The following is a 122,076-nucleotide window of genomic DNA, read 5'->3' on the forward strand; positions in this document are numbered from 1 at the left end:
GAATCTGTGAGTCGAGCGCCCTCTCGTGCTTTTATGGTGAATTACACCCAACAGATCTCAGCTCTCTTCTTTCCCTTCCGTTCTCTTCTGGAGTAGAAGCTGGGAGGTGAAAGGCTGCAGGTTCTAAGAGAAGTGTGTGTCTCCGAGGGTTACTTTGGGCCATGTACGTGATGCTCAGGGCTTTAGGATTACTTGGGTCTATCCTGAGGCTCTGCTTGAGAGCTTAAGGCATATTCAGAGAGAAAAGGCAGACCTACAGCCATGTGGAATTGAAGCAACAAACCTGCTGCTGGCAAAATGAGAAGGGAGGTCCGAGATACTTCTGGTTATCTAAACCGTTTCCGCAATTGCAATGTTTTGTTTTGTTTTGAGGGAAAGAGTTATGAACCCATAAGACCAAAGAGAAACACAAAGTGAACTTACGATTTGAGGTTACAACAACAACAACAACAACAGCAACCACAAAACTCAGCGGAAGACTGAAGTAGGGGAATCTGGGGGAAGAAAGAAGCAAAAATACCAAGATACCTCAACAATTGGTCACATTCCAAAGGGCAAGAAATTGAGGAAACCAGGGTCCTATCTGGAATGTTGAGAAAACAGGTGCTAGAGCCCAGGAGATACCATCCTTCCGGGAGGACTTTAGAGTCCATTGTGTGGGCTCATTTGGAGCTCTAACAATAACTGGGGGTTGTTATGGCATTCACCCGGCTGCAGGGGCCAAGGTTGCTAAAACGTCCTCCTAAGCCTGGGATAGTTCCACACACAATGGAGAACTGCATCACCCTCCTTGTGAACCTACTTCTGTAACCTAATCTTTAGTTTGTCCAACTGTAAAATGGGGCTAGCCCCATTCTCACAGAATTGTTATAAAAACCGCTTTTCCACGAATGGTATTTATTGTTGTTACTGCAGTTGTTCGCTATAATTACGTGCTATAGATATCTCAGGATGCCCTTAAATTCCTCCACTGTAAGCCACGGGCAACGATAGTCATCGACTGTAGTTTCTAGGAAGACCAGCCGATTCCAAGAAGGGTGCTCGGCGGGAGAACCTAATGCCGGAAGCCTATTCGCGAAAAACTCTTCCTTCTCGGACGCTAACGTCTGGCAAACCACATTGCCCGGCAGACCCCGCGGCCTTGGGCCGGCGCTCCAGCCGTGCATTCTGGGATTGGTAGTTCCCAGGCCTCAGTGTCGGCCTTTGCCGCCCAGCTCCAGGAACTCGCCTTCCCAGCTTGCCTCGCGGCCGGGGGGGGGTTCATCTCCGCGACCAGGAAGCGGGAAAGATGGCGACGGCTCCGCGACGTTGAGGCCGCGTTGGGCGGTTCAGACTCAGGGTGGTGAGTCCCGGGCGGTGGAGGCGGTTCCCACGAGCTTACAGAGAGCGCTAGAATCAGGGCACGGCGGTGGCCCCTGCCTCCTGGACTAGGCGGGAAAGAACGCCTCAGAGAAGGGGCATGAACCTGGGAAGCTTGGGCGGGCAGGACCGAAGGGGCGCGGGCCCCACGGGTAGTGTTGGCTCCTCCGGGCACAGGCCACGGCCCTGCACGATATTTTCCTCCCAGGACTCTGCCTATGGGCACAGCGCGTCTGATACCCCCAGTCTGACCTTATTCTTTCATGCTTAAAGTAGCCTTTGCTGCAGCCAAACGAACTCTGGCTTTTCTCTCGCAGTCAGTCCATGTTTTCCCGCCTCTGCGCCGCCCGTATTATTTCTTTTGCCGGGAATGACTTCTTTTCCGCGTCCTTAATTACATATCTTCAAATTCTACTTATACTTAAAGGCTCAAGCGTCACTTCCTCTACCAAGCCTTCCGCATCACCTTTTACAAGTGAAAGGAAACGCCTTTGAACACCTGTATTACTACATCTGAGCCTTGATACTCTTAGTATATGTCTCATACCCCCTATTGTTCTTTTTTTTCTTTTTTTTTTTTTTTTGAGACGGAGTCTCCCTCTGTCGCCCAGGCTGGAGTGCAATGGCAGAATCTCGGCTCACTGCAACCTCCGCCTCCCAGGTTCAAGCGATTCTCCTGTCACAGCCTCCCGAGTAGCTGGGATTACAGGCGCACGCCGCCACGCCTGGCCAATTTTTTGTATTTTTAGTAGAGACGGGGTTTCACCATGTTCCCCAGGCTGGTCTCGAACTCCTGAGCTCAGGCAATCCACCTGCCTCGGCCTCTTAAAGTGTTAGGATTACATGTGCGAGCCACCGTGTCCGGCCTTATAACCGTGTTGTTTTAAAAACTTACTGTGAACAGAATTTATTTTTGTAACTCATATAGCACCTAGCACTGTGCCTTGCATACAGTAGATGCTTGATAAATACGTCACTGAATGAAAAAAAAGAATGTGCCCCTACCCTGCAAGAACTGAGGACCTGAAGATCTGGAGGTTTGAGAGGAAGGCTGCTGGGAAGCATGGCCAGAGTCAGCCTGGTTATTTGGTCCTTGTGATAATAGAACCTGTAATAAAAGTTGCCTGTATTTACTGTCTTCTCATTTTTCATTCTCTTCCAAACTCATTCCACTCAGGCTTCCGTTCCCTCAATGCCACTGAAACAGCTCTTGTCAAGGTCACCAATAATCTCCATTTTTCCAAATTCAGTGGTTACTTCCCCGTCCCTTATTCCCTCCCCACTTCGGTGGTACTTGACACAGTTGACCCCTCCCTCCTTGAAACATGTTTTTGGCTTCTTCGTTGCCATGCTTTTCTTTGTCCTTTCTCACTGGCTGCTAGTTCTTTCCAGTCTTTTTCTGTGGTTCATCCCGTGGCTAACTCCTGTTAAAGTGTTCCAGAGCTCAATTCTGGAGCTGCTTCTCTGTTTTTTTCTTACACTATGCTGCCTACTTAGGTAATATCATTTAGTGTCTCATGGCTTTAAAAGCTATCTGTGTATTGGTGACTCAGGTTTTTGTCTACAGACCTTCTCCCCTAAGTTCCAGATTTGCATTTCTCTTTGCCTTCTGGGAATCTCCACAGATACTCTCACACTCAACCTGGCCAAAATGAAACGTTTGATTTCCTCTTAAATCTGTTCCTTCCCTAGTCTTCTCCAGTTTGTTTGCTATGGCACCACAAACTATTAGGTTGCTGAAACTATAAATTTAGGAGCTATCTTTGTGTCTGCTCTTCCCGTTTCTCCCTTCAGTAAGTCCTGTCAGCTTTGCCTCCAAAATATACTCTGACGCTGCCTACTTCTTTCCATCTCCATCGCCACCTTCCTAGAACAAGCCACTGCCATCTCTTGCCTAGAGCACCATAATAGCACTCTCACTGGTTGTGTTTTCACTCTGTCTGTCTACTATATATTTTCTTGCAAGTCACCAAAGTATTAGATTGCTTCCTGTTTAAAGCTCTTCTAAGATCCTCATTGCAGTTAAAATCCAAGTTAACTGTACTCTGACCTGTAACACATTTTCATTATCTGACTCCTGTCCAGTTCACTGAACTCATCTTGAATCAGTATTCCTCCTGCATCAGTGCTTCCCAGGCTCAAGAAGTCTTTCCACCTCAGCCTGGGCTCAGGTGATCCTCCCCAGACAGGAGTGAAGGGGCATGGGCCCCATAGGTAGTATTGGCTCCTGGGGGCACAAGCCGTGTTCCTGGACGATATTTTCCTCCCAGGCCTCTGCCTATGAGCTCTTGAGCACTTTTGAGCTCAGGCATTCCACCCACCCTCAGCCTCCCAAAGTGCTAGGATTACAAGTGTGAACCACCACACCTGGCTGATTTTTTTTTTTTTTTTTCTCGAGACGGAGTCTTGCTCCGTCACCCAGGCTGGAGTGCAGTCTCGGCGCTATCTCGGCTCACAACAACCCGCACCTCCTGGGTTCAAGCAGTTCTGCCTCAGCCTTCCGAGTATCTGGGATTACAGACGCCCGACACCATGCCTGGCTAATTTTTGTATTTTTAGTAGAGACGGGGTTTCACCCTGTTGGCCAGGCTGGTCTCGAACTCCAGACCTCATGATCTGCCTACCTCAGCTTCCCAAAGTGCTGGGATTACAGGTGTGAGCCACTGCGCCTGGCCTCCGGCTGATTTTTCACTGTTTATAAATGTAAAATTTTATTGTTCAAAATAGACGGGAAGTCTTGCTATATTACCCTAGCCAGTCTCGAACTCCTGGGCTCAAGTGATCCTTCTGCCTTGGCCTCCCAAGGTGCTGGTACTACAGGCATGAGCCACCAGGTCTGGCCAGTTTGTTTTTAACTGACAAATGTGCAGTTGGCTCACACCTGTAATACCAGCACTTTGGGAGGCTGAGGCAGAAGGATCCCTTGAGCCCAGGAGTTGAAGACTAGCCTGGGCAACAAATTGAGACCTTGTCTCTAATAAAAATTTTAAAAATTAATTGGGGCCGGGCACGGTGGCTCATGCTTGTTATCCCAGCACTTTGGGCACTCGGGGCGGATCACCTGAGGTCAGGAGTTTGAGACCAGCCTGGCCAACATGGTGAAACCCTGCCTCTACTAAAAATACAAAAATTAGCCAGGCGTGGTGGCACGCGCCTGTAATCCCAACTACTCAGGAGGCTGAGGCAGGAGAATCACTTGAACCTGGGAGGTGGAGGTTGCAGTGAGCCAAGATCGTGCCATTGCACTCCAGCCTGGGCGACAGAGCAAGACTCCATCTCAAAAAAAAAAAAAAAAAAATTAGTCAGGTGTGGCATTCACCTATAGTCCCAGCTACTTGGGAGGCTGAGGCAGGAGGATCGCTTGAGCCTGGGAAGTCAAGGCTGCAGTGTGCTGTGATTGTGCCACTGCCCCCCATCCTGTGTGAGAGGGTGAGACCCTGTCTCAACAACAACAGCAACAAAAAAACAAACCTGACAAACATGCTAAGCTAGTTCCTGCCCCAGTTTCCTAGTACTCACATTTCTTGTATCTAACAAGGGTTTTTTACCCTGATCTTTTCATGGCCCTCTTTCCCATCATTCAAGTCTCAGCTTAAATGTCAACTAAAATTTCTTCCCTGAGCCATCTATCTCTTATTTATACCCCTACCCTTCATATCACTGTTTTATTTTCTTCATTAGCATTCATTGCTATTTAAAATCCTTTCCGCTACACTAGAATTTAAGCTTTATGAAGTAGGAGACTTTGTTTTTGTTTTGTTTTTGAGACGGAGTCTCACTCTGTCGCCCAGGCTAGAGTGCAGTGGCGCTATCTCGGCTCACTGCAAGCTCTGCCTCCCGGGTTCACGCCATTCTCCTGCCTCAGCCTCCTGAGTAGCTGGGACTACAGGTGCCCGCCACCACGCCCGGCTAATTTTTTTGTATTTTTAGTGGAGACGGGGTTTCACCCTGTTAGCCAGGATGGTCTCAATCTCCTGACCTCTTGATCCGCCCGCCTCAGCCTCCCAAAGTGCTGGGATTACAGGCGTGAGCCACCGCGCCCGGCCTGAGACTTTGAGACTTTGTTTTCTTTACTGCTTTGTCTCCATTACCTACAACAATTTCTGGCGGATGCTCAGTGAATATTTGTTGAAAGAATGAATGACAGGTTTTTGCCCTGTCACCCAGACTGGAGTGCAGTGGCACAATCTGGGCTTACTGCAGCCTCTGCCTCCTGGGCTCAAGCAGTCCTTCCACCTCGGCCTCCTGAGTAGCATGTACCACCATGCCTGGCTAATTTTTTATATTTTTGGTAGAGACGGGTGATATTGCCCAGGTTGGTCTCAAACTCCTGGACAAGCGATCCACCCACCTCAGCCTCCGAAAGTGCAGAGATTACAGGCATGAGCCACCACACCCAGTCAAGACATAGGTTTTTTTTTTTTTTTTGAGACAGAGTCACGCTCTGCTGCCAGGCTGGAGTGCAGTGGTGTGATCTTGGCTCACTGCAGCCTCCGCCTCCTGGGTTCAAGCGATTCTCCTGCATCAGCCTCCTGAGTAGCTGGGACTACAGGCACGTGCCACCATGCCCGGCTAATTTTTGTATTTTTAGTAGAGATGGGGTTTCACCGTGTTGGCCGGGATGGTCTCAATCTCCTGACCTCGCGATCTGCCTGCCTTGGCCTCCAAAAGTGCTAGGATTACAGGCATGAGCCACCATACCCAGCCCAAGACATAGGTATTTCCGTGTGATATCCATGATGTGCTGATACAGAACAGTCAGTCATTTCTCAGGTGATTGTGAGATAAAGTGGGTTGTCCTCACCTTTGAAAGTGCTTCTTGTTCATTTTTCTTTTCTCATCTTTATACAATCTTTCTTAAGGATGTATGGCAGGGAATGGCATGAGAAAGGGGACTTGTAAGCTAAAGCTTAAGGAACCATTCGAGCTGAACCGTTTGGGGATAAAATAAGTTGCGGGAAATGTATCCCAAGTCTTTGGGATGATGATGAGGTGGTTGCAGATTCAGGCTTGCTGCAGTTTTAGCTCCTGGCTGAACTAGATTTCATAGTCCAAAAAATAGTTGACAGTGTGGGAGTGGTGTTCGGTGTCTCCCAGGTAGGAGGGAGACAGAAAAAATTCCTGCTGAAACCTTTCACAAAACTGGGTTATGCAGATGACCAAGGTTGTGAAAATCTGAATAGGGAATGTCAATCAGGACTTCTGCAACCTCTAGTTTTGGGTATTTAAAAAATATATATTTTGAAATAATTATAGTTTCACAAGAAGTTAAAAAATGTGTATAGAGGTCCTGTGTACCCTTCACCAAGTTTTTCCCATTGCATAATTAGAGGTACATTTCTTTTAATCTGAGTAAAAGTGTGTTTCTCCACTTAAATTCAGGTTTTCCTTGTGGTGCTAATTATAATATAATCCAGATCTCAAAGTTAAACTTTTTTCTCCATTGAGCTTTCTTTATGAGCTCAAGAAAATTTATCTCTCTCAGATATATGTGTGCTAACTGATCCTAGTGGGTTGGCAGACCTAATACACTTCAAAGTAAGCAATATAGGATGTTTCTAGAAATAGTTGGTACACTGTTCATACACTAACACTTCTTTTAATACTCTTTTGTAGTCTAATTACAAAAATATGGTATATTCACTGTACATATTTAGAAATGAATATATAAAAAGGAATTGGCCAGGCACTGTGGCTCGCGCCTGTAATCTCAGCCTTTTAGAGGCTGAGGCAGGAGGATTGCTTGAGGTCAGGAATTTAAGACCAGCCTGGGCAACATAGTGAGACCCTGTCTCTACAAAAAATAAATTAGCCAGGCGAGGCAGGAGGACGGCTTGAGCCCAGGAAGTTGAAGCTTCAGTGACCTATGATTGCACCACTGCACTCCAGCCTGGGTGACAGAGCGAGACTCTGAAAGGAATTACAGGGAGACAATATAGTGAGTAACGATGGCCTGTGGAGCCAGACTGCCTGCAACTCCGCCACTACCTGTCTGTCCTCAGACAAGTTCCTTTATATACCTGAGTTTCAGCGTTCTCATCTGTATGGTAGACATACTAATATATCCACCTCATAGGGTTGTTTTGAGGGTAAGTGAATTATATATAAGCAGTTTAGAGCAGTGACTAGTACATTATAAGTACTCTTCCTGCTCATTACAGATGGCAGGAGAGCTGGCTGACAAAAAGGACCGTGATGCATCACCTTCCAAGGAGGAAAGGAAGCGATCACGGACTCCTGACAGAGAGCGGGATAGAGACCGGGACCGGAAGTCTTCCCCGTCTAAAGATAGAAAGCGGCATCGTTCAAGGGATAGACGTCGAGGAGGCAGTCGTTCTCGCTCTCGTTCCCGTTCCAAATCTGCAGAAAGGTAAAGTAACTTTGTATGTTATTACATGGGAAGGGAGAGTAAATTTTAGATGTCTTCCTTCTTGGTTCTTCTGATGCCTCCAGTATTAGGCATCTTTTTTTTTTTTTTTTTTTTGAGACAGAGTCTTGCTCTGTCACCCAGACTGGAGTGCAGTGGCGCAATCTCAGCTCACTGCAAGCTCCGCCTCCCAGGTTCACGCCATTCTCCTGCCTCTGCCTCCCAAGTGAGTAGCTGGGACTACAGGCGCCCGCCACCACGCCCGGCTAATTTTTTTGTATTTTTAGTAGAGACGAGGTTTCACCGTGTTAGCCAGGATGATCTCGATCTCCTGACCTCGTGATCCACCCGCCTCAGCCTCCCAAAGTGCTGGGATTACAGGTGTGAGCCACCGCGCCCGGCCTTTGTTTTTTTTTAAAGATGGAGTTTCATTCTTGTTGCCCAGGCTGGAGTGCAGTGGCACAATCTCGGCTCACTGCAACCTCTGCCTCCCAGGTTCAAGCAGTTCTCCTGCCTCAGCCTCCCGAATAGCTGGGATTACAGGCATGCGCCACCACACCTGGCTAATTTTGTATTTTTAGTAGAGACGGGGTTTCTCCACGTTGGTCAGGCTGATCTCGATCTCCTGACCTCAGGTGATCCACCCACCTTAGCCTCCCAAAGTGCTGGGATTACGGGCGTGAGCCACCACGCCCAGCTAGGCATCTACTTTTTGTACATTAATCTACTCCTATCCCAGTTGGACCTGCAGGTGTTTTCAGTTTTCCTCAGTGACCCAACTCTTAAAAGTTGAGAGGGGGCGGGGTGGGGTGGCTCACGCCTGTAATCCCAGCACTTTGGGAGGCCGAGGCAGGCAGATCACGAGGTCAGGAGATCGAGACCATCCTGGCTAACACAGTGAAACCTGATCTCTACTAAAAATACAAAAAAATTAAAAAAAAGTTGAGAGGGAACTTGTAAGGTGAAGGTCTGGGTTATCAAGGAAGGTTCATCTGTGGCCGGGCGCGGTGGCTCATACCTGTAATCCCAGCACTTTGGGAGGCCGAGGTGGGTGGGTTACTTGAGGTGAGGAGTTTGAGACCAGCCTGGCCAACATGGCAAAACCCCGTCTCTACTAAAAATACAAAAATTAGCCGGGCATGGTGGTGCACGTCTGTATTCTCAGCTACTTGGGAGGCTGAGGCATGACAATTCCTTGAACCCGGGAGGCAGAGGCTTCAGTGAGCTGAGATCACACCACTGCACTCCAGCCTGGGCTAGAGAGCAAGACTCCATCTCAAAAAAATAAAAAAGGGGCTGGGCGCGGTGGCTCACACTTGTAATCCCAGCACTTTGGGAGGCCGAGGTGGGCGGATCACAAGGTCAGGAGATCGAGACCACGGTGAAACCCCGTCTCTACTAAAAAAATACAAAAAATTAGCCGGGCGTGGTGGCGGGCGCCTGTAGTCCCAGCTACTCGGAGAGGCTGAGGCAGGAGAATGGCGGGAACCTGGGGGGCGGAGCCTGCAGTGAGCCAAGATCGCGCCACTGCACTCCAGCCTGGGTGACAGAGCGAGACTCCGTCTCAAAAAAAAATAAAAATAAAAATAGGAAGGTTCATCTGTTCACATAGTCCATGACCTGTCATTGCTGTTAATATTTAACAGTACATCTCTGATCTATAAAAGCTTCTTAGAATTCCCTTGTTATTTCCATAAGTGAGAGATACATTCTCTAATTTGTAAAACATTACTTTGGGACGAGAGTATAGGAACTTTCTCAGGGCTGCAGTGAAGCAAGATACTTTGGAAATACCAAGTGAATTCTTAAATTTGTGGTCTTCCAGAGAACGACGGCACAAAGAACGAGAACGAGATAAGGAGCGGGATCGGAATAAGAAGGACCGAGATCGAGACAAGGATGGGCACAGACGGGACAAGGACCGTAAACGCTCCAGGTACATGAAGGAATGAGAGGGGGCTTTAGGGGAATGCTCCCATTTCTTCTCTGCACCTGAGTTGGCTCAGCTTCTTATGAAAGTAGATTTCTCACCAGGCGCAGTGGCTCACGCCTGTAATCCCAGCACTTTGGGAGGCTGAGGCGGGTGGATCACGAGGTCAGGAGATCGAGACCGTCCTGGCTAACACGGTGAAACCCCATCTCTACTACATATACAAAAAATTAGCCGGGCGTGGTGGCGGGCGCCTGTAGTCCCAGCTACTCGGGAGGCTGAGGTAGGAGAATGGCGTGAACCCGGGAGGCGGAGCCTGCAGTGAGTCGAGATCACACCACTGCACTCCAGCCTGGGTGACAGAGCAAGACTCTGTCTCAAAAAAAAAAAAAATAGAAAGTAGATTTCTCTTAACAGATTCTTTTGGTAGTTATTACAGAGCTCTCTTTCTTACTTATTTTTATTTTATTTATTTTTTTGAGGTAGAGTCTCACTCTTTTGCCCAGCCTGGAGTGCAGTGGTGTGATCACAACTTACTGCATCCTTGACTTCCCAGGCTCAGGTGATCCACCCACCTCAGCCTCCTGAGTAGCTGGACTACAGGCATCTGCCACCAGATTTTGTTTTTTGGGGGGGTTTTTTTGAGACAGAGTTTTTGTCCTGTTGCCCAGGCTGGAGTGCAATGGCATGATCTCGGCTCACTGCAACCTCTGCCTCTTGGGTTCAGGCAATTTTCCTGCCTCAGCCTCCCAAGTAGCTGGGAATGCAGGCATGCGCCACCATGCCTGGCTAATTTTTGTATTTTTAGTAGAGACAGGGTTTCTCCATGTTGGCCAGGCTGGTCTCAAACTCCTGACCTCAGGTGATCCACCCACCTCGGCCTCCCAAAGTGCTGGGATTACAGGTATGAGCCACCGTGCCCAGCCTCTTTTGATTTTTTTTTTGAGATGGAATCTCTCTCAGTCACCCAGGCTGAGTGCAGTGACATGATCTTATTGCAACCTCCACCTTCTAGGTTCAAGCGATTCTGCTGCTTCAGCCCCCCAAGTAGTGGGGATTACAGGCGCGAGCCACCACACCTGGCTAATTTTTGTATTTTTAGTAGAGACAGCCGTTTCACCTGTTGGCCAGTCTGGTCTCGAACTCCTGACCTTAGGTAATCCGGCCACCTCGGCCTCTCAAAGTGCTGGGATTACAGGCGTGAGCCATTGTGCCTGGCCTGTATACAAAGTTCTTATCAGGCCCTGAAAGTATAGGTTAGAATTCAAGGCAGAGGACAGAATGCCCCTAACAGAAACTCAGTGGGGTTGTGTGAATTTTCTTGTAGATTAAGCTTAGAGCAGGTATGGGGAAAGGATTCTTGGGACTGATAGGAATGAAAAATGATGAGGGAATATAGATAGCAGTATCTTCTTGGCTTGTGGGTGGTGGCCATGTAGGCTAAATTCATTGTATATTAAAGAGTTAAGGAGGGCCAGGCGCTGTGGCTCACATCTGTAATCCTAGCACTTTGGGTGGCCGAGGTGGATGTATCACCTGAGGTCAAGAGTTCGAGACCAGCCTGGCCAACATGGTGAAACCTCGTCTCTACTAAAAATATAAAAATTAGCCAGCGGCAGCAGTACTCGCCTGTAGTCCCAGCTACTCAGGAGGCTGAGGCAGGAGAATTGCTTGAACCCAGGAGGCGGAGGTTGCAGTGAGCTGAGATCACACCATTGCACTCCAGCCTGGGCAACAGAGTGAGATTGCATCTCAAAAAAAAAAAGAAAAAAAATTTCCTGTAAACAGCCATGCCTGGCTAATTTTTGTGTTTTTAGTAGAGACAGGGTTTTGCCATGTTGGCCAGGCTGGTCTTGAACTCCTGACCTGAGGTGACCCACCTGTCTTAGCCTCCCAAAGTGCTGGGATTACAGGCATGAGACACCGCGCCTGGCCTAGGGGAAATATTTTTGACATCAGTAGTAAAGTCCCACTTCCCAAAAGAGATAAGTCTCAAAAGGAGATTTGGGTAGAAAGGGGCCAAGACAGGGCCATAATTAGGTTTCAGAGCTGGCAGAATGACCATGCCTGCTAGGAGAGTTTCAAGACATGATAGATGACCATGGGCCAGTCTTGTTGAGTCATGGGGAAACTTCCATTCTCTTTTTGGGGCTGAACTTGAACCTCATCCAGGCGCTGAAGTAAGAGTGATGTGGACCTTTCTTGTTCCTTTTCCTCAAAGCTTATCTCCTGGTCGAGGAAAAGACTTTAAATCTCGGAAGGACAGAGACTCTAAGAAGGATGAAGAGGATGAACATGGTGATAAGAAGCCTAAGGTAAAGGAGAGGAAGGATATTTTCATCTTCAACGCGTGCATTGCTTTGTTGATCTTTAAAGGGAGAGAGCCTTTATAGACTAAAGTTCTATGTTTTATCTTCAGGCCCAGCCATTATCCCTGGAGGAGCTTCTGGCCAAGAAAAAGGCTGAGGAAGAAGCCGAGGCTAAGGTAAGTACTTGGGGGTCTTCATTCATCTGCTCAGGCTGCCATAACACAATACCACAGACGGGGTGACTTCAACAACAGAAATTAATTTTCTTTTTTTTTTTTTTTTTTTTTTTTTTGAGACGGAGTCTTGCTCTGTCGCCCAGGCTGGAGTGCAGTGGCGCAATCTCGGCTCACTGCAAGCTCCGCCTCCCGGGTTCACGCCATTCTCCTGCCTCAGCCTCTCCGAGTAGCTGGGACTACAGGCGCCCGCCACCACGCCCGGCTAATTTTTTGTATTTTTAGTAGAGACGGGGTTTCACCGTGGTCTCGATCTCCTGACCTCGTGATCTGCCCGCCTCGGCCTCCCAAAGTGCTGGGATTACAAGCAATTTCTGCGCACCCGGCAGAAATTAATTTTCTCACAGTTCTGGAGGCTGGAAGTCTGAGAGCGGAGTGTCAGCAGGGTTGTTTCTTCTGAGGCCTCTCTCCTTGGCTGATAAGGCTGTCTTCTTCCTCAGCTCTTCACATGGTCCTCCCTCTGTACACATGTACCCCTTGTGTTGGATTAGGGCTCACCCTAAAAGGCGCCCCCCGCTTTATTTTTTTTTTTTGAGATAGAGTCTCACTCTGTCGCCCAGGATGGAGTACAGTGGCATGATATCGGCTCACTTCAACCGCCACCTCCCAGGCTGAAGCAATCCTCCCACCTCAGCCTCCCAAGTATCTGGGACTACAGGTGCGTGCCACAGCGTCCAGCTAATTTTTGTATTTTTTGTAGAGTCCAGATTTCACCACGTTGTCCAGGCTGGTCTCGAACCCCTGGGCTCAAGTGATCTGCCCTCCTTGGCCTCACAAAGTGCTGGGATTACAGGCATGAGCCACTGTGCCCAGCCTAATGGGCTCATTTTAACTTAATCATGTCTTTACATGCCCTGTCTCCACATATAGTCAAATTCTGAGGTACTAGGGGTTAGGGCTTCCACATAGGAATTTTGAGCTGGGTACAGTGGCTCACACCTGTAATCCCAATACTTTGGAAGGCCAAGATGGGAGGATCACTTGAGCCAGGGATTTTTAGACCAGCCTGGGCAACATGGTGAAAATCCATCTCTATAAAATTTAAAAAATTAGCCATCTGTGGTAGCATGCGCCTGTAGTCCCAGCTACTCAGGAGGCTGAGGCAAGGATATTGCTTGAGCCCAGGAGGTTGAAGCTGCTGTGAGCCATGATGACACCACTGTACTGCAGCTTGGGCAACAGAGCGAGAGTCTGTCTCAAAAAAAATATATAACACATGCATTGTTTGTTTGTTTGTTTGTTTTTTGTTTTTGTTTTTTGTTTTTTTTTTTTTTTTTTTAGACGGAGTCTCGCTCTATCACCCAGGCTGGAGTGCAGTGGCGCGATCTCGGCTCACTGCAAGCTCTGCCTCCCGGGTTCACGCCATTCTCCTGCCTCAGCCTCTCCGAGTAGCTGGGACTACAGGCGCCCGCCACCACGCCCGGCTAATTTTTTTTTTTTTTTTTTTGTATTTTTAGTAGAGACGTGGTTTCACCGTGGTCTCGATCTCCTGACCTCGTGATCCGCCCGCCTCGGCCTCCCAAAGTGCTGGGATTACAAGCGTGAGCCACCGCGCCCGGCCTTTGTTTGTTTGTTTGTTTTGAGATGGAGTCTCACCCCATTGCCCAGGCTGGAGTGCAGTGGCATGATCTCCGCTCACTGCAACCTCCACCTCCCAGGTTCAAGCAATTCTCCTGCCTCAGCCTCCTGAGTAGCTGGGATTACAGGCACGCGCCACCATGCCCGGCTAATTTTTTGTAATTTTTTTAGTAGAGATAGGGTTTCACTGTGCTGGCCAGGCTTGTCTCGAACTCCTGACCTCGTGATCCGCCCATCTCGGCCTCCTAAAATGCTGGGATTACAGGCACAAGCCACCATACCTGGCCACATTTTTTCTTTTTTTAAGAGATAAGGTCTTTCTCTTTTGCCTAGGCTGAAGTACAGTGGTGCAATCACGGCTCACTGTAACCTCAAACTCCTGGGCTCATATGATTTTCCTGCCTCAGCCTCCCGAGTAGCTGGGACTATATGCACATGCCATCATGTCTGGCTGAGTTTTTTTATTTTTGTAGAAACAAGGTCTGCTATGTTGCCCAGGCTGGTCTTGAACTCATGGCCTCAAGCAGTGCTCCCATCTAGGTCTCCCAAAACACTGGGATTACAGGCATGTGCCACCACGTCCAGCCTGAAAAAACATGAATTCTGTAGGGGACCTAGTTCAGTCCATAACCAAGTCCAAGGCCTATTTGTGTTTTCCTCAACAGGCTTAATGCCTGAGCAAATACTTTTGGGTTCCCTGCCATCTCCCCATCAGTGATGTGATTGTACCCTGCTCCCAGATCCTTTGTTGACAGTTCCAATCTCTTTTGTAGCCCAAGTTCCTCTCCAAAGCAGAACGAGAGGCTGAAGCTCTAAAGCGACGGCAGCAGGAGGTGGAAGAGCGGCAGAGGATGCTTGAAGAAGAGAGGAAGAAAAGGAAACAGTTCCAAGACTTGGGCAGGAAGATGTTGGGTTCGTTATTCTACCCTGTGTAGCCCCTAGATGGAAGAGGAAAGAGTGGGATGAGATACAGTGTCTCTTAGGAGAGATAGAAACCTGTTCACTCTGGAGTTTGGAAAAGGGAAGGATGGTGGGAGTTTATGAGAAAACATTTTTCTGTTAGATCTCCATTTACCCCATGTCATATGTCTACCCCTTTTTTTCTTCATTTGATGTTCCTCGTCTGGATTCCCTCCATTCCCTCTCCTCTTTTCTTCCATGAGCTCTTCTGCAGCTTTGCTTTCTTTGGTCTGCAGAAGATCCTCAGGAACGGGAACGTCGGGAACGCAGGGAGAGGATGGAACGGGAGACCAATGGAAATGAGGATGAGGAAGGGCGGCAGAAGATCCGGGAAGAGAAGGATAAGAGCAAGGAACTGCATGCCATTAAGGTGCAGGCCTTGGCTCCATCTTCACTTCTCTCCCACACAAAAATGAGGTTTAGTTATTTGGCCATTGTGATCTCTGCATGTGAGAATTGGGCCTCAAAGCTCATGTGCTTTGTGTTCTGTCCCTGGGCAGGAGCGTTACCTGGGTGGCATCAAAAAGCGGCGCCGAACGAGACATCTCAATGACCGAAAATTTGTTTTTGAGTGGGATGCATCTGAGGACACATCCATTGACTACAACCCCCTGTGAGTGGCTTCAGGCCTGAGTTCTAGGTCTTTTCCACTAGGCAGTCCTAGAGAGCTGATGACTACAGAGGTAGAGGAAGTAAGATAAGCTGGGATGGAAAATTGGTAGACTGGTAGTCAGCCAGCCCTCTGGTGGAAGAAAGACCCTGTCCAGGAAGAACTGTTTCATGCTAGTAGTCTGCCCTTCCCTCCTACTGCCGTAACAGCTCCTTCTTTTTTCTTTTCCTCTATCTCAATCCCAGGTACAAAGAACGGCACCAGGTGCAGTTGTTAGGGCGAGGCTTCATTGCAGGCATTGACCTCAAGCAGCAGAAACGAGAGCAGTCACGTTTCTATGGAGACCTAATGGAGAAGAGGCGAACCCTGGAAGAAAAGGAGCAGGAGGAGTGAGTGATCAAGGCTGGGGTGGCTGGACAGAGCCCAGAGGCTCTACAGAAAGGAGTTGGAGGGCACTGATTCTACTTACTCCTCACACCCTGCTCCAGGGCAAGACTCCGCAAACTTCGTAAGAAGGAAGCCAAGCAGCGCTGGGATGATCGTCATTGGTCTCAGAAAAAGTTAGATGAGATGACGGACAGGGACTGGCGGATCTTCCGTGAGGACTACAGCATCACCACCAAAGGTGGCAAGATCCCCAATCCCATCCGATCCTGGAAAGACTCTTCTCTGCCCCCACACATCTTGGAGGTCATTGATAAGTGTGGCTACAAGGTAAGGAGGGGTAGATCGGCCCAAGAGATCTGACATGTTCCTACACGAGTTTGGGAATAGAGAACTTTGTTCCTTGACTATTTGGAGCCATCGCTGCTAGTGGGCACCAATGTGACCTTTTCTGTCACTTTCTGGTAGAAGTGTTGGCTTTTAGTGATTAGGTTTCTTCTTGGGGTCCTTATTTCTGTGAACTGTACTTGGCATCCTTCCATTGTGCTAGCAGATGTGCTTACTATCAGTGGTTACCCAGGTTGTATAACTCTCCCTGTACCTATTACTCTTTCTTGGGGTCACTGCAGGAACCAACACCTATCCAGCGTCAGGCAATTCCCATTGGGCTACAGAATCGTGACATCATTGGTGTGGCTGAGACTGGCAGCGGCAAGACAGCAGCCTTCCTCATCCCACTGCTGGTCTGGATCACCACACTTCCCAAAATTGACAGGTAAGGTCAGCTAGCACCAGCTGGAGTGGGTTTGTCTGGGTAGGAAAGGTGAAAGTGGCAAATGAATGTTTGGTTTTTGTTTTATGTCTATAATCAGAAGCTTTCTTCTTTATTCTTGGTTGGATATTAGGGAATAATTGGATCATGATATCAAAGAAGTATGTGTTGCTGGCAAAGACCTGGAGAACTTCGCTATCCTGGAGTCTCTGATTTATTTTATTTTACTTTATTTTATTTTATATTTTATTTTATTTTTATTTATTTTATTTTATTTTATAATTTAATTTTTGAGGCAGAGTCTCACTTTGTCACCCAGGCTGGAGTGCAGTGGCACGATCTCAGCTCACTGCAACTTTTGCCTCCCAGGTTCAGGTGATTCTCCTGCCTCATCCCCCTGAGTAGCTGGGGATTACAGGCATGTGCCACCACATCCAGCTAATTTTTGTTTTTTTGTTTTGTTTTGTTTTTTGAGACGGAGTTTCGCTCTTGTTGCCGAGGCTGGAGTGCAATGGTGCAATCTCAGCTCACTGCAACCTCCTCCTCCCAGGTTCAAGTGATTCTCCTCCCTCAGCCTCCCAAGTAGCTGGGATTATAGGCAACTGTCACCACACCTGGCTAATTTTTTTGTATTTTTAGTAGAGACGGGGTCTCCATGTTGGTCAGGCTGGTCTCTAACTCCTGACCTCAGGTGATCTGCCTGCCTCAGCCTCCCAAAGTGTTGGGATTACAGGCGTGAGCCAGTGCGCCCATCCTTAATTTTTATATTTTAAGTAGAGGCGAGGTTTCACCATGTTGGCCAGGCTGGTCTCAAACTCCCGATCTCAAGTGATCTGCCTGCCTTGGCCTCCCAAAGTGCTGGGATTACAGGCGGGAACCACTGCGCCTGGCTGAATCTCTGATTTTTTTTTATTTATTATTTATTTATTTATTTATTTTTTGAGATGGAGTCTCGCTCTGTTGCCTAGGCTGGAGTGCAGTGGTATGATCCTGGCTTACAGCAACCGTTGCCTCCCAGGCTCAGATCCTCCCACCTCAGCCTCCCAAGTAGCTGGGATTACAGGTGTGTTCCAACATGCCCAGCTAATTTTTGTATTTTTTGTAGAAACTGGGTTTCACCATGTTGCCTAGACTGGTCTCAAACTCCTGGGCTCAAGCGATTCACCCACCTCAGCCTCCCAGAGTGCTGGGACTATAGGCTTGTCCCACCTTGCCTGGCCTCTGGACTTACTTTTTTTTTTTTTTTGGAGACAGAGTGTCTCTGTCACCCAGGCTGGAGTGCAGTGGCGTGATCTCCTGGGTTCAAGCGATTCTCCTGCCTCAGCCTCCCGAGTAGCTGGTATTACAGGCGCCGGCCACCAGGCCTGGCTAATTTTTGTATTTTTATTAGAGGCAGGGTTTCACCATGTTGGCCAGGCTGGTCTCAAACTCCTGACCTCAGGTGATCCGCCTGCTTCTGCCTCCCAAAGTTCCGGGATTACAGACATGAGCCACCATGCCCAGCCCCAGCCTCTGATTTTTAAGTGAGATCATTGCATTCTTTTCTCATCATCCTCCCCATTCCCATCGCTCCCCATAAGAGTGACTTTGTCTTGCTCTGGCTTGTGGTTGGATAAGAACCAAAGCTCACGAAGCTGTGGGACGCCCCATTTACCACAGGATCGAAGAGTCAGACCAAGGCCCTTATGCCATCATCCTGGCTCCCACCCGTGAGTTGGCTCAACAGATAGAGGAAGAGACCATCAAGTTTGGGAAGCCGCTAGGTATCCGCACTGTGGCTGTCATTGGTGGCATCTCCAGAGAAGACCAGGGCTTCAGGCTGCGCATGGGTTGTGAGGTTTGTTTTCCTATCTAGCAGCCAGCCTGCTGTCTGGGAAGGCTATCTTGGGGCTTTGTTTCTAGTTTCTGGAATAGATGTGCAGTAGTATGAAGAAAGGAGCTGGTTTATATATATGTGCTATTTATTGAGAACTTATGCACCAGGGTTTATATCACAAATAGTATATATCATATATATTAGCTCATTAATTCTCACAATAATGTATGAGAGTGGTATTTCCTTGTTATAGATCAAGCTGAGGTTCAGGTTAATAACTGCCTGAAGTCACAAACAGCTGGCAGTGGGCAGAGCTGAGATTCATATCCATAGCCTGTGCTTTTAGTTACTCTTTACTCTGCCAGACCAAATCTTTGACTTTGTGCATTGTCCTCATCTCAGGAAAGTGGAGGAGAGCTTTTTATGAGAAGTCTGCTGTAGAAATTTAGTCTTTTTACAATTTTTTTTTAAATTTAGTCTTTATACACCCCCCTTCATAGTATCCCTTAGTCTCTCCCATCTAAGAAATTCCTTCTTCAGGATCTGAAATGATTTGCCAAAAAAAAAAAAAAAAAAAAGTTTCTACTGATTTTGCCTCCTCTGTCTAATCCCTGCACCTTACTCAGAGACCTCATTCATTTCTGAGAAAATCCAGGCAGCAAGTGATTTCATGCCAGTTTGCAGGAGCCTTTACTGCTAAACATAATCAGAGGTTGGAGTCCAAGTTCCTCAGCATTGGAGGTCTGTCACCCAAGTGGGTGGATAGTTCACAGGAAAGAAAAGAAGGGGCACCTGCTGGGCTATAAATGATTATACTGTACTCCTCAGATTGTGATCGCTACGCCTGGGCGTTTGATTGATGTGCTGGAGAACCGCTACCTGGTGCTGAGCCGCTGTACCTATGTGGTTCTGGATGAGGCAGATAGGATGATTGACATGGGCTTTGAGCCAGATGTCCAGAAGATCCTGGAGCACATGCCTGTCAGCAACCAGAAGCCAGACACGGATGAGGCTGAGGACCCTGAGAAGATGCTGGCCAACTTTGAGTCGGGAAAACATAAGTACCGCCAAGTAAGGCTGCTTCCCTGGGCTGGGAAAAGTTGGACAGGCCAAGGCGGGTGGATCACTTGAGCTCAGGAATTTGAGACCACCCTGGGCAACATGGCAAAACTCCATCTCTACAAAAATTACAAAAATTAGCTGGGCATTGGTGGTGCACGCCTGTGGTCCCAGCCACTCAGGCGGCTGAGGTGGGAAGACCTCTTAAGCCTGGGAGGCAGAGGTTGCAGTGAGCTGAGGTCGTGCCTCTACTCCATTCCATCCTGGGTAACAGAGTGAGGCCCTGTCTCAAAAAAAAAGTAAAGTTGTACAAGTTTGCCAACCTCCTGTTTTGCCTTAGGGGGGCTCAGAGTACATGTTTCTAGAATGAAGTGTGCCTAGGTACAGTCCTCTTACAGTCCTAAGGGTGGAGCCATTTATCTTAGCCCTGGAAAAATGATTCCAAAGACTCATGCTGCTACCAGGACCACAGGTGCTAGCAAATGCTCTCAGTCCTTCCTGTCATCATAAGACGGAAAGTGCCTTGATGAACAGGTACTGGGGAAGGATGGGAATTCAGAGGACACTATTTTCTAAGGTGGTGGCTATCAAAGCCTATACTGTGGCACATTTTAGATTCTTTAGTCTGGGCTGACCTGCCTTCGGTGACAGTGGGATATATGATTTATTCCTGCCTGGGTGCAGGGCTGAGCCTCCTGTTTTCGTAGACAGTCATGTTCACGGCCACCATGCCCCCAGCGGTGGAGCGTCTGGCCAGGAGCTATCTTCGGCGACCTGCTGTGGTGTACATTGGCTCTGCAGGCAAGCCCCACGAGCGCGTGGAACAGAAGGTCTTCCTCATGTCAGAGTCAGAAAAGAGGTATGAGGGCAGCTGAGCCAGGGGAAACAGGGTGGAGAATGAAATGGCTCTGAGAACTTTTTTAGTGCAAGTGCAGGGCAGGGCAATTGCTCTGCTGTGTTGAAGAGCTGCTGTTTTCTTGGGCAGAATGTCATGGGCATTGAAGACCCTGAAAGTAGTGTTCATAGATGAGGGTTGGTCATTTCACTTGGAGTGGGAGGTATTATGCATCTCATTTTTCTCCTCTTCCCTCCAGGAAAAAGCTGCTGGCAATCTTGGAGCAAGGCTTTGACCCACCCATCATTATTTTTGTCAACCAGAAGAAGGGCTGCGACGTGTTGGCCAAATCCCTGGAGAAGATGGGGGTGTGTCTGGCAGGGGAGAACAAAGTCTGGCCTCTGTGACACTGCTTTCTGAATCTAGCAGGGCCCCCTAGGCTCTTCCTTTCGATTCTCACCCTTTTTTAACCTGTCCAGCAATCAACAAGTTAGGACCAGGGTGAACGGTGGTTTGAGGGAATAAAGAGAATGGAGTCAATTGCTGGGACTCGCTGTCTGCTGCAGTAACGCCAGCCACAGCTGCCTTGGGTCTTCATCCTGGTGAGGTGGAGCCAGGGAAAGGTTTGAGACCCATATCCCGGCAAGGTCTGAGGATGTAGAAAAGAGTAGGTGAAAACTGTGCTTAGGTATGTTGAGGAGAGGAGGTGATAGGGTCAGAAGGAAGCTGATAATCAGTGTCCTTTACTCCTGTTACTGGTGCTTGAGGGGAAGGGTGTGACACACCCTGCCACTCAGCTCTTCAACTTCCTTAGACTTCTTGATCCCTGCTTTCTACCCTGATCTTGCCCCTAATTCTCTTTGAGGACTTCTCATCCGTCTGGCTCCACCACTCTCCCAGCTGCTTTGCCTTTGACCTTACTCTGTGTGTCCCTGCCACACCACACCTTTTTCTCTCGTCCCTCTCTCCAGCTCACTTGTTCTCTCCTTCCTTTCACTGCAGTCATTCTTTCTGTTTTCCTTTCCTTTCTCCTACCCTGCTGCTCTCTCCAGCCCTCCCCTTCATCTCTGTCCCATTCCCCTGAACAACTGTGTCTCTCCTTGATCGCATTGCTCACTCTTCACTTCACCATTCTTCCAACAGTACAATGCTTGCACACTGCACGGTGGAAAAGGCCAGGAGCAGCGAGAGTTTGCATTGTCCAACCTCAAGGCTGGGGCCAAGGATATCTTGGTGGCTACAGATGTGGCTGGTCGTGGTATTGACATCCAAGATGTGTCTATGGTTGTCAACTATGATATGGCCAAAAATATTGAAGGTAAGTTCCAGGGAAAGCAGCATCATTCCAGGGTGAAGTCAGATTCCTCATGGTGTCCCACTCGAAGTCAGGGTGCTGTCCATGGAAGGCTGTTACTGTCTCCTTCAGCTCCAAGTCTGGGATTGCTTGCTCCCATGAGAAGCGCTCCTGTCCTTTATCTTACCTGGGTTTGTTGTCCCAGCAGCTGGGATGACACTTGTGTCCTCAGGAGTGTGAAGAATGAAGCTAGGCAGCTGTGGGTCTTAGTGTGGTAGGGACCACAGTCAGTAGGAGGACAGGGGAGATGGGCACCTGGAGAGGGCACTGTGGGTGCCTCCGGTTCAGGCAGCGTGTGCTGTATTCCTGCCTTTGGAGATGGGGTGGGAAGGATGCCTCTAGAAGTGGAGGCATCAGACACAGCTGCCCAGGGCATCTGGGCTATGCTGAGTGATGTTCTTCCCATTCCCCAGATTACATCCACCGCATTGGCCGCACGGGACGAGCAGGCAAGAGTGGGGTGGCCATCACCTTCCTCACAAAAGAGGACTCTGCTGTGTTCTACGAGCTGAAGCAAGCCATCCTGGAAAGCCCAGTGTCTTCCTGTCCCCCCGAACTAGCCAACCACCCAGATGCCCAGCATAAGCCAGGCACCATCCTTACCAAGAAGCGCCGGGAAGAGACCATCTTTGCCTGACAGCACTCTTCCTGTGGGCTGAGGGCGTCTCTGAAGCTGCCTGATGCCTGTTCTTCAGAACCCTCACATCCCTCTTTCCAGGTCCTCACTCTTGGGATATGGGGGCTTAGGAAAACAATCCGACTCCCTAGCCCAGACCCTCAGGTCGGGAGGCCTGCGTGTGGGGCTGCAAAAGGAGAGGACGACGCTGTCGGAGGCAGGGAGAGCAAATTACCACAGCTTTTTGGCCCAGTTCTGCCCTTCTTTGCTTTGGGATTGCACTGGGCCATCAGCTCATGCCAGGCTATGGGGGCAGCCAGTTGGCATTGCTCCCCAGACTGAACAGAAACCTGGCCGCCTGATGGGACCTCCTTTGGCACAGACTTGACTGTGTAACTGTATAAACTGCAGCAGCATTGTTGCCCTAGATGCCCCAGGAGACCTGGCACCATGAGGATTACGGACAGTGGAATCTTACTGTCATCTGGACAGCTGTTTTCCTGTTTGGATGGTAAAGAAAGTCGAGAGTCTTTAGACCTGTGCACAGCCCCACACCAAGGGGTGCTGTATGCTCTAGGCATCCCCTCCCCCAGGGGATTTTCTAAGATCGGGGGACAGGGTGAACTGGCTGTGTCCATCTTTGTCACTGAGTGAAATCTCTGTTTTCTATTCTCTGCGAAGATAAGTTTGTATGTTCTGAGAATAAATACATGAATATTAAGGCTGTGTCTAGTTCTAGTTAAACTTCCCAGCTTCTCCCTGGCAGGAGGGACACCACTGGGCACGGGGTGGGTTGGCTTGGAAAATGAGAGACAGCCACATTAAGAGAAGAGTAGAGGGTCTCTGCTGATCGTCTTGAGTCCATAGGTGGACTTGAGGGGAGATGCAGAAGGCACGCAGGACTGTAATGCATCTTCCGCCCCTGCTCTAGCCTCCTGCAATGTGTGGCCCTGGCCTGGACACCCTCTAGGGAGCTTTAGGCAAAGGTGAGAAAGGAAAGCAGTTGTGAAATTTTGGCAGGTGAGGCAGTTGGAACCACTCTGCCGCTGTGTGCCCAACGCCTGGTCTCAGGATCTTTGCTTGTGGCTCCCTAGTTGGACCCATTGCTCCTGGGAGGGGATGGTGCAGGACGAGTGGACCCAGCTGTATCAGGCTGTGGTGACAGGAATGCAGGGCTGCAGTCCTCCCTCCACGCTCCTCTTGTTCACATGCTCTTCTTACTCCACAGAAAGAGTTGGCCTAGTACATGGAGTTCAAGTTGTAGGGGCTTCTAGGGCCGTTTTGGCCTGGCGCAAGGATACTGTAAAGCCGTGACCAAGCATCTTCTTCCCCACGTCCCAGGACAAGCCCTTTCCATGCTGCTGGATGTCTCCCTCTTGACACCTGGGCATGAAGAGTGGGGATGCCTGGGAGTGGAGTGCCTCCCCAGCTCTGCCTTTGTCCCCTTCCTGCTGGACAGATCCTCTGAGAGAAGGGCGGCCCGAACACATCCTTCCCTCCACCAGACTTGGGCCGCATCACAGACAGAACAGAAGCCGGAGGGACTGTGCATGATGTTTATTAGTGACGACAGTGAGGTGAGGCAGGGGCTTGTGGAGCATGCTCTGTAGGTCACACACTAGAGCCATAAGGCAAGAGTAGCCGGGGAGACAGGTCCTCTGTGCCCTGTCTCTCCCCATCTAACCCTAACCTAACAAGCGGCAGCTATGAGTCAGGGAACAAAGTCTGGAGCCCGGTTCTCCTAGGATGTATGAGGGACAAGAACAGAAATGACAGGATGCAGGGCAAAAGAATGAGAAAGGCAAGGAGGCCCCCTTAAGTTCTCTGCTACACGCGCCCTCCTTCCCCACACCCCCATCCAGGTTGGCTCCCGTCTGCCAGTTGGCTTCACCATGCTCCTGGTCCCTGGTCCTGTCACATGTTAAGATGCTTCCTGGCAGGGTAAGGAGAGCCCTTTCCTCCAAGAGCTTCGGCTGTGAGCACTCTCTGGCCCGAGCGTGGCCAGCCTGCTGCTCCAGTCTTGGATGTGGCTGCCACACCCCAGCAGACGGATGGGTGTGCCACCCTGGGGGGGCTATGATTGTCTCATTTCTAATGTGTGGCAGTGAGGTGACTGGAGGCCCTCCAATGCCAAAGCAGTCCCTCGACTGTCAGGACTTGTGCCTGCTCAGGGACCCTGTTTCTTCCTCATGCCATGGTGCCCACACCCCACCCTTTAGTCACTTTAATGGGGCATCCCTTCCCTGAGTCTGGTGGGAAGGCCCCTGCTAAGGGGATCCTGGCCTGAGGGCACTGCCCAGTGGGGCAGCTTCCTGTGTGGGAGGAGAGGAAGGTGCCAGGGGTGCAGAACACACAGCTAGTACCTGGAATGGGAGCCTAGTAGGGGTCACTGCCCAGGAGGTGACGGGGCCCCGTTTCTCCCAGAACCTTGGGACCACAGGCAGCCCTGAAGCTGGGGCTGGGCAGGGGGTTTTGGGGGCTGAGCCTAGTGCCAGCCTAATGCCAGTCTAACGCCACCCTGCCTGGAGTGGGCCCCCCAGCCAGCTGCGCCTGTGCCTGCCAGGGTAGGGCAGCAGGAGGCTGTCAGTAGCTATCCTTGGGCCAAGGCCGGTTGCGCTGCCAGTTCCGGTCATTATGGTTGTGCTCCGAGTCCTGGGCTAGAAGCCGGTCTTGGGGGTCATGCCCGTTAGCACTAGGCAGCCCCGAGGTGTGTTGGCGGTGAGGCTGGTACAGGTCCTGGTAGGCATCTGCATAGTCCTCCTCCAGGTGGCGGGAGCTACGCTGTGAAGATCCTGTCCAGGCTTGGCGGGAGCTCTCGCTGGCCTCATCAGAGGGCATCAAGCTGTCCCGCTCCAGGGGGGAGTGCTCCTCGCCACGCTCCCCCAGCAGCTGCTGGTTCTGGGGGCCACACAACAGCTCTCAGTGAGGCAGTACAGACCTCACCTTGTCTTCTGGTGAGGTGCGAGATTCTTCCCCCCCTCAACTCTCAATTCCCCAGTACAGGAAATAGTGCAAGGAAGAAGCATGCTGGAGCATTTTTCCTCTTCTGAGAGAGAAAACTGGAGCTTCAACTCCCGCAAAATTCGGGCTCTGCCTTCAAGGCAGCCTGGGAGAAAGTTTGGAGATTGTGTTTCTCTTGACCCCTAGGAAACTAATCTCTGACATATCCATCTCATTGATTGATTCCCTCTCTCCTCAGGAAGTTCCTTTGCCCGTCTGTACTAGCTCTGTACAGCAGAGCTGAGAGTTCTACAATCCTTTGGCATGCTGAACTGGAGGCCAAGGACAGTCCTCTGGGCAGGGAGGGGCAGTGCCTTGGCTGGTTTAGCTTGAGCATCTCTGCCCACTGCAAATGGTTACCTGAAGTCCGGGGATGGCACTGGGAGGACCCAGAAGTCCGGGGCCAGGGGCTGGGTGGTGCGTGGCCCGCCAGTAAACCTCCAGGTACTCAGCCAGGTGCTCACAGGCATCCTCCAGCTGGTTCTCATCCAGAATCACATCAAATGACTCCTGGGGAGGGGGAGGAAGGCGCAACGTTGGTTTCCCCTCAGCAGCAGCCCCCCACCCATCTCTATCACTGCCGCAGCCCTGGGGGAGTGGGCACAGGAGCAGCTGACCCAGGCACTCACCGGTGGGCACTGAACCAGCTTATCGTATGCCATCATCTGTACGGTCAGGTGCTTCATCTGTGACTTCCCCCGGGAGCGAATGAGACGCTGGAGTACCTGAGCAGGGAGGGCAGAGCTAGGCCTGGAGTCTCTCAGGACTCTGGGCAGAGCTGAGCCCAGGCAGGGCGAGGCATTTCCTCCACTTGTGGCATCGGTAGCAGGCGAGGATGACTCAGAGTCGTGTTAAGGGCAGCAGGAAAAGGGAACTCAGGTGCCCCAGGCAGGGACCAAGTAGAGTCATGCCACATTCTAGTAGGACAGCCCTGTGGGCCTCCTCCATGAGTCCAGCTGACTTACCTTTGGTGAGGACACCTTGACAAAGACGATGATGGGGGCCAGCGAGGTCTTGGCCAGCTGTGCTGGGTGGTTGATGGTGTCGGCGTCCAACACTACTAGCTGCAGGGATTTGGCCAGCTCAAATATGCGCTCGATCTCACTCTGCACTTCCGCTATGGAGGGAGGCAGCAGCAGTGCTCACCAGGAGCTCTGCCCGCTGCTCACTCCAGCGGGCTTTGAGGGCTCCCGAATGGTGGACAGGAAGGAATTGGAGGAAAAGGGCATTCATCGAAGCCTGGACAGGCAGAGGAATGGGAATTGAGGAGGAGGGGTGTGTTCTTGCCAATCCTGGGGGCAGGTAGAGGAGTTGGGCAGAAAGACAAGGAGGTAAGGAAGAGAAAAGGGAAGAGGGGCCAGGCATGGTGGCTCATGCCTGTAATCCCAGCATTTTGAGAGGCCAAGGTGGGCCGATCACTTGAGTTCAGGAGTTCGAGACCACCCTGGCCAACATGGTGAAACCCCGTGTCTACTAAAAATGCAAAAATTAGCCAGGCGTGGTGATGGGCGCCTGTAGTCCCAGCTACTCAGGAGGCTGAGATGGGAAGATCATTTGAACCCAGGAGGTGGAGGTTGCAGTGAGCCGAGATCTCACCACTGCACTCCAGCCTGGGCGACAGAGCGAGACTCCATCTCAAAAAAAAAAAAAAAAAAATTTAAAAAGAAAAGGGAGGAGGAAGGTTCTCACTGGCGCTTGAGTGGGCACAGAAGCAGGTGGTGGGGACTTCTCACCGATGCTGGAGCGGGCAGAGGAGCGCTCAATGATGGTCCTCTTGCCAGGATTGTTGAGCACAGATCGCTTTGCCAGGGAGAGGTCGGCTGTGACTCGGGTGATGGAGATCCTGGGGTGGCAGTGGAGAATCACAGCTTGCTTCTAAACCTGTGCCTCAGCCTCTCCTTACTCAGCTCCCACTAACTCTTCCCTTAGAGAAGACTAGCTACAGGCATCTGGAAGTAGGCCATGAGCTTCTCCTTGGTTCTCAGGCCACCTCAGGCCAGGGCAGCTTACCTGCCATCAAATCTGTGTTTCAGAAAGTCGAAGAGAGCCTTCTGCATCATGTCTGTGACCTGGCGGAGGGCATGGCACTGATGAAGGGCCCTTTTGGAGAGAAGCAGCCTCCCCAGTGCATGCCCCAGAGTCGATGCCCTCCACATACACACCCTGGAGGGAGGAGACACAACCTTCCACTTTCCCTAGGGACTTCCTGTGGCAGGCTTGGTAGAGGTGACTCTTTGGGGTCAAGGACCTCCTCTCACCTCATAACCTTTCAGAGAGGGTCCCACCAGCACCACAGGCCGCATGGAGGGCACCACGTCGTATGGGGGAACATGTTCCGCCTGCAGAATGGACATGAGGTCAGTAGAAACCATGGCCCTGGTGCCTGTCTCACGCCTGGTTGGCGTCAGGGCAGATCCAGAGGTTCTGGGCTCCCTCCCCTCTCTGTTCTGCCCTCCAACAATGACTGCCTAGAACACTGTCCCCAGAGCCATAAGCCATGATCCCCCCAGCCCAGGTCCCTTCCTTGACTCACCTGCTTTTGCTTCTGCTTGGCTTTTTGGAAAAGGAAATACAAGATTAAAGTTGGTGAAGGGGGAAAGGTCCCTGGGGGCACAGTATCCCCATCCCCAGGGGAGATATTGGCTTCTCCCCACCCCTTCTGATCCCTCCACAAACCCCTTCCCACACAGTTCACTTGGGCAGGATCCCCCCTTTCCCTGTGTCTTAGCTACCCACCTACCCAAAATGGGTGGGTTGGGGGGAGGCTACCTAGAGATGGCGGAGGGGAGCGTCGGTTGCCAATGTCACTCAGGCTGGAAGGGTTCCCAGATCTCCTGAGAAGAAAGGGAGGCGAGAGAGAGGGAGAGAAGAATGTGTCTCTGTGTATGTATGTTCTATGCATTATTTAATAATTGTACACAATTCCATATGCTTTATCTAGTGAGACAGGTGTACATGCAATATGTGTGCATTCGTGTGTGTGTCTGTAGATTTGTTTAGTGTGAGTGTGTAGAGCTGGGCATATATGTATGTGTATTTCAGGGGGATATGCATGTGTGTGGCATGCATGGTGACGTGTCCTGTGGGTACAGTGCAAGTGTTTGGGGTGTGTTTACTGACTCACAGCCCAACTCTCACCTGGCCTTCTGCTCCTGTTTGAGCCGGATGCTCTCCAGGCGCTGGGGGCTGGGGATGAAGGCGATGTCCCCGCCCTCTTTCACTAGCCGCCCGATCCACCAGTCATTGCTGTACTTCTGGGGGTAGGTGGAGCAGGAAGGGGTGGTGAGAGGAGCGCCCCGCCCCAGTCCTGGCTCTTCAATGTGAAGCAGCCAGCGAGGCAGTCGCTGAGCTGGTCTGAGGAATGCAATGCAAGGGGCGGTGGGCAGAAGGGGCCAGGGGAAAGGTCAGCCAAGTTCGGGCCACCCAGGATTTCTGAGTGAGGCACTGCAGCTGTCACAGGGGACCTTGGAGGCAGCTAATCTAACTGCTCACTTGACGGACATGGAGACTGATGCCCAAGCCCGGTCTCAGAAGGATGGAGACCCTGGGGATGAGATCTTAGATATAAGGGGTGGACAGGTGTGTGTTAAGGAGAAGAGCTGATTAGCTTGGGGAATTAGACTGACGATTGAAGTCAGAAGCATCGGGATCTGGAGCAAGAGCAAGAAAATGAAGTGTTAGAGGCTTCTGGAAGTAGGGGGGTCAATCACCTCTTTAATGTGCAGAAAATCTTTGGCCTCAAAGTTGACTCCTGAGCCCTGGACTGGGCACTCCTCATCCAGTACGCCACAGTAGCTGACATTGGTCCTCACCGCAAATGCCACAGGTTTGTGCTGGAGAATTTGGCCATTAGTGCAAGTGAGAGAAGCCTCAAAGCACCCTTCCAGCTTCAGTGCCCCAACAGCAGAAGGCCGTGGCCTCTGCCCATCACACACACCCTCTCACACTCAAGGACATCCTGCCCAAGGACCCCCTGGGACTTAGGACCGAGTGCAGGTTTCCACCTAGCTTGGCCTCCTGTCTTGCCCCATGCCCAGAAAGTATACCTTGGCCCTTTCAAGCTGCTGCTGAGCCTGGCTCTCTACTTCACGCCGGGCACTCTCCCGGTCCTCCTCCAGGGAGACGTCTGAGTCCAGAGATGGGCGGCTGGTGTAGGAGTCGGCTGAACCCTGGGTTGGGAAAGAGGCTGTGACTCCCAGGCTCTGGCATGAAGGATGCTATGGAGGCACCCTCCTCACCTTACAGTGTTGCCTCTATTGCCCCCAGTTTCTCCATCTCCAAGGGGGTGGCTGGGTCCCTATGGCCCCTCCTATCCCCTGAGAAGGGCCCCAGTGCCTCTGAGGCTACAGGAAATCTGGCCCAATCCATAGGTGCAGAGATCTGGGCCCCTCCTCCCCCAAGCCTATTAATACTGCAGCTTGAATAGAGCATTCACTTCTCTCTTTCCTCCGTTTTCTCCCCTCTAACATGTCCTCTGAGCCGAGGGAAGGGAGGTGTGCCGAAGATGATGTATTAGAGATGATTCTGGATCCAGGAGACCCAGCCCTCTTGTTCACAGCAGCCTGCAAAGCAGCCTGGACATCATCCCTTTAAGATGCCTGGCAGGAGTCCAGCCAGCCACAACAGTCAAGAGACGCTGGTTGGCACAGCACCAGTCCTGAGTGTGGGGATCCAGCCATCTGCCCCCTAAGATCCCACTTTCCCTACTCCAACAAGGCTCTGAAAGCTCCCAAATGGTGAGCCCTTACCCTTCCAGGGTGAAGAGGAGGACACAAAGCTGCCAGCTCCTAGAAGTTACCTCCCCTTTGCTCTCCCCACCCCCTACTTTTCTTCCTCCCACACCTGCTGGGGCAACTGGCCAGGTGTGGGCAGCAAACAAGACACAGACCAAGAAGAACACAAAGCTGTCTCCCTGGGTGCAGGTGAGGCTGGGCCACGCCTACCACTTGGCCTACATCTCCCCACTCCTTTCCCAGGCCCAGGGGATATCAGCCCTAGAAGAAGGCTATACTAGTGCCAGGCAACCCAGCTACGGAGCAGGACCCCGGGGATGTGGGGAGGGGGTAACATGAGCAAGGAGAGTCTCTGAGTCCTGCCCATAGGAAAGGTCTTGGGCAGTGAAGGTACATTTGACGGTCACAGAGCTCAGCTTCAAGGCCATGAGGGAGAGGCACAAATGAGTAAGGGATGCTGGACTTCGAGACAAGAGCCCAGAAGTTAGGATGTCTCTGGGTTTCCTCCTCTGTCTAGGGAAAGGGAGTCTTTCGTCTCCTGCCTCAGTTTTCCCTCTCTGTGGGGAGAAGCGTCAAGTGATACTTCCCACAATTCTGAGACGCCAGTGGCAGAGAGAAGGGATAAGCCTAGATAAGGGGTTCATGCAGGAGTGTGTGTGTGTATAGCGGAAGGGGCTTTAGAATGTCCTCGGGTGGAGGAACATTCTCTCAAGCTCACTGGGCATGACCACCTACAGAAGGCAGCAGAGGCCAGACTCTCAGAGGAGAAGGCAAAATCACATACCTACTGTCTACCATGCCCTCTACCCCCACCCTGCCTTGGGCAAGAGGGCTGTTCAGCTAGGGGTCAGCCCAGACTCTCCAGCCTTAGGCTAAAGACAGTGTCTATAGTAGACCAAAGGCCTGAAGATAGCACAAGGGGGAAAGATCTTTCATTTTACAGAAGAGTAGTCCGCCGGCTGTTCCTCATCTCTCCTGAGAACAAAATGAGGCTGGATGGCAGCAGGATAAGTGGGGGTTGAACCCCAGAAATAATCTTTGCACAGGGTGAGGGACCTCCTTCCCAGGGGTCTTAGGACACAAGAGAAACCTCTGTGGGATGTTGGTGTCTGAAGCGACCAGACAGGGGCCAACAGGCTGGGAGGCAGGAGGCAAGGCAGATGACCACTCGCTTTGGTACAGATACATCGGGTACCTCCAGAGGCCCAGCACCGTGCTAAAAGAGGAGTCTGACCTTTTCTGCCTGTGCTCCAGGCTCTCAGCCCAATTTAGTAATCTTTATTTTTATTATTTTATTTATTTACTTAGAGACAGGTCTTGCTCTGTCGCCCAGGCTGGAGTGTAGTGGCACAATCGTGGCTCACTGCAGCCTCGAACTCCTGGGCTCAAGCGATCCTCCTGTCTCCTGAGTAGCTAGGACTACAGGCATGCGCTACCACGCCTACTAGTTTTTTGTAGCGACAGGATCTTGCTATGTTGCCTAGGCTGGTCTCAAACTCCTGGGCTTAAGCCATCTTCCTACCTTAGCCTCCCAAAGCGTTGGGATTATAGGCATGAGTCTCTACACCTGGTTTAATTTAATAATTTTTTTTTATTTTTTTTTGAGACGGAGTCTCACTGTGATGCCCAGGCTGGAATGTAATGGCGCGATGTCGGCTCACTGCAACCTCTGCCTCCCGGGTTTAAGCAATTTTACTGCCCCAGCCTCCTGAGTAGTTGGGACTACAGGCATGCGCCACCATGCCAGGCTAATTTTTGTATTTTTAGTACACACAGGGTTTCACCATATTGGCCAGGCTGGTCTCCAACTCCTGACCTCAAGTGATCCGCCTCGGCCACCCAAAGTGCTGGCATTACAGGTGTGAGCCACCACTGGCGGCCTAATATAGTAATCATAATGCCTGGGGCATCTGGGTTACCTGCCCTCTCACCCTGGGATGGGAATCACAGGATCTCTCCCTAAATGTTTAATGAGTTGTGCTCAGAATGGAACCCCCTCTCCATTACTCCCAAGTCCCCCAGGCTCACTCATCTCTAGTGCTCCGGTATTACTTGGGGAGGCCAGGGCTGCCCTGCCAAGCATGATCTAGGGTCTTACCTTTCCTGTACCTTGCTACGCCAAAATAGCCAGTGTCTCAGTACTTTGGAGCTGCCAGGAGTTGGCACAGTGCCCTGGTGGTGCCCCCCTTGCCTAGTGAGTGTGTGGGCAGGCTGCAGCTCCTCTCTTGCCTGGCACGGGGGAAGGAGAGGAGGGAGATGAGCCGTTGGATTTATTTAGAGCCTGATCTCCCTCCTACTGCTTCAGAGGGGGCCTCAGGGAGAGCAAGGAGCCAGGCAAGAGCAAGGGAAGTGGGGGAGGGTGATCAGGAACCAGAGAGAGATGGGAGGGAGCAATGGCTCAGTAGGCTGCCCTCCAACACCATCCACATGTCAGTCTGTTCCTTGCAATAGCCCTTGCCTTCTCACCAGGGATGGGAAGAACCTCCTAGGGCTGTCCAGCCCCACGGAGAGGTTTGTTCTCAAGCTCACCTTGGCACCCTGGGCTATACCAGCTGTCCCTTCAACTGTCAGAAAGAGGTGTCCACCAGAGCCTTGAAAATGATCTGCTCTAGCGGCAATGTAATTAGCCCCAGAGGCCCCACGGAGAACTGGGCCCAGAAGGAGCCCAGTCCCAGAAAAGGACAGTTGCCTATTCTGAACGTCAGCATTCATCTATCCTGGGCCTGGCAGCAAGTGATGGGAGAAGACTTGAACATGAACTCCTCTTTCCGACCCAGGGGTGCTCCAACCTATCGGGGCCCCTTCCAAGCCACCTAGTGGTCCACTCCTAAGGAGGCCTTCTTACAGGACATTTGAGGGAAAGTTGGCAGCTCCAAGGGGCTGAGAAGCTGCTCTGCATTCTTGCCCCATCTTTCCAGGCACTCTCCCTGCTGTCTGAGCTCCGGGAATCACTGCTTAATGAGCTGATTTGTCTCAGTGGGTCAGGAGATAAAAGCAAAGAGGAGAATTAAATATTTATCGGTTGCCTGTTTCTCTGAGCAAAGCGCTTCCTCTCCATCCCCAGGCCCTCAGCTCCTCTGGCTTCACCTCCAGGCCCTCCATGCTGGGCAAGAGCTCAGGATGCCCGCTGCTCAGAGGAAGCCTCAGCAGGGGGCTGTGGAATAGATGGGGCTCAGTCACCTGGCCTACCCATGTGCTGGGCGCCCAGGTTTCAGCCTGGGAGAGAAACTGGGCTAGAGAAAGGGTGAGGAGACGAGGCAATGCGCAGAGATGGAGGGGGTGGAAGGGAATAATGGAGCTCCTCAAGTTTTAGGCTCCCTCTGTCTGAAGAGGCTGGTCCCTGGCTCCCTGATGTCCTCTCAGCTCCGCACAAGAGGTCTGGAATGTCTGCCTCCCCAACCACCTCGGCGGCTCTCCTAGCTGTTGTGTTCAGACCCCAGAAGTCCAGAATTTGGAACTCCAGACATGGCGTGTTCCCTCTCCAGCGCCTCTGTGCCCTCGGCCTCCAGCCCTGCCTTCTCCCACCCCTCTTTCCTGGGCCGTGGAGCCACCTGCTTGAGCCCTTCCTCCTATACTGCCCCCTCTCTGCACACACCCGATGCCCCAGGGTCTGAGTCTGGGTCGCTGGGGAGCGCTTGGCATGAAAATCCATCTCCCCACGTTCTTAGAGCGCCCCCCTACAAACCTTGCCCTGCCACTGAGGCGTTTTTCAAAGTCCTGAACCGGGGAAAGGGTTGAAGGGAGTGGAGGTGTCACCCCAACTTCCCCGCCCCCACCCTCACCGTGGGCACTCACCGCCTCCGAGTCCTCAAACCCGGGCACGTAGGAGTCGTCATACATGGGGGAGTCCGGGTGGGGGGAGCGAGCGGCGCCGGGGGCGGGAGCGGCCCGGAGGCAGGGGCAAGGACTGCGGGCCGCGCCCGGGAGATGCCACCGAGCCCCGCAGCCCTGCGGGCGGCGGCGGGGAGCGAGAGAGCGCGAAGGAGGGAGCGAGCCGCGAAGACCAGCTGCTCGGAGCTCAAATCACCGCTCCCCCCACCCCACCCCCCCAAACCCAGCCGGTCCCACCCCGAGCGCGGCTGAGGAATCTGGCGCCGGCTCCTACAACAATAGTGCCCGCCCACCTGACCCCCTCCCCGGGAGAAGGCGGGGGCGGCGGCCACCGGGGAACCCGGGCCAGGCCGGGAGAGGGGAACGGACCCGTGCTGGGTGGAAGGTGGGTCCCCGAGCACCTACGGGGCCGTGGCGGCGGGGAGGAAGGGGAGGAGAGGCTGCGGGCAGGGCGGATCCAGGCAGGGAGGAGGCGGGGCGAGGAGAGATGCGGAGACAGAGACGCTCCGCAACCCAGGAACTACTCCGCCGGGAAACAAAGGGCTGCGGCGGGGGAGGGAGGGGGCGCTGAGACCGCTAGGGAGACGCGACCCGGGCGGAGACTGGAGAGGCCGCAGGTGTCGAGGAAACCGGAGAGAGAGAGGCAGAGGGAGGACGGGGAGGACAAGAAAATAGGGAGACCCTGGGAGACAGAAGAGGCGCGGGAACAAGCGCAGACGGGGGAGGGGTCGCAGGCGACAGCAGTGCGGGTCTGGGCCCGTGCGTCCCGGAGGCTCCGAAAGCAAACCCCGCAGTGGTCCCGGGAAGGAATGGGCTTGGTGCCCCCAGGCTAATGACAGGACGGCAGCTCCTGCCCCAACAGGTTGCCCGGCCCCCTCAGTACGGGGACGCTGCGGCAAAGGCGGTGTTGCCCAACCCTTGAGAAGGGGGGAACTTTCCGTGAGCTGGGTAGGCCTCCCCACACCTGTTGCACGGATAGATTTTGTCCTAGTCCTGCCAGGATGGGGGTTCCCTTCCCCACTTCCCTGCCAAGGATTGTGCCAGACAGTGCCAAGGCATCCGTGGGAACTGGGGCAGAAAGGGGCTGTTTTAGGTGAGCCTCAAGGGAGGGGGAAAGAAGCCAGAGGGTGGAGGTAGGGGGATAGTTGTGGGTGGGATCCTGGCTACACGGGTTGGGAGAGGAAAGGGTCAGTCTCCTCGGAGTCGCTAGAGTAAGGCCAGATTCTCCGCTTAGCAGAAGGGCTTGTACCACTCTGCACCACTCAGTCTCCTTCACAGGAGCATTGAGATTTGAGGTAAGAGAGCCGCAGCCCTTATCTTGAGGAAACTTTCCCCAAAGATCCACCCATTTGAGCTCTCTCCTATTTTCATCTCCGGAGCAAAATTCCTTCTTTGATTTTTGACTGCCTACCTTTGTGCCCCACGAGGAGGATGTGGGTAGACAGGGGTTACACCTGGAGGCCTTCTGGTGCCCATGCTCTTGGCCCTGAGCTCAGTCCTTTTCTTTTCCCAATTTCTCACACCCAGGAGTTCAGCAATCTGCTCATCCCTCCTAGGCTTGAGGAGAATCAGAAATCCAAAACTCTGACATGGCTTAATAAGATCTATGGTAGAAGGCACTGTGCATGGGAGAGAGAAAGCCCACCCAAACCAAGTGGCTTCCCACCTGGGTCACTTATCGGTGTTATCTTGGCAAGACAAAGAAGAGGCTTCATCTTCAGAGTGACATCTTTAGTCTGTCTACTGTGGGTGGCCCAGAGCAGCCCTGCCAAGCACCTTCCTCATGCTAGGTTTGACAAACAACTTTGTTGCAGCCCCTGTGGCTGAAGGGACCATCTCCTCTCCTGAGTCCAGCACCAACTGGGGTTTGGGCATATACTGGATTCTTCTGTATTGGAAGTTCCCAGACACTGCCCACTTTTGTGCCCTCACCCAGTTACGCAGTATTCCTTGTATCCCCCTCTTTCATCCTTTCTCTTCAATTCCTTCTGTCTTTCAGGGGCCTGGAGAGGTGTCAAAGAGTAAGACCCTCGAGGTGCTCTTCTCCTGGGAGATGGCTCTAATGAAGAAAGCAGTGGCGGAGGCAGCTGTTTCTCTTCCCATCCACTCTCCTGGCCTCTCCTTTTGGGACTCTCCACCCACAGAAGGTCCTGGGGCTGTAGGTAACAGCGGATCTGCCATCGGCAGCACTCATTCCTCACACTCCTTGTAATCTCCTGTGACAAGGTTGTCTAAGTCTGCCCCTGAGGCATGTGTTGCCATGGGTTCAAGTTCCTCATACCTGGGCACATCCCCTGGGTCCTGCAGAAGCTTCAGAGCTTCCTTCCTTCTTCTCATATCTCTGGGTTGCTACCCAATGCCCCTTTCATTTCTCGTCTCACCCACACCTGCCTACTCCAGTTCTAATGCCAACTTGGTGACTTCTTGTCCTGTGACAGGACATGGCTTGTCAGTATCCATGTAGCCCTAACCTCTTTTCTTTTTCATGGCTGGGCATAAAGGGAGAGAGCTGAGGGCAATAAAGGATCAGGGGAGAGGCTCCTCCTGCTGATTCTTTCTAGGAGAGAGTTGTTAGACTGGCAGCTGGCAGGTACCCAAGTCATAGAAGCAAGACATAAGAGGAAAAGCCTGAATAATCAGGTTTGGGAGCTAGAATATATTGAAACCTTCTTGGGAGGTTTCAGAATATATTCTAGCTTCTCCTCTAAGTGTACCAGGAAGCTGGGCAGATCCCAGTCCCTGGGCACTGAATGGGGAAACTGAGGCAGAAGCTCAGCCTTCTGGGAAGACTTAGACTCCTCCCCAGCAGTTTTTAAGATCTGAACCAGGTGGAGGCCCCTACCATTCTGGCTGCTAGGCTGCCAGGGAACTCAGGGACAGGCGCTAGGGGATCTTGGCAGAGCCCTTCTTGTAATCTAGCCCCTTTTTTCTGGCTCCCCAGTCAGTCCTCTCCTCCCATCCAATCCCAGTACTAGGAAGCTGCCAGCTCTGGCTGCTCCCTCCTCTCTAACCCGGTGCCTCTTCCACCCCTGGCCTCACTTCCTCCGGTTTCCCTCCCTCCCCATCGGTGCAGTCTCCCCCAAACGCGTGCCCCCTTCCTAGCTTGGAGCGGAGCTCTCCTCCCACCCAGTGGGGAACCCCCCTCCCACGACCCCACACCCCCCGCCACGGTTACCTCGTTCAGCAGGAAGGTTGCACTGGAGTCAGAAAAAGACATAGACCAGGCTAGCGGCCTCTCCCCCTCCCCCGGGCCAGGGGCTCCGAGGCGGGAGCAGAACCCGGCCGCTGCTCTGCTCGCTGCTCCCGCCTGCACGTCTGGCCTCGCCCCACGCCTGCCCGGCTCTGCCGCCTGCTCCCTTCCCTCTCTCCTGGTTCCCTCCCTCTTTCTCCTCCCTCCTCCCTCCCTCCCTCTCCCTTCCTTTTTCGCCGCCTCTGTCAGTCTCTGGCTCTCCCTGCCTTTCAGCCCAGCCTCTCTCCACATCTGTCTCTCCTGTCTAAGGTCCCCGTTCTGTTTTTCCGTGTGCCTGCCACTGTCCTTCCATCCCCACGTCGCACCCGCGCTCCTCGGCTTCCCCTGCCCCTCTGCTTCTTCCCTAAAGTCCTCCCGAGAAAGAGTAGGGACTCTGGAGCTTCCGCCGCCGCAGGCAGAAGGGCAGGAACGCTCCAGGGCTGCCCCAGCTCCTGAGCTCTTGGCGGAAGCTTCTGCGAGCTCTTGGCGGAAGCTTCTGCTCCCTCTCGGCCCTCCTCCGTGCGCCGAGCACCCATCCTCCGGCGGCGGCTGCGACCCCGATCTCGGCGGGGGAAAGGACCGAAAAGCAAGAGTGCTGGTGCTCGGCTCGCCCGCCCAAGCGTCAAGGCGCCCATCCACCCCTCCCCGGCTCGGCCCTGTGTCTCCAGCGGGATCGGCATCCCTGTGGAGAGAGCCCAGCCGGGATCGCCCCGCGCCCGCGGAGTCTCTGCCGTCTCCCCTCTCTCCTGGGTTCTGGTGCCGCGGGTCTCCGCTCCGCGAAGGGGAAGGGCGAGGCGAAGCGACGCGGCCCCTTCTCGACCGGCTGCAGCGCCCCCTGGGCTCGCTGGCCCGGCGGCTACACGCGCCCTCCAGGTGACGGCATCGCTTGGTGTCCGGTCCCGGGGCCGCGGGGTCCGGCCCTGCCAGCAGGCGGCGCTGCCCGGGCCAGAGCAAGGGGACGCACCGCGGATCCAGACACCGCCCAAGCCCAGGACGAACCCCTCTCCCCCTCCTTCCTCCAGGAATTGCAGTCCCAGCTCGAGACCCCCAGTAGGAGACCCCAGGCTGCGCTCTACTTATTCCCACCCCGTGGGGCTCCTTCGAGACACCCGCGCCCTTCCGGGACCTTAGCCCGTCCCTACCTCCATCCTGGTCTCGAGGGGCGCCCCAGCTAAGCCGGGCAGCGTCCTGGCCGGGACTAGGCAGCAGGGAGCACAGAGTCGCGGGACCGCTCCTCGGGTCAGTACCCCTCCCGCCCCTTTCTGCGGGTGCGTCAAACAGGACAAGCCCAAGTTCTGGCGGGGGAAGGGGGAGCGGGGGGTGTAGTCCCAGTCGGCTGTCTCTCTGGACCCTTCTGAGCGGACAGACCGCTCATTGGTCCCTTCACACCCCCAACGCCCCCAGGCTGGACCGTTCTCCAGACCAAAGACGGCGCCTGGGGCGGGGAGAGACGGATTCCCTTCATGGAGACAGACACACGCTGACTCCGATTGACCCAGGTCCCCAACTTCCCCTCAGCATTAACTAGAACGCTCTCCCCTTTCCAGTGGAGGGCGTCCCCACCCTTCTTCCCGGCCCTTCTTTTAACCCACTTCCCCTGGGAGTTTCCGGGATCCCTCCCCTCAATCCTCCCATCCCTGGGATCTCGGGAGACTGTTCCTCCCTCTCTGCTCAGCTGACCCTCCACTTGCCCCCATTTCTGAGGGAGGTAAGTTGGGGGAGAGTAAATTCTCTCTCCACTCCCGGCCCCTCCCGAGGCTGGATTTAACCTGGAAAGTGCTTTGAGAAGGCACCTCCTCCCCCACTCCCTCTGTAGTCTAGTCTAGTGGATCACCGAGCCCCTACCACCCACCCACCCCCAAGTCGCTCAGCTTCGACCATTCAGAGGAAAGAGGTTATGTTATGTGTGTGTGTTAAAAATGTGTGTGGAGGTTTTTATGGTTTTGTTTTGTTTTTTGACTCAAGTAGAGGGAGCAAACGCTTTGCCTTTCATTTGGCAAGAAGACCTGGAGGGAGAGAGGGCCCTCCCCACCTACACTCCCCTGCTGACCACAGCTAATGGACTAGCTCCGCTGGGCCCTGCGGCAGCTTAAGTTTCCATAGGAGAAGGGAGGTGGGGGGAGAAGGGAGGTGGGGGGAGAAGGGAGGTGGGGGGAGAAGGGAGGTGGGGGGAGAAGGGAGGTGGGGGGAGAAGGGAGGTGGGGGGAGAAGGGAGGTGGGGGGAGAAGGGAGGTGGGGGGAGAAGGGAGGTGGGGGGAGAAGGGAGGTGGGGGGAGAAGGGATGTTGGCCCAGGCAAGCGGTTGTCCCTGGCTTCCCGCACCTTCTCTCCCCTCCCTCCACATTCTCTGCCTGAACCTATAGCATAGAAACCATCCCTCCACCTTCCACTTTATATTTATTTATTTATATTTATTTATTTATTTTTGAGGCGGAATCTCACTCTGTCCCCTAGGCCGGAGTGCAGTGGCGATCTCGGCCCACAGCAACCTCCGCCTCCGGGGTTCAAGCGATTCTCCTCCCGAGTAGCTGGGGCTACAGGCGCGCCACCACGCCAGGCTAATTTTTGTATTTTTAGTAAAGACGAGGTTTCACCATGTTGGCCAGGCTGGTCTCCAACTGCTGACCTCAAGTGATCTGCCCGCCTCGGCCTCCCAGAGTGCTGGGATTACAGGCGTGAGCCACCGTGCCTGGCCCACCTTCCACTTTGAATAGAAATATCAATTACTTCTCCCTGAGGTTGGCGCCGAGGCTCACGCCTATAATCCCAGCACGTTGGCAGGCCGAGGCGGGCAGATCACTTGAGGCTAGGAGTTCAAGACCAGCCTGGCCAACATGGTGAAATCCCGTCTCTACAAACAATATAAAAAGTAGCCGGGCATGGCGGTGCACACCTGTGGTCCCAGCTACTTAGGAGGCTGAGGCAGAGAATTGCTTGAACTCAGGAGGCAGGCCGAGATCGCCCTACTGCGCTCCAGACTCTGGGGGACAGAAACTCTGTCTCAAAAAAAAAAAAAAAAAAAAAATTCCTCCTCCATGAGCCTATCACAGGAAATCTGAGGTGCACAGGGGCAGTGCCCCACCCCTTGTTTTTCTCATTTCCACCCCAGCTGCTGGACCACAGGCCCCTTCTCCATCTTGCTCCGCAGAGAAGGTAGGAACTTCAGAGCTACAGCCAGCAGCCCAGCCTCCAGGTCCCCAGAACTGCCCTCTCCCAGGCCCTTCTTTGTGACGTGACTGGCAGGATTATCCTTCTCCAGGGCCTGCCCAAGGCACATATCCTCTTCCTCCCCACTCAAGCTCCCTCAGGGCCCTCATCTCTGGCTCAAACCTCACAGTATCTGGGCAGGGCACCCTGCTGAGAGGGGCCTGTACCCTGGATCCATTCCTGGAAGCTATGCCCTCTAACTTGGCCCATATAGGCCCTAAGCTCTAGCAAACAGGCCCCCAGGGCTTCCCAGGCAGCCTTCATACCTTCTTCCTGCTCACTTTGTCCTCAGACCCCCAGATTGTCAGGACTTGGGATATCTGGCAGGGCCCCTACAAGCCACTCTGGCTAGTCTGTACAGACACAGCTCTGAAGCAGGAGGTAACTGATCTAGAGCTGGATTTCAGTCTCTGTTTGCCTCCTCAGCAAGGCATAATCTGCACGACTGTGCTTAGTGGCCTTGATATTTGAAAGTCTGTATACTACAAAGATAGAGATCACCATGTCCATCCCTTTTTATCTTTTCTATCTAGACCAGAAAAAGGTACCTATCCCTTCTCTTCTGAGAAAATCCTGTGGAAGTAGCTTCCACAGGGAATCCCCATTGCCAGTTCCAGATATTACTCTGGGGGAAGTTCCTCCAACATCAAACCTCAATCCCTCCTGCTGCAGTGCCTCCTTTTTCTGGGCTCTGCCTCTGGACTCAGGGTGTTATTTGATGCTTCGAGGCACTTTCAGATTCCATCCTCTGATGCAGCATTTGCTATAAATATGTCTGAAGGGTTTCTTGCTGACAATGCCCAGCAAGATTGCACCCTCCTTCCCAAATCAGGCCTCTGGAGGGACTGGGGAGTCAGCTGTGGGTTCAAGACCTAGCTCTTCCTCACTCTGGGACAGATAGTATGACTGCTGTGTGCATTTGGAGGTTCCTCCTGGTACCGGGGAAGGAGGGGAAGGTGAGAGGGCTGAAGTGATTGGCTTCATGCTCTTGCTGCCCAGAATCCGGCTCAGCCCAGCACATAGTAGGTGCTTGATAATATGTTTCTTTTAGTCTTAGATCCCAGTTTCCCCTCTGGGTCTGCTGATGCACGTGATAGGTGATTCCAGTCTCACAGAATGGATTGCAGTGAGCAATGAGCCTGGAACATGAGTGGAACTCTAGGGCTGCCCCACATGGAGGAAGGGGTATTGATGGCAGGATCTCTAGGGTGGCCAGGGGAATGTGGGCGCTGGCCTAGAATTTACCACCTTCTCTCCTCACTAGAAGCAAGGAACTGCTCTCGCTAAATTCCTAAAGCTTTAGGACTCTGAATCACAGCACAGCCCAAGGGGTCAGTTCAAGTCCTTCCTCCACCCCCACACATTTACAAGCTTTGTAAACATCAGAGGTTAGTCAGGGAAGCTGGGCTGAAAAGAGATGGAGGTGGGGATTAGGATCCTTGGAAGAGGTTCTGCGATGTTTGACTCAGATTACAGGCACATGTGGTGGGAGTTCTTTGGGGAAAGAGTTCCCCAAGTGGGGGCAGCTGAAACATGCCAGCTGGAGCAGAGAGGACTTGGGCCTTTAGGAGGGTGGGGCTGCTGACAAGAGGCTGAGGGTGGCCTTGAGGAGGTCAGAGCCATGAGGGAAGAGGCTGACCCTGGCATGTACAGCTGGAGGGAGTGGGAGTGAGGCAATGTGTTTGGATTCTTCCTCTCTGCCCCTCTAGCTCTTGGCAGTTTGCGTGTTCCTTTGTCTCACGGGATCCCTGCTCTGAGCCCACATCAGAGACCCTCTCTAACAAAGAGGTTCCAGTGTCTGGCCTGCAGGCTGGGTACCTTTCTACTAGCTCCCACTAGCCTCTGCCCCACGCTTGACTCCCACCCTTCTCAGTTTAAGGATCTGAGCTGTGGTAGCCATCTCTAGCTCAGGGTGAGGGCATGGTACCTGCAACCTCCCTGGGAATGAATTATTGAAGACAGCGTTGTGCTAGCTGTTCACAGCTGCTGCCCCTTGGGCCCACCATTGCCTCTTACTGTGCTTCTCACTGCTGTAAGGGGTTATGAGTCCTGGGGCCTGGGAAGAGGGTACTGGGGAGAGGCAGGGACTGAATAAGGTTGAGGAAGTGGGCCTTGGAGAGAAGCCTCCTGGGGTGGAGGGAGGTGGGCTGGCAAAGACCTGTGGCCCCTCATCATGGATCAGGAGGGTAGTCATAGGACAGAGGGAGCTGGCAACCACTTGGTTGCAACCAGGTTGGAAAGTGAGACTGGACTTTTGACCAGAGTGTTTTCCCGGGGTTGGAGGTCTGGACTCTCATATGCTTCTGGGGTAACACAGAGCCAGAAGGAGTCTGGGTTTTTCCTTGAATGACCTGAAGTCAGCACCGGTAAGGGTCATTCAGGGATGCTGTGTGCAGAGAGGCCTCTGTCCCTTCCCTGCAAATAAGGTCTTGCATGTGTGGTGTGAGGCGTGCAGTTAGTGTCACGGTCCTAGACAGGCCTCATCTGGCACCTTGGAAAGAATGCAGGATTTAGAGCCTGAAGACCAGAGGGCAAGTCCTAATTCTGTCATTTGCTGGTTGTGGGCAAGCCATTTATTACCATTGATTATCTCAGAAACTCAGTTTCTTACTTTTATTTTTTACTTAAAAAAGATTTTTTTAAGACTAGTTAATTGCAATAGTGAGAAGGGGGGAAGAGTACAACTAGGAGTTTGATCTGTAACTGACTCTGAACAATCAATTCAGATTGCTTGCTACCTTTGGACTAGCCTCAGATTCTTTTCTTTTCTTTTTTTGGAGTCTCACTGTGTCTCCCAGGCCGGAGTGCAGTGGTGTGATTTTGGCTCACTACAACCTCCACCTCCTGTGTGCAAGGGATCCTCCTGCCTCAGCCTCCCAAGTAGCTGGGACTACAGGTGCGTTTCACCACACCTGGCTAATTTTGTATATTTTTAGTAGAGATGGGGTTTCACCATGTTGGCTGGGCTTGTCTCAAACTCCTGACCTGATCTGCCTGCCTCGGCCTCCCAAAGTGTTGGGATTACAGGTGTGAGCCACCGTGCCCGGCCCCCACAACCTGTTTCTTCTTACTTATTTATTTATTATTATTATTATTTTTTTAGAAGGAGTCTTGCTCTGTTGCCCAGGCTGGAGTGTGACCTCAGCTCACCACTGCAAGCTCCGCTTCCCGGGTTCAAGCAATTCTCCTGCCTCAGCCTCCTGAGTAGCTGGGATTACAGGCGTGCGCCACCACGCCCAGCTAATTTTTTTGTATTTTAAGTAGAGATGGCGTTTCACCATGTTGGTCAAGCTGGTCTCGAACTCCTGACCTTGTGATCCGTCTGCCTTGGCCTCCCAAGTTCTTTTAAAACTGGAAAAGAACAATGGTGGCTTAACAAGAGTTTCTGTGAGAACTCGAGAGGAACACTTGCGCTTCATGAGATGTAAATTGCTGTACCAAAGTTAGTTGTTATTGTGGGTAAGAATATCATAAACAGGGAAGCAGCACATAGTGGAAAGAACCTGCACAGGGTCAGTGGCCTAGGTTTTGGCACCTGCCCTGTGACTAACCCATGGAAAGACCTCTTAGGTCCCTTCCACTTCTGAGATTAAATGACTTCTCAAAGGCCACAATTAGTCAACGCTTGGATCTGGATTCAGACCCAGATCTTCAGAATCTACCTCCTGGGTTTTTTTCCATTACAGCCCGTGGGCCGGGTACTCCAGTCCACCCTGACTTTCCATGGGCTCAGCACGCTGGGACCTCCCCTGAAAGTCCCCCACACCCGGATACCACAGTGGTTAGCATTTCATTCCTTTGTATTATGCATGGGAGGCGCATAATACAGGTGGATCCTCCCACCTAAACCTCCCTAGTAGCTAGGGACTATAGGCACATGCCACAATGCCTGGTTAGTTTTTTTTATTTGTTATTTTTTGTAGAGATGGGGTTTTACCATGTTGCCTGGGCAGGTCTCAAACCCCTGGGCTCAAGCAATCCTCCTGTCTCGGCCTCCCAAAGTGTTGGGATTACATTTGTAAGCCGCTGTGCCCGGCCAATTTTCATTTCATCTAATCATAGTCTATATTTAAATCTCCCTGGTTGGCCCCAAAATGTCTTTTTTTTTTTTTTTTCTGAGACGGAGTCTCACTCTGTCACCCAGGCTTGAGTGCAGTGGCGTGATCTCGGCTCACTGCAAGCTCTGCCTCCCGGGTTCACGCCATTCTCCTGCCTCAGCCTCTCGGAGTAGCTGGGACTACAGGCGCCCGCCACCAAGCCCGGCTAATTTTTTTTGTTGTTGTTGTATTTTTTGTAGAGACGGGGTTTCACTGTGGTCTCGATCTCCTGACCTCGTGATCCGCCAGCCTCGGCCTCCCAAAGTGCGGGGATTACAAGCGTGAGCCACCGCGCCCGGCCTAATTTTCATATTTTTAGTAGAGATGGGGTTTCGCCATGTTGGTCAGGCTGGTTTTCAACTCCTGACCTCAGCTGATCCACCCACCTTGGCCTCCCAAGGTTTTGAGATTATAGGCATGAGCCACCGTGCCGGGCTGGTGGCATTTTTCTTAATCAGGGAGGATGTTACCTTAGAAAGAGGGAGAGAAATGAGGATACCAAAGAGCAGAGGCAGATGTGGTGGCTCATACCTGTAATCCCATCACTTTGGGAGGCCGAGGCGGGTGGATCACGAGGTCAGGAGATCGCGACCATCTTGGCTAACGTGGTGAAACCCCGTCTCTACTAAAATACACACACACACACACACACACACACACACACACAATTAGCCAGGCGTGACGGCGGGCACCTGTAGTCCCAGCTACTCGGGAGGCTGAGGCAGGAGAATGGTGAGAACCTGGGAGGCGGAGCTTGTAGTGAGCCGAGATCGTGCCACTGCACTCCAGCCTGGGCGACAGAGCGAGACTCCGTCTCAAAAATAAAAAATAGGCCGGGCACAGTGGCTCACGCCTGTAATCCCAGCACTTTGGGAGGCCAAGGCAGGTGGATCACCTGAGGTAGGGAGTTCGAGACCAGCCTGGCCAACATAGGGAAACCCCCTCTCTACTAAAAATACAAATATCAGCCAGGCGTAGTTGCGGGCGCCTGTAATCCCAGCTACTTGGGAGGCCGAGTAACAAGAATCGCTTGAACCCAGAAGGCGGACGTTGTCGTGAGCTGAGATCGCGCCACTGCACTCCTGCCTGGGCGACAAGAGCGAGAGTCCGTCTCAAAAAAAATAAAAAATAAAAATTAGCCAGGTGGCCAGGCACAGTGGCTCACGCCTGTAATTCCAGCACTTTGGGAGGCCGAGGCAGGTGGATCACCTCAGATCGGGAGTTCGAGACCAGCCTGACCAACATAGAGAAACACCATCTCTACTAAAAATACAAAAATTAGCTGGGCGTGGTGGCAAGCGCCTGTAATCCCAGCTACTCGGGAGGCTGAGGCAGAAGACTTGCTTGAACCCGGGAGGCGGAAGTCGCATTGAGCCGAGATCGCCCCATTGCATTCCAGCCTGGGCAACAAGAGGGAAACTCCATCTCAAAAAAAAAAAAAAAAAAAAAAAGTTAGGCGTGGTGGCACTTGCCTGTAGTTCCAGCTAATTGGGAAGCTGAGAGGAGAAGATCGCTGGAGACCAGGAGCTCGAGGCACCTCTGCACTCCAGCCTGGGCAACAGCGATGATACCCTGTCTCTAAACAAACAAACAAACACAAACAAACAAAACAAAGAGGAGAGGCCCAGAAAGGAAAAGCTGTGATTGTTCAGTTTTTCCCGGGGACATGACTGCATGACCTGACTAGGCAATTCCTGCTCCTTGCTGCAAAGGCGGCGAGCCTTGGATCCAGTCTGAAGCAAGCCCAGTAGTAATTGAAAATCTTCCTCTTCTTCGCTTCTCTTTTCCCAAGCTCCAGTCCTAAACTAAGGACTGAGCTCCAACTGACTGAAGCGAAATTAAAAGAGGAGCCTTGCTCCCTTCCTCGTGCTGGGCGTTGAGCCCCTGCCACCGCCTCAGCGGCCGTCCCTGTCCTGTCAGCCCCGGGCTGCACCCCGCAAGGCTCCTGCTGTTGTCCCCGGAGCATGGGAGGCTGCTGGGCATGAGTGGCTTGGTCCTGCAGAAGCTGCGTGGCAGGGAGGGAGTCCATGGCTGCAGCCAACAAGGGCAGCAAGCCCAGAGTCCAGAGTATCCACTTTGTGACAGGCCGCGATGCAGAGGGCTGCCAAAGCCATGTCCACTTTGATGAGAAGTTGCAGGACTCGGTGGTCATGGTCATCCAGGAGAGCGACAGCAGCTTTCTGGTCAAGGTTCCTGAAGATCCTGCACAGGTATGAGATTACCTTCGCTCCACCCCAGTGCACAGGCTGAGCAAGGACGTCCGCCAGGCACTTGTCCCCAGCCTGTACCTTCTCAGCGTCCTACCCTTCCCTGAAGGTTATAGTGTCAAGCGCGAGTACTAGGCCCACAAAGAGGGGGTCCTCAGAGGGGATGCTGCTAGCCTGGGAAGGTGGCGCCGGCACCTGCGTGCGTGGGAGGTGCAAGCCTGCATCATGGGCTGACACCACGGCACGTGCATGCTGCTGGACGGTGTCAAATGCGTGGGTGCTGAGCTGGAATACCACTCGGAGCACAGTGACTGGCACGGCTTTGACTGAGGCCTGAGGCCCTGCCTGCCCTGGGCTGCTCAGCCTTAAACCCTGCCTTGTTCTTCCATACCCGACATGCTGCCTGATGGTGTGGCTTCCTTGCCCCTCTCCAGGGTGGGTGGGATGGAGTGGTCTTGCCCATGCCTGTCACCTCTGCCTTCATTCGAGCCACCACCCTGCCTCTCCTGCATCCTCCTCTTCCGCTTCCTCCTCTCCGTGTGCCTCAGTCTCCTGCCAGAAGAAATGGCTTGAGCCCTCAAGGAGGCTGTCTGAGGAAGGGAGGGGAGGGCCTGGGGTGGGTACTCCCCCTCCCCACCGCAAGCCATAGGGGCTCCAGCCAGGGTCTGGGAGAGGACGGAGCTAGTTCTCTGAGGTCGTGGCCCCGTTATCTCTGCAGCTGCCTTGCTTCAGCCACCTCTCCTGCCCTCCCTCGTTCACACTGCTGTCCTCCGTGAGTAGCAGGGAGGTGCAGTCCCCAGCTCGTACCCCTCAGGTCTTTGTTACTTGATTTTTAAGCGACTGGTTGGGATAGAATCCTAAAGAAATAAAACTTCCAGTGGGGGGGCGGGGTGGGGGGAGACGACCCTTGTCCCCAGTGTTACTCCCAAACATTTGTGTGATATGCTGGCAAGGATCAGGGAGATAACCGATTTCAGTTATCTGCACTCAGATACAGGCCCTTTGAGGCTTGTGAGATGAGAAAGTTTGATATTGTTAAGTTTTTCAGTCTCTCTCACCTCTTACACACATATACAGAGCTGGCTTCCTGGACCACTTCTGGAAAGAGCAAAATCTACTTTTTCCATGGCAACTATTTAGCCAAGGAGACTGGGAGTGAAAGGGAGGATGTCCCTATGACCCTCTCCTTACTACTCTAAAATATCTTTTTTTTTTTTTCTTTTGAGATGGAGTCTCGCGCTGTTGCCCAGTCTGGAGTGCAGTGGCGTGATCTCGGCTCACTACATCTTCCGTCTCCTGGGTTCAAGCGATTCTCGTGCCTCAGCCTCCTGAGTAGCTGGGGTTACAGGTGTGTACCACCACACCCAGCTAATTTTTATATTTTTAGTAGAGACGGAGTTTCAACATGTTGGCCAGGCTGGTCTTGAACTCCTGCCCTCAAGCCATCCACCCACCTTGGCCTCCCAAAGTGCTGGGATTACAGGTGTGAGCCACCATGCCTGGCCGTTTTTTTTTTTTCTTTTTTGAGTAAAATATCTTAAAGAAAAGTGTGGGCATCATGATAGTCCACCAAGAAATACTTCAGTAGTATCACTCAGAAAGAACATATTTCAACCACCATATGATCTGGCAATCCCACTATTGGGTATATATCTGAAGAAATAAAACCAGTATGTTGAAGAGATAGCTGCACTCCCATATTTATTGCAGCTTTGTTCACAATAGCCAAGATGTAGTAACTGGGCACAGTAGTTCACATCTATAGTCCCAGCTACTCTGGAAAGCTGAGGCAGGAGGATTGCTTGAGTCCAGGAGTTGGAAGCTGCAGGGCACTATGATCATGCCTGTGAATAGCCACTGCCCTCCAGCCTGGGCAACAAAGCAAGATCTGTCCTTATTGAAAAAAAAAAAAAAAAAAGGCCAGGCGCAGTGGCTCATGCCTGTAATCTCAACAATTTGGGAGGCCAAGGCAGGCAGATCACAAGGCTAGGAGCTTAAGACCAGCTTGACCAATATGGTGAAACCTCGTCTCTACTAAAAATACAAAAATTAGCCTGGCATGGTGGCGAGCACCTAGCTACTCGCGAGCCTGAAGCAGGAGAATTGCTTGAACCCAGGAGGCAGAGGTTGCAGTGAGCCAAGGTTGTGCCACTGCACTCCAGCCTGGGCGACAGAGCGAGACTCCATCTCAGAAAAAACAAAAACAAAAACAAAAAACACACATAATAGCCAAGATAAGGAATCACCCTGAGTGTCCATCAACAGATAAATGGATAAAGAAAATGCAGTATATAGTATATACATTATGTAATAATATTCAGCCATAAAAAAAGAGAATGAAATTTTGCAATTTATGGCAACGTGGATGAACCTGGAGGATATTATGCTAAGTGAAATGAGCCCGGCACAGAGAGACAAATGCCACGTGATCTCTCTCTCTCTTTTTTTTTTTTTTTTGAGACGGAATCTCTCTCTGTCACCCAGGCTGGAGTGCAATGGTGTGGTCTTGGCTCACTGCAACCTCCACTTCCTGGGTTCAAATGATTCTCCTGCCTCAGCCTCCCTAGTAGCTGGTACTACAGGTGCATGCCACCATACCCAGCTAATTTTTGTATTTTTAGTAGAGACGGGGTTTCACTATGTTGGCCAGGCTGGTCCTGAACTCCTGACCTCATGATCTGCCCGCCTCAGCCTCCCAAAGTGCTGGGATTACAGGCGTGAGCTATCGCGCCTGGCCGTGATCTCTTTTATATGTGGAATCTTAGGAAGTTGAACTTGTAGAAAAAGTAGATGGCTGTTACTGAAGGCTGGGGAGTGGGAGGGTTGGGCCGAAATGAAGTTGGCCAAAGGATACAAAATCTGTTAGACAAGAGGAATAAGTTCAAGAGATCTATTGCACAACGTGGTGAATAGAGTTAACAGCAATGCATCTTATACTTGAAATTGCTGAAAGAGTAGATTTTAGGTGTTCTCATCACCAAAAAAAAAAAAAAAGATAAGCATGTGAAGTGATGCAATGTTAATTAGCTTGATTTAGCCATTTCACAATGTATACATACTTCAAAACATGTTGTACACAATTTATGTGTATATATATATATCATTTCTATTTGTCAATTTAAATAAATAAATAATTGTTAAGATTAGGGGGAATTTCTTAGTGTCAAAATAACATTACCCGGCCGGGCGCGGTGGCTCACGCCTGTAATCCCAGCACTTTGGGAGGCCGAGGTGGGCAGATCCCGCAGTCAGGAGTTCGAGACCAGCCTGACTAACATGGTGAAACCCCGTCTCTACTAAAAATACAAAAATTAGCCAGTCGTGGTGGCGCACACCTGTAATCCCAGCTACTCAGGAGGCCAAGGCAGGAGAATCGCTTGAACCTGGGAGATGGAGGTTGCAGTGAACTGAGATCGTGCCACTGAACTCCAGCTGGGCGACAGTGTGAGACTCCGTCTCAAAAAAAAAAAAAAAAATTACCCTTCCCTAACACAATTGAATATAATTCCATCTAATATCCAGTACATTTTCGAGTTTCATCATTTGTAAGAGGGGTTAACTTTGATGGGTTTGGGTGGGGGAAGAATTTAAAAAGCCCTCAAGAAGGAAGTGGCATTTTGAGGAGTCCTTGAAAGATGACTAACAGCTACCACATTGTGACAGGCAAACCTGAGATGGCCACAAATGATCCCCACCTCTTGGTATTCATGCCCTTGAGTAATCCCCTCCCCTTGACTGTGGGCTGGCCTAGAGACTTACTTCTGATCCATCAGAAAGTGATGGACAGCACTTCTGTAATGAGGCTATAAGAGACCATGACTTCTGTTTGCTAGCAGACTCTCTCCTTGCTGGCTTGGATGAAGACATGCTGCCATGTGGCAGAGGCCTAAGGGAAAGGTGCCTGAGGCCCTCAGTCTAGCAGCCCAGCCCGTATGGAACTGAATCCTATCAACGACCACATGAGCTTGGAATTGGCTCCTTCCTTATTCCAGCCATAGATGAGACTGAAGCCTCAGCTAACACCTTGCTTGTAGCTTTGTGAGACCTTGAAGTAGAGGACCTCACTGAGCTATGCTCAGTCTCCTGATAGGCAGAAACAATGAAACAGTAAACGTGTGTTACTTTAAGTGGCTAAATATGTGGTAATTTGTTATGCAGCAATAGAGAACTAATACACTTGTTTAATAAAAATGGCCTTGCACGTGGAAGTCATTGCTATCCTCCCTTTTTTACTAAGGGGGAAACTAAGGCCCAGAGAGGCTTGATGAATTGCCCAACATACCAGTCATCTTGATTGTAAAAACAGAAACAGACTCCAACTAATGTGAGCAGAAATGACATTTGTTGGAAGGATAGTGAATAACTTGCTCACAGAACTGATAGAAAGGCATGAGTATCAGGTGTAAAAAACAGGCAGGAACAAAGAGAAATTAGGCAGCAGGAATGCTAGGAGGGTCAAGTTCGGGCTTCTGACACTGCTGCTGAAAGCAGAATGAATTCTAAACCGCTCTTGCTTCTTCACACCCCCCAGCTCCAGTCTCTAAGCTTTTGGTGGGAGTGGCCAGTCACCTGAGCTTGGGTCAGCTAAGCACATGCTAGTGACTGGGATCGGTTCACAGCAGGTGCTCAAACATGGTTAATTCAACTCATAAAAGACGAATCTGGCATTGCGTATAAAACTAGATAGAGGGTTAGCTCATCTCTCCAACACCCAGAGACCAGCGTTCCAGCCCTTCCCTGATTTCCAGAATTTCCCATACTGCCCCTAGGAGCTGTGAGCCAGAGAAGACTATAGATTGAGCAGTGAAAAGTTGGGGATTAACTATGGGCTGCAGTGCCATGATTGTGCCACCAGAGGGCATACAAGACCCAGACATTTACTAAGGTGGGGACGAGGGAATAGGTGCCGGCGGAATGGGATAGTGAAGACTGAGGAAGTCTGGGCTCTGGAAACCCAGAGAAGGACTAGCAGTGGTGTGGGCACCAAGAGTTGCCTCATCCTCATGGCCCTAGCTGTACTCCCTCTCCACTCTGGAAGCTTTGGGCTCTCCTGGTCTTTGCTCTGAGACCTTTAAGAGGACTTTGGACTCTTCTTTTTATGGCATCAATTCTCCAACTGTAAACACTGCCCCCACCCCATCAATTCCAGATCGGCATTGGAATAGAGTGCAGGGGTGGGTAGGGTGGGGTAACAGGTGTGCCTCTGGCCCTGCAAATGGGGTGGGGTTGGGATGGGCAGTAGCTTCCTCAAACGATCGCTCCTATGGCAGTAGGGCAGAAGGAGGTGGAGTGGGCCTTCTCCTCTGGGCTGTAACTTCCAGTGTGTAGCACAGTGCCTGGGACGTGGTAGGAACTCAATAAATATTTGTCGATTGTTGATAATTATTTGATATGCATAAACCATGCAGAGAGAGCCAAGGCAGGTCATTAGGGTACTCCAACTCCAAAACATTTCCTGAGTCCTCCCACTTCTCAACAGCCCCGCCCTCTATCACCATCCTTGTCCAAGCCACTGTTTCCACCTGGACCACTATAATAGCTTTGTAAGTGGTTTCCCTTGCATCCCTTGATCCCACAATTTATTCTTCACTCAGCAGCTACCATGATCCTTTAAAACCATGAATCAGATCATGCCACTTCCGAGCTTAACACCTTCCAAAGTCTTCTCGTTACACTTTGAATGAAATCCAAACTCCTTTCACTGGCCTAAGAGCTTCTCCACTAGCTAGGGCATGCCTCCCTTTCTGACCTCATCTTATACTTTCTTCCTGCAACACATGGGCTTCAGCCTCACTGACTTTCTGTTTCTTAAGCACCGTGAGCTTGCTATTGCCTTAGGGCTTTTGCATTAGCTGTTCTCTCTGACTGGAATGCTCTTTACCCAGATTCTTTGCATGGCTGACTCCTTGTCATTCAGGTCTGCATGTACATAGCACTTCCTTATAGGGACGTGTCTTGACAGCTGTACCTAGGTTTCTCCCCCAGTCACTTGCTATTGATCCTGGGTTCTAATTGTCATCATAGCACTTATCATCAACTGTCTTCTCATCTATTCTTTTTTTTTTTTTTTTCCCGAGATGGAGTCTTGCTCTGTCACCCAGGCTGGAGTGCAGTGGCGGGATCTCAGCTCACTGCAACCTCTGCCTCCAGGGTTCAAGCAATTATCCTGCCTCAGCCTGCTGAGTAGCTGGGATTACACACACCAGGCTAATTTTCTTATTTTTAGTAGAGACGGGGTTTCACCATGTTGGCCAGGCTGGTCTTGAACTCCTGACCTTGCGATCCACCTGCCTCGGCCTCCCAAAGTGCTGGGATTACAGGCATGAGCCACCGTGCCCAGCTTATTCTTTTTTTTTTTTTTTTTTTTTGAGGCAGTGTCTCGGTTTGTCACCCAGGCTGGAGTGCAGTGGTGCAATCACGGCTCACTGCAACCTTGCCCTCCTGGGCTCAAGTGATCCCCCTGCCTCAGCCTCCTGAGTACGCTGGAACCACAGGTGCACAGCACCACACTTGGCTAATTTTTTAAATTTTTTAGTCAAGATGAGGTCTCGCTATGTTGACCAGGCTGGTCTCAAACTCCTGAGCTCAAGCAATCCTCCTGCCAAAGCGCTGGGATTATAGGCACGAGACACTGCACCTGGCTCATCATTTTTTCATAAGTTTTTAAATAATTTTTTTTTGTAGAGATGGGGTCTCACCATGTTGCCCAGGCTGGTCTCAAACTCTTGGGATCAAGTGATCTTTGTGCTTCAGCCTTCCAAACTGCTGGGATTACAGGTGTGAGCTGCCACGCCCAACCTTATCTATTCATTTATTTCTTGTTTCCTCCCACTAGAAGGTAAGCTTAATGAGACTAGGAATTCTGTCTGCTGAGTTCAATTACTGTATCCTCAGCACCTATTAATAGAAGAGTGCCTAACACACAGTAGCGAGCGTAGGTGACAGGGCGAGACTCCATCTCAAAAATAAATAAATATTTATGGGATGAATGAATAATGGATCTAAGGGGATGGGGAAGGGATTTTGTATCCCCCTGGAGTTGAGCCCATTCTCAAGAGTGGTGGTGGTGGTGGCGGTGGAAATGGAGTTGGCCAGAGCCTATTCCAGCCCTGGGAGTAGAAGGGGCTGTGAATCTCTGGAATGGTGATGGTGGTGGTGGTGGTGGTAGCAGCAGTGATGTTAGGGGTAGTGAAATGGACAAGGCATATTTGCTAGATTGAATGAATGTGTTTTTTGTTTTTTGGGTTTTTTTGAGGCGGAGTCTCACTCTGTTCCCCAGGCTGGTGGTGCAATCTCGGCTCACTGCAAACTCTGCCTCCCAAGTTCAAGCTATTCTCCTGCGTCAGCCTCCCGGTAGCTGGGACTACAGGCACGTGTCACTGTACCCGGCTAATATTTGTATTTTTAGGAGAGACAGGGTTTCACCTTGTTGGGCAGGCTGGTCTCAAAACTCCTGACTCAGGTGATCTGCCCGCCTTGGCCTCCCAAAGTGATGGGATTACAGGCACCAGCCACTGCACCCAGCCGTGAATTGTTTTTATATGTCTTTCTTACTTTCAGAAAATAAAATGTGCAGACTTTTGGTGTTTTTTTTATTTTTTTTTTTGAGATGGAGTTTCGCTCTCGTTGCCCAGGCTGGAGTGCAATGGCGCGATCTCGGCTCACCGCAACCTCCGCCTCCCAGGTTCAAGCAATTCTCCTGCCTTAGCCTCCGGAGTAGCTGGGATTACAGGCATGCACCACCACGCCCGGCTAATTTTGTATTTTTATAGTAGAGACGGGGTTTCTCCATGTTGAGGCTGGTCATGAACTCTTGACCTCAGGTGATCCGCCCGCCTCGGCCTCCCAAAGTGCTGGGATTACAGGCGTGAGCCACCGTGCCTGGCCAAATTGTGCAGACTTTTGATCTTTAAGACAGAAAAGTTAGGGAATAGTTGTTTGCATTGTAAAAGGAATCTTTGCTTTGTAAAAGGGCGTAGGCAGAGGCTAGTTTAGCTGTAACCCAAACAACCCAAGGAAGGCTCAGGGCACTCAAGCCTATCCATTAGTTACATTGCAGGGTGCTTTCAACACTGTTTATTTATAGAGTGTTGTCCAGATACACTTTTGGCTGTGTGAAGCTTGCATTTACGTATAATACATTCTGCTTGTAAGAGTTTCCTCTTCCTGAAAATGAGAGATTGAAAATACATCACTCTTGTGACTATGGTCTGTATTATTAAAAAAAAAAAAAAAGTCATTGAGATCAAGCAAGCTAGACGTGGAGAAATACAGTTCCTGCTGACTGCCTCTCTCTCTTTTTCTTCTCTTTGTCAGAGTTAAAACCTTCCAGTTGGCCAGGCGCGGTGGATCATGGCTGTAATCCCAACACGGTGGTAGGCCAAAATGGGTGGATTGCTTGAGCTCAAGTTTGAGACCAGCCTGGACAACATGGTGAAACCCTGTCTCTACTAAAAATACAAAAATTAGCCGGGCATGGTGGCACGCGCCTGTAGTCTCAGCTACTTGGGAGGCTGACGTAGAATCGCTTGAACTCAGGAGGCAGAGGTTACAGTGAGCCAAGATCGTGCCATTGCACTCCAGCCTGGGCAACAGAGCAAGACCCTGTCTCAAAAAAAAAAAAAGTCCTAATATTCTGTAGTGCTAGAAATAGATTTGATGGTGGCCCCGCCCTCTCGGAACTTAAGACTCTAATATTCATGTCCGGCATGCACCTGTAATCCCAGATACACGGGAGGCTAAGGCAGGAGAATCATTTGAACCCAGGTGGCAGAAGCTGCAGTGAGCAGAGATCGTGCCACTGCACTCTAGCCTGGGCAACAGAACGAAACTTGATCTCAAGAAAAAAAAATGATTCTAAGGCCAGGCACGGTGGCTTCAAGCCTGTAATCCCAGCACTTTCGGAGGCTGAGGCAGGTAGATCACCTGAGGTCAGGAGTTTGAGACCAGCCTGGCCAACATGGAGAAACCCTCTCTCTACTACAAATACGAAAATTAGCCAGGTGTGGTGGTGGGCGCCTGTAATCCCAGCTACTTGGGAGGCTGACACAGGAGAATCACTTGAGCCTGGGAGGTGGAGGTCGCAGTGAGCCTGGGCAACAGAGCAAGACCTTGTCTCACAAAAAGAAAAAAGAAAAAAAGAAAAAGTCTTAATATTCTATAGTGCTAGAAATAGATTTGATGGTGGCCTGCCCTTTAGGAACTGAAAATGGAATGCAGGAGTCCAGACTAACACACCAATCACACGCTAGGGTAGAGACGGCCAGTGTGATTTACAGTGCCCAGAGAAGGACCCCCAGCATATTTCTCCAGCTTACTTGGATGGTGTCCAATTTTTTTTTTTTTTTTTTTTTTTTGAGACGAAGTCTTGCTGTGTCACCCAGGCTGGAGTGCAGTGGCGCGATCTCGGCTCACTGCAAGCTCCGCCTCCCGGGTTCACGCCATTCTCCTGCCTCAGCCTCTCCAAGTAGCTGGGACTACAGGCGCCCGCCACCACGCCCGGCTAATTTTTTTGTATTTTTAGTGGAGACGGGGTTTCACTGTGGTCTCGATCTCCTGACCTCATGATCCGCCCGCCTCGGCCTCCCAAAGTGCTGGGATTACAAGCGTGAGCCACCACGCCCGGCCGTGTCCAATTTTTTTTTCTCATTTTAAAATAAAATGAAGGACAAGGCCTTCCATTCCAAAATACAAAATTTCTTTGTTTTTGAGATGGAGTCTCGCTCTGTTGACCAGGCTGGAGTGCAGTGGCATGATCTCTGCTCACTGCAACCTCCGCCTCCCAGGTTCAAGCGATTCTCCTGCCTCAGCCTCCTGAGTAGCTGGGACTACAAGCACGTATCATCACGCCCAGCTAATTTTTTTTTTTTTGAGACAGAGTCTTGCTGTGTTGCCTAGGCTGGAGTGCAGTGGTGCAATCTCGGCTCACTGCAACTTCTGCCTCCCAGGTTCAAGCGATTCCCCTGCCTCAGCCTCCCTAGTAACTGGGATTACAGGCGTGCGCCACCACTCCCCGATAATTTTTGTATTTTTAGTAGAGATGGGGTTTCACCATGTTGGTCAGGCTGGTCTCGAACTCCTGACCTTGTGATCTGCCCGCCTTGGCCTTCCAAAGTGCTGGGATTACAGGCATGAGCCACCGTGCCCGGCTAAAATTTCATTTTTTTTTTTTTTTTTTGAGATGGAGTCTCGCTCTGTCGCCCAGGCTGGAGTGCAGTGGTGCGATCTCGGCTCACTGCAAGCTCTGCCTCCTGGGTTCATGCCATTCTGCTGCCTCAGCCTCCAGAGTAGCTGGGACTACAGGCGCCCGCCACCACGCCCAGCTAATTTTTTTTTGTATTTTTAGTAGAGACGGGGTTTCACCATGTTAGCCAGGATGATCTTGATCTCCTGACCTCGTGATCTGCCTGCCTCGGCCTCCCAAAGTGCTGGGATTACAGGCGTGAGCCACCGCGCCCAGCCTAAAATTTCATTTTTTAACGCATATTTATCTCAATTGTTTTTTGCATTTTCCCGATGTGGCTCATGAGCACATTATTCTAAGCATAAGTGGCAGATAGCCTGATTTAGGTATTTTGAAGAAGAAATTTTGATAGCAAAAACAATTTTTTTTTTGAGATGGCGTCTCACTCCGTCTCCCAGACTGGAGTGCAGTGGCGCGATCTTGGCTCACTGCAAGCTCTGCCTCCCGGGTTCAAGCGATTCTCCTGCCTCAGCCTCCCGAGTAGCTGGGACTACAGGCGCCCACCACCAGGCTCAGCTAATTTTTAATAGAGACAGGGTTTCACCATGTTGGCCAGGATGGTCTCAATCTCTTGACCTCGTGATCCACCCGCCTCGGCCTCCCAAAGTGCCGGGATTACAGGTATGAGCCACCGCGCCCAGCCAGCAAAAACAATTTTTAAGGAAATTTTGAAGTGAGAAGTCAGGCAAAGAGGCCCCAAAGATCAAATTACAGGCCAGGCCTGCACAACTGAGAAAATGAGAAAGTACCACTTTCCCATTTTCAAACATTATAACAAACATTTCTCTATCTGATTCTGAAAACTCTGCAAAGAAGACAAGGCAGATGGTTTTATTCCCATTTCAAGAGAGTGATGATTTTACCCAAGGTATATAGTTTGCAGGTACACGTGGCTGATAAATGTTGGAAACTGGCTTTCCCAACTCTTCTCTTTTCCTTGCCTGAAGCTCTGTCCTGGACTTAGGAATCCCAGTGGTGATTTGGAGTGGACAAGACTTGAGCCTTGAAGGACAGGACTGCAGGGAGGGCTGGTCCTGAGGAGGAAGCATCTTCAGATATCTAGGTTTTGGGATCTTGGGTGGGGAATAGGCTGCTTGGGGAAGGGCTGAATTGGAAGGAGGAGCTAGAGGTCTGACTGAGGGAATGGAGAGGGGGCCTCAAAAGGAAGCCAGGCAGGCTGCCTTCTTCCCAGCTCCAGAATGGCACCCCCTCTAAAGTCAGACTCACCTACGTACATCCTGGGAGTGAAACCCCTTCTCCTTTCTGCTTCCACCATTATTCTAATCCTCAAAGGGTTAACCAGCTTTCACACGACTTTCCCATCTCCCAGGTAACTTGGGCAGCTGCTTCGTGCTGGAAATAAATAAAAGTCCCAGTTTCTCAGTTCGTGCACTTGGCAATGCACCCCAGCAGCCCCTCCAACTCCCAGCAGAGAAGCACAGCCCTTTGGGTAAAAGGTGCCTGGGGGCGAGGCTGCAAGTTGGCAGGTGCGGGGGAGGAGCTCCCAGAGAGTAGGGCGGGGGATTGCGGGGACGGCAGGGAGAGTGCCCCTTCCCTGGGTCCCTCCACTGGGCTCTGGGTCTAGCAGGTTCGCCTCGGGGCCGCTGCCCCAGAGGCTGGGGGGAAGAGGAAAGAAATGGTGTGCGGGCAAGCAGGCCGCACACACCTGGCGCCTTGTGGAATGAGAGCTTAATTAATTATTAAACTGAGTTCCCGCGGGAGGGCGCAGGGCCGTGACAGGCAGGGCGGGAATGGCTAGGTGGGGGCTAGGGCTGGGGCAGGGACAGGGAAGAAGTGGGGATGAAGAGTGGGCGCGGGGCGCCGGCCCAACCCCTGGGACCCTGACAGGAAGGAAGGCGACCCTCGGTGGGCGGGGCGGAGGATGTAGCCGTGAGGGGTGGGTTTGCGGGCGCGCTCGGGGACCCCCGGGGTGAGGGCGGGAGAGGAATGCCGGAGGAGGCGGCCGGGGTGAAGGGAAGGGGACCGGGCTGCCAGGTCCCCTCCCCCCCCGGGGTCTTGATCCCAGAACAGTAGCTGCTTGTCTTCCCAGGACTGGGGGAGGAAGCGGCTGGAGGAGAGGAGGGGGCGCGCGGAGGGGGGGGTCCCATTATTTGGCCTCCTCCGCCCCTACCCCGCTGCTAGGAAGGGGAGTGGGCGACTCGGCCCCCGCTTCTGGGGAGGGGGAGGGGGATGCCCAGACAAAAGGAGCTTGTGCCTTTAAGGCGGGGAGTCCGGGAGCCAGCGGGGAGGGGACTTCTGGATCCGGGGTAGAGGGCGGCTGCGCTGGACAGCTCGGGAGGGGGCGAGGGCCGGGCGGACGGCGGGCGGCGGACGGCGGGCGGGACGGCCAGGACGCGCGGGCTCGGAGAAGGACCGCGGGACGGCCGGCCGGCCGGCCGGAGCCCGCGGGGGCGGCGGGGCGGGGGCCCAGGGCAGTCGCGGAGCCGGGCCGGCAGGTGAGCGCGCTGAGGGCTGGGGAAGTGGCCGCCCGGGCTCCCGGGGCGCCGGCATTGGAACGCACCCGAGCGGCTCTCGACAAGAGTTTGTGGGTGGGGACGCCGAAGCCTGGGACGGGTCGTCTTGGCAGTGTTGCCCAAGGGAGTTGGGGTTGGCAAAGGGAAGTCATGGAGGCAGTGGGATCGAGGACTCCTAGGTCCGGCGCTCGCCACCCGCGTCGCCCGCCGTCTGCCTCCCTCCACGGGGCGAGTTCCAGGCTGGCCCGGAGGCCAGGAGGATCTGGCACGTACTGGGGGAGGGGCTGGCCTGAGTTTTTTGCTGCGGGGCTGTGGGGTGTCTCCAAGTTTGGGGGAGATTCCATTTAGGGGAGAGGAACCGGCCTGGGCAGAGGGAGGGATGCCCTCTGTCTGCGGGAGTCCCTCTCCTTCCCCTCACCCCAAACCTTGGGAATGAAAGGGGTGGGGTCGGCTCCCCACATCCCCCAAGGCCTGCCGCAGGGTGGGCAGGGGAGCTGACTTTATTCAAAGCAGACTCTGGGATTCGACTGAAAGGCTAGAGGTGGAATCAGGTGTGGGAGCCTCTTTGCCCATATCCTCCCGTTACCAGATTACCCCTGTGAGCTGGAGGGACCTGGTGGGGGTTGCACAGTAAAGGGTGGTGTGGGAGCCCTCTGTAATCTTTAGGGAGAGTGAGGACTGGGGATGGGAGAAGGCGGCAGCGGGCACTGGACCGACAGATACAGGCCCTGGGTAGGCTCCTCTACATCTGGAAAGGCCCAGAATTGAAGAATTGAGGCCCACGTCCGAGTATGGTGGGTGGTGCTGGCACTGCTGGGCCCCGCCTGGGCAGTGCCTCTTGCCATGAACTTTCTGAAGTCGTTTTTAATCCCCTGGAGCCTCCTTTTGCCAAGGAGGGCAGGGGCAGATGGGCCCTGGGGATGGGATAGACAGGAGGTGGCCAGGAAGGCTTGGCAAGGCAGTGGGCAGAGCCATCCTCAGGGCTGGGCCTTGGCCTTGGCTGGTTCCAAACTCTGGTCTCAGCCTGATCAGGGTTTGGGAGGGACTTGAGGTCTGGGAGGCACTGAGCCTGGGCCTGCCAGGCTGAATGGGACATGGCTCTGGCTGTGGGAGCCGGTGGTATGAAGAACAGCAGATCTGTGAGAGAGCAAATGGACCAACACTCAGGGGAGGAGGAAGTCAGAGGCACAAGGCTCAGGAGCCTGACTCTGGGGAGGAGGGAGGTGGTCTGTGCTCCCGGGGCTCATAGTGATGGGTTGCCGGACAAAGTGGGTTGGGGGACCATATAGAGAAGTTTTGTGGCCTGGAACAGTGCTGTCCCCTGTTCCCTGCCATACCAGTCTGGCATGGGGTGCCAGAAATGCTGGGAGGACGGCAAGTTCTGCGGGATGGGCAGTGCCTGGAGTGGAGCCCAGGGTGGGATGGTTGCAGTTGGTTGGACAATTACACAGCTCTGAAGCTATCCCCTTGGGGGTTCAGAGTGTTCTGGGAGGGTCATGCATTCTCCTGGATAGTGTCTGCCCCTTTCTCTGTGAGTATGAACCAGATGCTAGGATGTGTTTCCAGGGAGCTTGGAACATGGCCAGAAACTAGTCCTTTGGGAACAGGTCTGGGCCAATGGTGGTGGTGGGGGGTGGTGTGGGGGGGAGATAAGAACAGGGAAGGGGACTGGTGAATGGAGGAGGCTGAAGCAAAATGTTGTGGGTGGTGGATGGTGGTGGGGAACCTGCTCACTCTGGGCTCTGTCTCCAGCACCTCTGGGGACTGACAGCCAAGGACACGGGGACTGATAGAACCAGGCATCTGACTGGCTAGAAAGACGTGTGTTCTTGCTCATGATTTTCTCGTCTTTCCATCTCTTGACGCTGACAGAGGTTTGGGTTTAAAGTGTTGTAGAGTGAGGAGAAGAACTAATGTTTTTCAAGTGTGTACTTCTTGACAGGCATTATTAGATTCTTTCCTGAGGACCATTATCATTTCCATTTTACACATGAAGGTACTGACACAGAGAGGTTAAATAACTTGCCCAAGGCAGTGCGGCTAGCAAATAATCACGCTAAGGTTTGGAACCTGGTCTCATGCCAAAGATCATGGTTCTAATGAAGTATTTTGAAGAGCCAGGCTTTCTTTGGTGACCTTTTCCAAATGCCAGCCTGACCAAAAGTCTTGTATTCCTGATCTGTCCTTCCAGATGGTGCTGTTGGTGATGTTAAGAGGTTGAAGGGGCCGGGCATGGTGGCTCATGCCTATATCCCTAGCACTTTGGGAGGCCGAGACAGGCGGATCACCTGAGGTTAGGAGTTCGAGACCAACCTGGCCAACATGGTGAAACCCTGTCTGTACTAAAAATACAAAAATTAGCTGGGCGTGGTGGTGGGTGCTTCTAATCCCAGCTATGGGGAGGCCGAGGCAGAATTGCTTGAACCCAGGAGGCAGAGGTTGCAGTGAGCTGAGATTGCACCACTGCACTCCAGCCTAGGTGGGGCAGAGTGAGACTCCGTCTTTTTTTTTTTTTTTTTTTTTTTTTTGAGACGGAGTCTTGCTCTGTCGCCCAGGCTGGAGTGCAGTGGCGCAATCTCGGCTCACTGCAAGCTCCGCCTCCCAGGTTCACGCCATTCTCCTGCCTCAGCCTCTCCGAGTAGCTGGGACTACAGGCGCCCGCCACCACGCCCGGCTAATTTTTTGTATTTTTAGTAGAGACGGGGTTTCACTGTGGTCTCGATCTCCTGACCTCGTGATCCGCCCGCCTCGGCCTCCCAAAGTGCTGGGATTACAAGCGTGAGCCACCGCGCCCAGCCTGAGACTCCGTCTTAAACCAAAAAACAAAAGGAGGTTGAAGGACATGCTGCTCTGTGGGATATAGGAGAAGGGGGGCCGGCAGAACTTGGCTGAGGGTGACCCAGGGATGGGAGGTTTGGGGTATGCAGAGAATTCCCCAGCCTGCCTTCTGTTTGTGGGTCCCTGGGTGTCTGCTTCGAGTGCTGCCCATCTGGCTTGAGCTCTCATTCTGTGGTCACCTGGGGCAGGTGCTGAGTATTCCTCCATCCTGTCCCCTAGTGAGTACAAATGTCAGTGCTGCTAGCTCAGCAGGTTTAAGTACAAGGGACCCCTCAGGGTACTCTGTGAGCATAGAGGAGTGTGGCCCTGGTGGGGACATAGGCATGCATGGATGACAGTGCTTTCAGCCTCATCTTATTCTGACGTGGGCTCAGCCAGGAGTCACATTAAAGGTATCATCATGGAGACCTCCTACCTCAGTTAATGACATTTCCTCCAGGAAATGTGGGATCTGGGACTGATTTGGTTACCATGATCTCTATAACTTGGGCCAGCCATATAAAACTGCCATGGACCTCAGTTTTTGTTTATATATATTTTTCCTTTCAAATTTGTCTTGTGCCCCAGGGGGCGACAGGACCAGTTTCTCAGGGTTTTGGTGAAGATCAGACGGAATTAGGGAAGTGAAAAGATCTTGAACAGTTTAAAGCATAGAGAGAGTGCATGGAGTATCATTCGTCCATCCATCCAGTCATCCATCTACTCAGTGAACATTTTTTATTATTATTTTATTTTTTGAGATGGAGTTTCGCTCTTATTGCCCAAGCTGGAGTGCAATGGCGTGATCTCAGCTCACTGCAACCTCTGCCTCCCGAATTCAAGCAATTCTCTTGCCTCAGCCTCCCGAGTAGCTGGGATTACAGGCATGCGCCACCACGCCTGGCTAATTTTGTACTTTTAGTAGAGATGGGGTTTCACCATGTTGGTCAGGCTGGTCTCGAACTCCTGACCTCAGGTGATCCACTCGCCTCGGCTTCCCAAAGTGCTGGGATTACAAGTGTGAGCCACCATACCTGGCCTCAATGAACACTTGTTTACGTCCTTCTAAGGGTTGTGGATACAGCAGTGAGCACAGCAGGTCAAAATCCTTGCCTTCATTCCTTGCTGACATTCCAGTCAGGAGAGACAGAAAATGAACACATAAGAAAAATATATAGAATGGCAGTTGCTGATTAGAGCTATGGAGAAAAAGCATAAAGCTGGGAAAAAGATAGACAGCTCCAGGAAAGGGGGTTGCTATTTTAGTAGGGTGGTCAGAGACAGCCTCACTGATAAGGGGACATTTGGGATGTGACCTGGAGGAGCTCTTGTTCCAGACAGAGGGAACAGCAGGCAGTGAGGTCCCAGGCTGCCCTGTGCGGGGTGTGTTGGGAAACAGCAAAGAGGTTCTTGTGACTGGGGTGCAGTGAGGAAGCTGAAGAGCCTTAGGATTATCACTGTTAGCTGGTGGCAGATCACCAGGTCGGGAGATCGAGACCATTCTAGCTAACACGGTGAAACCCCGTCTCTACTAAAAAATAGAAAAAATTACCCGGGCGTGGTGGCAGGCACCTGTAGTCCCAGCTATTCGGGAGGCTGAATGGCGTGAACCCGGGAGGCGGAGCTTGCAGTGAGCCAAGATCGTGCCACTGCACTCCAGCCTGGGCGACAGAGCGAGACTCCGTCTCAAAAAAAAAAAAGCTCCAGATATTTTCTTCTGCTTCTGTTGAGAAAAATCAGATCGGGCCGCACTGGGACCCAGTGGCGACAGTCTACAGCTGCTGGGTGGTGCCTGCCCCATGCACAGGGTATGAACTCTTTTCCTCCCAGTTCTGAACCATAAGCTGCTTCACACATTGACTTGGGCACTTGAGTTTGTGACCACCAACAGATCAGTGCCTTTTAGGGAAATTTTCAAGTATACTGGCTTTGGGGTCAGACAAATCTGGTTTAGAATCTTGGTTCTCTCACTTATGTGGCTGCTGGATCTTTGGGCAAGTCTTTCTTCTTTTCTTTCTATTTTATTTTATTTTCTTTCCCTCCCTTCCCTCTCTCCCTCCCTCCCTCCTTTTTTCCTTCCTTCATTTTTTTTTTTTTCCAGGCTATGGCTATTGCCCAGGCTAGAGTTCAGTGGCGCACAGTCCTGGCTCACTGCAGCCTCCACCGCCTGGGCCCAAGCAATCCTCCCGCCTTAGCCTCCTGAATGGCCCGGTCTATAGGTGCATACCACCACACCAGGCTAATTTTTGTTTTTTTTTTTTGAGATGGAGTCTCACTCTGTCACCCAGGCTGGAGTGCAGTGGCGCGATCTCGGCTCACTGCAACCTCTGCCGCCCGGGTTCAAGCAATTCTCCTGCCTCAGCTCCTGAGTAGCTGGGATTACAGGCGCCCGCCACCACGCCCGGCTAATTTTTGTATTTTTAGTAGAGACGAGGTTTCACCATCTTGGCCAGGCTGGTCTTGAACTCCTGACCTTGTGATCTACCTGCCAGGGCCTCCCAAAGTGCTGGGATTACGGACGTGAGCCACCATGCCTGGCCCAGGCTAATTTTTTAAAATTTTAATAGAGGCAAGGTCTTGCTGTATTGCCCAGGTTGCTCTCACATTCCTAGCCTTAAGCCATGCTCCTATCTCGGCCTCATAAAGTGCTGGGATTACAGGTGTGAGCCGCTGTGCTTGGCTTTGGGCAAGTTTCTTGTCCTCACTGTGTCTTGGGTTCTCACCTGTTGATTGGGGATACCCTTGTTGCCTACCTCCAAGTAATTGTATGAGGATGAAACTCATAGCTTGTCAGTGGGAAGTGCTTAGGTAATGAGCTACTAGTGGTGGCAGTGGCTGTGATGGTGGTATTAATACCACTCCTATTGGATGGTCTCTAATACTGTCTCCTTCCTTCCCTACCAGCAACATGTCATGGTTTAGTGGCCTCCTGGTCCCTAAAGTGGATGAACGGAAAACAGCCTGGGGTGAACGCAATGGGCAGAAGCGTTCGCGGCGCCGTGGCACTCGGGCAGGTGGCTTCTGCACGCCCCGCTATATGAGCTGCCTCCGGGATGCAGAGCCACCCAGCCCCACCCCTGCGGGCCCCCCTCGGTGCCCCTGGCAGGATGACGCCTTCATCCGGAGGGGCGGCCCAGGCAAGGGCAAGGAACTGGGGCTGCGGGCAGTGGCCCTGGGCTTCGAGGACACCGAGGTGACAACGACAGCGGGCGGCACGGCTGAGGTGGCGCCCGACACGGTGCCCAGGAGTGGGCGATCCTGCTGGCGCCGTCTGGTGCAGGTGTTCCAGTCGAAGCAGTTCCGTTCGGCCAAGCTGGAGCGCCTGTACCAGCGGTACTTCTTCCAGATGAACCAGAGCAGCCTGACGCTGCTGATGGCGGTGCTGGTGCTGCTCACGGCCGTGCTGCTGGCTTTCCACGCTGCACCCGCCCGCCCTCAGCCTGCCTATGTGGCACTGTTGGCCTGCGCCGCCGCCCTGTTCGTGGGGCTCATGGTGGTGTGTAACCGGCATAGCTTCCGCCAGGACTCCATGTGGGTGGTGAGCTACGTGGTGCTGGGCATCCTGGCGGCCGTGCAGGTCGGAGGCGCCCTCGCTGCAGACCCGCGCAGCCCCTCTGCGGGCATCTGGTGTCCTGTGTTCTTTGTCTACATCGCCTACACGCTCCTCCCCATCCGCATGCGGGCTGCCGTCCTCAGCGGCCTGGGCCTCTCCACCTTGCATTTCATCTTGGCCTGGCAACTTAACCGTGGTGATGCCTTCCTCTGGAGGCAGGTAGGTGGCCAGGGAGGTAGGGATGGAGGGCAGCAGGTGGGGAATTTCTCACCTCATAAGCAGGTAGGGGCTTAGTGAGGAAGGGCGGGTGAGTCATGGGTGGAAGCTGGGTTGCAGGGATGTCTGGCTGTATCAGGGAGGAGGAGCAGGAGGTGGGAGGCTAGGGTTCAGGGGTCTGCCTCCATGTGGGATCTGGGGTAGAGGGCACTGCTGAGGGGAGGGAGGGCCCCAGGACCCAAGCCTGAACTCTGTCACCATGGCCCCCAGTCTCCGGCTCTTTAGCCCGCTGAAATAGTGCAGTCTGTAGAGACAGAATGTGGGGCTGGAGGCAGGGGTGTGGTATATAGCCCCAGGGCCGCCGTGAGGCTGAAAAGGCAGTGCAGGCTGTGACCAGGCCTTAGCATCTCAGCTGGCAAGTTGACACCAGAGACTCAGGCACTGGTGCCATCCCTGAAGAGCAGCTCTAGGTGGTGATCTGGAGGTATAGAGCAGGTTTTGGATGTTGTCAGCAAGAGACGAGTCCCCTTTTTCCTGGACCAAGGCCACTTCTGGGAGGACAGGGAAGGTGAAGAGCTGGGGTCACTTCTCTCTGGGCTGGATGTGGTTTGAATGGGGTTGGACTGTTGAAGAGAGGAGCGTTAACTCTGATCGTATCCCACCTTCCCCATGCTGGGCACCAGGGACCTGGGCGCCTTTCCTTGAGGTTCTCTGTCCATGCCTGTTGCTGCCTCCAGGCTCCAAGTGTGTGTGAGGTGGGACTCCACGGCTCCGTGTGGAGTGGCTGTAGGCTGACCTGCTTATCCAGTGGGCTGTATTCTTTTCCGTGGGATCTTAGACAACTAGTCTCACCTCTCCCAGCCTTAGTTTCCCAGTCTGCAAAGCTGGAATAAAAATAGCATCTAGCTCATGTTGCTGTTGGGGCCCCACCCTTTCCTAGAGTGGAGAAGAACCCAACTGGGCAGTGTTCGCACCTGGGGGCAGGGAGGTGTGGGGAGTGCTGGAAGGTATGGCACCCAGTGAAGGGGTTTCTGGGAAGTCCCTTTCAGAGAGACGTTAGTTTGTGGATCTGCCATCTTATGTTACCCCCCTGCCCAGGGAGCAGAGGCCAGGGTCCTTCAGGCGCTGCTGTAGGCACAGCCCCGCCATCAGCACAGAGCCTTGGTCCTCCACTGGACCCTATCTAGAGGGTGCTATCTTGCTCAAGGTTTTGAAGGCTTGTGGCCTGTTGCCCACCCTGCCTCAGCCACAGAGAGGAAGTTGCCTGGGGATCCCAGGGTGAGAAGCTAGGTTCTCTGGCATGATGCCCTTCTCCACCCAGCCTGTGCTACAGAACAGAACGTACCTGTTTTTTTTGTGGGTTTTTTTTTTTTGAGACGGAGTCTTGCTCTGTCGTTAGGCTGGAGTGGTGCAGTGGCTTGATCTCAGCTCACTGCAACCTCCACCTCCTGGGTTCAAGCGATTCTTCTGCCTCAGCCTCCTGAGTAGCTGGGACTATAGGAGCACGCCACCATGCCCAGCTAATTTTTGTATTTTTAGTAGAGACAAGTTTCACCATGTTGGCCCGGATGGTCTCGATCTCTTGACCCCGCGATCCACCCACCTTGGCCTCCCAAAGTGCTGGGATTACAAGCGTGAGCCACCGCACCCGGCCAGAATGCCAGAATGCCAGAACGTACCTTTTTAAAAGTAACTTTATACCCGTTTGTTTGTGGAGCACGTGCCCTTAGGGCACTGTCAGACATCTTAAAGGGCCAGATCCTTCCGCCTCAAAGCTTCTCTTCCAGGCTGGCTCTCAACCAGGGCTTTATGGCTGGACTGCCCTCCTGGGGAAGGAGCTTAGAGGTGGTGTCTCCTTTCCCCCTTCCTCTCTGGCCAGGCATGGGCTGGGTGGGCATCTCTTCCCTGTTCTCAACTGGCATGGTGCCCAGAGCCAGGCCTGGTGCCTGACTGGGGAGGTGCAGTCCCAGGGAGGCCAGGACTGTGCCCGTCTCCCCAGGAGTGCCCAGGAGTGTCTGGCTACAGCCTCACTTAGTGGATCTCGATAGGCACATTCTTGGGGCAGTGGCGAAAGTCACTGCTGCCCCGTGCCAGTCCTTGGGGCCAGGGATGCCCATACAACTTCCTCTGGGCTGAGAGACATTCCCTGTGCCCGTTTGGGTATGTAGGTTTCTAGACAGGTGGGGTTTGTGACCTCCTTCCTCGTCTACTTGGGCAGTCCCTTCCCAGATCCACCCCTACTCACAATCGCAGGTAGGAGCCTTTGTCCCCTACCGACCACTCATTTAGTCATACTGAACAGTGTCACCCAGTGACCTAGGCCCAGCTTGGAGTCTCCTCCAGTCCCCTGGCATCCATTTTTTCTCACAGTCAGATAGGGACATGTGTGTACAGAGTTATTTCAGTCTCGTCCCCCTTCCCCTTCCCTCCACCATGACTCACATTTTCCTCCTGGGCTCCTGGGGCCAGGAAGGGAAGTTGCCTGGTTTGCCCCCCTTCCCTTCTCCCCCACTGGGGGCTATTCTTAGAAACCCCCAAGGGAGATAGTGTGCCCCTCTCTTCACCCCTGCTGCTGGGAGGGGGAGCTCAGCCTAGTTGATCCTGGGCCTGTGAGCTGGACTGGGAAGGGAAGCTAGGAGGCCCATCCCAGAGGCTGGAGCTGGAAATGGCTAGGGGTGAGCCAGGCCTCCCCCTCAGTTTTACCCAAGAGGAAACGGAGGTCCCAAAGATTAAGTGACCTGCCCAATTTTGCAGGACTAGTTCTAGTTCAAGGCAGAGCCCAGAACCTCTGGCTTCCAGGAAGTGCTTCTGCTGTTTCCCTCCCTTCTCCTCAAACCAGAGCCCTGCCCCATCCAACTCTGGGGTAGAGCCGCAAGTTCCAGGTTAATTCCTGAGTTTCCGGAAGCACTGAGGCCAGCTTCCCTTAGACTTGCTCTCTAGCCAATGCCTCTGATGATGATTGGGGGCTGAACATTCCTAGGGTGGGGGCCCTAGACCTAGGGCCTGGCAGGGCTGAGTGTCAGAGGGAGTTATACTTTGAGGGGTGGCCAGGCATAGTGGACCCCGTCTCCAATTAGGGGACATCCTTTGTATCAGTAGAACTGATGACTCTCAAGCCAGGGCTCTGAGGTTGGGCTTGAGAGCTTGACTCAGTAGAGTGAGTAGGAATCTTGGAAACCTGGAATGCACTACACAGTATGGAATGCACTAGATAGATAGTAGGATTAGGACACAGGATTTGGAATCTGATTGTCCTGGGTTCAAGTCACGCACTAGCCACTAACAGCTGTGTGATCTTGGGGAAGTTACTTGGCCTCTCTATGCCTCAGTCCCTTACCTTTAAAATGGGATATTGTTACCTATTTCGTAGAGTTTTAAGAAATGTGTTAGGGGCCAGGCACGGTGGATCACGCCTGTAATCCATGCCCATAAGAACTTTGGGAGGCTGAGATGGGCAGATCACTTGAGGTCAGGAGTTCAAGACCAGCCTGACCAACATGGTGAAACCCCATCTCTACTAAAAAAATATACAAAAATTAGCCAGTCATGGTGGCAGGTGGGTGTAATCCCAGCTACTCCGGAGGCTAAGGCAGGAGAATCGCTCGAACTGGGAGGCGGAGGTTGCAGTGAGCCAAGATCAGTCCACTGCACTCCAGTCTGGGTGACAGAGCAAGGCTCTGTCAAAAAAAAAAAAAAAAAAAAAAAAAAAAAAGCCGGGCGCGGTGGCTCACGCCTGTAATCCCAGCACTTTGGGAGGCCGAGGCGGGCGGATCACGAGGTCAGGAGATCGAGACCATCCTGGCTAACACGGTGAAACCCCGTCTCTACTAAAAATACAAAAAAAATTAGCCGGGCGAGGTGGCGGGCGCCTGTAGTCCCAACTACGCGGGAGGCTGAGGCAGGAGAATGGCGGAACCCCGGGGGGCAGAGCCTGCAGTGAGCCGAGATCGCGCCACTGCACTCCAGCCTGGGTGAAAGAACGAGACTCCGTCTCAAAAAAAAAAAAAAAAAAAAAGAAATGTGTTAGTCAGTGTATAGAAGACACCTACAGAATCCTGGCACATGGTAGGCAGCCAACAAACTAGCTACCATAATAATAATGACAATGGTGATTATTGTTACTAAGTTATGTCAAGTCAGGGAGAGGCTTTAGAGATCTTCTCATTCTTCCTCTTTGGGTTATAGATGAACAAACCCAAGAGAGAGGAGGTGACTTGTCCTGGGTCACTCACAGGAGGATGTAGAGCTCAGGTCTCCTGGGTGCTGTCCTTAAGGAGGAGCACCTGCAAAAGGAGCAGCATTTGTCTTTCATGTGGGGTGTTTGAGGAGCAGGAGATACAGGGTGCTGGGGCTGGGCCCCATGACTTACCTGGCCCTAGTTGGTCTTCTGCTCCCAGAAGCTGTGAAAAGATCTCATTTCTAGTCATGGAGGATTCAGGAGGTTGGCTGGGATCTGGGGTCCTGTGGATAATGGTAGAGATATATTGCAGGGGTGGCAGTAGCTTGGGGACAGACAGGGTGCAGGACCCTGGCTTCCTTCCTCAGAGAACCTAGCAAGTTATGTGAATGTGTGTGTGTGTTTGTGGGGGCGGGCAGAGGAGATGGTCACCGTCTGCCTCTGCCACCTCCTGCAGCTTGGTGCCAATGTGCTGCTGTTCCTCTGCACCAACGTCATTGGCATCTGCACACACTATCCAGCAGAGGTGTCTCAGCGCCAGGCCTTTCAGGAGACCCGCGGTTACATCCAGGCCCGGCTCCACCTGCAGCATGAGAATCGGCAGCAGGTGGGGCTGCTCCCCGTGACCAGGGCCTGCCCCCACCTTACCCCCAAATAACTTGCAGGCTGGATCTGCTGCCTTGTCCAGTTCCACGCTGTGGAGCACAGTGTGATGGTTCCCCTGGGTTGTGCGTCACAGAGGCCCTGTGATACTGGGGTTTTGTCCTGTCCAAGGGAAGGAGGGCGTAGACAGGAGCACATCTGGGGGCTCAATGGAGGGTGGTCAGAGGGGGCTCTGATGGGGGAAGGTCAGGCCACAGTCCAGAAGGGAAGGTTAGGTCTTCAGAGAAGTCTAGGAGGGCTCTGGCGATGTGGAGAGACCAGGAGGGATTGAAATGTGAGGCCAAGAGTATAGTGATGCCCTATTGGAACCACTGGGCTAGGAGCGGCTGCTGCTGTCGGTATTGCCCCAGCACGTTGCCATGGAGATGAAAGAAGACATCAACACAAAAAAAGAAGACATGATGTTCCACAAGATCTACATACAGAAGCATGACAATGTCAGGTAGGGTGAGGGCAGGAGGATGCCAAGCAGGGCGGGGGGTCTGGAAGTCTTTGAGAGCTATGTGGTCTGTTCATCCTCTGCTGTCATCTACAGCATCCTGTTTGCAGACATTGAGGGCTTCACCAGCCTGGCATCCCAGTGCACTGCGCAGGAGCTGGTCATGACCCTGAATGAGCTCTTTGCCCGGTTTGACAAGCTGGCTGCGGTGAGGGTGCTGGGCCTTGGGATTGGGCCTGGGTGTTGACCGTGGTGAGAGCATAGCTTTGCTGGCAGCAGCTGGGGATTTGAGGGCAGATAGAGTGTGTGTCGAGGATGGTGGGCCATGCAGGCTGGGCGGGCAGGAGAGTAAAGGTTACCCTTCCCTCCAACTCTTTTCCATTCAGGAGAATCACTGCCTGAGGATCAAGATCTTGGGGGACTGTTACTACTGTGTGTCAGGGCTGCCAGAGGCCCGGGCCGACCATGCCCACTGCTGTGTGGAGATGGGGGTAGACATGATCGAGGCCATCTCGTAAGCAGTGCCCCATTCCCAGGCTTCCTGGAATTGTGGGTGCCCCAGACTGCTCCTACTTTTTGATGAGACCTCAGGAGATTTCCTCAGTTTTGGCTTTCTCTGTCTTTGAGGTCTGTCTGTCACTGGGAAGGGGAATCTTTCTCCAACCTGTGCAAAGACCCATGTGGACCCTGAGACTCCCAGCGAGCCGAGATGGGGCTGGGAGAGCCTATGCGATAGGGGAGTTGGGCTAGAGGGAATGCCATCTGTGCAGGCCAGAGGGGATAACAGTGATTCCTCTTCTCCTAGCTCACTTCCACAAGATGCTGCTGGGCCCCTGCTGGTGAACACAGCCTTAACATTTGTCCTTGAGCCCCATGCAGCCTTCTGCTCATGTCCAACCAAGGCTGTGCTCCCGTCCCCTGCATCTGGCTCTGTCCTTGCCTGCTGGGCCCTGAGAGGAGTGAAGGGCCTGGGTTGTGGGCTGGGGGAGGGGAAGACTGCCAGGAGCTGATCTGGGGCTGCATCCTCCCAGGCTGGTACGTGAGGTGACAGGTGTGAATGTGAACATGCGCGTGGGCATCCACAGCGGACGCGTGCACTGCGGCGTCCTTGGCTTGCGGAAATGGCAGTTCGATGTGTGGTCCAATGATGTGACCCTGGCCAACCACATGGAGGCAGGAGGCCGGGCTGGGTGAGTAGGGGGGTCCAGGTGGGGGAGATGGGAGCAAGGTGGGAGAGCCAGGGTCTCACCCTCTTGGCCGCATACAGCCGCATCCACATCACTCGGGCAACACTGCAGTACCTGAATGGGGACTACGAGGTGGAGCCAGGCCGTGGTGGCGAGCGCAACGCGTACCTCAAGGAGCAGCACATTGAGACTTTCCTGATCCTGGGCGCCAGCCAGAAACGGGTCAGGGCCAGGGCGGGGCTGGGGGCAGGGGAGCAAGAAGAGGGACAAATGGGGAGGAGCAGGCCAAGGCCTCCTCTGGGCCCCTCTTCTGAGCCTCTACCCATGCTGCCCGCACAGAAAGAGGAGAAGGCCATGCTGGCCAAGCTGCAGCGGACTCGGGCCAACTCCATGGAAGGGCTGATGCCGCGCTGGGTTCCTGATCGCGCCTTCTCCCGGACCAAGGACTCCAAGGCCTTCCGCCAGATGGTGAGGGGCCCTCAGCACCAGACCTAGGGCCTCATTTTCTTGGCTCCCTCAATACCCTGTCCCTGACCCTGTCCTTTCTTGTGACTGCCATTTCCATGTATGCTCTCTGGTATTGGGGCAGTGAGAAGATTTCATCTCAGGGGTCCCAGTGCCCCCAGAGGATATGGTAGGGACACCCTCAGCACAGTGTTGGGGTGGGGAAGGGGCTGCAGAGATGAAGGTTGTTGGCCCTTCACCTCACTCCACACTCTGTTCCTTTCTCCAGGGCATTGATGATTCCAGCAAAGACAAGTAAGTCAGGTTACTGAGGAGGGAGAAGGCACTTGCACCCTGGGATGGGGCTGGGGGGAGCCGAGATCCTCCTTTTCCCTGACCTTAGGTGTGTTGTGTGGGAGAAGGAGCCACCCCCCGGCTCTCCCTCCCTCCCTCGGGTGCTGCCCATACCTTTCCTTTCATTGTTTCTCATGTGGCCATGCCCATGCATCTGGTGAAGCCATGTCTCCTGCCCTCAGCCGGGGCACCCAAGATGCCCTGAACCCTGAGGATGAGGTGGATGAGTTCCTGAGCCGTGCCATCGATGCCCGCAGCATTGATCAGCTGCGGAAGGACCATGTGCGCCGGTTTCTGCTCACCTTCCAGAGAGAGGATCTTGAGAAGAAGGTTTGAGGGATACAGGGCAGAAGGACAAGGGCTGGGGGAGGGGCAGGTCGCAGCAGGGAAGGCTGAGCACAGGTGAGGGTACAGGTGTTTCTGGGGGATGGAGAAGGGACCACAGAGCAGGGTGGGGATTTCGTCAGTTGGGCCAACTGCATCTCTTCCCTGTTGAGACCCCTGGTAGTGCCCTGTCCTTGCTGTCCCTGCCTTCCTTAGGGAGGGCCCGGCACTCAGCTCAGCCTCCTCTCCCTCAGTACTCCCGGAAGGTGGATCCCCGCTTCGGAGCCTACGTTGCCTGTGCCCTGTTGGTCTTCTGCTTCATCTGCTTCATCCAGCTTCTCATCTTCCCACAGTGAGAGCCCTGCCCTTCCTCTCTTAGCTTCTCTCTTCTCCACCACTTCCCAGAAGCTTCCTAAATACCCACACGAGCCCACAATCCCTGGAGCCTGCATCCCTGCTTGTTCCGGAGGGGGGACAAGAATGCCCAGATCTTCCAGAATTAAATGATTTTTCTGGCCCTGTTCTGCCCCAGCTCCACCCTGATGCTTGGGATCTATGCCAGCATCTTCCTGCTACTGCTGATCACTGTGCTGATCTGTGCCGTGTACTCCTGTGGTTCTGTACGTAGGGGGACTTCGGAGGCTGTTGGGGAGGGCAGGCTGGACTCCAGACAGGGAGGAGGTCACGTGGGGAGAGGGAGGAGAAGGCCATGCCTTTTCCACTGGGCCCCATCCCTGGTTGGCCTTCCTCCTTGGCTGATATAACCTTCAACTCTTGGTCTCTTGATGCCTCTAGCTGTTCCCTAAGGCCCTGCAACGTCTGTCCCGCAGCATTGTCCGCTCACGGGCACATAGCACCGCAGTTGGCATCTTTTCCGTTCTGCTTGTGTTTACTTCTGCCGTTGCCAACATGGTAAGGGTCCAGTGGGAATTCTCCCGCCTCTGCTCTGTGCCAAGCACTATCCTGGACACTGGGGGTACAGAGGAGAAAAGGACATATTTTCTGCCCTCAGGGAGCCCCCTCCCAGAATAGGGGAAGGTTAACTCCAGTTCTCCTTCCTTGTTCTCCCAACCTCTTGTCATCCCTGAGTGAGTATGGGGTAGAAGGTACCTGGGCATAGCCCAGGTTAGGGTACATGGCTTCACCAGGTACCTTGCAACCCTTTCCCTCCTTGGCTACCCTGATATACCCCTCCACTTTTGCAGTTCACCTGTAACCACACCCCCATACGGACCTGTGCAGCGCGGATGCTGAATTTAACACCTGCTGACATCACTGCCTGCCACCTGCAGCAGCTCAATTACTCTCTGGGCCTGGATGCTCCCCTGTGTGAGGGCGCCACGCCCACCTGCAGCTTCCCTGAGGTGTTTGAGCAGTGCTTAGGCGGTGGGGGGGCCGTCCTGGCACAGACATTGGCCCTTCTGTGCCAGGCCTGGTGATGGGTGCTGGGGACCCAAGAACTCACCAAAGTCTCCCACACTTGGAGCAACCAGAGGCTCTGGTGTGTTGTAGGGGCTGGGCATGGAAGGTGGAGGATATGGGGGTTTGAGGGGTGTGGCGGGAAGGTTAGGTCAGGCAGGAGAGTGCAGGGCTCTCCCTGCCCAAGGGTGCTGTGGCCTCTGCCTTCACCCAACGCTGCCTCTGCCACCCCCGCAGTACTTCATCGGGAACGTGCTGCTGAGTCTCTTGGCCAGCTCTGTCTTCCTGCACATCAGCAGCATCGGGAAGTTGGCCATGATCTTTGTCTTGGGGCTCATCTACTTGGTGCTGCTTCTGCTGGGTCCCCCAGCCACCATCTTTGACAACTATGACCTACTGCTTGGCGTCCATGGCTTGTGAGTTTATTCTCAGGTCCTTTAATGCCCCAGGAGCTTCCCTGACCTTGCTAGGTCACTGTGAGCCGCTCTGGTGCCCAGGCCCCTTATGCCTTGGAATGCCACAACTCCCCTGTGGGGGAAAGGGAGGAGATGGAGGAGCTCCCAGCATGTGACCCCAAATAGTTACCCCGGAGAAAACCCTAGTCCTGGGAAATTCTTGTGTCTTTAGGCTAGACATTAAAAAAAAAATTCCCTCTTATATTTGCATGGTGCTTTCACATCCACCATCGTAACCACCCATAGGACATACAGCTGCTTGGTGGCAGGGCTCTGGTTAGGAACCAAAGCTTCTGACTCCTGCTTGGGGGCTTTGCCTGGGACACCACACTGGCTTTTCCTCTGCAAAACCCCATTCCTTTGATATGTGGCCATAGCTCGTTGTAGTAGAAAAAGCCTCTGGTGTCTGCTGGGTTTGAATCCCTGCTATGCTGCTCATTAGCTGTGCGACTTTAGACAGGTGAGTTAGCTTCTCCGAGCCTCAATTTCTTCATCTGTAAAATGGCAGTGTCACCCAAATCACAGGGTAGTTGTAAAGATTATAGTAACTAACATTTATGGAAGGCTCACTATATGGCAGGCACTGTGCTAAGCCTTTTACATACATTATTTAGATCTGATCCCTGTTGTACTGATGAGGAAGGAGGCTTAGAGAGTTAAGCGACTTGTCTCAGGTCACATAGCTGGTAAGTAGAGGAGTCTCTAAGAGCAGAGGTTTTCTTAACCTCTACTCTTAATGAGTTAATTAATGTAGGTAAAAGCCCTGGCCCAATGCCTGACTTACAGTCTGTGCTCAGTAAATGCAGTCTCTGTCTCCCCTTCCATGTGCCCACCCAGCAATCCAGGAAGCACTGATGACTTTGTCTCTTCTATCTTCTTACCAGGGCTTCTTCCAATGAGACCTTTGATGGGCTGGACTGGTAAGTGAGGGCTCTGAGGCAGCAAAGGGTAGAGCCATTAGATGCCTCCTTCAGACACCAAGCACGTCTCTGCTTATCCTTAGTCCAGCTGCAGGGAGGGTGGCCCTCAAATATATGACCCCTGTGATTCTGCTGGTGTTTGCGCTGGCGCTGTATCTGCATGCTCAGCAGGTGGAGTCGACTGCCCGCCTAGACTTCCTCTGGAAACTACAGGTGACTGTGTGGGCCTTTGGGGGAAGAGGAGGAACCTAGGGGCGGAGCCTGGGCCAGGCCAGAAATGTGTCTCGTGCTAGCTGGCTAAGGCTCAGGCTGCACCTAGGCCCACCCTGGTTCCATTCCTTCTCTGTGCCCATCCCTTACTCCCTGCCCCATCCTGTACCTGCCCCCTTTACCCTTTTGCCTGTTCTTTAGGCCTCATCTGTCTGGGCCTTTCTTCCTCTATGTGATTCCCTCTGATCCCCACTTCCAAGCCTTGGCCACCACACCCACCCCTTGTGAATGTCGGGCAATGGGTGATGGCTGTGGTGTCCGCAGGCAACAGGGGAGAAGGAGGAGATGGAGGAGCTACAGGCATACAACCGGAGGCTGCTGCATAACATTCTGCCCAAGGACGTGGCGGCCCACTTCCTGGCCCGGGAGCGCCGCAATGATGAACTCTACTATCAGTCGTGTGAGTGTGTGGCTGTTATGTTTGCCTCCATTGCCAACTTCTCTGAGTTCTATGTGGAGCTGGAGGCAAACAATGAGGGTGTCGAGTGCCTGCGGCTGCTCAACGAGATCATCGCTGACTTTGATGAGGTACTTGTCCAGTTGGCTGGTGGTGGCAGAGAATGGGGGGGACTTGGAGACCAGGGATTGGAAGGGGTGAGTGGAACTGGGAAGAGAAAGAGAGATTTGACAGGACCCAGAGGCATCAGGGGTAAGGGTAGGCACAGTGGAGGCAGAGGCAAGAACCCATGAAGGTGTCAGAGGCAGCAAGGGGGTCAGCCCTAGTGGGGCAGAGTCATCACTGTTGGGGAGCAGGAGAGGACTTGATCTGTAGGGGGATAGGATAGGTACCAGGCGGATGTCACTGAAGAAGAAGGCAATAGTCTATGGACAGAACCTCATGAGACCAACAAAGCAAGATGGTCCTCTGAATAGAGAAAATTGAAGCAAAATGTGAGGTAGTGTCCTGAACATCCAGATCAGGAATGGGCTGTTCACTGTTCTGGAGGGAAGTCACTTGCTCACCCAGGGACTCAGTATCCCAAAAGGTAAGGATTGGAGAAATTGTGTAATATCGCACCTGTGGGTCTGTGTTCTGTGAGTGAGCTACTGGAGGGACCTTCTGAAGCTATATACCCAAGTCCTGCTTGAAGTCTTAGGCTGCCTGTTTTCCCAGCTCCTCAGTCTTACACTGATAGCAGCAGCTGGAAGGGGGCTCTTGAGACAGGGAAGTGGGGAAGGCAGCCAAGGCGTGGCAAGAAATGAGTGTTGGGGCAGGGCTGGGTCTGGGGTCTTTGCCTTGACAGCCGGGTCCCCTCGTGTTGTTCAGATTATCAGCGAGGAGCGGTTCCGGCAGCTGGAAAAGATCAAGACGATCGGCAGCACCTACATGGCCGCCTCAGGGCTGAACGCCAGCACCTACGATCAGGTGGGCCGCTCCCACGTCACTGCCCTGGCTGACTACGCCATGCGGCTCATGGAGCAGATGAAGCACATCAATGAGCACTCCTTCAACAATTTCCAGATGAAGATTGGTAAGAGGGCTTCATTGCTTGGCAGGTTTTCCCAGGACTTTTTCTGGGTGAAGCTGGGATTACAGGCTGGGGATGGGATCACAGATTTCCCATCAGGGCTTCTGTGGGGTTTTCTTCCCTCTGACCTCCTATATCAAGTCTGATATTAAGAACAGAGATCATTAGGCACTGTCCTGTAAATTTTTGAGCATATTTTAATCCTGATATTATTATCGCCTTTCATTGGATAGAGACTGACTCTCAGAGAGATTAAATAACTTGCCCAAGGTCAAATAACTAGTAAGTGGCAGAGCTGGGATTAAAAATCAGGTTTATCTAAACTTGAATACTTCTGTCCTTATCTGTGACCAGTCCAATAAGAGGTATTTCCTCTCAAATGAACTGGTGGATGGGAGTGGTTAATAGCATGGCTACTAGAGACGGACTATCTGGTTTGAATTCTGGCTGCTCCATTTACTGGCTTATTTGAGAAGCCTGTAACTTCTCTAAGCTTCAGTTACCTTATCTGTAAAATGGGGATAATAATACCTACCTTTTAGAGGTGTTGAAAGGATGAAGCCATGCCAGGCGCGGTGGATCACGCCCGTAATCCCAGCACTTTGGGAGGCTGAGGTGGGCAGATCATGAGGTGAGGAGTTCAAGACCAGCCTGACCAACATAGTAAAACCCCTTCTCTACTAAAAAAAAAAAAAAAAAAAATACAAAAATTAGGCCGGGCACAGTGGCTCACGCCTGTAATCCCAGCACTTTGGGAGGCCGAGGCAGGTGGATCACGAGGTCAGGAGATCGAGACCATCCTGATTAACACGGTGAAACCCCATCTCTACTAAAAATACAGAAAATTAGCCGGGTGTGGAGGCAGGCGCCTGTAGTCCCAGCTACTCAGGAGGCTGAGGCAGGAGAATGGCGTGAACCCGGGAGGCGGAGCTTGCAATGAGCCGAGATGGTGCCACTGCACTCCAGCCTGGGTGACAGAGCGAGACTCTGTCCCAAAAAAAAAAAAACAAAAATTAGCTGGGCGTGGTGGTGCGTGTCTGTAATCCCAGCTACTCAGGAGGCTGAGGCAGGAGAATCTCTTGAACCTGGGAGGCAGAGGTTGCAGTGAGCCGAGATCGTGCCACTGCACTCCATCCTGGGCAACAGAGCAAGACTCCATCTCAAAAAACAAAGAAAGAAAGGATGAAGCCAGGTAAAATGCTTACTAGAGTGGTTGACATGGAATAGGCATTCAGGAGATCACTGTTGTAGCATGGCTGTCTTAACTCAGGGGAGCTCCTAAACTGAGGTGCTCAGGTCTTTGGGTGTTTTTGTTTGTTTTTTGGGTTTTGTTTTTTTTTTTTTTGAGATGGGGATTTGCTCTGTACCAGGCTAGAGTGCCGTGGCACAATCACAGCTCACTGCAGCCTCAACTCCCAGGCTCAATCAATCAATCTATTCTCCCACCTCAGCCTCCCAAGTAGTGGGACTACAGGCATGTACCACCATTGCCCAGCTAATTTTTGTATTTTTTTTGTAGAGATAGGGTTTCACCATGTTGGCCAGGCTGGTCTTGAACTAGATCGTTCTTTACAACCAGGAGACTTGTCCTTTTTCCATTTTTTTCTCTGGGTCCTTCTACCGGTGTCAGGAGGTGGGATGACTCCTTGGGTTGACCCTGGAGCATCCACTAGTCTCTTGCTGTTCTCTCCACCTCAGGGCTGAACATGGGCCCAGTCGTGGCAGGTGTCATCGGGGCTCGGAAGCCACAGTATGACATCTGGGGGAACACAGTGAATGTCTCTAGTCGTATGGACAGCACGGGGGTCCCCGACCGAATCCAGGTGAGGGGGATATGAGCAGGGGCTGGGAGGAACATGGGCCCAGAGGGCTTCCACAGGTATCTCTGCAGTCTGCTAGGACAGGGGTAGGGTGGCTAGTGTTCTGTGTATGGTGGGGCAGGGGTTGGGGGAAGGGAGCTAGCCTGACTAGAGAACCCCTGGGCTCCTGCAAATGCAGCAGGAAGGATTCCAGGCTAAGCAGGCTCCCCTCCCACTCCCCCAGGTGACCACGGACCTGTACCAGGTTCTAGCTGCCAAGGGCTACCAGCTGGAGTGTCGAGGGGTGGTCAAGGTGAAGGGCAAGGGGGAGATGACCACCTACTTCCTCAATGGGGGCCCCAGCAGTTAGCAGGGCCCAGCCACAAATTCAGCTGAAAGGACCAAGGTGGGCATTGAGTGGACTCTGTGCTCACTGGGTGGAGCTGTGGCAGGGGGCACTGAGCCTCCAGACCCTGCTAACCACAAAAGGGAACATCCCAGCAGGCTGTGCTTGGATCATGCTTGTCTGCCCTCAAGCTGGAAAACAAGGGGCTACCTACCAAGAGGATTATGCAAGTGACTTTCTTTCTTACTTGGGGTAGGGCTGTTCCCTCTTCAATCTTCCAGCCTATGGGAACAGGGGAGGGGTCAGTAGCAGAAGCAGAGGGAGGCCTCTTGCCTGAGGGATTAAAATGGCAGCTTGCCATGACTACCCTTCCCTGTCTGTCTGGGCAGCAGGTTCAGGGCTGAGCCCTTCTTTTCCCTCTTTTTTCCTGGGAATATTTTGTACAATATTTTGTACAAAGACAGGCATGAGGAATGCCTATTCCATGCTTGCCTTTGCAATACCTGCGTCCCCAGCACTGGTCCTGGGCACTTCCCCACCCCAGCCAGGTGTCCCTCCTACGCACAGGGCAGAGGAGGGAGAAGCTCTGGGGAGCCAGCTTTGGCCATATTTCAGGAGAATGTTTCCATGTGCCAAATCCTAGTCCCGTGATCTGTCCCCAAAGGGGAACAAAGGGACCTCTGACAGCTTAGATTTAGCCCCAGTTCCTGCACGCTCCAGGGAACGGGGTGTCTGGCCTCACTGGTACTGTGAAAATGCTCAGAGAGCAAGCCTGTGTGTGGGGATGTCAGGTCAGGAGCTGGAAGTTCACCTGCAGGTGCCAAAGAGCAGGCTGGCCAGGGCTGGGGCGGTGCCAGACTCTGATCTGAGGACCCCGTCGGGGTCCGGATCAGGTCACTCCGCCCCAGTGCTCTCTCGCTGTCTGCTGGCAAGGGGGCATGGAGCATCTCTCCCTCTTCTGTTGCCAAATAGAAAAGGGTCAGGGCATGGAGAAAGATGACCCTGATCCCAAACCTGCCCTCCCAAGTCCCTGGCATTGGGGAGGGCCTGTGTGTTTGTGTAACTGTGTGTGCATGTTGGTCTTTGTGTGCATATCTGTCTTCTAGGTCTGTGTGAGTCCTTGTGCTCCTGCTCCTCAGCTCTCCACCCCAGGTTGCCTCTCTCCTGTGGGCCTCTGTCTTCTGGGAATAAAGCAGGGTTTCCTATTTCAGGGGATGTAGAGAGATGCCCAGGTTGCACAGGAGTGGGATGGGGTGTGGTAGCAAAAGGAGGGAGAGGAGTCCTTTTTGTGCCAAATCCCTAAGTGCCGTTTGGGGGCCATGTGTGCAGCATGACTCTCCCTGTCTGTGGCAGGGACCCAAGCGCTTGCTTGAGCCCCAGTGCTCCGTGCCAGCACTTGAACTGTCTGGGGTTTGATGGACAGAGGCTCAGGAATTTCCTGGCTTTCCCAGATAGTGTCCTGGGACATGGTATGCTTTGGGGCTGGGGTAGCATGGAATCCCTCTGAGGACCCGGATACTGGTACTACGGGGTGGGGAAGAGGAACCTTAAACTTGGCTTTCCCCAGCCTTCAGCCTGAGTCTAGCATGTTTCTGACTCCCCAGCCCCTTGTGAAGCCTTGAGGGCTGGCAGAAGGGTTAGGAGGTTGAACTCTAGATTCCCTTCCTATCTTTGCCTTCCTTTTACCCCTTTCCCTGTAACCTCCTTGACTCTGGCCTGAATTTGTTGGTGCCTCAGTTTCTCTGTCTGTACCTATTTAAGCCAAAGGCACTAGCCTGAATTTTGCTTGAAGATCACTTTGTCTTGGAAATGACTAGAGAGGCAGAGGAGAAGGGTTTCCAGAGTTGCTAGGTTTGGGAGTGGAAGGGGCAGGCAGTGCATTTGCCCCTCCTCATGCCCCTTCTGACACCAGCTCCCTGTGGAGGCCTGGTTTCTGGGTACTGCCTCCCTTGGGCATCTTCATGCATCAACCAAATGGGCCATCAGGTACTTCATTAGTCATGGCAGAAGGAGGGGAAAAGACTTGTTTTTCCAGACAGAAAATCTACTCCCCTGCCCCCAGCCATATCCCTGGATAGGAAGGGTTAGGAAGAGACTACTTGGTGCCATGGGGTAGGGGTGAGGGTGTAAGTAGATCAGAGTGGGAAGACCTCAGCCTTGGGTGGCTTGTCTCTGCTTCTTGCCAGGTGGGAGGGCCTGTCCATACCCTGGCTCCCCGTACCACAGTGCCAGCCATGCCCTTCCCCTGGGCTACCATTGCCCCTTTCCTCACCCAGTTGGTAGAGGAGTCAGGAGGTGGGAGGCCATGGGCTTTGGTTTTATAATATAACCACTGTGGGGGTGGGGGAGGATGGTGAACCATGTATTTCAGTGAAATATTTAATATATTTAAATATCAATAAAATCAAACTCTTTGTAAAATTCTCTGTTCTCGGTAGCTGTTCTGGGCCCTGGGTGGGTCAGAAGTGACAGATCCTGGTGTAGGAGGCGACCTCTTGCCCCAGGGCTCCGTGGGCCTCTTGTCTGTGGTCAGAGGACTTCCTGTGGCTTTCTCCCTGCTAAGGAGAAGCTTCAGTATCTTCAGAGTGTGACTACTCAAGTCCTTTCAGCATCGTGAGCTCCAGTGTGTGCCTTCCCAGATTTGTGTGTGACCCCTGCCATGCATGAGGCCTGCGGTTCTTTCCAGTGCCTTGGCCCCTCACAGACCTCTCACTCCAAGGTCTGGCTTATTCAGGAATCTCCCACACACCAGCTCTCACAACAATCTGGACACTGGAATCACTCCCACCCTGACCCCACAGCTCCCCCCGTGCACACAAGCAACTTTTAGTCCAATCTGTTTACTCTGCTTTCTCCATCTCCTCCTCCCATTAGTCAGCCATCAGAACTGGGAAACTTCCTTCTTTCCCCCTCTGCACTCTTGCCACAATTCATCTTGTCTTTCTGCAGCCATATCTTCTTAATACAGACTGAAGGTTCTGTCATTGAGAACAGAGTGATCCATAAACCTAGAAAGAAGAGATTCAGAGAGAGATTCAGCCAGGCCAGGCTGGAGAGCAGGAGATCCTTAAAAATAGCTCCCAAGAGGCTGGGCGCGGTGGCTCACGCCTGTAATCCCAGCACTTTGGGAGGCCTTGGCGGGTGGATCACAAGGTTAGGAGTTCAAGACCAGCCTGGCCAAGATGGTGAAACCTCGTCTCTACTAAAAATACAAAAATTAGCTGGTCGCCGTGGCGGGTGCCTGTAATCCCAGCTACTCAGGAGCTAATGCAGGAGAATTGCTTGAACCTGGGTGGCAGAGGCTGCAGTGAGCTGGGTAGTGATGAAAAAGTAGGGCTACTGCCAATGGGTGGTGATTTGAGGGGTGGAGAGGTAGTGACGAAGGCAGCATTGGGCTGCCACAGGAATACGATGGACACTTGTTCTGCACTAGCTCAGAAGTCACACCCACAAAGAGGAACACAAAGACATAGACAAATCTCTAACTCCTTTGAATGCCATCACGGCCCAAATTCTGGGGCCAGTTTTCTCTGGTGAGACTCAAATCTCTCCTAATTCCCTAACTGACCGGAGATGAAATAATCTCTAAGAATTGAAGTGAAGGGAAGGAGTACTTCCCTTGACCTCCCCACCCTTACCCGTCCCAGCCTAACCTGGTCATCGCGCTTTTTATGAGACAGTGGCGTGGGCTCCGGATCCACGGCGTGGTTTCCTCTGGACGCACTCCTGGATCATGGGACCGCCAGAAGCTGAAGTTCTGAGCATCAGTCAAGGGGATTCTGAAGACCTGATTGGGAACTGAATGGGTAGGGGGAAGGGCAGGTTATCTAATTCCTTCAAGTTCTCTGCTCACTGTTCTGCCTCAGGGCAGCAATAGCCCAGCCCAGTCCAGCAACTGCTCAGCGGGACCAGGTGCTGAGAGGTCCTGGGAGTGTGGTCACCACACCCTGCATCACTTCTGGATTCCAGCATCTCACACCCTTCATGGTCAAATGAATCAGTCTTGGTTCTTCCTGCTGCTAGTAAGCCCATCTCCAAGAGAGCTTTCCCCAGTGCTAAGATGGTAGAAAAACAAGTGGTGAACCCACTTGGGAAATGTGTAAGATGGGGTCCCCTGATCTATTATTTTTCTTTTTTCTTGGCTTAATCATCCTCATTCTCTTCCCTCCTCTTGGAAACAATGGCTTCCTTCGCTCACTCCAAGTAATTCTCTGAAACCTAACTAATACCACCTCACATTTAGATGCTGTTAATAGGTGTCATTTATCTAGTGCCTATTATGTTCTAAATGTGGTATTAAATATTCTTAAATTTTTGTAATAATATCAGACTTTGATGCTGTTTGAAAAAGTACTTTTGGGCTGGGCACGGTGGCTCATTCCTGTAATCCCGGCACTTTGGGAGGCCGAGGCAGGCAGATCACCTTAGGTCGGGAGTTCGAGACCAGCCTGATCAACATGGAGAAACCCCGTCTCTACTAAAAAAAAAAAAAAAAAAACACAAAAATTAGCTGGGCGTGGTGGTGCATGCCTGTAATCCCAGCTACTCAGGAGGCTGAGGCAGGAGAATCACTTGAACCCAGGAGGCAGAGGTTGCGGTGAGCCGAGATTGTGCCATTGCACTCCAGCTGGGGCAATAAGAGGGAAACTCCATCTCAAAAAAAAAAAAAAAGTACTTTTACTATTTATTTGGATAAGTCTAATTCTACCAGTATAAAATTTGTATATATATATATATATATTTTTTTTTTTTTTTTTTTGAGACGGAGTCTCACTCTGTAGCCCAGGCTGGAGTGCAGTGGCACGATCTCGGCTCACTGCAAGCTCCTCCTCCTGGGTTCACGCCATTCTCCTGCCTCAGCCTCTCCGAGTAGCTGGGACTACAGGCGCCCGCCACCACGCCCAGCTAATTTTTTTTGTATTTTTAGTAGAGACGGGGTTTCACTGTGGTCTCGATCTCCTGACCTCGTGATCCGCCCGCCTCGGCCTCCCAAAGTGCTGGGATTACAAGCGTGAGCCACCGCGCCCGGCCAAAATTTGTATATTTTTAAAACTTAGAATTATAGCCTAATATTCTGGATTGCTATATAGGGTTTATAATAATTTGTTTTAATCCCTAATAATTCATTGAATAGATGTTACATTTTTGGCTTATTTTCCTATTAATTAATTATAAGCTATTAAAAAGTTTTGCTATTAGAGGCCGGGTGCAGTGGCTCACATCTGTAATCCCAGCACTTTAAGAGGCAGATGGATCACTCCAGCCCAGGACTTCCAGAACCAGCCCAGGCAACATGTTGAAACCCCAGTTCTACAAAAAATACAAAAATTAGCCCAGTGTGATTGTGCATGCCTGTAGTACCAGCTGCTCAGGAAGCTGAGGTGGGAAGGATCGTTTGAGCCTGGGAGGTTGTTGAGGCTGCAGTGAGCCATGATTGTGCCACTGCACTCCAGCCTGGGCAACAGAGCAAGATTCTGTCTCAAATAGATAAAAATGGAAAAATATTAAAGTTTTGCTATTAGAAATAACTTACTACCCCTCTTTCCACATGTGCCTGTTTTGATTTCTGAAAGTATTTTAGGTTTTAAACTTTAATTTTGTTATAATTATAGGTTCACATACAGTTGTAACGAATAATACGGGGAAACCAAGTGCAGTGGCTCATGCCTGTAATCCCAGCACTTTGGGAGGATCACCTGAGCCCAGGAGTTCAAGACCAGCCTGGGCAACATAGCAAGACCCTGTCTTTGTTAAAAACAAAAACAAAAACAGGGAAATCACGTGTACCTTTTACTCTTCCCCACAATGGTTACAGCTTACAAAACTATGGTACACTACAGCAACATGATATTAATATATTGAATATATATATATATTTTTTTTTTTTTTTTTTTTGAGACAGAGTCTTTCTCTGTCCCCCAGGCTGGAGTGCAGTGGCACGATCTCGGCTCACTGCAAGCTCCACCTCTCGGGTTCACGCCATTCTCCTGCCTCAGCCTCCCGAGTAGCTGGGACTACAGGCGTCCGTCAACACGCCCGGCTAATTTTTTGTATTTTTAGTAGAGACGGGGTTTCACCGTGTTAGCCAGGATGGTCTCGATCTCCTGACGTCGTGATCCGCCCACCTCGGCCTCCCAAAGTGCTGGGATTACAGGCTTGAGCCACCGTGCCCGGCCATATTGAATATATTGATACAGAACAGTTCCATCACCACCCATCCTGGAGCTGGCATTTTATAGCCACCCTCCCCCACCACCCCGCTTTGGAAATCAGTGATCTGTTCTTCATTTCTGTAATCTTGTCATTTTAAGAATGTTATAAGAGCCGGATGTGGTGGCTCATGCCTGTAATCCCAGCACTTTGGGAGGCTGAGGCAGGTGGATCACCTGAGGTCAGGAGTTCAAGACCAGCCTGACCAATATGGTGAAACCTCGTCTCTACTAATAATACAAAAATTAGCCAGGCATGGTGGCGGGTGCCTATAATCCCAGCTACTTAGGCGGCTGAGACAGGAGAATCGCTTGAACCCGGGAGGCAGAGGTTGCAGTGAGCCAAGATCGCACCATTGCACTCCAGCCTGGGCAACAGAGCAAGGTTCCATCTCAAAAAAAAAAAAAGGCTGGGCAGGGTGGCTCACGCCTGTAATCCCAGCACTTTGGGAGGCCAAGGCAGGCGGATCACGAGGTCAGGAGATCGAGACCATTCTGACTAACACGGTGAAACCCCGTCTCTATTAAAAATACAAAAAATTAGCCAGGCGTGGTGGTGGGCACCTGTAGTCCCAGCTACTCGGAGATGCTGAGGCAGGAGAATGGCATGAACCTGGGAGGCAGAGCTTGCAGCGAACCAAGATCGCGCCACTGCACTCCAGCCTGGGCGACAGGTGAGACTCTGTCTCAAAAAAAAAAAAAAAAAAAAAAGAATGTTATAAGAGTGTTACATAAGACTGTTATATAAGAATGTCATATAAGAATATTATAAGGCCTGGCGTTGTGGCTCACACCTGTAATTCCAGCACTTTGTGGGGCTGAGGCGGGAGGATCGCTGTGTGGGAGATAGCCAGACCTTGTCTCTATAAAAAAAAAAAAAAAGAAAAAGCTGGGCATAGTGGCACATGCCTGTAGTCTCAGCTACTCGGGAGGCTGAGGTGGGAAGATCACTTGAGCCCAGGAGTTTGAGACTGTAGTGAGCTATAACTGCACCATTGTACTCAGCCTGGGCAACAGAGTGAGACCCTATCTAAAAAAAAAAAAAAAGAAGAATGTTATATAAATGGCATCATACACTATGTGATGTTTATTTTTATTTTTGTTTTTTATTAGCTTACATCATGCTTTGATGTCCTACATGCTTTTTAATTTTTTTTTTTTTTGAGACAGGGTCTTGCTTTGCTGCCCAGGCTGGAGTGCAGTAGCACTATCACAGCTCATGGCAGCCTTGACCTGCCAGGCTTAAGTGATTCTCCCACCTGAGCCTCCTGAATAGCTGGGACTGCAGGCAAGCACCACCACGCCCTGCGAATTTTTTTTTTTTTTTTTTTTTTTGAGACGGAGTCTCACTGTGTCCCCCAGGCTGGAGTGCAATGGCGCCATCTCAGCTCACTGCAACCTCTGCCTCCTGGGTTCAAGCATTCTCCTGCCTCAGCCTATCAAGTATCTGGGATTACAGGCGCCCGCCACTATGCCTGGCTAACATTTTTTTGTATTTTTACAAAGACGCCCCCCTCGTCTTCCTAAAGTGCTGGGATTATAGGCATGAGCCACCGTGCCCAGCTGTATGTTTTATAGATGGGATTTCACCATGTTGCCCAGGCTGGCTACATGCTTTTTAAAATGTACATGTTCTCTCTTGACAATAGTGCTAAAAAGTATTATTCCTATTTCCAGATGGTTCAGAGAGGTTGTGGTTAAAGGAAATTGCCTAAAGTCACAGAATTCGTTTGCAGTTTAAACCCAGTTCAATAAAATGCCAAAGCTGGTGCTTACTATTCCTCAAAGGGATAATGCATGATAATATACAATATACTTTTTTCTCCCAACAATTTTGAAAGATTAGTAAAACAATAGCTCAGGCATTTTCTCTCCCCAACATCCCGCCTTTAAACCAATGAGGGGCCCGGAGTGGCAGCTCATGCCTGTAATCCCAGCACTTTGGGAAGCCGAGGAGATGGATCACCTGAGATCAGGGGTTCGAGACCAGCCTGGCCAACGTGGTGAAACCCTGTCTCTACTGAAAATACAAAAATTAGCCAGGCGTGGTGGCGCACTCCTGTAGTCCCACCTACTCGGGAGGCTGAGGCACAAGAATCACTTGAACAAAGGAGGCGGAGGTTGCAGTGAGCCAAGATCGTAGCACTGCGCTACAGCCTGGGCGATAGAGTGAGAATCTGCCTCAAAACAACAACAACGAACAACAACAACAGCAAAACCAACAAGGGAGTAGGTTAATAAAGGGTAAATGGGCCGGGTGTGGTGGCTCACACCTGTAATCCCAGCACTGTGGGAGGCCAAGGTAGGAGGATCACTTGAGCCTGGGAGTTTGACACCAGCCCGGACAACATAGCATGACTCCCTCTCTACAAAAATGTTTTAAAAATATTAGCCAGGCTTGGTGGTGCATGCCTGTAGTCCCAGCTACTCAGGAGACTAAGGCAAGAAGATCACTTGAGCCCAGGAGTTCGAGGCTGCAGTGAGCTATGATTGCTGCACTGCACTCCAGCCTGGGTGACAGAATGAAATCCTGTTTCCAAGAAAAGAAAAGGTGAAACATCAAAAAAGAGGCAGAACTAGGACTCAAACATGGATCTTCTGCTTCCAAGTCTAATTCAAATTTCATTTTATTGATGAGCATGGTGGCTTACGCCTGTAATCCCAGCACTTTGGGAGGCCCAAGTGGGTGGATCACCTGAGGTCAGGAGTTCGAGACCAACCTGGACAAATCAACCTCTACTAAAAATACAAAAATTAGCCAGGTATGGTGGCAGACACCTGTAATCTCAGCTACTCGGGAGGCTGAGGCAAGAGAATTGCTTGAACCTGGGAGGCAGAGGTTGCGGTGAGCTGAGATGGCGCCATTGCAGTCCAGCCTGGGTGACAGAGCAAGACTCGTCTCAAAAAAAAAATTGTTTTTTTCATTTTATCATATCGTGCTTACCCCACCAAGTCTACTTTCTCCCTCTTCCTCTCAGTCTCTCCTCTTGGCTCTTTTTTTTTTTTTTTTTTCCTGCCGGATAACCATACCCAACCACATCCCAGCCATTCTTTTTTTTTTTTTTTCTTTGAGACGAAGTGTCACTCTGTTGCCCAAGCTGGAGTGCAGTGGCATGATCTCGGCTCATGCAACCTCCAACTCCTGGCTTCAAGGCCTCTTGAGTAGCTGAGACTACAGGCACTCACCACCATGCCCGGCTGATTTTTGTATTTTTAGTAGAGACAGGGTTTCACTATGTTGGCCAGGTTGGTCTTGAACTCCTGACCTTGTAATCCACCTGCCTCGGCCTCCCAAAGTGCTAGGATTACAGACATGAGCCACCAAGCCTGGCCTCATCCCAGCCATTCTTTAGGAACTCAGACATATCTTTTTTTCTCCTAGCATGATGCCCACCCCAAGGTACTTACACGTCTTCAACAACACCTTCCGGACAGCTTCATGGTATCTTGTGTGGCTATTCTGGTGCACGGAATAATTCCCATCTTTTGAGATAATGGGGGGAAGCCTAGTAGGCTCTGGTTCCTTCTGGTCTGAAATTAGAGTAGACTTGTTCTGAGTACTTGGCAAATGACTATTTGATTCTCTGATTCCCTGGTCTCCATGCTAACAAGGTGCATGGCAGGGATCTCTCCTAGCCACTCACATCCAATTTTCAGGACCTCAGGAATCCAATCACCATGGCTGTGACTGAGGGGAGGGAGAGAGAACGCAGTGATCACAAGACCTCCCTTACCACTCCCTTGCTTCTCCTTGACTCCTGGATTTTTTTTTTTTTTTTTTGAGATGGAGTCTTGCTCTGTCGCCCAGGCTGGAGTGCAGTGGCGCAGTCTCGGCTCACTGCAAGCTCCGCCTCCCGGGTTCACGCCATTCTCCTGCCTCAGCCTCTCCGAGTAGCTGGGACTACAGGCGCCCGCCACCACGCCCGGCTAATTTTTTGTATTTTTAGTAGAGACGGGGTTCACCGTGGTCTTGATCTCCTGACCTCGTGATCCGCCCGCCTCGGCCTCCCAAAGTGCTGGGATTACAAGCGTGAGCCACCGCGCCCGGCCGACTCCTGGATTTTAAGAGGCCAACTTCTGGAATCAGGATATTGGACACATACTTAGGGTTAGTGCAAGTGAAAAAGGCCCTTATCTGGGTAGACATTCCTTTCCTGGGATTGGCATATTTGCAGAACTTCAAATGGTCTAATAGTGGAAGTTACGTTTGAGCTAAGTCTTGGAGGAAAAGAAAGAGGTGGGTTACAGTAGAATCAGGAAGAGCATTTCAGACAGCAGAATGGCAAGTGTTTAGAAGCGTTAGAAAGGCATCAGAGAGCTATTTGATTTGGAACCTGGAGTGCTGGGTGAAGAGGAGAAGGACAGGAGATGGGGCTGGTAAGGTAGTGTAGTATATCGGCTACCTAGCATTCATTATGTTTGGGAATCACTCCCTATGAAGCAAAACCTGTATCTCACAATAGAGCCTGAATAGACTAGTTCTTCCTTATCCACCCTCTCTTTCAGCAAGGATATGGACAAAGAATTTTGGCTAGGCCAATCAAACACATCTGTTTCAGATTTTGAATCAAAGAAGGTTGCAAAGAAGCAGTGGCCATATAAAGTTATCTGCTAGCGACGGGAGGTGGCAGCAGTGAAGCTGCATCCTGTTTCCAGCAGCAGTATTCAGGGCCCAGCATCCTCGGTGCCAGTAGTGCCCACCACAGCATTGAATGCAGTAGTGTCTGTGCCAGATCAGGTCTATGGCGTAATTCTGAGCATTGTTTCTGGTTACTATCCACCATGTGTAGTTTTCCATTCCTACTGCAGCTTTTACGTGCTTCCCAATATTTTCTTATTTTCTTTCTCTTTTTATTTATTTATGTATTTTAAGAGAGTCTCCCTCTGCCACCCAGGCTGGAGTACAGTGGTGCAATCGTAGCTCACTGAAGCCTTGAACTTATGGGATCAAGCGATCTTCCCTCCTCAGCGTCCCGAAGTGCTGGGACTACAGGTATGAGCCACTGCATCCAGCCCCACATATATATAGTTTTTCTTTTTTTAAGATGGAGTCTTGCTATGTCACCCAGGCTGGAGTGCAGTGGCATGATCTTGACTCACTGCAACCTCTATCTCCCGGGTTCAAGCAATTCTCCTGCATCAGCCTGCCAAGTAGCTGGGATTACCAGCGTGTGCACCATGCCCAGCTAATTTTCATATTTTTAGTAGAGATGGGGTTTCACCATGTTGGCCAGGCTGGCCTTGAATTCCTGGCCTCATGTGATCCTCCTGCCTCGGCCTCCCAAAGTGCTGGGATTACAGGCGTGAGCCACTGCACCTGGTCCCATATATTTATATATATATATATATATATATATATATATATTTTTTTTTTTTTTTTTTTTTTTTTGAGACAGAGTCTCACTCTGTCACCCAGGCTGGAGTGCAGTGGTGTGATCTTGGCTCACTGCAACCTCTGCCTCCTGGGTTCAAGCAATTCTTCTGCCTTATCCTCCCAAGTAGCTGGGACTATAGGCACTCACCACCACGCCTGACTCATTTTTGTATTTTTAGTAGAGACGGGATTTCACAATATTGGCCAGGCTGATCTCGAACTCCCGACCTCATGATCCGCCTGCCTCTGCCTCCCAAAGGGCTGGGATTACAGGCGTGAGGCACTGCGCCCAGCTGATATATTTTTTAATACATTCATATTCTGCTTAAATAGGCTAGATTTGGCTTGCATCTCAGACTCCTGAACAAGGGAGGATGAGTTTGAAAAAAACTTAATTTTTTTTTTTAAGTCTTTCAGAAGAGCAAGACTTGGTGAGGGAGTGAGAAAAGGAAAGCTGTTTAGGGTGGCTTCAACATTTCTGTCTCTTGGCTGTTCCATCCATTCTGTCATGCAAGCCAAAAAGGCGCTAGGCCCCTTTCCCTAGCTCCTCCAGCCAGTCTCAAATGCAGAGTAAAATCCAGCTCTTGGCTGGGCACGGTGGCTCATGCCTGTAATCCCAGCACTTTGGGAGGCCGAGGAAGATGGATCACCTGAGGTCAGAAGTTTGAGACCAACCTGGCCAACATGGTGAAACCCTATCTCTACAAAAAATACAAAAATTAGCCAGGAGTAGTGTGCATGCCTGTAGTCCCAGCTACCGGGGTGGCTGAGGGAAGAGAATCGCTTGAATCCGGGAGGTGGAGGTTCCAGTGAGCCAAGATGACACCACTGCACTCCAGCCTGGGAGACAAGAGTGAAACTCTGTCACAAAAAAAAAGAAAAAAAAAATCCACGTCTGCATCTGACATTTTCAGTGCCTCGATTCTGTATTCCTGGAGCAGAAGTCATCCTATTCCTCAAAATTTTTTTTTTCATGATTATGGATGCTTGTCAGGAACTGGATCAGTTTACCATTCTCTTTGGAAATTGCCGAGGATTGCTGACTAATCTCTGGTGGAGTGCGGCGATGCCACTTCTGTTCTGGAGTTCTTCCCCAGCTCCTGCTTTTTCCTTTTCTTCCTGGCTTGGCCTCACTCATTCATCATCTCTGTCCCTCATCTCTCTCGTTTGCCCTCCAATTAAATCTCTTTTAACATTTTCTATCTGAAATAATGGTACCACCAGAGTGGGGCACAGTTTGAATCCCCTCCCTGTACAGTTGAGGACTTGGAGAAGCAACAGTACTGAAGCCTTGGTTAGCATATAGAGTTCTGGAAGCCTGGACTGAACCACGGGGCTGATTTGTACTTCGTCACAGGTTGTAGCAACGAGGCCATTTCCTGGAAGCAATATTATTGAGCTTGGTATTTGAATATGGGCAAGATAGGGGTGGTAGGATGTCCTTGGACAAATAGACTGAGGAGGCCGGGCGCAGTAGCTCATGCCTGTAATCCCAGCACTTTGGGAGGCTGAGGCAGGAGAATCACTTGAGTTTAGGAGTTTTAGACCAGCCTGGGCAACAGAGTGAGACCTCATCTCACTCCTGGGCTTAAGTGATCCTCCTGCCTCAGGCTCCTGAGTAGTTGAGACTACAGGCATGTGCCACCATGCCTGGCTAATTAAAAAAATTTTCTTTTTGTAGAGAAAGGGTCTTGCTATGTTGCCCAAGCTAGTCTAGAACTCCTGGGCTCAAATAATCTTCCCGCCTCGGCCTCACACAGTGCCTGGATTACAGGCATGAGCCATCACACTCTGCCCCAAGGTACATTTCTCTAACTTCAGAAGGTTTATCCATTTGGAAAGGCAGAGGGGCTCAGTGGCTCTGGCCAATTCATTTTTGGCTGAATTGTGCCACTTATGCTCCTGTTTGAAAAGCCAGAATGGGCCGGGGACAGTGGCTCATGCCTGTAATCCCAGCACTTTGGGAGGCTGAGGCGGGTGGATCACTTGAGGTCAGGAGTTCGAGACCAGCCTGGCCAACATGGCAAAACCCTGTCTCTACTAAAAATACAAAAATTATTCGGGCATTGTGGCACATGCCTGTAGTCCCAGCTACTCTGGAGGCTGAGGCAGGAGAATCGCTTGAACCTGGGGGGGCAGAGGTTGCAGTGAGCCAAGATTGCGCCACTGCACTCCAGCCTGGGCGACAGAGTGAGACTGTCTCCAAAAAAAGAAAAAAAGAAAAAGAAAGAAAAAGTAAAGAAAAGCCAGAACAACAGTGCCCTCTGCTGGAGTCTAAGAATGGGATCTCCAGCTGTCTCCTAACGGTGGTTCACCAAAGAGGCAGCTCAGAGAGGCAAGGAGACTAGGAGATTGAGCAGAAGACATTCCAGCCAGGCTTGGGAAGACTACCTTTTGTGTCCTCTAACAGGATCCAGGAAATGAGAACGTAAGTAAGACAAGTTCTGCTTTTACCAGAAACTCAAGGCTGAGCCTTTCTTTAAAGAAATTCATTTGGAATTCGGAAATGGGAGCAACTCTGAGGACTCATTAGTGAATTCCTCAGGGAAGGGGAATGATAAGGACAGCAGTGGGATAAGCTGGAGTGAGGCTCTTTGGACGTGCACAGCTTGAAGCTCAGCGTGTCTGTGGCTAGAGGGCAGTCACCGGAGATTCTGGCAAGGAGAGGTCATTTGTCTCAATTGTCTCAAGACAAGAACAGGCATAATCCTTCCCTACCATCCAAATCTCGCAGAGATTTTCTCTGTGACTCCGGTCAATGAACAGTGTTCTGGGTGCCTGGACTTGTGTTATGGTGAGAGCTAGGCTGGCACAAGATTTTCATACAACAAGGCAAGGAGTTGTCTCAAAGAAGGGCCAGATTAGAGGGAATTTGTCTAGAATAAAGAACAAGGCCCTCCTGGACCAAGAGGAGTGTCAGGTATGAAGCTAAGAATAAATAGGATGGCCGGGCACAGTGGCTCATGCCTGTGATCCCTGAACTTTGGGAGGCCAAGGCAGGTGGATCACCTGAAGTCGATAGTTCGAGACCAGCCTGGCCATCATGATGAAATCCCGTCTCTACTAAAATACAAAAAATTAGCTGAGTGTGGTCACATGTGCCTGTAATCCCAGCTAGTCAGGAGGCTGAGGCAGGAGAATTGCTTGAACCTGGGAGGCGGAGGTTGCAGTGAGCCGAGATCGCCCCACTGTACTCCAGCCTGGGCAACAAGAGCAAAACTCTGTCAAAAAAAAAAAAAAAAGAATAAATGGGAGAGCAGAGTTCAAAGCTGGTGTTGAGAGAGATTCAGCAAAGGAAAGGACTGATACAGGATTGTGCTTCCCTGGGCAGGACGGAAGGGAAAGCTCGGGCACTCAAGACCCCAGAGTAGAAGGTGAACGAACCCTGGAAGCTGGACTGAATCTGCAGGAGCAACCAGTATTGGAAAGAGGAAGGGTGAGCCTAGGAGGGACAGGAATCTCCCAACTGGTAGACATAAGAGTTCTGGGCAGGCTGGGCGCGGTGGCTCACGCCTGTAATCCCAGCACTTTGGGAGGCCGAGGTGGGCGGATCACGAGGTCAGGAGATCTAGGCCATCCTGGCTAACATGGTGAAACCCCGTCTCTACTAAAAATACAAAAAATTAGCCGGGCGTGGTGGCGGGCGCCTGTAGTCCCAACTACGCGGGAGGCTGAGGCAGGAGAATGGCGTGAACCCCGGGGGGGCGGAGCCTGCAGTGAGCCAAGATCGCGCCACTGCACTCCAGCCTGGGCGACAGCGAGACTCCGTCCCAAAAAAAAAAAAAAAAAAAAGAGTTCTGGTCACTGGTTGGAGTGCTCTTCTGTGGGCAGTGAGTTGACCAGCCTCTTTCAGGGCCTAGATGAAATATCCTTTGAAGCCAGCCAGCGTTTTTTGTACCTCAAGGAATCTTATGGTTAAAAATATTGCTTTCCAGGTATCCTATCTTGGCAAGTATGTCTTGAGTAGTGGACAGAGATATTCTAGTCACAGGAAAGGTATATGTTCTATATGCAAATAGTGAACTTACATATGATTTATAACTTTTCCTCCATCATCTGTTGTAAAGTTTTATGTGCTAGGTCTCAGGTACGTTACATACATTATTTTATTTAATGTCCACAATACTTTTTTTTTTTTTTTTGAGGCAGAGCCTCGCTCTGTTGCCCAGGCTGGAGCACAGTGGCATGATCTCAGCTCACTACAACCTCCGCCTCCCAGGTTCAAGAGATTCTCACGCCTCGGCCTCCCAAGTAGCTGGAATTACAGGCACCTGCTAACACATGCGGCTAATTTTTGTATTTTTAGTAGGGATGAAGTTTCACCATGTTGGCCAGGCTGGTCTTGAACTCCTGACCACAGGTGATCTGCCTGTCTCGGCCTCCCAAAGTGCTGGGATTACAGGTGTGAGCCACCGCACCCGGCCTCTCCACAATAAGTCTATAAGGCAGACATTATTGTCTCCATTTATAGGTGAGGAAACTGAGGCACTATGAATTTGCTTAGTGTGAGTTAGCCTCCTGAATTTGAACATCTTTGGATCCTTGATAAACTGAGTTTCTTTTTGTTTTTGAGTCAGTCTCACTCTGTCACTAGGCTGGAATGCACTGGTGCAATCATGGCTCACTGCAGTCTCAACCTCCTGGGCTCAAGTGATCCTCCCACCTCAGCCTCCCAAGTACCTGGGACTACAGGCATGCACCAACACACCTGACTAATTTTTTGTAGAGACAAGGTCCCACTGTGTTGCCCAGGCTGGTCTCAAACCCCTGGGCTCAAGTGATCCTTTTGCCTCAGCCTCCCAAAGTGCTGGGATTGCAGGTATGAGCCACTGCACCTGGCTTAAACTGAGTTACTGAAGTCAAGGATAGACCAAAGTATGTTCCCCACACCCATTTGCCTCTTTGATTTTTCTATTTTGATTCTTTATCAGGAGGAAAAGGTAGGAAGGAGGCAGGGACTGGCAGAATGTTTGATTACACGTGTTGACTCACCTCTGTGAGTTTTCATTATGACTCTAATAAGGAAAGCTTGAGTGGGCCCTTTTGAGTTGAACGTTAATACACTCACACCTACTAGGAGGAAAAGAAAGCCTATCATTCTTCAAGGAAAAATTGTGAATGACTTAAAAATATCATGATAGTAAGAGTGTTAAGAATGAAAAGTGTGACTATTAATAGGTTCATTTTTATAGTTGCTGTTAAAGGCCTAGCTAAGGGACCAGGCAAGGAATGTGGCTGATTTGAACCACAGAATGGTTGAAGTGCTAAAACCAGATGGACAGAAAAGTGTCAAGCAGTTTGAGTGAATGTATTAACAAGGTGAAATCGACCAGGAAGAAACTGGGACCAGGGAACCATTCTGGAGACAAATGAGAGTCTTCCAAGATTGTTTAGCTTGTGGAAAAGGGTGAGTAGAGATTCAGGAACTGTGGGTTCCCTGAATTAATGGACATAGAATTTGGGATGAGAAAGACCAGGGTAAGCAAGGTAGATGTGGGCTTGCTAGGAGACGAAGAGAATGCTGTATTTTACCCATAATCTCCCTGCCCCACGTTGTGAATTTCCCAAACCAGTTCTGAGGTAATAGAAAAGTATGAGGCAAGTATGGTGGTCCATAAGGTCAAACCCTTCCCAGCTAGCCATGTATTTCAAGCAACCTCAGCAGCACCAGGATTCAGAACCGTCTGAGCTCTGTTGCACTTTTCTGCCCATATGTTAAATAAGATGAGAACTAAGAGTTTACCATTTAACTTAGCAATATGTGAGTCATTGGTAAATGGATACAGCAGGGTTTTGTTTTGTTTTGTTTTGTTTTTTAGAGAGAGAGAGAGTCTCATTCTGTTGCTCAGGTTGGAGTGCAGTGGCATGATTATAGCTCAATGCATCCTCAATCTCCTGGGTTCAAGTAATCCTCTCTCCTCAGCCTCCCTAATGGCTTGGACTAAAGGTGCGTGCCACCATGCCCAGCTAATTTTTTTGATTTTTAGTAGAGATGAGGTCTCACTCTGTTGCCCAGGCTGGTCTAAAACTCCTAAACTCAAGCGATTTTCCTGCCTCGGCCTCCCAAAGTACAAGGATTACAGGCCTGGGCCACTGCACCCAGGCTGAAGCAGTTTTAATGGTGTGGTGGCAAGTGCCTGGGTTGGTGTGGGCTCAAGAGAGAATGGCAGATCCAGAGACAGGCTGGGCGTGGTTGCTCACGCCTGTAATCCCAGCACTTTGGGAGGCCGAGGCGGGCAGATCATGAGGTCAGGAGATCGAGACTATCCTGGCTAACACGGTGAAACCCCATCTCTACTAAATATACAAAAAATTAGCTGGGCATGGTGGCGGGCCTCTGTGGTCCCAGCTGCTCAGGAGGCTGAGGCAGGAGAATGGTATGAACCTGGGAGGCAGAGCTTGCAGTGAGCTGAGGTTGCGCCACTGCACTCCAGCCTGGGCAACAGAGCAAGACTCCGTCTCGAAAAAAAAAAAGAAGAAGAAGAACCAGAGACAGAAAAAACAACTCTTTTTTTTTTTTTTGACACCGAGTTTCACTCTTGTTGCCCAGGCTGGAGTGCAATGGCATGATCTTGGCTCACCGAAAGCTCTGCCTCCTGGATTCAAGCAATTCTCCTGCCTCCTGCCTCAGCCTCCTGAGTAGCTGCGATTACAGGCATGTGCCACCATGCCCGGCTAATTTTTTATTTTTAGTACAGACAGGGTTTCCCCATTTTGGTCAGGTTGATCTTGAACTTCTGACCTCAGGTGATCCACCCGCCTCGGCCACCCAAAGTGCTGGGATTACAGGCATGAGCCACCACGCCTGGCCAAAACAGACAACTCTTATGTCTACGGGGAACAGGGAAATAGGAAATGAGGGGTTTTAAGATGGAAGAATAATTTTTTTTTTTTTTTTGAGACTGAGTCTCACTCTGTCGCCTAGGCTGGAGTGCAGTGGCACGATCTCGGCCCACTGCAGCCTCCGCCTCCCAGGTTCAAGCAATTCTCCTGCCTCAGCCTCCCAAGTAGCTAGGACTACAGGTGTGCACCACCACACCCAGCTAATTCTTGTATTTTTAGTAGAGATGGGGTTTCACCATGTTGGTCAGGTTGGTCTTGAACTCCTGGCCTCAAGTGATCCACCCTCCTTGGCCTCCCAAAGTGCGGGGATTACAGGTGTGAGCCACTGGGCTCAGCCGGAAGAGGAAATTATAGATGGACAAATTAATGCAAGAGTGAGAAGAATTGTTGGAGTGGTGTTTTGGAGAAGGCAAAAAGAAATGGGATCTGGTCAAAAATGGAGGGGGTTTGTCTTAATAGGTGCATGGGCCATTCATTCATGATAATAGGAGATATATGGGCACAGATGCAGGTAGATGAATAGATGTGGTTTGTGATAGCTTATGGAAATTATCTACCAATTGCTTCTGTTTTCTCTGTGAAATAGAAGGCAACTCATTATATGAGAATGAGGATGGGACAGGAGGTGTTGGAGGTTTGAAGAAACAGGAGAAGGTAGGAAAAGGCCTTCAGGAGACCAGGAGAGTGAATGGAACAAGGAAATGTAGTTTGACTTCTGGGCAGCGATAATCACTAAACTCAAGCAGACAACAAGACCCACTTGAGTTTGGTGATCATGAATTTTTTTTTTTTTTTTTTTGAGACGGAGTCTCGCTCTGTCGCCCAGGCTGGAGTGCAGTGGCGCGATCTCGGCTCACTGCAAGCTCCGCCTCCCGGGTTCACGCCATTCTCCTGCCTCAGCCTCTCCGAGTAGCTGGGACTACAGGCGCCCGCCACCACGCCCGGCTAATTTTTTTGTATTTTTAGTAGAGACGGGGTTTCACCGTGGTCTCGATCTCCTGACCTCGTGATCCGCCCGCCTCGGCCTCCCAAAGTGCTGGGATTACAAGCGTGAGCCACCGCGCCCGGCCATGGTGATCATGAATTTAAAGCAAGGGCAATTGGCATTTTTTTTTTTTTTTTTTTTTTTTTCTAGACTGTGAATATAAACTTCTCTTTCCAGGAATTTTGATATAATCAGGATGGTAGTGGGGAGACGAGGGTGGAGAAAGAAATGAGGGCAATAGCTTGAGGGGACCACGTGGCCAAGGGAGGTTTCTTCCCTTGCCCTTCCCCTGCCAGATGGAAGAGATTATATTATATTTGTATACTGATGGAAATGATCTGGGAAGAAGGAGAATCCTGAGGGAGAAGGTGATAGTTTTAGGAGCAAAATCCTTAAGTAGATGAGAAGGGATGGGCTCCAGTACACAAAAGGAATCAGTTTATTCATTGAACCTGAGGGAATGGAGTGGAATGTTAGATGTGATGATGGAAAGTCTCTGATTCCTTCTAATTTTCTTAGTGAAATAAGGAGCAAGGAAGTTAGCTCAGAGTGAGAATGGGAGAGGGGCTTTAGAGATTCAAGGAGGGAGATGTGAAATAGTTGACTTGAGGATTGGGAGAGTGACTAGGGGAATATGATAGGATTGTCAGGCTGCCCTGAGTTCCCACTTGACATCTGTGGTTACGGTACTCATCACTCTAGGAAGACTAAACATCTTAGATAAAAGCCAAATACAGTCACCTTTGTCTCGACAGTTTTCTCTGGAGCACAACACTTTTCACGGCCTTATAATGAACTCCTAGAGGTCAGCCTATGTGTCTCACAGCTTGGCCATGTGGGCACAGACTTCAGCTCTGGGGCAGTTCAAGTGGCTTCAAGAAAATACTAGGGATAGAACAAAATTACCATTGAATGTAATTTTCAGGTGGAAGATTTAATGATATGGTTGAAGCCAAACTTGGCAGAGGGTAGCCAAGTTGCCTGAATGTCTTTGTGAAAAGGATAGTGGCATCAGAAATACTATTCTATGGTTCCTTTTGTTATGAGGTCATGGATGATGTGCACAGTGCATAGCTATGTTAGGGTTTGCACTATTAAAAAGGCTGTCAGAACTGAGAGATGAATTTCAAGGCTGGGATGCAATGAAAGCAGTCTGCTCAAAGTGGGGGGTGGAGGTAACCTGCTACAGTTTTGGCTTTGAATTTTTTCTCAATTTTGAATCTGCTCTTATGAAGATGAAGCCCTAGCCTTAGCTCTACACATGACAAGCTCCTCATTCTTCAGGCTGTTGCTTAAACATTAATTCATTGAATTCTCTGTCTAAAGAGGGCCTCTTGTTGGGCATGGAGGCTCATGCCTGTAATCTCAGCATTTGGGGAGGCTGAGGCGGGAGGATCACTTGAGCCCAGTTTAAGACAAGCCTGGGCAACATAAGGAGACCCTGCCTCTCCAAAAAAATAATAATAATAATAAAAGTTAAAAAAAAAAACAAAATAAAGTGGGCCTCTCCAAGTTACTCTTCATTACAGCATCTTCAAACTCAGTTGTCCGTAAGGGCCAGGCAGATAATGCTTATGAGTAAAGCAAGCTGGGTAAGAAAACTGTACCATCTGAAGGGGAAGCTGCTACTTTATTCTAGCTGTTTGTTGTCATTTACAGCCACAGTTTAGGGCCAGTGTGGCCAAATCTAATTTTTTTTTTTTTTGAGACGGAGTCTCACTTTGTTGCCCAGGCTAAAGCGCAGTGGCACAATGTCGGCTCACTGCAACCTCCGCCTCCCTGGTTGAAGTGATTCTTCTGCCTCAGCCTCCCGAGTAGCTGGGATTACGGCATGCACCACCATGCCCAGCTAATTTTTGTATTTTCAGTAGAGACAGTGTTTCGCCATGTTGGCCAGGCTGGTCTTAAACTCCTGACCTCAGATGATCCACCTGCCTTGGCCTTTCAAAGTGCTTGGATAGGCTGGGCATGGTGGCTCACGCCTGTAATCCCAGCACTTTGGGAGGCCAAAGCAGGTGGATCACGAGGTCAAGGGTTCAAGATCAGCCTGACCAACATGGTGAAACCCTGTCCCTACTAAAAATACAAAAATTAGCTGGGTGTGGTGGCAGGCTCCTGTAATCCCAGCTACTCAGGAGGCTGAGGCAGGAGAATTGCTTGAACCTTGGAGGCGGAGGTTGCAGTGAGCCGAGATCGTGCCACTGCACTCCAGCCTGGGTGACAGAGCGAGATGCCATCTCAAAAAAAAAAAAAAAAAGAATTATAAAGTGAGTGGATTACAGGTGTGGGCTATTGTGCCCGGCCCCCAAATCTAATTTTTAAAGAGAAGTCGGAAATGTTGGTTTTACATAAAATGTCTGGATTTTTAGATGTTGGTCTAAATTTTTTTTTAAAAAAGCGCTCTGCAAGCTGAGCATGTCATCAGGCTACATCTGCCAGCAGTTTAGGACTTCTGTTCTATTGCATTCCCCCTTTATTTTCTCCCTAGCACTCGGCACAATTTGTATCTTGTTTATTTATTTACTAGTTTTATTGTCTATGTTAATCATTGTTGTATTTCCAGTGTCTTACAATCAATTCCCAATAAATAAATAATTGATGTTGGATTAGAGGGGGAGTCTGGCCTGGTGCTTTACTTAGAAGCTTTTTATGTATTCTTAATATTATCGCATACATGATTTATACATATGAATATATATGTATGGGTTTATATATGTGTGTATATGTGCATGTAGATATACACCCATCTATATATGACAAATATTTTCACTCAGTCTCTCTCTTGATTTTAACTTTATGATGTCTTTTGATACACAATTAAATAATTTTTTAGTAAAAACTGTCAATATTTTCTTTTAGGCTTCTGGGCTTAATGTCTAATAAAGAAAGATTTGCAAAACCCTGCTAAGAATATGCAAATATTCTACATTTTCTTCTAATATTTCTGTAGTTTTATTTATTGAACTCTCTAATTCATCTGAAATTGATTGATTGAGACAAAGTCTTGCTCTGTCACCCAGGCTGGGAGGCGCGATCTCGGCTCACTGCAATATCCGCCTTCTGGGTTCAAGTGATTCTCCGGCCTCAGCCTCCCAAGTAGCTGGGCTATAGGCATGCACCACCAAGCCCAGCTAATTTTTTTGTATTTTTAGTAGAGATGGGGTTTCACCATGTTGGTCAGGCTGGTCTCGAACTCCTGACCTCAAATTAACTGCCTGCCTCAGCCTCTGGAATTTATTTTTGTGTATGATGTGAGGTGAGGTGGGAGGTGTTTATTATGCTAAGAAACATCTTTTTATTCTTTTTTTTTTTTTTTGAGATGGAGTCTCACACTGTCCCCCAGGCTGGGGTGCAGTGGTATGATCTCGGCCCACTGCAAGCTCGGCTTCCTGGGTTCAAGCCATTCTCCTGCCTCAACCCCCCCAACCCCAAGTAGCTGGGACTACAGGCGCCCGCCACCAGGCCCGGCTAATTTTTTTGTATTTTTAGTAGAGACGGGGTTTCACCATGTTAGCCAGGATGGTCTCGATCTCCTGACCTTGTGATCCACCTGCCTCGGCCTCCCAAAGTGCTGGGATTACAGGCGTGAGCCACCACGCCCTGCCTCTTTAATATATTTTTAAATTCGATCTTCCAGTGGGTTTGTTCATTTATATTTACATTGATCTATGGCTTCCTCTTTTGTACATTACCACTGCTGTTGCTGCTGCTGCTGCTGCTTCTTTCTTTTCTTCTTCTTTCTGCTTTCTTCTTTTTTTCTTCTGCTTTCTTCTTCTTCCTTTTTCTTCTTTCTTCTTCTTTCTCCTCCTCCTCCTCCCCCTCCTCTTCCTCTTCCTCCTCCTCCCCCATCTTCTTCTTTATTATTATTATTTTGAGATGGAGTCTCACTCTTGTCACCCAGGCTGAAGTGCAGTGGCACAATCTTGGCTCACTGCAACCTCCGCCTCCTGGGCTCAAGCAATTCTCCTGAGTAGGTGGGATTACAGGTGTGTGCCATTATGCAGCTAAATTTTGTATTTTTAGTAGAGATGGGGTTTCATAATGTTGGCCAGGCTGGCCTCAAACTCCTGACCTCAGGCAATCTGCCCACCTTGGCCCCTCAAAGTGCCAGGATTACAGGCGTGAGCCACTGCACCTGGCCAGCCCACAAGTGCCCACAAGTCTTTTGTTTGTTTGTCTATTTTTGGGAAACAGAGTCTCACTCTGTCACCCAGGCTGTAGTACAGTGGCGCGATCTCAGCTCACTGCAACCTTCACCTCCTGGGTTCAAGTGATTCTCATGCCTCAGCCTCCCAAGTAGCTGGGATTACAGGCGTGTGCCACACTTTTTTTTTTTTTTTTTTTTTTTTGAGAGGGAGTTTCACTCTTGTTGCCCAGGCTGGAGTGCAATGGCACGATCTCGGCTCACCACCGTTTCCACCTTCCAGGTTCAAGCGATTCTCCTGCCTCAGTCTCCTGAGTAGCTGGTATTACAGGCATGCACCACCATGCCTGTAATTTTATATTTTTAGTAGAGATGGGGTTTCTCCATATTGGTCAGGCTGGTCTAGAACTCCCAACCTCAAGTGATCAGCCCTGCCTCGGCATCCTAAAGTGCTAGGATTACAGGCATAAGCCACCGTGCCTGGCCAATTTTTTGTATTTTTTTTTTTTTTTTTGAGACGATGTCTTGCTCTTGTCCCCCAGGCTGGAGTGCAAATGGCGCCGTCTCAGCTCACTGCAACCTCTACCTCCCGGGTTCAAGCGATTCTCCTGCCTCAGCCTCCTGAGTAGCTGGGATTACAGGCACCTGCCACCATGCCCAACTAATTTTTGTATTTTTAGTAGAGATGCAGTTTCACCATGTTGGCCAGGCTGGTCTCGAACTCCTGACCTCAGGTGATCCACCCGCCTTGGCCTCCCAAATTGCTGGGATAACAGGCGTGAGCCACAGCACCTGGCTATTTTTTGTATTTTTAATAGAGATGGGATTTCACAATGTTGCCCAGGCTGGTCTTGAACTCCTGAGCTCAGGCAATCTGCCCACCTTGGCCTACCAAAGTGCCAGGATTATAGGTGTGAGCCACCATGGCCAGCCCCTCAAGTTTTAATTCATGCTTGCCAAAAGTCAGTTGTGATTCCCCTTCTCCCCCGACAATTTACACTAGTTTTACCATGTACCTGCAATTTTGTAATTTAATGAAATAATATTTGATTGTTTGTTTTTAGTTTTAGGTTTTTTTGAGACAAGGTCTTGCTCTGCCACCCACGTTGGATGGGGTGCAGTGGTGCCATCACGGCTCACTGCAGCCTTAATCTTCCCACCTCAGCCTCCCAAGTAGCTAGAACTACAGGTGCTTGCCACCACGCCTTTTTTTGTTTGTTTGTTTGGTTTTTTTTGGTAGAGACGGGGTTTTGCCATGTTGGTCATGCTGGTCTTGAACTCCTTACCTCAAGTGATCTGCCCGCTGTGGCCTCCCAAAGTGTTGGGATTACAGGCATGAGCCACCACGCCCAGCCTTATTTTTGTATTTTTAGTAGAGACAGGGTTTCTAGTAGAGGCAGGCATTATGTTGCTCAGGCTGGTCTTGAACTCCTGGGCTCAAGCAATTGGCCCACCTTAGCCTCCAAAGTGCTGGGATTATAGGCATGAGCCACTACGCCCAGACAAATGAAATATTTGAACTGATGGAATCTGTGTGGAGAAAAAGGGCCATGGCTTTTATTTATTTCATTTTTATTTATTTATTTTTTTTAGATGGAGTTTTGCTCTTGTTGCCCAGGCTGGAGTGCAACGGCACGATCTCAGCTCACCACAATCTGTGCCTCTCGGGTTCAAGCGATCCTCCTGCCTCAGCCTCCCGAGTAGCTGGGATTACGTGCATGTGCCACCACGCCCGGCTAATTTTGTATTTTTAGTAGAGATGGGGTTTCTCCATGTTGGTCCAGCGCTGGTCTTGAACTCCTGACCTCAGGTGATCCACCCGCCTCGGCCTCCCAAAGTGCTGGGATTACAGGCATGAGCCACTGCGCCCGGCCTGGCAGTGGCTTTTATAAAAATGAAGCTGAGGCCGGGCACGGGCCTGTAATCCTAGCACCTTGGGAGGCCGAGGCAGGCAGATCACGAGGTCAGGAGTTCGAGACCAGCCTGACCAACATGGTAAAACTCTGTCTCTACTGAAAATACAAAAATTAGCCAGGCGTGGTGGCAGGCACCTGTTATCCCAGCTACTTGGGAGGCTGAGACAGGAGGATCGCTTGAACCCGGGAGGTGGAGGTTGCGGTGAGCCGAGATCGTGCTATTGCACTCTAGCCTTGGTGACAGAGTGAGACTCTGTCTCAAAAAAAAAAAAAAAAAAAGAAAAGAAAGAAAAGAAAAGAAAAGAAAAATGAAGCTGAATGTTTTGGAAAAACTCAAAAAAGGTGGGTCACTTAAAAGCTGGGGGCTAGGTGAGGTGGCTCATGCCTGTAATCTGTGCTAGTGCCAGGCAGAAAGATTGCTTGAGGCCAGGGGCTCGAGACCAACCTGGGCAACAAGTGAGATCCTGTGTCTACAAAATTTTTTTTTAAAAATTGTAGTAAACTTTGAGTTAAAATGGATTGGAGTTAGAAAATCACCATTTTGCAATTATCACAGAAATAACAGATTCACACAAAACCGTCAATGGATACTAAAATCAGTGGGTGAAAGTTTGATGAAGAATAGGATAGTTGGCTGGGTGCAATGGCTCACGCCTGTAATTCCACCACTTAGGGAGGTTGGGGCAGGAGAATCGCTTGAGCTCAGGAATTTGAGAATAGCCTGGACAACATAGCGAGACCTTGTCTCTACTAGAAATCAAAACAATTGGCTGGGTGTGGTGGTGTGCATCTGTAGTCCCAGCTACTTGGAAGGCTGAGGTTGGAGAATTGCTTGAGTCTGGGAGGTCAAGGCTGCAGTGAGCTGTGATTGTGTCCCTGCACTCAAGCCTGAGCAACAGAGTGACACCTTGTCAAAAAAAAAAAAAAAAAAAAAGAATAGAATACTTACATTTTTCCAAAGAATCTTACCAGAAATCATTGGTTACAAAAGAAGAATGGTAACTTGACAGTGAAGAAAACCAACAATTACACCTTAAGTGGTCAAAGTTCACATTATCAGTAATGGGACAAAATGACATCATGAGTCTCCCGATATGATGTACTGAAGATATAATGTCACTTATTCCTGCCAAACATGTTTAAACTCAATCTAATCTTGAGAAACATCAGAAAAATCCAAATTATGGAATATCCTACACAATGTCTTGCCTATACTATTATAAAAATGTCAATATTGGCCGGGCATAGTGGCTCATGCCCGTAATCCCAGCACTTTGGGAAGCTGAGGTGGGTGGATCACCTGAGGTTGGGAGTTCGAGACCAGCCTGACCAACATGGAGAAACCCCATCTCTACTAAAAATGCAAAATTAGCCAGGCCTGGTGGCGCATGCCTGTAATTCTTGGGAGGCTGAGGCAGGAGAATCGCTTGAACCTGGACTGCAGAGGTTGTGGTGAGCCATTGCACTCTAGCCTGGGCAACAAGAGCAAAACTCCATCTCAAAAAAAAAAAAAAATCAATATCATGAAACGAAGGTGGAGGAACTATTCCAGATTAAAGAAGACTAAAGAGACATGCTCACTAAATGCAATGCTTGATCCTTAACTGGATCCTGAAAGGAAAAATTTTGCTCTAAAAGACATTAATGGCCAGTCTGGGCAACATAGCGAGACCTCATCTCTTTTATTTTTATTTTTTAAGATGGAGTCTCACTCTGTCACCCAGGCTGGAGTGCAGTGGCGTGATCTTGGCTCACAGCAACCTCCATCTCCCAGGTTCAAGCAATTCTCCCACCTCATTCTCCTGAGTAGCTAGCATTAGAGGCACCGGCCACCATGCCTGGCTAATTTTTGTATTTTTAGCAGAGACTGGGTTTCACCATGTTGGCCAGGCTGAGACCTCCTCTCTTAAAAAAAAAAAAAAAAGTTGGCCAGGTGTAGTGGCTCATGCCTGTAATTCCAGCACTTTGGGAGTCTGAGGTGGGAGAATCGCTTGAGCCCATGAGCTCAAGGCTGTAGTAAACCATGATCACCTCAATGCGCTGCAGCCTGGGAGACAGGGTGAGACCCTGTCTGGAAAAAAAAAAAAAAAAAAGAGAGAGACATTTATGAAACAATTGGCAAAACTGAGAAATGCACTGTAGGTAATTATATAACAGCATTGTATCAGTGTTAAGATTTGCTGAATTTGATACCTGTATGGTGAGTTGCTGTTAGGAGATACAAGCTTATTTAGAGGGAAAGAGATATAATATGAGCAACTTATTCTCAACTATCTGAGAACAAATACATATTATAGTAGAGACAAAGCAAAAAAGAGAGTGGCAAAATGAATAATGAGTTAACTTGGGTAAAGGGTGTAGAGAAATTCTTTCTACAAGTCTTACACATTTTCTATAATTTTGAAGTTACATTAGCAAGAAAAATTTTTTAAAATGGCAGATTGATCTTATTGGCTTTATTTCCTTTTCCTCCCAAATTTGCTAAAATGACATCGTCATCATCATCATCACAACGATATTAACCTTCAAGGGCAAAGAGAGTGGTCAAGGATATAAGAGCATATGAGATATTTCAGTAGAAATATCTTTTGGAAAATGCAAAGTGGACAGAAGGGTGGCAATTAACCTAACAGTGTAAAGAATGTTATTATCTAAGTTTCTGTAGTGGAGGATACATCTAGAATTGAGCTAATTCATCTGAGGAATCATAGGATTCACCGTGAAGGCTGGCGATATGGTTTGGATTTATGTCCCTACCCAAACCTCATGTCGAATTGTAATCTCCACTGTTGGAGGAGGGACCTGGTGGAAGGTGATTAGATCATGGGATCGGATTTCCCCCTTGCTGTTCTTGTGATAGTGAGTTCTCACAAGATCTAGTTGTTTAAAAGTGTATAGTACCACCCACCCACCCCTTCTCTCTTCTCTTTTTCTCCTACTCCAGCCACGTAGGACATGCCTGCTTCCCCTTCGCCTTCCACCATGATTGTAAGTTTCCTGAGGCTTCCCCTGCTATGCTTCCTGTACAGCCTGTAGAACCATGAGACAATTAAACATCTTTTCAATTACTCAGTCTCAGGTCATTCTTTAAAGCAATGTGAGAACCAACTAATATAGCTGGCACAGGTATAGGACAGAAAATCTGGTGATTAAGTTAAAAAAAGTCAGGATCCTCAAAATTAAGACCCTCAACACCTTCTTCTGTCCTAGCCGCAGCATGCTGATAGATAAACATATCACCAATACCCAGAGAAGGAATAATAAGATTCTTCCCCGGAGAAATTATAGAGAGCCAGAGGAAAGCTCTGGAATGAAGCCTATAATGGACAACTCCCTCCATCAGCTTCTAGTTAGCTTTTTTTTTGTTTCTTACTCTTAAATCAGAATGGAAAGCCAAAGATCGCTAGTTATTTGAGGTGAGTAATCGCTGAGAAAAACAGAGACCAAAATAAACTCATAGGAAAAAGGGCTCGGAGGGAAAGACAGCCAATGCAAGGAAGAGAAGAGAACTTCAAATAAAGTATCTATTCCTGGAGAAAAGAGAGAAAATCCAACAAAGGAAAAGCAGAGGACCAAAAATGGCCCTTGGGAATTAAAATATAATAACCAAGACAAAATGTTCTTATCTACTGCATGAAGAAAAAAAAGCAAAACAAAATGTTCTGATATGAAGGTGTGCTGGTTTTCACACATTTCCACAAATCCTTTGATATACCTCCCTCAAGAAGTAGAGCTTAGTTCCCCTTCCCTTGGGTATGGGCTGGATTTAGTAATTCTCTTCTAACAAATAGAAAAGGTGAAGTGACAGTCACTTCTGAGACTAAGTCATAAAAATGCATTTTGGCTCCCTTCTTTCTGATCACTTGCTCTGAAGAAAGTTAGGTGCCATACGTGGTGGCGGGCACCTGTAGTCCCAGCTACTCCGGAGGCTGAGGCAGGAGAATGGCGTGAACCCGGGAGGCGGAGCTTGCAATGAGCCAAGATCGCGCCACTGGACTCCAGCCTGGAGGACAGAGTGAGACTCAATCTCAAAAAAAAAAAAAAAAAAAAAAGAAAGGTGCCGTATAAGAATACTCAAACAGCTTATGGAGAGGCCCATATGGTGAGAAACTGGGGTGTCTTGTCAATACCCACAGAAAAACTGAGGCCACCAGATATCCTGGAAACGGCTCCTTCAGCCCCCACCCAATCTCCAACCATTATATGGCTACAGCCCCTGCTGACATCCTGTCTGCAACCATATGAGAGATCCTGAGCTAGAATTATCGAGATAAGTTGCTTCTGAATTAACAGAAACAGTAAAATAATAAATATTTGCTGTTATAAGCCTGTATATTTTAGGGTAATTTGTTATACAGCAATAGCTAATTAACACAAGGTTGCAAGATAAAATTAAGGAAGCCTTCCAAAGAATAAATAATAATGATGATGATGAAGATAAATAAAATTAAGCCAGACATGGTGGCTCATGCCTGTAATCCCAGCACTTTGGGAGGCCAAAGTGGGCAGATTGCTTGAGCTTAGGAGTTCGAGATCATCCTGGGCAACATAGGGAGACTCCGTTTCTACTAAAAAATACAAAAATTAGCCAGACATGGTAGCCTGCACCTGTAGTCCCAGCTACTCAGGGAGGCTGAGCTGGGAGCATCGCTTGAGCCTGGGAGGTTGGGGCTGCAATAAGCCATGATCATTCCACTGCACTCCAGCCTGGGTGACAGAGCAGGACCCTGTCTCAAAAATAGTAATTAATAATAATAATAATAATAATATCAAGATTAATGTTAGAAGATCAATTTGGGAGACTTTATAGCTGACAAATGGTAGTTTGAAAAAGAATAAAGGAAACAATAAATTAAAAATTAAGGCCAGGCATGGTGGCTCACGCCTGTAATCCCAGCACTTTGGGAGGCCGAGACGGGTGGATCACCTGAGGTAGGGAGTTCGAGACCAGCCTGGCCAACATGGGGAAACCCTGTCTCTACTAAAAATACAAATATCAGCCGGGCGTGGTCGCAGGCACCTGTAATCCCAGCTACGTGGGAGACTGAGTAATGAGAATCGCTTGAACCCCGGAGGCAGACGTTGTAGTGAGCCGAGATCGCTCCACTGCACTCCTGCCTGGGTGACAAGAGCGAGACTCCATATCAAAAAAAAGAATTAAAAATTAAAATAAAATTTCTCAGAAATGGAAAGCATGAATTTCCAGAATGAAAGCGCTCATGGAGTGTTCATAACAATGAATGAAAAAAGACTTACAATAAATTCTATCATTTTGAAATTTCAGAACACTACGGAACAAAAAGAAAATCAAGTTTCCAGAGACGGGGCGAAGTGGCTCATGCCTGTAATCCTAGCACTTTGGGAGACTGAGGCAAGCAGATTGCTTGATTGCAGGAGTTTGAGACCAGCCTGGGCAACATGGCAAGACCCCATCTCTAGAAAAAATACAAAAAATTAGCCAGGCATGGTGGTGTGTGCCTGTAGTTCCAACTACTAAGGAGGCTGAGGTGGGAGGATCACTTGAGCCCAGGAGGCAGAGGTTGCAGTGAGCCAAGATTGTGCCACTGCAGTCCAGCGTGGGCGACAGAGCAAGACTCTATCTCAGAAAAAAAAAAAAGCTTCCAGAAAGAAATGAATTAGTTACATACAAAGGAATGTAAATGGAAGTTAGAGGACAATAAAAACATAGCTTCAAAATTTTCAGAAAATGATTTTCAACCTAGAATTCCCTATCTGGAAAAACTGTCAGTCAAGTGTGTGGGTATAGAATAAGGCCATTCTGGACTCATAAACATACCTCCTATGCATTCTTATAAAGCTTCTTGGCATATTGCAGGAATGGGAGGGAGTAAGCCAAGAAAAAAAAAACATGGGATCCAGGAAACAGGGAATACTACCTTGGAGAGAGGCAAAAGCAAGTCCCAGGACAATAGTTATGCAACAGGCTTTGAGAATGAACAGTCTAGACTACAGTAGGATAGGCAGTTTGGGAAAAAATGGAACTGACAGATTGCTGTGTTTTGAGTGATTGAAAAAAACAACAGCAGAGCTGTTGACGTATTGGGGAAAGAAGTAACAATCAGTACATACAGAACCAACAAATGAAAACATGATGGCAATTCTTTTTTTTTTTTTGAGACAGAGTCTCACTCTGTTGCCCAGGCTGGAGTGCAGTGGTGGGCAATCTCAGCTCACTGCAACCTCTGTCTCCCTGGCTCAAGCAATCCTCCCACCTCAGCCTCCAGAGTAGCTGGGACTACAGCCATGCATCACCATGCCTGGCTAATTTTCATGTGTTTTTTTGCGGGGGTAGAGACTAGGTTTCCCCATGTTGTTCAGCCTCGTCTCTAATTCCTGGGCTCAAGGAATCCACTCACCTTGGGCTTCCAAAGTCCTGGGATTACAGGCATGAGCTACCATGCCAGGCCAGGAATTCTTAACTCTAGGGATAAACAAAAAGTCTCTAGGGATAGGAAAAATGAAAGGAAAAGTTACAGTGACATTATTTGGCTTAGCAGTGAACCTTTTTTACATAGTTGTAAGACTACAAGACTACTGATTTAATATCATATTAGTTTTCTATTGCTGCATCACAAATTATCATAAATTTAGTGACTGAAAACATCTATTTTATTTTGTTTTATTTCTTAATTATTATTATTATTATTATTTTGAGAGGGAGTCTCCCTTTGACACCCAGGCTGGAGTGCAATGGCATGATCTCGGCTCACTACAACCACCACCTCCCGGGTTCAAGCAATTCTCCTGCCTCAGCCTCCCGAGTAGCTGGGATTACAGGTATGTGTCACCACGCCTGGCTAATTTTTGTATTTTTAGTAGAGACGGGATTTCGCCATGTTGATCAGGCTAGTCTCAGGTGATCTACCCTCCTTGGCCTCCCAAAGTGCTGGGATTACAGGTGTGAGCCACCATGCCCAGCCTTATTGATTTGTATTTATTTATTTATTTTTGAGATGGAGTTTTGCTCTTGTTGCCCAGGTTGGAGTGCAATGGTGCAATATCAGCTCACTGCAACCTCTGCTTCCTGGGTTCAAGTGATTCTCCTGCCTCAGCCTCCTGAGTAGCTGGTATTATAGGCACCTGCCACCTTAGTAGAGGGGGGGTTTCACCATGTTGACCAGGCTGGTCTCAAACTCTTGACCTCAGATGATCTGCCCACCTAGGCCTCCCAAAGTGTTGGGATTACAGGCGTGAGCCACCGCACCTGGCCTGAAAACAACATCTATTTATAATCTCACAGTTCTGTAGGTCGGAAGGCTGGACTGGCTTGACTGAATTCTCTGCTTAGAGTATTACAAAGCCGAAATCAAGGTTGGCTGGGCTAGGATCTTATCTAGAGACTGTAGAGAAGAATCTACTTCCAGGCTCATTCAGGCTGTTGGCAGAATTTAGCTCCTGGTGGTTATAGGGCTGATGCCTTGCTGGCTCTCAGCTCCTAAAGGCCACTTGCATTCCTTGACATGTGGCCCCCTCCTTCCTCCTCCTCCTCTTCTTCTTCTTCTTCTTTTTTTTTTTTTTTTAGACGGAGTCTCGCTTTTTCGCCCAGGCTGGAGTGCAGTGGTGCTACTCAGCTCACTGCAAGCTCTGCCTCCCAGGTTCATGCCATTCTCCTGCCTCAGCCTCCCGAGTAGCTGGGACTATAGGCGCTCGCCACCGCGCCCGGCTAATTCTTTTTGTATTTTTAGTAGAGACGGGGTTTCACCGTGTTAGCCAGGATGATCTCGATCTGCTGACCTCAAGTGATCTGCCCGCCTTGGCCTCCCAAAGTGCTGGGATTACAGGGGTGAGCCACTGCGCCCGGCCAAACTCTGCTTTTAAAGAGTTTATGTGATTAGATAAAGCTCATTCAGATACTCTCCCTCATTCCATATAAATTAACAATCACAGAGTGGTATCTCAGTTTTTCAGAGGTTCTACCCACACTCAAAGGGGAGATGATTACACACAGGCAAGGTTTATTGAGGATAGTTCTTAGAATTCTGCCTATCTTGAACCTAAAATTATGATATACCTATACTGGAAAAAGGGTGGGGGATGGAAAGTGTGTGGTATAAGAAAGCTAAATTCTTAGCTGTCATAATGGGAAGGCAATATATAAAACCCAGAATGAAGCTGGGCACCGTGGCTTGCTCCTGTAATCCCAGAACTTTGGGAGGATGGGGCGGGAGGATTCCTTGAGGCCAGGAGTTGGTAACCAGCCTGGGCAACATAGTGGGATCCAGTCTTTACAAAAAAATTAGCGGGGTGTGGCTCTGCTTAGAGTATCACAATACCTGTACTCCTAACTATTCAGGAAACTGAAGTGGGAGGATCACTTAAGCCCAGGAGTTCGAGGCTGCGGTAAGCTATAATAGTGTCATTGCACTCTAGCCTGGGTGCCAGAGCAAGACCCTGTCTCTAAACAAACAAAAAACACCCAAAATGGATAAATAAATATATATCACATAGGCTGGAGGGGGGATGGCTCACATCTGTAATCCCAGCACTTTGGGAGGCCGAGGTGGGCGGATCACTTGAGGCCAGGAGTTCGAGACCAGCCTGGCCAACATGGTGAAACCCCGTCTCTATTAAAAAATATAAAAATTAGACAGGTGTGGTGGCATGTGCCTGTAGTACCAGCTACTCGGGAGACTGAGGCAGGAGAATCACTTGAACCTGGGAGGCGGAGGTTGCAGTGAGTGGAGACTGAGCCACTGTACTCCAGCCTGGCGACAGAGTGAGACACTCCATCTCAAAAAAAAAAAAAAAAATCTGCATTTACACAAACAGTAGTCCCCTCTTATCCTCGGTATACATTCCAGACATTCCACGACTCCCAGAGGATACTTGAAACTTCAGATGGTACCAAACTCTATATACACTATATATTTTTTCCAAACAGTAACAGGTGGATAGTGAATATGCTAGACAAAGGGATGATTCTCTTCCCAAGTGGGATTTTCCCAAGTGCCAAATTTCATCACTCTACTCAGAAGGGCATACAATGTAAAATTTGTAAATTGTTTACTTTGGGAATTTTCCGTTTAATATTTGTGGATCACAGTCAACCATGAATAATGGAAACCAGGCCGGGCGTGGTGGCGCACGCTTGTAATCCCAGCACTTTGGGAGGCCGAGGCGGGCGGATCACGAGGTCAGGAGATCGAGACCACGGTGAAACCCCGTCTCTACTAAAAAAAATACAAAAAATTAGCCGGGCGTGGTGGCGGGCGCCTGTAGTCCCAGCTACTCGGAGAGGCTGAGGCAGGAGAATGGCGTGAACCCGGGAGGCGGAGCTTGCAGTGAGCCGAGATTGCGCCACTGCACTCCAGCCTGGGCGACAGAGCAAGACTCCGTCTCAAAAAAAAAAAAAAAAAAAAAAAAAAAGAGAATAATGGAAACCTTGGAAGACAAAACCATGAATAAGGAGGGACTACTATATTAGGTCAAAGTAAAATTTAAAGTTCATTATGTGAGCTGGGCTTGGTGGCTCACACCTGTAACCCCAGCACTTTGGGAGGCCGAGGTGGGCGGACAACTTGAGGTCAGGATTTTGAGACCAGCCTGGCCAACATGGTGAAACCTCATCTCTACTAAAAATACAAAAATTAGCCGGGCGCGGTGGCTCAAGCCTGTAATCCCAGCACTTTGGGAGGCCGAGGCGGGTGGATCACGAGGTCAGGAGATCGAGACCATCCTGGCTAACACGGTGAAACCCCGTCTCTACTAAAAAATACAAAAAAATTAGCCGGGCGTGCTGGCGGGCGCCTGTGGTCCCAGCTACTCGGGAGGCTGAGGCAGGAGAATGGCGTGAACCCAGGAGGTGGAGGTTGCGGTGAGCCGAGATCGCGCCACCGCACTCCAGCCTGGGGGACAGAGAAAGACTCCGTCTCAAAAAAAAAAAAAAAAAAAAAAAAAAAAAAAAAAAAAATACAAAAATTAGCCAAGCGGCGTGGCAGGTGCCTGTAATACCAGCTACTCAGGAGGCTGAGGCAGGACAATTGTTTGAACCTGGGAGGCAGAGGTTGCAGTGAGCCCAGATTGCACCACTGCACTCCAGCCTGGGTGAAAGAGCGAGACTCAGTTTCAAAAAAAATTAAAAAATAAAAAAAAAGATTAAATTGTGGATCAAGAAAAGACACACACAGAACTTTTCTTTTTTGAGATGGAGTTTTGCTCTTGTTGCCCAGGCTGGAGTGCAATGGCACGGTCTCGGCTCACCACAACCTCAGCCTCCCAGGTTCAAGCGATTCTCATGCCTCAGCCTCCTGAGTAGCTTTGGCCTCCCAAAGTGCTGGGATTACAGGAGTGAGCCACCGCTCCCAGCCACAATTTAATCTTTTAAAAAATTAACTCACAAATGATTAGACTGTGATGAGTCTACTGTAATTACATTCAACTTTCTTTTTTTTTCTTTTTTTTTTTTATAGATGGAGTTTTGCTCTTGTTGCCCAGGCTGGAGTGCTATGGTGCAATCTAGGCTCATTGCAACCTCCACCTCCCGGGTTCAAGCGATTCTCCTGTCTCAGCCTCCTGAGTAGCTGGGATTACAGGCATCCGTCACCACACCCAGCTAATTTTTGTATTTTTAGTAGAGACGGGGTTTCACCATGTTGGCCAGGCTGTTCTCGAACTCCTGACCTCAGGAGATCTGCCCACCTCGGCCTCCCAAAGTGCTGGGATTACAGGTATGAGCCACCGTGCAGGCCTCAACTTTCATCATATAGTATTTGTTAATTGATTCAAGCTTGCTAGCTTGATGCCTAGTAGCAAGATTATGCCAGGGGTGTGTAGTTGGTAGGAATTCATAGGCGCTGATTAGGTGTGCCAGACTCCAGCAACAAATTGATCACATTTAGTTCAAGATGCCTCTCAGAAGGATGGGATTAGTGGTAACTGGTTGCCATGTCAAATGGTGATTTCACTAAATTCTTGTCCCAGAAGGAAAATTCCTATTTTCTTTGGAAGAATATGTTTGAACTCCTATATTGAGTTTTCAACAATAACGCCAAAGGAGTTTGAGCGGCTTTTTTTTTTTTTTTAAGCAATCTTACTCTATCGCCTAGGCTGGAGTGCAGTGGTGCAATCTCAGCTCGTTGCAACCTCCATCTCCCGGGTTCAAGAGATTCTCGTGCCTCAGCCTCCAGAGTAGCTGGGATTACAGGTGTGTGCCACCACCCCTGGCTAATTTTTGTATTTTTAGTAGAGACGCGGTTTTGCCATATTGGCAAGGCTGGTCTTGAATTCCTGGCCTCTAGTGATCTGCCCGAATCAGCCTCCCAAAGTGGTGGGATTACAGTTGTGAGCCATTGCGCCTGGCCAAAGTTTGAGTTTTAAACACAGGAAACAAATCAAACTATTGTTTTGGTATTTGCATATAGTAGTTGGACTATATAATTATGATTCTCTGACGTGTGTGCAGATGTGTGTGTATGTGAGAGAGAGGGAGAGAGATGAGGGATCAGAAAGAACCCATCCAGTTACTCTTTCCCTTGCAGAACACTATTCTGAAGTTGTAGAATGTTGTTAACTCTCAGGAAGTTGCCCAGGGGTTATGGGAGGAGGCTGCAAGGTTTTGACTCTATACAGTAGTTAAGTCAACAATTCTGGCCGTTAGCAAAGTTACCATTTAGCTCCAGTGAATGGTGAGCTCCTAAGAACCACTTGCTGGGGAGAAGTGAATAATTCTTTTTTTTATTTTTATTTTTATTTTTATTTTATTTTTATTTTTATTATTTTTTTTTTTGAGACGGAGTCTCACTCTGTCGCCCAGGCTGGAGGGCAGTGGCACAATCTCAGCTCACTGCAAGCTCCGCCTCCCAGGTTCACGCCATTCTCCTGCCTCAGCCTCCCCAGCAGCTGGGACTACAGGCACACGCCGCCACGCCTGGCTAATTTTTGTATTTTTAGTAGAGACAGGGTTTCTCTGTGTTAGCCAGGATGGTATCGATCTCCTGACCTCATGATCCGCCCACCTCGGCCTCCCAAAGTGCTGGGATTACAGGCGTGAGCCACCGCGCCTGGCCATGAATAATTCTTTATGAAAGCCCAACCGACATTTGAATTCAGGGTTTGGGGGTTAACAGATTCACCTAGAAAGGCTGACCATCAATCATTTGTACAGTGGCATGCTTACAGGAAAAAGACCTGCATCATTTGTCCTCATAAATAAAGTGTTTAAGAGCACAGACAGATAAGTTAGACAATTTGGAATCAAATTCTGGCTCTATTGCTGTGGTCTTGCATAAGTAAGTTAACCTCTTTGAGCCTCAGTTTTCTTTTCTTTTTTTGTTGGGGCGGGGACAGAGTTTCGCTTTTGTCGCCCAGGCTGGAGTGCAATGGTGCGATCACGCCTCACTGCAACCTCTGCCTCCTGGGTTCAAGCAATTCTCCTGCCTTGGCCTCTCAAGTAGCTGGGATTACAGGCATGTGCCACCACGCCTGGCTAATTTTTGTATTTTTAGTAGAGGTGGAGTTTCACCACGTTGGCCAGGCTGGTCTCCAACTCCTGACCTCAGGTGATCCACCCACCTCGGCCTCCCAAAGTGCTGGGATTACAGGCGTGAGCCACCGTGCCTGGCCTGAGCCTCAGTTTTCTTACTGATAAAAAGAGAACAGTAATACCTACCTCACAGGAATGTTAGAGTATTAAATGAAATTAAGCGGCCGGGCGCGGTGGCTCACGCTTGTAATCCCAGCACTTTGGGAGGCCGAGGCAGGCGGATCACAAGGTCAGGAGATCGAGACCACGGTGAAACCCCGTCTCTACTAAAAATACAAAAAATTAGCCAGGCGTGGTGGCGGGCGCCTGTAGTCCCAGCTACTTGGAGAGGCTGAGCCAGGAGAATGGCGTGAACCCAGGAGGCGGAGCTTGCAGTGACCGAAGATCGCGCCACTGCACCACTCCAGCCTGGGTGACAGAGCGAGACTCTGTCTCAAAAAAAAAAAAAAAAAAAAAAAGAAATTAAGCATGTAGCGTGCTTAGTACAGTGCCTGGTATACTGCATAATAAGTAGTTGTTTATTATAAAGTGCTTGAGCCAACAAAAGTATGGATTAATTAGAAACCAGCAAGTTGAAATCCTTTGTCCATATTTTGAGAGAGCAACAGGAGGGTGTAAAATTGGGGTGGAGGGGAAGTGAGCAGGGAGTAGGAGTGGCATATTTGATGTTCAATCTTCCCTCTAACCTTGCATTCCACAGGTTTTGCCAAGCCTCCTGCCTCTGATTTTCTGCCACCAGAATGAGAAAACTTAGATAGTAGACGATATCGGGATACTTCTCTGTCATCCCACAGAGGGCTCTTGTTTTTAAAAAGTAAAATCTTCCACTTTGTCTAGCCTATAAAGAAATGATGCCCAGGCCTCTTTGGATCAGTATTAAGTCTTGTTCAACAGTGCTTAAGTAGCTAACTGGGTAGGACAACTGGTTGGCTGTATACTCAGTTTCTTCATGGTGAGGGAATTCTATCTAGTAGGGGTAGGTAGGATTGGAGCCAGCCAGGAGAGGCTTAATCTTGGCCTGGAAAAAGGGAAATTTGTAGGTTTCCCAAAGAGTTTGTTTTTCTGAAAGAGAATAGAGAACAGCTCCTCTTTATTTGGAGATAAAAACAGTCCCATGGCATAATGCTGGGACCCAGCTGGGGTTGGGAGGGGAAGGGCTTGTATAAGGATATTAAGGAGTCTCTAAGGTCCATCAGGGGTACGCTTTGTACAAATCTTACCTGGAAGCTGGATAGTAAAAGAGAACTTCTTTGATGGAATTGCAGAGGACAGAGAGTGACCAATGGAGGCCTGTGTAAGATTGTTCTTTACAATCTTTTTTTTTTTTTTTTTTAGATGGAGTCTTGCTCTGTTGCCAGGCTGAAGTACAGTGGCGCGATCTCGGCTCACTGCAACCTCCGCCTCGCGGATTCAAGCGATTCTCCTGCCTCAGCCTCCTGGGTCACTGGGATTACAGGTATGCACCATCATGCCCAGCTAATTTTTTTTGTATTTTTAGTAGAGATGGGGTTTCACCACGTTGGCCAGGATGGTCTCGATCTCTTGACTTCAAGATCTGCCCACCTCAGCCTCTCAAAGTGCTGGGATTACAGGCGTGAGCCGCTGTGCCCGGCAACAATTCATCTTTTAAGGTGTAAATCAATTGTCATAGCTTCTGTAAAGCCTCCCCTAGCTTCCTGTTTTACAGTTATTCAAACGTATTTATTCATCCATTCACCCTACAAATATTTATGCAACCTCTATTATGTGTGAGGCATGGCTAGGCATTTTGAATCTAATGTAGATCTGCTCACTGCCTACTAAAAATTCAATGGCTCTCTATAAAATTAAAATGCTTAGCATGGCTAACAGCATCTTCAGCTATCTAGCCCCTTCCTAGTTTTCAACGTCTGCCTCCCACTTTACCCTTTATCTGTACCCACGAGCTTGGAATTCACTTAATATGGTTCTCTCTTAGGTCTCTGTTCCTTTGTCTGTGCTATATCCCCTTCTTTTTTTTTTTTTTTTTGAGACAGAGTCTCTCTCTGTTGCCCAGGCTGGAGTGCAGTGGCTCAATTTTGGCTCACTGCAAGCTCCACCTCCCGGGTTCACACCATTCTCCTGCCTCAGCCTCCCAAGTAGCTGGGACTACAGGCGCCCGCCACCACGCTCGGCTAATTTTTTGTATTTTTAGTAGAGACAGGGTTTCACCATGTTAGCCAGGATGGTCTTGATCTCCTGACCTCGTGATCCACCCGCCTCGGCCTCCCAAAGTGTTGGGATTACAGGCGTGAGCCACTGCGCCCGGCCATCCCCTTCTTTTTAGTGAATGCCAATCATACTTTAACACCCAGTTGTGGAAGCATTTCCTGTGTGAAGTCTTCTCTGAAGGATTCCCCCATCCTCCACTCCCCCGTTCTTATTCCAAATCCAATAGTATCAGGTACTTCCTTCTTAGTGGCTCTAGAACATTCCATGTTTAATGTAATCATACAATATATTGCAATTTTTGTTTGCACACTTATCTTTCTCATCAGATAGTCGCTTTATAGCAGAGGTCTTAACCCTAGTCACTGACATAATGCCTGGCACATAAAGCCTGGTGCTTAACAAATGTTGGTTAAATGAGCAAATGAATGAGTAAGAATACACTTATTTGATTGAACAAATTGTGTGTCTTTTTTTTTTTTTTGAGATGGTTTCGCTCTGTCACCCAGGTTGGAGTACAGTGGTGTGATCATGGCTCACTTCACCCTTGACCTCCTGGGCTCAAGTGATTCTCCCACTTCAGCCTCCCAAGTAGCTAGGACCACAGGCATGCACCACCACACCCAGCTAATTTGTGTAACTTTTCATAGAGATGTGGTCTCACTATGTTGCCCAGGCTGGTCTCGAACTCCTGGACTCAAGCAATCCTCCTGCCTTAGCCTCCCAAAGTGCTGGAATTGCATGTGAGCCACCGCACCTGGCCCAAATTGTGTCTCTTAGTAAGGATATTAAATGACAGGAGAGCAAAGCTGAAAGGATATTGTCCCTATTCCACAATTTTAACTAGTGTAACTGTTGGTCTTGGAGGATAAATCTCTAACCCCAGGTAGGAAAATAAATAGCTAGGAAGTGGCTACGAAGCGTCTAGGTAAAGAAGTGGCCCTTCTAACCCTCTACCCTATATTCCCCTTACTTGTTTCTTCAGTTGCGTTCCTTTTCTTGTTCTGAAAGGAATTTTGATATCCCAATAGATACAAGTTGAAGAAGGCCATCTCAGATCCTCCCTGGCCTCTTCTGGAGTGTCCAGGTTGGGGCACTGGACTCTGTGCCTGGTAACCATGGTAATGTCCTAAGAATTACCACAACTGACACTCCCTTTGTCTAATGAGGCACAGGATTTATAGGTTCACAGTGGAGCTGGAGTGGGAGTGGGCTAAATAACTTCAGGAAAATGGAGGAATCAATTGTCAGTACACCTTTTCTTGACCTAGTCTTCTAGTGTAAGCTTCAGAAGGCAGTGAGTAGAAAGAGCACTGACCTGGGCTCATATCTTAGTTATGCCATATTCTAGGTGTCTGACTTTGAATAGATTAACTAAGCCTCCATTTTTAAGTTTAAATTAAAAAAATGACCATGACAGTATGTGACAGTATGAGAATCAAATGAGATAATATATGGATATTTCCTTAGAACGGTGTCCAACACATAATGTGAACTTAAATTTTGTTTTTTGTTTTTTGTTTTTGTTTTTGTTTTAGAGTCTCCCTCTGTTGCCCAGGCTGGAGTGCAATGGCGCCGTCTCAGCTCACTGCAACCTCCGCCTCCCAGGTTTCAAGAGATTCTCATGCCTCAGCCTTCCGAGTAGCTGGGATTACAGGGGCGTGCCACCACACCTGGCAAATTTTTGTATTTTTAGTAGAGACAGGGTTGACCAGCCTGGTCTTGAACTGCTGACCTCAAGTGATCTGCCCTCCTCGGCCTCCTGAAGTGCTGGGATTACAGCTGTGAGCCACCACGCCCCACCGGTATTTAAATGTTAACAGTTATCCAGCCTTATATTCAGGAAAAAAAAGAAATCTGAA

At 50.5% G+C, this 122,076-nt stretch overlaps 5 protein-coding genes and 1 long non-coding RNA gene across 13 annotated transcripts; 3 read left to right on the forward strand and 3 right to left on the reverse strand.

The window, feature by feature from the left end:
- The first annotated feature begins 309 nt into the window (after nucleotides 1-309).
- Nucleotides 310-22,903, forward strand: DDX23 (DEAD-box helicase 23). The gene is made up of 17 exons (XM_055295043.2): nucleotides 310-1,342; nucleotides 7,521-7,729; nucleotides 9,552-9,662; nucleotides 11,878-11,971; nucleotides 12,076-12,141; nucleotides 14,550-14,688; nucleotides 14,973-15,106; nucleotides 15,237-15,349; nucleotides 15,592-15,735; nucleotides 15,835-16,060; nucleotides 16,360-16,505; nucleotides 18,162-18,339; nucleotides 19,147-19,389; nucleotides 20,085-20,236; nucleotides 20,472-20,580; nucleotides 21,356-21,530; nucleotides 21,980-22,903. The coding sequence occupies exons 2-17, from the start codon at nucleotides 7,521-7,523 to the stop codon at nucleotides 22,201-22,203; spliced, it is 2,463 nt and encodes an 820-aa protein (XP_055151018.1). The 5' UTR covers nucleotides 310-1,342; the 3' UTR covers nucleotides 22,204-22,903.
- Nucleotides 22,904-23,724: 821 nt separating this feature from the next.
- CACNB3 (calcium voltage-gated channel auxiliary subunit beta 3) lies at nucleotides 23,725-38,191 on the reverse strand. Of its 5 annotated transcripts, none has more exons than XM_055295047.2 (13): nucleotides 38,118-38,191; nucleotides 29,229-29,351; nucleotides 28,893-29,015; nucleotides 28,321-28,436; nucleotides 27,952-28,016; nucleotides 27,716-27,735; nucleotides 27,441-27,521; nucleotides 27,193-27,251; nucleotides 26,916-27,025; nucleotides 26,148-26,299; nucleotides 25,812-25,907; nucleotides 25,543-25,692; nucleotides 23,725-25,080 (listed from the first exon to the last, which is right to left on the reverse strand). In XM_055295047.2, the coding sequence occupies exons 1-13, from the start codon at nucleotides 38,121-38,123 to the stop codon at nucleotides 24,766-24,768; spliced, it is 1,416 nt and encodes a 471-aa protein (XP_055151022.1). In that variant the 5' UTR covers nucleotides 38,124-38,191; the 3' UTR covers nucleotides 23,725-24,765. The 5 variants fall into 5 exon arrangements, with proteins under 5 accessions (XP_055151022.1, XP_055151020.2, XP_055151021.1 ...); XM_055295045.2 differs by lacking the exon at nucleotides 38,118-38,191 and adding an exon at nucleotides 36,922-37,076; XM_055295046.2 differs by lacking the exon at nucleotides 38,118-38,191 and adding an exon at nucleotides 33,711-35,128.
- On the forward strand, nucleotides 34,062-38,900 carry LOC134731537 (uncharacterized). Its single transcript, XR_010113889.1, has 4 exons — nucleotides 34,062-34,131; nucleotides 35,746-35,908; nucleotides 37,998-38,214; nucleotides 38,380-38,900. It is a non-coding gene; the product is annotated as an uncharacterized lncRNA (long non-coding RNA).
- Nucleotides 38,901-44,989: 6,089 nt separating this feature from the next.
- On the forward strand, nucleotides 44,990-82,475 carry ADCY6 (adenylate cyclase 6). 2 transcript variants are annotated; one of them, XM_055295049.2, is made up of 22 exons: nucleotides 44,990-46,488; nucleotides 64,924-65,791; nucleotides 70,423-70,572; nucleotides 70,949-71,070; nucleotides 71,164-71,275; nucleotides 71,454-71,581; nucleotides 72,099-72,257; nucleotides 72,335-72,476; nucleotides 72,594-72,722; nucleotides 72,988-73,013; nucleotides 73,235-73,382; nucleotides 73,631-73,728; nucleotides 73,909-73,996; nucleotides 74,172-74,288; nucleotides 74,582-74,740; nucleotides 75,033-75,211; nucleotides 76,135-76,170; nucleotides 76,254-76,383; nucleotides 76,705-76,968; nucleotides 77,708-77,912; nucleotides 79,608-79,732; nucleotides 79,953-82,475. In XM_055295049.2, exons 1-22 carry the CDS (start codon nucleotides 46,370-46,372, stop codon nucleotides 80,076-80,078), a joined length of 3,630 nt encoding a protein of 1,209 aa, XP_055151024.1. In that variant the 5' UTR covers nucleotides 44,990-46,369; the 3' UTR covers nucleotides 80,079-82,475. The 2 variants fall into 2 exon arrangements, with proteins under 2 accessions (XP_055151024.1, XP_055151025.1); XM_055295050.2 differs by lacking the exon at nucleotides 44,990-46,488 and adding an exon at nucleotides 58,097-58,215.
- Nucleotides 57,545-59,366, reverse strand: LOC129491142 (uncharacterized). Of its 3 annotated transcripts, none has more exons than XR_008660463.2 (3): nucleotides 59,250-59,366; nucleotides 57,956-58,081; nucleotides 57,545-57,762 (listed from the first exon to the last, which is right to left on the reverse strand). XR_008660463.2 is itself a non-coding variant. In XM_055295051.2 (3 exons), exons 1-2 carry the CDS (start codon nucleotides 59,352-59,354, stop codon nucleotides 58,016-58,018), a joined length of 561 nt encoding a protein of 186 aa, XP_055151026.1. In that variant the 5' UTR covers nucleotides 59,355-59,366; the 3' UTR covers nucleotides 57,545-57,762; nucleotides 57,956-58,015. The 3 variants fall into 3 exon arrangements, 1 of the variants encoding a protein (XP_055151026.1); XR_008660462.2 differs by lacking the exon at nucleotides 59,250-59,366 and adding an exon at nucleotides 58,395-58,819; XM_055295051.2 differs by having other exon boundaries at nucleotides 58,860-59,366.
- Nucleotides 82,476-82,878: 403 nt separating the features above from the next.
- On the reverse strand, nucleotides 82,879-121,312 carry SPMIP11 (sperm microtubule inner protein 11). Its single transcript, XM_055295052.1, has 4 exons — nucleotides 121,188-121,312; nucleotides 89,672-89,794; nucleotides 83,708-83,852; nucleotides 82,879-83,062 (listed from the first exon to the last, which is right to left on the reverse strand). Exons 1-4 carry the CDS (start codon nucleotides 121,264-121,266, stop codon nucleotides 83,014-83,016), a joined length of 396 nt encoding a protein of 131 aa, XP_055151027.1. The 5' UTR covers nucleotides 121,267-121,312; the 3' UTR covers nucleotides 82,879-83,013.
- Between the last annotated feature and the right edge of the window lie 764 nt (nucleotides 121,313-122,076).

The sequence above is a fragment of the Symphalangus syndactylus genome, chromosome 10 (genome assembly GCF_028878055.3).
Source record: "Symphalangus syndactylus isolate Jambi chromosome 10, NHGRI_mSymSyn1-v2.1_pri, whole genome shotgun sequence".
Taxonomy (NCBI): Eukaryota; Metazoa; Chordata; class Mammalia; order Primates; family Hylobatidae; genus Symphalangus; species Symphalangus syndactylus.

What these genes read in the sequence shown, in the direction of transcription:
- DDX23 (XM_055295043.2), top strand. Translation starts at nt 7,521, where the DNA reads ATGGCAGGAGAGCTGGCTGACAAAAAGGACCGTGATGCATCACCTTCC. An exon ending in ACACTTCCCAAAATTGACAG is followed by an intron (nt 16,506 to 18,161) that starts GTAAGGTCAGCT and finishes CATTTACCACAG; the next exon opens with GATCGAAGAGTCAGACCAAG. An exon ending in ATGTCAGAGTCAGAAAAGAG is followed by an intron (nt 20,237 to 20,471) that starts GTATGAGGGCAG and finishes TCTTCCCTCCAG; the next exon opens with GAAAAAGCTGCTGGCAATCT.
- CACNB3 (XM_063610592.1), bottom strand. Translation starts at nt 32,814, where the DNA reads ATGCAGAGCAGCTTCTCAGCCCCTTGGAGCTGCCAACTTTCCCTCAAA. An exon ending in ATTTTCTGCACATTAAAGAG is followed by an intron (nt 28,437 to 28,892) that starts GTGATTGACCCC and finishes ACCTACCCCCAG; the next exon opens with AAGTACAGCAATGACTGGTG. An exon ending in CTCTGCCCGCTCCAGCATCG is followed by an intron (nt 26,300 to 26,915) that starts GTGAGAAGTCCC and finishes CTCCCTCCATAG; the next exon opens with CGGAAGTGCAGAGTGAGATC.
- ADCY6 (XM_055295049.2), top strand. Translation starts at nt 46,370, where the DNA reads ATGCAGAGGGCTGCCAAAGCCATGTCCACTTTGATGAGAAGTTGCAGG. An exon ending in CAGAAGCATGACAATGTCAG is followed by an intron (nt 71,071 to 71,163) that starts GTAGGGTGAGGG and finishes TGTCATCTACAG; the next exon opens with CATCCTGTTTGCAGACATTG. An exon ending in CCAAGGCCTTCCGCCAGATG is followed by an intron (nt 72,723 to 72,987) that starts GTGAGGGGCCCT and finishes TCCTTTCTCCAG; the next exon opens with GGCATTGATGATTCCAGCAA.
- LOC129491142 (XM_055295051.2), bottom strand. Translation starts at nt 59,354, where the DNA reads ATGACTTCCCTTTGCCAACCCCAACTCCCTTGGGCAACACTGCCAAGA. An exon ending in CTCCCCTTCCTAGCAGCGGG is followed by an intron (nt 58,082 to 58,859) that starts GTAGGGGCGGAG and finishes ATTTATTTCCAG; the next exon opens with CACGAAGCAGCTGCCCAAGT.
- SPMIP11 (XM_055295052.1), bottom strand. Translation starts at nt 121,266, where the DNA reads ATGGCCTTCTTCAACTTGTATCTATTGGGATATCAAAATTCCTTTCAG. An exon ending in GAACGCAACTGAAGAAACAA is followed by an intron (nt 89,795 to 121,187) that starts GTAAGGGGAATA and finishes CTCTAATTTCAG; the next exon opens with ACCAGAAGGAACCAGAGCCT. An exon ending in ATAAAAAGCGCGATGACCAG is followed by an intron (nt 83,063 to 83,707) that starts GTTAGGCTGGGA and finishes TCTTCTTTCTAG; the next exon opens with GTTTATGGATCACTCTGTTC.